The 143081-nt window shown below is 38.3% G+C and overlaps 7 protein-coding genes, 2 long non-coding RNA genes and 2 pseudogenes across 22 annotated transcripts in view; 7 read left to right on the top strand and 4 right to left on the bottom strand.

Annotated features, from left to right (window-relative positions):
• Positions 1-37924, top strand: part of LOC146449606 (tyrosine-protein kinase HTK16-like) — a 59478-nt gene extending 21554 nt beyond the window's left edge. The window contains exons 4-13 of one of the 2 annotated variants that reach the window (XM_085101708.1): positions 29137-29274; positions 29658-29951; positions 31172-31415; positions 32230-32354; positions 32632-32685; positions 33375-33467; positions 34222-34407; positions 34898-34989; positions 35745-35871; positions 36519-37924. In XM_085101708.1, the coding sequence (XP_084957834.1) occupies positions 29137-29274; positions 29658-29951; positions 31172-31415; positions 32230-32354; positions 32632-32685; positions 33375-33467; positions 34222-34407; positions 34898-34989; positions 35745-35871; positions 36519-36719 (1554 nt within the window). In that variant the 3' untranslated portion in view covers positions 36720-37924. Of the gene's footprint in view, positions 1-29136; positions 29275-29657; positions 29952-31171; positions 31416-32229; positions 32355-32631; positions 32686-33374; positions 33468-34221; positions 34431-34522; positions 34551-34897; positions 34990-35744; positions 35872-36518 lie in introns of those variants that run through there. The other variant, XM_085101709.1, reaches the window with a different exon arrangement.
• Positions 10628-14745, bottom strand: LOC146449609 (uncharacterized). Its single transcript, XR_014860656.1, has 3 exons — positions 14202-14745; positions 13079-13289; positions 10628-11655 (listed from the first exon to the last, which is right to left on the bottom strand). It is a non-coding gene; the product is annotated as an uncharacterized LOC146449609 (long non-coding RNA).
• On the top strand, positions 20072-29091 carry LOC146449607 (uncharacterized). The gene is made up of 2 exons (XM_085101899.1): positions 20072-21269; positions 26672-29091. The coding sequence occupies exons 1-2, from the start codon at positions 20072-20074 to the stop codon at positions 26944-26946; spliced, it is 1473 nt and encodes a 490-aa protein (XP_084958025.1). The 3' UTR covers positions 26947-29091.
• Positions 23177-23934, top strand: LOC146449608 (uncharacterized). The gene is made up of 2 exons (XR_014860670.1): positions 23177-23317; positions 23857-23934. It is a non-coding gene; the product is annotated as an uncharacterized LOC146449608 (long non-coding RNA).
• A 1606-nt stretch (positions 37925-39530) lies between the features above and the next one.
• On the top strand, positions 39531-53113 carry LOC146449605 (uncharacterized). 2 transcript variants are annotated; one of them, XR_014860560.1, is made up of 8 exons: positions 39531-39729; positions 39842-39935; positions 44321-44545; positions 45208-45406; positions 46484-46768; positions 47534-48693; positions 49742-51033; positions 51116-53113. XR_014860560.1 is itself a non-coding variant. In XM_085101206.1 (7 exons), exons 1-7 carry the CDS (start codon positions 39566-39568, stop codon positions 49799-49801), a joined length of 2187 nt encoding a protein of 728 aa, XP_084957332.1. In that variant the 5' UTR covers positions 39531-39565; the 3' UTR covers positions 49802-53113. The 2 variants fall into 2 exon arrangements, 1 of the variants encoding a protein (XP_084957332.1); XM_085101206.1 differs by having other exon boundaries at positions 49742-53113.
• A 4273-nt stretch (positions 53114-57386) lies between these two features.
• LOC146449604 (rho guanine nucleotide exchange factor 7-like) lies at positions 57387-95069 on the top strand. Of its 11 annotated transcripts, none has more exons than XM_085101200.1 (30): positions 57387-57657; positions 57769-57861; positions 58002-58086; positions 61993-62096; positions 62271-62345; positions 62440-62478; positions 63255-63339; positions 64006-64091; positions 64670-64720; positions 65552-65595; positions 65829-65924; positions 66913-66967; positions 67055-67122; positions 68145-68223; positions 70037-70096; positions 70693-70752; positions 71557-71637; positions 72076-72138; positions 72755-72841; positions 73488-73566; positions 74219-74493; positions 76269-76442; positions 76825-76885; positions 78244-78294; positions 79497-79544; positions 80021-80110; positions 86432-86458; positions 89442-89553; positions 90762-90816; positions 91351-93400. In XM_085101200.1, the coding sequence occupies exons 1-30, from the start codon at positions 57493-57495 to the stop codon at positions 91477-91479; spliced, it is 2577 nt and encodes an 858-aa protein (XP_084957326.1). In that variant the 5' UTR covers positions 57387-57492; the 3' UTR covers positions 91480-93400. The 11 variants fall into 11 exon arrangements, with proteins under 11 accessions (XP_084957326.1, XP_084957328.1, XP_084957322.1 ...); XM_085101191.1 differs by lacking the exon at positions 78244-78294 and adding an exon at positions 78194-78220 and having other exon boundaries at positions 57388-57657; XM_085101202.1 differs by lacking the exon at positions 86432-86458.
• A 2573-nt stretch (positions 95070-97642) lies between these two features.
• LOC146449603 (serpin B6-like) lies at positions 97643-99305 on the bottom strand. Its single transcript, XM_085101209.1, has one exon. The coding sequence runs from the start codon at positions 99194-99196 to the stop codon at positions 97958-97960; it is 1239 nt and encodes a 412-aa protein (XP_084957335.1). The 5' UTR covers positions 99197-99305; the 3' UTR covers positions 97643-97957.
• A 4105-nt stretch (positions 99306-103410) lies between these two features.
• LOC146449602 (leukocyte elastase inhibitor pseudogene) lies at positions 103411-104787 on the bottom strand (annotated as a pseudogene).
• Positions 104788-104840: 53 nt separating this feature from the next.
• Positions 104841-106821, top strand: LOC146449601 (leukocyte elastase inhibitor pseudogene; annotated as a pseudogene). Its single transcript, XR_014860561.1, has one exon. The product of XR_014860561.1 is annotated as a leukocyte elastase inhibitor pseudogene (transcript).
• Positions 106822-106961: 140 nt separating this feature from the next.
• On the bottom strand, positions 106962-117169 carry LOC146449600 (uncharacterized). Its single transcript, XM_085101207.1, has 15 exons — positions 117044-117169; positions 116541-116632; positions 115572-115605; positions 114898-114960; positions 114425-114533; positions 113978-114064; positions 112222-112263; positions 111822-111887; positions 111334-111389; positions 110552-110672; positions 110166-110258; positions 109787-109842; positions 108976-109085; positions 108140-108560; positions 106962-107591 (listed from the first exon to the last, which is right to left on the bottom strand). Exons 1-15 carry the CDS (start codon positions 117124-117126, stop codon positions 107342-107344), a joined length of 1683 nt encoding a protein of 560 aa, XP_084957333.1. The 5' UTR covers positions 117127-117169; the 3' UTR covers positions 106962-107341.
• A 30-nt stretch (positions 117170-117199) lies between these two features.
• On the top strand, positions 117200-141252 carry LOC146449599 (uncharacterized). The gene is made up of 34 exons (XM_085101187.1): positions 117200-117395; positions 118370-118481; positions 119241-119454; positions 120095-120415; positions 120963-121100; positions 121707-121769; positions 122114-122194; positions 122530-122613; positions 123167-123261; positions 124774-124857; positions 126703-126756; positions 127644-128007; positions 128546-128716; positions 129349-129549; positions 130156-130215; positions 130405-130467; positions 131458-131601; positions 133314-133397; positions 133800-133868; positions 134373-134500; positions 134595-134666; positions 134800-135088; positions 135395-135419; positions 135876-136013; positions 136139-136223; positions 136632-136725; positions 137530-137595; positions 138223-138279; positions 138422-138532; positions 138875-139443; positions 139957-140057; positions 140467-140530; positions 140616-140765; positions 140891-141252. The coding sequence occupies exons 1-34, from the start codon at positions 117323-117325 to the stop codon at positions 141009-141011; spliced, it is 4545 nt and encodes a 1514-aa protein (XP_084957313.1). The 5' UTR covers positions 117200-117322; the 3' UTR covers positions 141012-141252.
• Positions 141253-143081: the final 1829 nt, after the last annotated feature.

Below are 143081 nucleotides of genomic sequence, written 5' to 3'. Positions count from 1 at the left end.
ATGGCTATAGACAGGTAAGATGGTTTGCACCTTTTCAACAGAAGTTAATTGTGTTAGTTAAGTGTTGTAGGACTAAATTAATCAATTAAAAAGAAAATCCACTTGAAAGACCCACACTACCTACAGTACTCCTGCCTAGTTGTCGTTGTAGGTTGACTCGGTATTGAATATGGTACATTTTGATTTGGGTCTTGACTTCAGCATCAAAGATAGTTTCCTTCAGCTCTTCACCTGATTGATCCTGGAGAAGATGAAGGGCACTTGGTTACTCCTGGGGAATGTCAACGACTATGTCTGCAAGTGCTTGTGCAAACTCACAGTCATTACACCTGCACTGACGACTGTGAAAGTCAGAGCACATGGGCAGGATCATGATTGTTGAGGACATCATGGTCAAAATTGCTGAGAATCATTTTCCCTTTGCACTGTTTTTATTGTACAAAGTTCCTCATTTCATCAGACATGTTTTTTTCTGATTTGGAGATATTGTTCAGTAGGAGTTGTAAAAGATATCTGCCCTGGCTGAGAGACCATCTCTTCCAGCCCGGCCTACCTTCCTGGCAGTAATCCTCCATTGTGTGGGGGACTCCAATGTGGATTACTCGTCTGATGTTGTTACAGTCGATCTTAAGGTCGAATGCAATGGTCACAAAAAGTATGCAGTGGATACATGTTTCCTTCACTAATTCTTCAACAATGAGATTTTGTTCATGTTCAGGGTACTGTGCATGGTACTGGCTGAAAAGCCTGGTTTTTTGTTTTTTTTTTGCTAAAGGCAGTGCAGTAGAAGGGTAGTACTGATCTTTTTAATTACTCATACTGTTGGTGAAGTAAAAGAAACATTCAGCACCAGTTACCAGATTCCCATAAATTAAGATAAGTGGCATTTGATTATTTTTAGCTTTCAGTTCAACAACAATGGGTTGTAAAATTGATTCAAGTTTCCCATCTCCTCTATTGGGGCGAACATGATACGCATAATATAGGTTTGCCCTGTTTGGGTTTGATTCAACAATAACTGGATCAGAGAGCCCCAGGGAATCTATTATACCACCCTTGGTGGCTTTTGTGGCAGTTCCTGTGAGGGCCAGAACTGGTACTGCAGGGAATAATAATTTAATAATAATTTATTCGCTTATATTGCGCATTTTCCATGACAAGATGATCAAATGCGCATTACAATAATTATTACAAAAGCAAAATATGTATTTTAACAATAGGAGTATTACTTCGATTATAATAAGTTATGGTTAAAAGTAAAAATATATAATAAAATGTAAAAATAAAAATAAAAAAAAAGTATGTAAAACTACTTAAAAAAGAAAAATCAAAAAATCAATCAGGAGCGAATGCCATAGTAAAAAGTTAAATTGGGTGAATAGACCTACAGGAACAAATTGGACAGAACCCCAATCTTCCCTTAAGCTGGCTTAAATGAGCATCTTAGAACAGAAAACAAAAGTATTTGTTAATTCACTTAGTTCATTCACAGGCATGCACCTCACCCACTATTGGTTACTCAAGGGTGATTTGTTACAATGTTTAAGCATAACCAAGAGACTGATATACTACAAAAAATTTCCAGTAAAGCCGCCGTTACACGTTGAAACTTTTAGCTGAAACTTGTTTGCAACGGCGCTGCGAAACAAGTTTCAGCAGGGGTTGCGCCGTGTAACATGGTCGGTTTCGTGAAACTTTCTCAAACTTCTGTTGCGAGAAAAGTTTCACGGAAAGTAGAACCGCTTTCTACTTCTGCAACGGCTCGCAACAGTCGCAGTGGTGAAAAAACAAGAGTTTCACCGTGTAACACCACTTCGTGAAACTGGTCTCGTTTGCCGTTGCACACAAGTTTCAGCTAAAAGTTTCAACGTGTAACGGCGGCTTAACAGTGGTGATTTCAAGAGGTGTTCCATGCAGGTGCTAAGGCAGTCTATTGAAGCAGATAAAAAATTACACAACCCTTGCAAAATGTTAAATTATCGGTTTTTCTAACATCCGGGTCATCATACTAACATTGTACAGGGAAACCCTGAATGACAGATTATATTTGCTATCCAAAACCAAATGTATTTTTTCAGTAAGACTAGAGTTTGAGCTAACAGCAAACATCTAGATCCTGGAAGGAATATGAAAGTGGCTAAGCCGGATTGCTCATCAAGGGACTGTCTATAATATAGCAAAAGCCACCATTGATTGTTTATAGAGTTTATATTAGCTTAGATTAATTTTTTTTCCCCAGGGGTGGAAAAGGGCCACTTTTATAGAATGTATCGAATAAAGAATAATCAAGAAATGTGAATTAAATGATAACTTTATTCTGAGGCCTACATTGATTAATGCAGATTAATCAAATAAAAGATGATAACTCAACAACATTCTAAACAACATTCTTATTTTTTAAATAAAATATATAAATACCATTGTAGAACCAAATGAGCCTCATCTATGACTATCGCTCGCACTCGCCTCTGAAATTCCTAACATCTTCGCTACGGTTTTGTTGTCCACAAAAACCTCGGGATAACCAAACAGCAATCTACATTTGTTAACATCTTTAGGGACCGTAACCTTCCGCTCTCCTTCGTCTTCCACTATTTTTTTTTGGAAACACAGACATACACACAACCTTTTAACTTCTGCAACTGATCCCGGATCATTGCATTTAACAGCGACGCAATGATGACTATCGAGTCTTTCTATTTACCTTCACTTTCAATATGTTTCAAGTCTGCAACTGAGCGATTTGCCAAAAGCCGTTGGCGACACAGTCCGGTACATCCCTTTTCTCCGGACAAATGGCCCCAATCTCATCGTACTGCTCCTTTTTCAATTCTAGGTTAGGATTTCCTAATTTTGTAACAGAAAATTCAATTCCATCTGTTACCGCCATAAAATCGTCAGACTTTATTTTGATTGTTTACATCTTAATGACATTTCGTGTAATCGGACATGACGTTGTTTTTTTGTTTTTTTTTTTTTGTACCCGGATGAGAGCACATGGCATGGTTTTTGGAGAAATGTACTACGGATTGTAAGTTTTTTACAGCTGGTGTAAAAATGCTTGTAGTCATTAAAACTTCATCAAAATGTTACCCGAGGTAAGAGATTTGGATTTGGGAGCCGCGGGAACATTTTTCTGGTCCTAAACGAACCGGATACGACGAGTGAATCGAAGAATTTGTTATGGAATCGACCGATCCGACCGATGGCGGTCTGCATTTGGAAGTGCGTGGAGCTATGAATACACAAATTGTTATCCTGAGAAACAAGCGAGCGTCTGTGATGCGACGAATTACGAATACCATAAAGAAATTGAACAGTTCTATCGAGCAATTTGGAAGAAAGGCCATTATCCGCGGATATGTTCATATTCTGGAAGAATGTATAAACGAAGCACGTGTTCTAAATGATCGACTGGTGGCTGTTATTCCGGAAAACGAGCACGAAAAAGCCCTCACTTGGTACGAAGTGGAACTGGAGAGAGTTCAGGAAGTGAAATTAGAGGCTGAAGCCCATCTTGAGCAAAGAGCAGACGAAAGCGTTAGTGGATTGAGCTCGCTAAAGGCGAGTAAAATTTCGAGTAGAAGTGCTCATGAAATCCGAGCAAAGGTGACTTCGGCGGAAATCAAAGCAAAACAACTTGCTATGGAGGAACAGCGACGAAAGCAAGAGTTTGAGCAACAATTGAAGCTAAAAAGGAAACTTGAACTGGTCCAATATGAAGCTGAGAGAGTTAGATTTGAAGCCGAAGAAAGGAGAAAAACTCAAGAAGCCGAAGACGAGGCTGCACGCCTTGCAGCCGAAGCTGAAATCCTTGAAAAGGCAGCAAACACTGTTAGGTATGATCACGAGTCTTTATCTAATCGATTGCTTGATTTTGAGGATGATTCTTTGGAAATAATTCCTTCTTCTACTGCTGAACAGTGTGTGGTCTCTCAACCACCCCCTGGTCTTGTGAAACAAACACAAACAAGTTGTGAAACTGTGTTGTCAACTAATAACACCTCGTGTACTGTTACATCATCCCCATCGTTTCAACAACCAAAGTTTAGTATCCCATTTGTTGGTCCTTTGAGTAAGTCAAGGCCTGTAAAGGTGCTACAGTCATGGATTGGAGATTTGCCTAATTCATGTTCTCAGCCTGACATTACACCAGTTATAGCTGACCAAAAACAAGTGATTTATGGCTATTCTACACGTGATTGTCTTCCCAAGCTACAGCTTAGCAAGTTTGATGGAGATCCCTTGCATTGGTCTGACTGGTCATCAATGTTTAAATCAATTGTTCATGACGCTAATCTCTCCCTTAATGGAAAGACGCAACATCTTCAGAACTCTGTGGTCGGTAAAGCTAAGTCTGCAATTGAAGGGTATGGTTACAGTGGAGATTCTTACTACGAGGCACTGAAGGAATTGGAAAGCAGGTTTGGTAAACCTTCTCTTGTTGTAAAAGTCACGCTGGACAGATTGAGAAAAACTGCACGACTACAGAAGGACAAACCCCATGAAGTGAGGAATCTATCAGATGTGGTGTCAACCACTGTGTGGACTTTCAAGAGGTTTGGATACGAGAATGATCTAGCAGCTGAAGCTAACCTTTCTCTTGCGGTGGATAAGCTGTCCCCAGAACTCAGAGTCAAATGGAAAGACTACATCAAGGCTGCAAACCAGCAGCTACCGACCCTGGTTGACTTGTGCAACTGGTTGAAAGGGCAGGCAGAGATCTATGATGATTGCTATACAAGGATATCAAGCCCTAAGTACCCATTTCAGCCCTTTAAGAACAAATTTCGGTCAGGTATTCCCAGTGGAGGAACTGAAAGGCAGAGCACTTTCTCTGGTAATTATTCATCTCATCAGAAGCCTACAAAATTGTGCCTTTTGGGAGACGGACAGCAACATAACTTGTCTGATTGTTCCAAATTCAAAGCTATGAGTGTTGAGGAACGTCTCAGTGAAGTTCAGAAACATAAGTTGTGTTTTCGTTGCCTTCAATCTGGGCATTGGCTCAACAACTGTCCTAATAGGAAGCAGTGTGGTGTCAATGGATGTACGCGACCTCACAATGCATTATTGCACTCTATAAGGAGCGTCACCCCCTTGGAAAGCAGTGATTCCGTAGCAGCAACCTCATCCAATGAACATTCTAGCGCATCTCATAGAAACAGAGACTCAGTTTTGTTACAAGTGGTACCTGTAACACTTTATGGTCCAAAGGGATACTTCAACACATATGCAATGTTAGACACTGGAAGCACATGCAGTTTGCTGTTAGCAGATGTTGCCCGTAACCTTGGTTTGGATGGTCCGTTAGAAAGCGTGTTGTTAAATGGAATTCAGAAAACATCAGAACTGTTGACAAGGCGTGTAAGTTTACAAGTCAGTCCATTGAACGACCTTGGTAATCGATTTGATGTGGATGGAGTCCTGGTAGTTGATCGCCTGAATGTACCTGAAAGAAAGGTGGAACTCAAGGAAATACAGGAGAAATGGCCACACCTGTTGGACTTAGAGTTGACTGAAGTTGCTGGAACACAGGCCACTCTACTTCTACTAGAACTTCTAGGCAGTGATGTCCCAGAGCTTATTGTGCCACTGGAAACCCGAAGTGGACCGAAAGGGTCACAGATTGGAATTCGCACTGAACTTGGGTGGGCTATTACTGGCCGCCTACCTGGTTATATTCAAGACAGTGAGTCAGTTTGTAAAGTTCATGTGGTGACTGCGGATGAAGAGCTCCATGGAACAGTGAAATCTTGGTGGCGGACTGAGAACTTTGGTTGCCGCTATGACTATGATACCCAACATTCAGTTGAGGATGCAAATGTCATGAAGTTTCTGAATGAGAAAACCCGAAAGGTGGATGGTCGATATGAGGTTCCGTTGATTTGGAAAGATCAGAACATCAGACTCCCTGACAACCGCATTGTGGCAGTCCATCGTCTTAATGTTCTGGAAAGGAGACTCCAACGTGATCCTGAGTTAGCAGCTGCCTATGAGAAAACCATCAGCTCAGACTTAGAGAAAGGGTACATCAAGAAGCTGACTAAGGAAGAAGTAAATGCACCCGTGAAGCACAAATGGTACCTGCCTCATCACCCTGTTCTAAATCCCAGCAAACCTGGAAAGGTTAGACGAGTATGTGATGCTGCTGCTAAGTTTCAAGGCTCATCACTAAACAGTCATCTTCTGAGTGGTCCAGACTTAATGAACAATCTTATGGGAATTTTCATGCGATTTCGAGAGGATCGGATTGCAATTTCTGGAGACATCGAAGCGATGTTTAATCAAGTTGCTGTCCCGCCAGAGGATCAAGTTGCCCTTCGTTTTCTGTGGCGTCAATCACCTGGATCTGAAGCAGAAGTCTATCAATACCAGCGTCACATCTTTGGAGCCAAGTGTGCACCAACTTGTTCTAACTATGCGCTTCTTAGAAGTGCAGAAGAAAATAAACTGCAGTTTCCAACTGCTGCCCTTGCAGTAAAGCGAAACTTCTACATGGATGACTTCTTCAAGTCCGTGGAATCGAGCAGCAAAGCTCTGGAGCTGCAACAGCAACTGGTTGCAATGCTGAAGCTTGCAGGATTTGACTTGACCAAATGGATCTCAAATGAGAAGGAAGTGATCGAGCGTATACCAGTATCAGAGAGAGCTCCCTCTGTAAAGGTGGTTGAAGAAGAAATTGTCATGCCTGTGGAACGTGCTCTTGGTGTCATTTGGGACACTTATTCGGACTGTTTTGTCTACAAGGTGGTTAAAAGGGACTTGGCAGACACGCGACGCAAAATTCTGAGTCTGATAGCATCATTGTTCGATCCAATTGGGTTCCTGGCTCCATTCCTGGTGCGAGCAAAAATCCTTCTTCAACAAGTGTGGCAGTTTGGTATTGGCTGGGATGATGCACCACCACCAGAATTCCTCATAGAGTGGTCCAAATGGCGGGAGGAACTGGAGGGGCTTTCAGAATTCTTTGTTCCCCGTTTTTATCGTCATGTTGTGGACAATCCATCTGTTATTGAGCTGCATGTATTTGGAGATGCCAGTGAACTGGCATTCTGCTCAGTAGCTTACTTTAGATTCAGCTATGCCAGTGGAGCTGTGAGGTGTGCCTTTGTTACAGCTAAGACGTGAGTAGCACCCAAGAAGCCGTTGAGCATTCCTAAGCTTGAACTGCAGGCCGCAGTATTGAGTGCGAGGTTATCTGCTGTAGTAATCAAGGAGCATGATTACAACATTGATTCTAAATACCTTTGGACTGACAGTAGCACTGTATTTCAGTGGATTCGTGGAGAGTCAAAGCGCCACCCCGCATTTATCGCTAATCGAATTGGTGAGATTCTGGACATGACGGAACCCAGTCAATGGAACCACTGTCCTGGTCCATTAAACCCTGCAGATGATGGAAGCAGGGGACTTCCGGTTAGATCAATCGGGTCAGAGAGCAGGTGGCTAAATGGTCCTGCCTTCCTACATCTCCCTGAAGAGAAGTGGCCAAAGGGGAATTCAAAACTTGAAGCCTCCAACCAACCTATGAATGACCTGCAAACCCAAGAAATGGCAGTAAATTGGACTGGTGCAGTGCAAGATTCAAGGCGTAAATTCATTTCTTTGGATAAGTACTCATCCTTGACGCGACTCCTCAGAGTAACTGCCTTCAGTTTTCGGTTTATTTACAACTGCAGACGCGCAGTGGCTGAACGTCGAATTGGTCTGTTGTCAGTTGAAGAGTTGGAGCAAGCTCGGAAATTCTGGATCCGCAAGACTCAAGCAGAATCCTTTCCCCAAGAAGTTGCCACTCTTAAGAAAATTCTACCCATTTCAAGCAAGAATAAATTGGTTTCTCTTTCACCCTTCTTGGACGAAGAAGGAATGGTTCGTGTTGGTGGTCGGATTGAGAGAGCCAATATACCATATTGTGGCCGCCACCCTTTGGTGTTGTCACCTGAGCATGAGCTGAGCCGTCTTATCATCATAAACTGCCATGAGAAGCTTAAACATGAAGGCGTTGGACATGTCCGAAACGAATTAAGACAACAGTACTGGATTCTGCGCTGCCGTGCAACAGTACGAAAGATTCTGTATCAGTGCTCTTATTGCAGAAGGCGAAGAGCAAAACCAGAAGCACCATTGATGGCTGGCCTTCCCTCTGATCGTCTACAAGTTGCACCGGCATTCTCAAAAGTTGGAGTAGATTTCTTTGGTCCACTAAAAGTGAAGCATCTCAGGAAGGAAGAAAAGAGATATGGTTGCCTCTTTACTTGTCTTGTGACAAGAGGTGTGCATTTGGAAGTTGCGCACTCTTTGTCTACTGACTCTTTCATCATGTGTCTCCGACGGCTTATAGCAAGACGAGGTAAACCAACTGTCATCTACTCTGACAATGGAACAAACTTCGTGGGAGCCAACCGCGAGTTAAAAGAATGCCTTTGTGAGTGGAATCAAGATCGAATTGCAAATACGCTGAGCCAAGAAGGAATTCAGTGGGTATTTAATCCACCCGCCGCACCCCATTTGGGGGGAATATGGGAGCGTTTGGTGAGGTCTTGTAGGAAAGCCCTTGATGTTGTCCTGCGGAATCAAGTCCTCACGGATGAAGTATTAGTGACCGCCATTACTGAAGTTGAGTGGCTAGTCAACAGTCGTCCTTTGACTGAAGTCAGCTCTGATGTGGAGGATCTTGAAGCGCTGACTCCAAATCATTTTATTATTGGTAGAGCATCTCCTAATCTGCCACCTGGTATTTTTGCTGAAAAAGAGATATCGTCTCAGAAGCGTTGGCGTCAGGCACAAGTTATCACCACCCACGTCTGGAATCGTTGGTTGCGAGAGTATCTGCCTGGTTTAGCTGTTCGCAAGAAGTGGTTTCAACCTATGGCGAATGTTAAGATCGGTGATTTGGTGCTTGTGGTAGACTATGGAACCCCGAGAGGCTCCTGGCCTCTTGGCAGAATTGTGAGAGTTTTCCCTGGCCATGACAATGTCGTGAGATCAGCTGAAGTGAAGACCAAGTTTGGTTTGATGAAGCGTCCTGTTGTGAAACTAGCCCTCCTAGAAGAGTGTTCGCCCATTTAACTCAGCCGAACACGGGGGGAGGATGTTACCGCCATAAAATCGTCAGACTTTATTTTGATTGTTTACATCTTAATGACATTTCGTGTAATCGGACATGACGTTTTTTTGTTTTTTTTTTTGTACCCGGATGAGAGCACATGGCATGGTTTTTGGAGAAATGTACTACGGATTGTAAGTTTTTTACAGCTGGTGTAAAAATGCTTGTAGTCATTAAAACTTCATCAAAATGTTACCCGAGGTAAGAGATTTGGATTTGGGAGCCGCGGGAACACCATCGTGGAATACTTTCTCTGCGTTCGTCGCCATTTTGTGAAGATGCTCACGCCTGCGCAGTTAAACCCATGACAAGAATCTTGTCATCCGAAAGACAGATTAATTAAAAGACAGAGCGCAAAAACCGCTGAGCATGCGCAATAGATTCCGGTCTTCTTCCCGCCATTCGATTTTCAAAATGGCGGACGACGAATCAAAATAAGACATTCATTCGAAAGGCCGTTACGCCGCTGTCCTTGCTCTCAGAACTTCAGAATTCTACATTATAGTCCGCCATCTTTCGAGCAAGCTGTGGAGCATTTCATGAAAACATCGGTTTAATAGTTGTAGTTCGAAACCAGCGACATTTGTGGCCAATTTAGAGGACTTAACGCATTCATTTTGTTCAAAGCAAGCACGGATTTTTGCATTTCTTAAGGTCTACGCTCACTCTTTTATTTTTAATAAGGTCAGAAAAGAGAAATGTCACGGATAAACACCTTTCGTGCAACATATCAAATATGACTTTTTTTTTTGTTTCTATGAAAATTTGCAAAAGCTTTTTAAAGTTGAACGTTTGTTCTGATGCTTACAGAGGATAAACGGAGGCTTCTTCTTTGCAAGTTTTTGGATTTTGTAAGTATTGAAGGCTGAACTTTGAGAACGTAATGTTTTAGCAATGCGGCCACTTTTAAGCCTTATTTTTAACTGTAATATGCAAGTTTTCATGTATTTGTGTCTTTTGACGTTTTAAAATGTAATTTTTCGAGATTTTGACTTTATTTGCCTTTTAACTTAATTTCTGGAGGCTTATTAAAGTGTGTTGACTATTTATCTGTGTACCGAGTGATTGCTCAAGTCACCGTTTTGCAGTCGTCATGGAGTTTCCGTTTGCGTAAAAAAAACAAACAATAACTAATTAGTCATGCAATGTCTGAAGGCCCCAAGAACACTGAGAAAAAATGCCCAGACATCTGGGACCAGTGATTGTTGGGTAAATTTGTCCATTGTTTCCAGGGAAAACGCACGAGCCTGTGGGTTTTTACACGAAGTTGTGTTGTGCAAAAAGCAATACGACGTTCAGACTAATACTACTTCAACAAGTCGAATTGTTGTTATCCCTGTCGTAGCGGTGCCTGCAAAGGTACTCTTGTAAAATGCCCCCACCGGTTGTTTTCAGTTTTTGATTTTTTTGAAAGCCGCACTGGAACTCTCATCTGCGAGGAACATCTACCTTTCGCAGAGAGAGACGAGAGGATTTGTCAGCAGAGGGGATACATCCCTCCCAAAAAGGTAAGAAAAATGGAATAAAACAAAGGGCTTTAATTTTTTTTTTTAACCCCTCCCCTCAAGGGGCTTTTCAGAGGTAACAATCTAGATACAACTATAAACTAAGAATGAACAAAATTATTTCCAAGGACTAAAATGTTACAAGATTTTAAATTGAAATTATTACTGGGAATAACAATGGTTGTTATTCATGTGAAATATAAATGAAATTTGTACTAATATGAAAAGGAGCAACCAATAATTCCATCATTAAATACTGAAAGGATCGTTTCCTGACAGAAATTACTCGTCACAACGCCTCTTTAATGGCACTTCAAATAAAGCAACAAGAAATGAACAGTGAATTGAAAGAGGAAAACACCAGGCTTCAAAAGAAAATTAAAGGTAACCTATTTATTGCTATCATGCCATGCTAATGGCACTAGTCAAACTGCCTATGAAGTGAAAAAACTAAGGCCATTAAATACAAAAAAGTGAGCAGTAAACTTCACACTTCAAATGAAATGGCCCTAATGGGGTGATACACAGCCACCCTCCCAAAGTAATAATATTTCTATAGGTTACTTATCAAAACGGTCATCAAAGTAATAACACCTGATTCTGTTTAATGAAATAATGAGAAGAATGGATAATAACATTACCCCACAACATTTGACTGCTACCAGTAAAATGTAAAATTGTTACAAAGAAAAATTTACAGATTTAAAAGAAACATTTGCCTTTGAATATGGAAATAAAATATTGCTTTACATTTTGACATTTATTAAGGAGACACAGCATTTAGAACCCTTGTGCAGCAGTTCCACAGATCATTAGTCCAGCACTTCTCAAGGTGGAGAACACCTCTACAGTCCAGATGAAATGAAGAAATTTTGCGAAAGCCATGCTCCTCAGCTTTTTGACGACATCTTCCACCCAATCTTTAATGAGGAAAAGGAAACACAAACAACGAAAAGGACAAGTCTGCAAAGGACACGGGTAGTTGCTATACTGCACAGCCTTAGCTTCTTTAGAAATCAGGTATACACTGTCAGAATGAACCTGTAACAAATAACAATGATTATAAATAAAACTAGAAGTAAACTTGTGATTTCTCACTGTAAATGATATAAGATTGTCGTGTACTTAACTATCAGTAAAGAGCAGGGTTTATTCTAGAGCGTGGCTTTGCAAGATTTTTGCAATTTGTTTCCTTTGTGTTTGTTTCTGCATTCTTTTTCTTGGCTTTACTGGCTGCTTCAGAATAGACTGTACAAAGAAGTTCAAATATCTTTTATGGGGCCCCTATTCTTGCGCCCTCTTTCTAGACAAAAGGTCCCCAAAAAAATTACAAAGGAGGGCCTTCATTGCAAAATTTCTAGAATAAACCCTGAAGAAGTCGCAAAAGGATTGAACACATCCAGCTTCTATACAAAAATTGTACTATTACCCATATCTCATTTACTGAATGGAAACTTCCAGTAATCCTGTTACTTATTGCATTCTGTTTGACACAACTAATAATAATTACTAATATTTTTCCATAGCATCCCATTTATACATGTAAATATTTATTATAGAAATTCTTCTATGAGGAGACAAACACCTTTCCTTATGATGGAGATACAAGTAGTCTGATTTTGTTATTATCAATCTTGAATACAGAGAGAAAGCCTTAAACAAATTCCTTCACAGAGTAGATGTACAACTGTATGCCATTTTGATTTAATTGGTAGAAAAACTGTCCCATGCAGAAAGCAAATGGATTGCAGTTGAAATTCGGTGGGGCAAGTTATTCATCTTTGATGTCTGGTATGGTACTTGGGTACAGTTGCCATCCACATACAATAAACAACTGCGAGAAATATTTAGCAAAAGCAAACATGAGTCATGTCAGAAAAAAGGTGCATCTGGCAATGAAGGTACAGGCTGTAGTTGCAAATGACTTGAACTCACCATTGTTCAAAATAAATAACTGAATTGAAATTAAACAACAATCAAGAACTGGACTATTTTAACTACTTTTTTAAGTTCATAAAAACTAATGCCAAGAAACAACAACAACGACAACAACAAAAACTGGCATGAAACTTATGCAAAAAGCTCTAACCAGGAAAATTCTCAAGTGAACCCTGATGACACTAGTGGAAGAAGAGCACTCTCACAACTACACTTTACAACCCTGTGCTTAGGACTATTCAGTTCATTTCCAAATTTCTTTCACCATAACAAGCCATGTTTCTTTAAGTCAGAGATATTCTTCAGTGTTGTAAGGTTTCAATTTTCCTGTTAAATTGTAGTTGCAGTTGCTGCTGGACTTTCAACGTGTAATAAAAATAGACACAAAATAATGATTCAGGAAATAAAAATATAATACTGAACCATCTTAAAATTCCTTCAAGCAGTCACATGTTAGGTCTAAGAATGGACACTTTATAAAAAACCTCAAAAGGAAAAACTTCTCATGGAATGCTGGTGAACCTACTTGATGAGATAAGTTGCTTTAATTTCTTTTTCTACACAACATTCTTTCGTGGTGGGAACTTTGACGCCTGGCTGAAGTCAATGCTGAAAGCATCAATGATATTCATCAACTTTCGGCACAGAAACTATGACAAAGCAACACGTACCAACTGAGTGACCTTCTGTTCCATATTTCCCAAAACAATGACCTTGGTGAGAGGATCCAACAGGTTCTGCAGATTTTTACAGAGAAAAAAGTGGAAATTTTTCATTCAGTATAACGACGGTAAGACGTAATTCTAATATTTATTTGAGTGTCAAAGATTTGCCTCATTATGATTTTAATAAAGTGAGAGTGAAAAACACAGGACAACCAATGAATATTACATTTTTATACTTTAAACTCTCTTAGCTAAGTTTAAGAGCAGGTTACATGTACTTGGGTTGTGATGATGTATCTGACAATATAAGCCACTGCAAACAGTATTTAGAATTTGCCTACCACTATCATTTAAAATACTGTTAACTACATGTATGCCTCCCAGTTCTGCAGGGTAGTTGATCAGTCATGTTTATTTTGGCAAAATACATTCTTTCTCGCATAGTTGTGTACCCATCTGGGCTCTGCCAAGACTCATTTCTACAATTGCACATGCACTTAGGGCGAGGCATTTTGACGCAGACTTCAACACATGGTTTTTGCCAACCTACCTGAGAGGCAGTGGAAATCAAAATATTACAGAGCTCTCACTGAAGTCAGCAAAATACCTGTTTGACCTCTTTACTGAAATATGGAACACCCTTGGACAAACAGTTAAGGTTCCACGAGGAAATTGCAAATTTCAGGTGTGCACTATTCTTGTGCAGATGAATTTTACAGTGCAGTATGAAGAACAGGAACATGCTTAAATTTCCAGTTTGTTCAGTTTACTTGTGCAATAGTATTTTTTGGTAAAAAGAAGAAACTTGGAAACGTTTTTACACTAGCCCCCCCCCCCCCCCCCCCAGATGGTCCTGATCATGATGAACCAGACAGGAATCCTCATTTTAATTTGTAACTTATGCAGGTTACCTGGAGTGCAGGAGAACACAAGAGAGCATTTTGTAAGGTGGATGCAGAACATGATTGCTCATGTTTAACTTACCTTTTCTTTCAGCCATATTACTTCCCAGCACTGGATGTTACATTAGATCAGCGTTCACTGTCTATGGGATATTCCTTCCTTGGCAGTGAACGCAGAAGCCTTCCGCCACCGTTCACGCGGTTCATCCACAACCAGTTGGGGCTGCCGTAAGACAAGTTTATCTCTGTGACCAGGATGGTTGTGGGAAGATTTGCAAATCAGTTGGAGGACTCACTCTCCACAAAAACAAAATTCACAACGGCAAGAAAAATAATTGAGCTTGCAGATTTTACACCGTCGTGCCGTCCCGCGTGGTCTCTTGTGCGAAGAATACGTAGCAAAATAAAAAGGTCTTGTCATCCACGTTTCCCTGAAACGGGTGTTACTGATATTACGAATAACAGTTCTGCCCTGATGTGTTCTGCATCTTTCCAAGAGCACAAGTTCACCCTGGTTTATAATCAAAATGTGAAGTCAACCGTCGAATCGTCCATCGGTCGATCGATTTTTAATTCTGTGACTGTGAGCAGCCTTGCGCAGCCGCAGATCAGAAAAGTAACGCGCTTTACGTCATTATTTATTTAACAAATCGACGGCAGTTTTCTATGGTCTATACTCTTTTATTAAAAACTGCATCATTGTATAATGCAATTCGAGGGATTTGATTGGCTTAGCGGCCATGGTATATGAGCAATTATACCATGGCCGAGAAATGGCGACCATTAAATTGCCTTCTGGTCGTTCTTGCACAGCGAAATCAGTAAGATCTAGTAATATTTCTCGGTTGTTTTTAATAAAACAATTATTCCACTTGCGCTTGTTGGATATGAGATGATTATAGCCAACTCGGCGCTACGCGCCTCGTTGGCTATCTATCATCTCATATCCAACGCGCGCTCGTGGAATAATTGTTAAATAGACCATAAAATGACGTCAAAAAGTGTTCAAAACTCAAGTGGAACCACGAGCCGCAGGCGAGTGGTTTCACTGCCAAGTTTTGGACATTTTATGGCGTCATTGTATGGTCTATAAGAGTATAGACCATAGAAAACTGCCGTCGATTTGTTTTTTACAACAAGATGCCAGCTTTACTGGCATTACGCGTGATGCTGGGGCTGATTCATTTTTTCCAACTGTATGCTTTGCCGATTGATAAAACTATCCTTGCTAATGGAATAGTTTGAGTCACGACGATCGCGTTAGGTTGTTTTCCTTGTGTTACGCGACTCAGACTTTCACCGGAAATGTGTGGAATTCCATTACGATAACGTAAGCTTCTCAATGACCTCTTTTTAGTCTCGCGTCGTGGTCAAGGACTGTCAAACAAAGCACGATTCCTTCGCCATGAACTCACCAATTTCTACCGTTTTAAATGTCGAGTGCTTCTTAGAAGTTATTCTTTCGATTTGCCGCTTCAAAATGGTGAAATTTCCGTTTGAAAACGGCACACTTGAGTCCAGAACATGTTATAAACAATATCGCCCCAAATTTAATCCGTTTTTAATAAATAGATCAAATGATGCGTTGACGTCACACAGGTAGGGGTGAGTGGGTCCCCTCCCTCGCGATGTAAGCGACAAGAATGGATTTTGATTGGCCTGCTTTTGTTGAAGACAATCAGAACAATACATCCCGAGTAGGAGAGGGGTGAGTTTAATGAATATGCTATACTGGCATTACACGTGATGCCCGGACTGATTCATTTATTCCAACTGTATGCTTCGCCGATTGATAAAACTATCCTTGCTAATGGAATAGTTTGAGTCACGACGATCGCGTTACGTTGTTCCCCTTGTGTTACGTTACTCAGGTTTTCAAGGGAAATTGCAGGAATTCCATTGCGATAACGTAAGCTTCTCAATGACCTCTTCCCTGTCTGCAGTCGTGGACTAAGACTGTCAAAGAAAGCACGATTCCTTCGCCAGGAACTCTCCAATTTCCACCGTTTTAGATGTCGAGTGCTTCTTAGAAGTTATTCTTTCGATTTACTGCTTCAAAATGGTGAAATTTCCGTTTGAAAACGGCACACTTGAGTCCATAATGAAGAAATCAAATGATGCGTTGACGTCACACAGGTAAGGGTGAGTGGGTCCCCTCCCTAGCGATAAGAATGGATTTTGATTGGCCTGCCTTTGTTAAAGACAATCAGAACAATACATCCCGAGTAGGAAATTCCAACTGTATGCTTCGCCGATTGATAAAACTATCCTTGCTAATGGAATAGTTTGAGTCACGACGATCGCGTTACGTTGTTTTCCGTGTGTTACGCGACTCAGACTATCAGCGGAAATTTGTCAAATTCCATTACGATAACGTAAGCTTCTCAATGACCTCTTTTCAGTCTCGCGTCGTGGTCTAAGACTGTCAAACAAAGCACGATTCCTTCACTAAGAACTCACCAATTTCCACCGTTTTACGTGTCGGGTGCTTCTTAGAAGTTATTCTTTCGATTTACCGCTTCAAAATGGTGAAATTTCCCTTTGAAAACGGCACACTTGAGTCCAGAACATGTTAAAACAATATGGCGCAAGTTAATCCGTCTTTAATAAATAGATCAAATGATGCATTGACGTCACACAGGTAAGGGTGAGTGGGTCTCCTCCCTCGCGATATAAGCGACAAGAATGGATTTTGATTGGCCTGCTTCTGTTGAAGACAATCAGAACAATACATCCCGAGTAGGAGAGGGGTGAGTTTAATGAATAAACAAGATGCCTGCTATACTGGCATTACGCGAGATGCTGGGGCTGATTCATTTATTCCAACTGTATGCTTCGCCGATTGATAAAACTATCCTTGCTAATGGAATAGTTTGAGTCACGACGATCGCGTTACGTTGTTTTCCGTGTGTTACGCGACTCAGACTATCAGCGGAAATTTGTCAAATTCCATTACGATAACGTAAGCTTCTCAATGACCTCTTTTCAGTCTCGCGTCGTGGTCTAAGACTGTCAAACAAAGCACGATTCCTTCACTAAGAACTCACCAATTTCCACCGTTTTACGTGTCGGGTGCTTCTTAGAAGTTATTCTTTCGATTTGCCGCTTCAAAATGGTGAAATTTCCCTTTGAAAACGGCACACTTGAGTCCAGAACATGTTAAAACAATATGGCGCGACTTAATCCGTCTTTATAAAATATATCAAATGATGCATTGACGTCACACAGGTAGGGGTGAGTGGGTCCCCTCCCTCGCAATATAAGCGACAAGAATGGATTTTGATTGGCCTGCTTTTGTTGAAGACAATCAAAACAATACATCCCGAGTAGGAGAGGGGAGAGTTTAACAAGATGCCTGCTATACTGGCATTACGCGAGATGCTGGGGCTGATTCATTTATTCCAACTGTATGCTTCGCCGATTGATAAAACTATCCTTGCTAATGGAATAGTTTGAGTCACGACGATCGCGTTACGTTGTTTTCCGTGTGTTACGCGACTCAGACTATCAGCGGAAATTTGTCAAATTCCATTACGATAACGTAAGCTTCTCAATGACCTCTTTTCAGTCTCGCGTCGTGGTCTAAGACTGTCAAACAAAGCACGATTCCTTCACTAAGAACTCACCAATTTCCACCGTTTTACGTGTCGGGTGCTTCTTAGAAGTTATTCTTTCGATTTGCCGCTTCAAAATGGTGAAATTTCCCTTTGAAAACGGCACACTTGAGTCCAGAACATGTTAAAACAATATGGCGCGACTTAATCCGTCTTTAATAAATATATCAAATGATGCATTGACGTCACACAGGTAGGGGTGAGTGGGTCCCCTCCCTCGCAATATAAGCGACAAGAATGGATTTTGATTGGCCTGCTTTTGTTGAAGACAATCAAAACAATACATCCCGAGTAGGAGAGGGGAGAGTTTAATGAATAAATTAATGTACCGATTTGTGTATACGACGAAGAAAAAAAACAAGATGCCTGCTATACTGGCATTACGCGAGATGCTGGGGCTGATTCATTTATTCCAACTGTATGCTTCGCCGATTGATAAAACTATCCTTGCTAATGGAATAGTTTGAGTCACGACGATCGCGTTACGTTGTTTTCCGTGTGTTACGCGACTCAGACTATCAGCGGAAATTTGTCAAATTCCATTACGATAACGTAAGCTTCTCAATGACCTCTTTTCAGTCTCGCGTCGTGGTCTAAGACTGTCAAACAAAGCACGATTCCTTCACTAAGAACTCACCAATTTCCACCGTTTTACGTGTCGGGTGCTTCTTAGAAGTTATTCTTTCGATTTGCCGCTTCAAAATGGTGAAATTTCCCTTTGAAAACGGCACACTTGAGTCCAGAACATGTTAAAACAATATGGCGCGACTTAATCCGTCTTTAATAAATATATCAAATGATGCATTGACGTCACACAGGTAGGGGTGAGTGGGTCCCCTCCCTCGCAATATAAGCGACAAGAATGGATTTTGATTGGCCTGCTTTTATTGAAGACAATCAAAACAATACATCCCGAGTAGGAGAGGGGAGAGTTTAATGAATAAATTAATGTACCGATTTGTGTATACGACGAAGAAAAAAAAAAAGAAATCGACCCGTTTTAAGACACGGTATGCCCCCTCAGGGCATCCCGCGTAAAAAGAAATCGACCCGTTTTAAGACACGGTATGCCCCTTCAGGGCATCCCGCGTAATGAATAAATTAATGTACCGATTTGTGTATACGACGAAGAAAAAAAAAAAGAAATCGACCCGTTTTTAGACACGGTATGCCCCCTCAGGGCATCCCGCGTAATTAATGTACCGATTTGTAGCTACGAGGAAGAAAAAAAAAACAAGATGCCTGCTACACTGGCATTACGCGTGATGCTGGGGCTGATTCATTTATTCCAACTGTATGCTTTGCCGATTGATAAGACTATCCTTGCTAGTGGAATAGTTTAAGTCACGACGATCGCGTTACGTTGTTCCCCTTGTGTTACGCGACTCAGACTATCACCGGAAATTTTAGCCTCCCACGCAGACGTTCTTAGGGGAGGAACGCGTGACGAACCCCCAAGAACGTCTGCGTGGGAGGCTACGGAAAATTTGTGAAATTCCATTACGATAACGTAAGCTTCTCAATGACCTCTTTTCAGTCTCGCGTCGTGGTCTAAGACTGTCAAACAAAGCACGATTCCTTCGCCAGGAACTCACTAATTTCCACCGTTTTACGTGTCGGGTGCTTCTTAGAAGTAATTCTTTCGATTTACGGCTTCAAAATGGTGAAATTTCCGTTTGAAAACGGCACACTTGAGTCCAGAACATGTTTTAACAATATGGCGCGACTATTTAATCCGTCATTAATAAATATATCAAATGATGCATTGACGTCACACAGGTAGGGGTGAGTGGGTCCCCTCCCTCGCGATATAAGCGACAAGAATGGATTTTGATTGGCCTGCCTTTGTTGAAGACAATCAGAACAATACATCCCGAGTAGGAGAGGGGAGAGTTTAATGAATAAATTAATGTACCGATTTGTAACTACTACGAAGAAAAAAAAAAAGAAATCGACCCGTTTTAAGACACGGTATGCCCCCTCAGGGCATCCCGCGTAAAAAGAAAAAAAAAAAAAAAAAGAAATCGACCCGTTTTTAGACACGGTATGCCCCTTCAGGGCATCCCGCGTAATAACATGGAAAAAGTGCGAGCGTTGAGAAAGCGCGCGTGTTACATCTGACGTCATTTTTATTGTCTGTACTCTTATAGACAATAGCTACGAGCCAATCAGCGCGCGGGAATTTGGACAGTTATTGTAAAATGACCAATCAGCGGTTTTTGCGCTCTGTCAATACCTCGAGAAAAAGATTAACCAATCAGGCGTAACGTCTTAACAAGTTGAGGAAAACGCAAAAATCGAGACGCCGACAACGGATTGGAATTCGAAGGATCTAAACATGGCAAGTTTGTCGATGTCCGACTTAATCGCTGAACTAACAGGTAGGTTCCGTACGTTAAAAGGAAAGTCTATCCCACCAGAGATTGACGATGACTTCCGATCTTTTGAGGAAACCTTTACATTATTGCAAGATGCCTGGAAGCTGAAGGATACGGAAATCAGGATGAAGGACACGAAAATCGATGCCCTCAACGATGAAGTCGATAAACTGAAAGCCGGGAATACGACGTACAGTGCATACGAAGGCGATCCTTTGGAGTCAAAGAACTCAAAAATAAAGGAACTTGAGAATCAAGTCACTAAACTGGAAGCTGAGAAGGAAATATTGACGAAAGAGGTAGAAGATCTCAAAGCTCAAGTCATGGATTTGAAGGAAAAGTTAGAATACGTAACGGCAAATAACAAGTCCCTCGAATCTGATGTCGTGGAGTTGAAGGCAAGTAACAAGTCCCTCAAATCTGGTGTCGTAGAGTTGAAGGCAAATAACAAGTCCCTCAAATCTGATGTCGTAGCGTTGAAGGCAAATAACAAGTCCCTCAAATCTAATGTCGTGGAGTTGGAAGAGAAGAATTCGGAGTTGGAAGGGAAGATGATGGGTTTTGAAGAGGAGTTACTAGACGAGAAGGGACGAAACAGCAAACTTAGGGAGGACTTACGCGACTTAAAGACAGAAAACACTACAATAAAGGAGAAAATTCAGAAATTGGAGACACTGCATACAGAAAACAAGTTGCTTAAAAGGGAAGTCGGAGATCTTGAAAGGAAGATTGACGTGCCTAATGATGACTTGCTTTTCGGTCAGTTGTGCCGTCGTGTGCAATCTATGATTTTTGAGAAGATTCTTCCGCAAGGTTACTATGATAAAACAGCGAGTTACATGATTAGAGACCTTGATGATGAATATTATTTTTCGGCACTGTTTAAAGGCGATGAGCGCAAAATCAGCGAGGCAAATGAAGCCTGGAGAAAACTTAAGATGACACTGCAATGGCAAGATAAAGATGTTAAACATATGGCTGTAGCAATGGGGGTGATCCAGCGAGAAAGAAATCTGGTTGCTCATCCAGAACTAACTGAAGACAAACTCACAGAGTTAACACAACGTATGAAAGATGCTGGAAAAGTGAATGGCTTCCACTCAGCTGATATGGTCACGCAGTTAACCAATGTTTGGAAACAACTGAATAGGATGCCCTAAGAGCTGTCCTCCTTTGTTTTGAGTTGAGAACTTTCAAATTACATGTTTTCGAGAAACGTCTAGATAGTTCTAGGGAAGAGTAAAAACATTACTTTCAGAAAACCGTGACTTAAATGGGAAGTATCACGAAAATTTGATGTCATTTCAAAACCCAGAAATGTGTGTCTGACAACAGAAACAAAAAATAATTGTCTAGTTTTGTTATAAATTATCTACCCAGTGCAAAAAGTGTGGATTAGTGCCTCTGGCCAAAGACAGAGTAGGCCGGTATGGATTGAAGCTTGAAAAATGTTAATTAGGCTATTGTTTTTAAAGTTTTCGAATTTTTGTTTCAAAAATGCGCTAGAACAGAGTACAAGTTGTTCCTTTCAAGGATCGAGTTGATTTCTCTCCTCTCTCTTATTCCACCATTTTTAACAAAAGAGGGCAAAAACCCCATGATACTTCCCCTTTAAATAAGCGGATACCTAAACTAAATTACTGGCTTTTCTTAAACAAATATTAACTTGAGAAACTAAAACAGTAGAAAAAAATGCCTTGGTGACAGGTGATTCAGGTAAGTTACACAAATGCCCTGCCTCTCTGTTTCTTGTATAACCTGTGAATAATCATGTTTAGCATAGTGTCACTATGATTTATAAATTAGACTTTATTGGACATTTACAGTGCAGACACTCGAACCATGAACAGTCAAGGCTTTTCTTCGCCTTTTTTTTTTCAATTGCTGTCCAATCAGAAACTCCCTAGAAAACAATAAATCCAACCTTGTTAACAACATTGAATCTGAAAAAAGATGCAAAGTTCTTAGCGAGTGAAAATTTTTTCTTTAGTCTGTTTATACTGCAGAGATAGAAAAAGTCCAAAAAAGCCTTAGCCGTCCACGGTTCGAGTGTCCACACTGTAAACCACAACAAAATTTCATTAAGAAATAAGTCACAAAATGTTGTGGTAAATTGCAAGTGTCTTAACCATAGTGTAGTTATTTTAGCATGGTTAAAAAGGTTAACTCTCTTACCAATATGACTCATGCTATCTTCTTCATCAACCCACCTGACATCTCTTTTTTAACCAAATCCAAATCTCAGAGACAACTACTAACTTAAGACCTTTTGAACAGCTACCCACTGAAATGAACTGTGTTCTGCCCCTGAATTTTGACATTGCCTACGCTAACTAAAGTAGATAGCATGGCCAAAGTTGGTTGATTGTTTTGATAAATACAACTGGAGCTATATGAACGTTTTTTGTAAATTCAGATGTATGTAACCAGCTAACATAAACAGGTTAGCTCAACAGTAAAAGCAATTTACAGTGAATTTGGTCACCTGGCTGCAAGGGAAGTGGGACCGAGTGATGCATGTGTCGGCATGTGGTAAATTTTTTCTGAGATTGGCCTAGAGATTTAGATGCATAAATCGTGGCGTAAAACCTGTGTATGAAATACAAACTTTCCTGTATGGCTGGTCATTAATAATCTGAAATATTACAGAAGATAGAATTAAGCTTGTTTTAAACAGCTTAAAGTTAAGGTGTTAGTAGGTTGTGCGCCAATCAATTTAAACCTTGAACATCTGTGTGGTTTTAAAAATTTCAAATGTCTGGGGGTTTTCCATAGGGAGATATTGAAGATTTCAATTGAGCAGTGCATTAACAGTAGGGTTGGTGCATTGTCAGAATAAGCTGTCAATTAAGATTTGACAGCCTAAAATATGAAATGTAGTGTAGTATATTACATTACCGAAACAGGCCAACATTAATTAGTGGCCTTTATATTACAATATAAAGTGTTGTAGATTGTTATAGATATGCCATTACTAGTGGCCTAAAATGTACCTGAAGGCATACTAGTTTGTATAAGTAAGCTGTCCGTAAACAGCCTAAAATAATATTATAATTTAGGCCTAAAATATGAAATTTAGTGTAGTATATTACATTACCGAAACGGGCCTTCATTAATTAGTGGCCTTTATGTTACAATATAAAGTGTTGTAGATTGTTATGGATATGCCATTAGTAGAGGCCTAAAATGTACCTGAAGGCATACTAGTAAATGTATAAATAAGCTGTCCATAAACAGCCTAAATATTATAATCAAGACAGAAGAGAATTAAGACGACCGGTTGGCCCGGTTGGTAGAGCACCGGACTACTGTGCGGGAGGTTCAAATCCTGGCCGGACCACCACTCTGGGTCTTTTGCTGTGTTTGCTCTGATATCTGCAAATGGTTAGACTTTCTAGTCTTCTCGGATAAGGACGATAAACCGTAGGACCGTCTCACAACACTTTCATGTTCATAACCATATGGGACGTTAAAGAACCCACACATTAATCGAAAAGAGTGGGGCATGGAGTTCCCGATGTGCTGGTCTGGTCTTTGTGTGTACAATAGTTGGGGGTTAGTTTGCAAGGAACTGCGAAAGTTCTGTTTCTTTCCCCCGTCACACTTAGTGACGAATTTGACTAAATCAAGATTTGACAGCCTAAAATATGAAATGTAGTGTAGTATATTACATTACTGAAACAGGCCAACATTAATTAGCGGCTTAATGTTACAATATAAAGTGTTATAAATTGTTACATACTAGTTTGTATAAATAAGCTGTCCATAAACAGCCTAAATATTATAATCAAGACAGAAGAGAATTAAAACAATTAAGGGTGTTGTAGTTTGTATAAATAAGCTGTCCATAAATTCTGAAAAGTCTGAAATGTCTAGTGGTTAGTACAGAATAAGCTACAGGTTAATTTTAAAATGTGAAAGCCTTAAACAGTAGGTGTTGCAGATTGTATTTTTATTTTTTGGAAATATGCCAATAATGTTTCTTTAGGCATTACAAGTAGTTGTCAAAACAGGCTAATGTTAACAGCCTAAATCTTTACAGTAGGTATTTTAGGTAGCAAAAGAACAAATATTTAGCCTAAATTATTGTATACTGTCAATGTAAGCTGGCCTTAAACAGCTCAAAATGCTATGCTGGGTATTGCAGATTGTTTATCTATCCTTACTGTAAAATTAATGTTTAGTAGATGGGTGAAATGATATGAACTTTTTAGCAGGTATCGTAATTCAAAAGGAAACCAATATTTAGCCTAAGCTCTGGTAGATAATTTTTTAATATAAGCTGGTGGCAGACAGCCTAAAATGCCATGTTAGGTCCTGCAGATTGTATAACATTAATAAATTATTATTTGTATTTGTGTGTGTGTTTTTTATTTTTAATTTCTCCTCTACAATTTACAGACCAAACTGCATGGTTAAAATCTATATCCTGTTTCTATTGAGCCCAGGAAGTGCCATGGTTTCCCCCTCTCTATTCTATGTAAGATTTTACTGCATGGGATGGTATACCAAGATAGCGGGGACAACTATGTCATATATATTGCGGTTGCAAATATAATGTTATGCAAATGCATTATAAATGGAGGAACAGCGACCCCTAATGCTTGTGTGTCTTGGCCAGGTGTTTTAGCCATACCACTTTGGTCTCTGCAGTCCCTGTATTGTTTCAAACTGATTTTGACCAAAACAAAGGTGTTACCCAGATATAAGCAGTGCCTCAACTTAATCTTTATTGGTTGGTTGCCCCTTTATTCTTTGTATTAAGGCTTCTTCAATACCCAAGATCCTACTCTCTTCTCCTCCCTTTCATCGCTTGACATTTTCACCTCCACCAAAGAAAACCATGGTAATATGCATTTGATGACCTAGCTGGAGAGAAGACTTCAAAGAAGACAGTAATCCAAAACACTACAAAATCTTCATCATAGATTGCCTATCATTTGCTACTGATAAGTAATGAATTGACATTGGTTGATTTTGATTGCTATCGATTATCGGCTTACTCGAAAAGATATGTGCTACTTCATCGATATGATAGTCTCCCTTGCAGCTGGGCTGTGTCTCGTCACGCAACTATCCTCCTCGCCAGCGTTGCGTGATGAGACAGAATGGCTGTGAGGGAGACTACTTCATAGTCTGCAACTGACAAATTTTCATCTCTGTTGACCATCCATGGTTGGATCCTTCGTTTCGAACAGTGTTGATTTCTAAGCAGCAGTTGCACAGTACAAGCCCCCAGCTTGGGCAGACGCAACAAATCGTTTCTTGAAAATGGACCAATGAAAGGTAAAACAGTGCCCTTAACCCTTTCATACAGGAGCAATTCAAAAGTGAAACCAGGAGTTAAATTTTGCCTTGGAGTCAAGGAACATAGAAATTGATCTTCTCAACGAACAAGTCAATACACTGTAAGCCGAGAAGATGGCCTTGGAAAAGAACTTTCATACAAGGGAATTAAAGCAACTTAATTGTAATGGCAGCTAGCATGTGGAAGTACAACAAATCATATGTGATGCTTTGAAGTCAAAGAACAAGAGACGTGAAGGAACATCACGGACAAGTCAGTGGACTGAAGGCTGAGAAGGAAAAGTTGGAGGAGTTGGTAAAATTGTGGAAACTCAAGTCAAGGAGTTGAAGAGAGAGAACATGGCTCTGGAAGGGACGATCATAAGTTTGGATGATGAGTTAGATGAAGTAAAGGGAGAAATCACTACAACCAAGAAGAACATACACAACTTGAGGACAAATACATGTTTTGACGACATACTTACCCTCAAACCTAGGTTTTAATTTAATTCTTTACTAATGTGCAGTATGATATCCCAGCCAAATCATAAACTGTGCAGTCTTTTTCCACCCTAGACACAAACCATGCCATTTAGTACAACGTAAGACAATGCCCCTTTTATGACCTCCCAAAGATTAATATTTTATTAGAGCAGTCTTTCATTCCCACAAATTATTCATTTTAATTGCTTTAAGTAAAGTTTGTCTTTAGTCTTTTTTATGCTTTTTCTAATAGTTTAAACTTTAGCTTTCTAATCTATTTTTGGGAGTTACCAAAATAATAGAAGAAATGTTATAGGCAAAAGTACAAGTGATCTGTACTTTAGCTCCGCTGCTATCTATCTTTCCTTCTATCAGCTGGCTCTTCCAAAAATAGCAACTGTGAATAGAGTTTGAGTCATGAAATGTATAGTATTACATCATTCATGTATAGGGATTTGCAGAAATCTTGCCAAACAAGGAATTGCACTTTCTCTTAAAGACAAAGGACAAAGAAAAAAATGACCCCAAGGAACAAGTCAACACATTGAAAGTTGAGAAGGACGACATGGAGGAGTGATTAAGTTCCATTGAAACAGAGACGTCTGAATTAACAGAAGGGAGGCAACAGTTGGAGGAGAAAATCAACAAATTAAAGGATGATATGAATTCAAACAACATGAAAAAGTGAACTTAAGGGACGAATAAGTAGACTGAAAGATGATTTGACTTCTATGAACACAGAAAAAAGTGAGCTCAAGTAAGAAATCAGCAGAGTGATAGATGAGCTCCAGGGCATAGAATGAATAAATTAAAGCTCAATGGAGAAATCAGCAAACTGAAAACTGAGAAGAGAGACTTGAAGAAGCGGTTAAAATCTCTTGGAACCCAATTGAAAGACAATAACAAGTTGAAAGGAACTTGTGCACATTTCAAGGGCAAATGTATGGAGTTGGAAGCTGAAGTGACACTTTTAAGAGATGAAATTCAGGACATAAAGAAAGAATTTCAGGAAGAACACGATAATTTCAAAAAAATTTTGAGGATCATATATATGCAGCACAGCTAGAGTGTCTCTCATCAGGAAAGGCCAATTGATGACGAGATGCCAAAACCAAATGATGCTTTGGCTCTTCCAAAAATAGCAACTGTGAATAGAGGTAGAGTCACGAGATGTATAGTATTACATTATTCATGTATGGGGATTTGCAGAAATCTTGCCAAACATGGAATTGCACTTTCTCTTAAAGACAAAGGACAAAGAAAAAATGACCTCAAGAAACAATTAAAAACGTCCACACATTAAAAGTTGAGAAGGAGGACTTGGAGGAGTGATTAAGTTTCATTGAAACAGAGAGGTCAGAATTAACAGAAGGGAGGCAACATTTGGAGAAGAAAATCAACAAATTAAAGGATGATATGAATTCAAACAACATGGGACAAATAAGTAGATTGAAAGATGATTTGACTTCTATGAACACAGAAAAAAGTGAGCTCAAGTAAGAAATCAGCAGAGTGATGGATGAGCTCAAGGGAAAAGTAGGTAGAATGAATAATTAAAGCTCAATGGAGAAATCAGCAAACTGAAAACTGAGAAGAGAGACTTGAAGAAGCGGTTAAAATCTCTGGAAACCCAATTGATAAAGTTTGTCACTGACAATGCCAAGACTAAAGGAAAGATAATAAAAAGTTGAAAGGAACGTGTGCACGTTTCAAGGGCAAATGTATGGAGTTGGAGGCTGAAGTGACACTTTTAGGAGATGAAGACAGGAAGAACATAGAGTTTGAGGGTCATATATATGCAACACAATGTCCCTCATCAGGAAAGGCCAATTGAGATGCCAAAACCAAATGCTGCTTTGGTTTTGGGTAAGCTGTGCTGGGGTGTACAGTCCACAATTTACAAGTATGTTCTCCTGCCATGGGAGTATGATAAAAGAGTTAGTTACAAAAGTGACTACATGGAGGAAAATGTGGGCCTACTCGCAGATGAGGCACAGACCAGTAAAGCCAAACAGGCCTGGAAACAAGTCCTGGAAATACTGAACTGGAAGGAACACAATTTCAAGAGATTGGCAAGAGCAATGAGAATGATCCAAGGGGCAAAAAAAATGTTGCTTCTCACCTTAAACTCAATGAAGCAATGATTAATCAATCTGCTCAATGTATGAATCAGAATGATGAAGGTAAACTGCAACCCTGTGGCTCGCTTGCAGACGTCATGGAGTTGATTCGTTTCTAGAAGAAGTTGAGTGAACTGTACAACAAGCTATTCTTTGTGTTTTAATTGAAGGGGAGAAAGTAGAAAAGACATAACAGTTATACAACGCTCCTATTTCATTTTTCTTACTTGTAAGTGAATAACCAGTAATCAATGGGCTATTAACAAGTTTAAAAAAATTTGACAGCCCAAAATATGTAATGAGGTGTAGGAGATAAACAGGTTTAATGTGACAGTATGTAAATAATTTTATTAATTATTTAATAATTTGTAGTTAGGCCAATATATTTAATGTTCGTGGCCTTTAATGTTACAGTTCTTGTTTCATGCTGTATTCACATTGAATCCCAACCCAAAATGGCTTCTTTTTAACATGTTAATAGGGAGAAATCGCAAGCTACTCATTGATAAATAATTGAACTTTTCTCATTTTGACTGTTGACAAGACTTTGTTTGATGTATTGGGTGTAAGTTTGGTTCATTTTTCTGAGCTGCTGCTCACTATCAAAACATCTTGAACAAGCCATGCCCCAGAACACAAGCAAAAATTTGCCAGGTTTAATTTAACCCTCAATCAACCCCTAATATCAAAGAACATTAACTCCTGTACCTTGTTCTTATATTTTTCCTATTAAAGTATTGGGGAGAAGTTACTAAAATATCAAGAAAATTCACCTTGGGTGTTCATATCCTTAATTCTCATGGGGTTGATCAGCGCTGCGCGCCCGTTGTAGATTTCGTCCTGTCAGAAATAGATTTCAACCACAAACTAGCCTGTGGAACTACATAAAGGCCATGCTCATCAAAATAGTTGCTAAGATTGTTCAGAAACCTGATACAATACAAGTAAAAAGGGCTTTCCACCCAGCCCTAGCTTCGTAAGGTTTTGTGAGTCACATATTTCTAGTATAACAATAAGAAATTTGATACTGATCGCTGTTAGGGCTTGGAGGGTCAACCTTATGATGGGCTGGGATGTGGGATGTCTGTGTTCCATGAGCAACTATGCTGTATGTTTGTTTGTGTTTTCTTCCCCAGGAAGCCATTGTATTGTTTCAGAAGTGGGGACTAGCTGATGGTTTGTTCCTTGTACGCCTTAGCACCAGAGATCATGGCTATTATGTGCTATCTGTGGTTGTTAACACACAGATTTATCATTATCAGATACGGAGCAGGGTAATTTATTTAGATTTTACTCATCATATACTTTAAAGGATACCGGTAATTTTCTTAAATGTTCTTTTCAAAGAAGCTTGCTTAAAATCTGCAAGCAAGCACAAACACAGATGCAAACATAAAGCAGAAGAGTGTAAATTTCAATGAGAACAGCCTCAATGCAAGCATAAGCACAAGTGCAAGTGCATTAAGGATCAAAATTTTTCATTTGCTTGTGCTTGTGTTGCATTCATGATCTTATCTTCACTTGACATAGAGTTCAACATGCTTATGTGCTTACGTGTTTTTTGAGCTTGTGGAGAAAATGTTACCAGTAAGTACATAATCCTAAAATATATAACAAGTAATTGAACACAGTTTATTTTATTTACTCCTTTACACAGTCTGACAGATACTTTTACATTGATGATGGTCCACTCTTTGAAACTCTACCACATGTCATTGACCACTACAGCAGATGTGCAGACGGATTGCCTGTTCTTCTTAAAATGGCTCTTCCACCTGATGGAAACCCTCCAGTGATGATTCAGAATTTACCAGTTCCCCCTTCAAGGAAACGTTCAGGAATGTTGCCAGCCACGCCTTCTTTGACGCCAGCTGTGAGCTCCCCTGCACTAAGTGTTTCTCCTGGAAGAAGCCCATCTGGAAGAATTCTAATACAAAGAGCAGAATCAGCTGTAAGTATTACACAACAGTTAATCCTTGAGAGTAAGGCCAATGTGCGAGTCAGCGAGCCAGCAAGCCAAACGTGTGAGCCATGTGAGCCAAATGTGCGAGGCATGCTAGCCAAATGTGCAAGCCATGCGAGCCAAACATGTGAGGCGTGCAAGGCATGAACAACCCACAACATAAATGCTAACCGTTTAAGCTAACCGGGGAGCTACTTTAGCTAACCTGAGTGCTATTTAGGCTAACCGGAGTGTTTTTTTAGGCTAACCTGAGTGCCTCGCACGTCTGCCTCGCATGGCTTGCTGGCTCGCAAATTGTCAAGACCCATACTTTATGCTATGTTATTAAAAGGAAGATAAGCCCTTGAGTCTCATGTCAAAGATGATACTTATTTTATTCACGGATAAATTTTCTCATTTTTTTAAATACTTAAAAATAAAATAAAACAATTGAAATATAAACTCCACAATACCTGTACAGATAGATCATATACAAAAGGTTTCACTTGAATGGTGACATTGTAGGATTTCTGTTCTTTTTTTTAAGGCTCAAGTTAGAATTGTGTTGCACAGAATAAAAGCAACAGGAAATTAAGCACTGCTGAGTGGCTTCGTTAAAACAATCATCAAAAGATGGAGTTTGTACTCTAGAAAGAAAAGGGTCGGTAGAGAATTACTCTCTTTTAAGTCTTGAGAGGCATTCCTGTTTTCAACTTAACGTGAAAATCATATGTACAGTGCTGATTGTATACCAGTCTTACTGTTTGGAATATTAATTTTGTCTTAATTACACACAAAATCATTATATAACATGCTGCAACTCTCTTGCAACAGTCCATTTTTTTTTTCAGTCATTTTTTAACCTTTTAACCCCTGATATCAAAGAATGAATTCTCCTAATCCAGTTCAATATTTTTCTTATAAAAGTACTGTGGAGAAGTTACTTAAATATCAAAATTCACCTTGGGTAATCATATCCTTAAATATTCTCATGACCTCAGGGTTGAATAAGCATATTGATATTTATACAAGGAGAATTTTGATCCTGATCACTGTTAGAGCTCAAAAGGGCAATACTTTAATTTGTTATTCATTTTTCAGTTGCTCTTGTTTTTGTTGTGATAAGTCCATTTTTAAATGTCACTCAACCTCCATACCCACTGGCCTTGGCTACAAACATGTCTGTAAAGTTTAATTGCATTTTTTCTCTCATTTTTTTTCTGAACAAGGAAACCCTGGATGGTGATTCTCCAAGGAGACCGCCTCCAATTTTCAACAGATCCATTAGTGAACACACCTCCCATGGGCTAAGCATCCACGATGGAGAGGAAAACAGGCATCCACTACCCCCTCCCCCGACAAACCCACCACCAAGAGGGCAACGAAGACCACCACCACCCCTTCCCTCTTCAAGTCCAACAAAGCCTGCCCTACCCCCTCAAAAGCCAACTCCAACTCCAACTCTTTCACATGGTATGTACAGTGACATGCATGTCTGTACATTAATTATCATAATACCAAGGATGTTAATGGGGGGGAGGGGGGAAGGGGGAGAGGGCAGTTTAAATTTTTAAGTGCCACTTGTTAGCAGGGATTGAGAGTATGGTTTAAGAGTAATTTGCAGGGTTTCTTTTGCATGAGAATGAGTGATTTGATTGTTATTGATTTCCAAGTTGTTTTGAACCTCATGATGCAAGGGAGGCTTCACGTATAGTTTTTATTATTAATATATGCAAACAAAACTAATTATCATACCAAAAGCCTTGGACAAAGCTGAGATGTAGGCAAGTTAGGGTCAGTGATAGTGTAGATCTAGCTATCACACTGGTCCCACACAGACAGTTTGCAGTCCTCTTATTTCAGGCATCATGTTACATAAGTTTACTGTTGGTTGAAAAGATTGAGGGAGCATAGTCCCTGGTGGTGTGGCCTGGTCTGTTTAAATTCATTCATGGGTGGTGTACAGGCCCGTTTCCGATATGGGAGACCAATAATTAGGGTCTCCAGGAGACTGTAGAACTGTTAAGGAATTAACCGTTACATTTTTCTGTAAATGTTAAGTGTGTGAATTTTTCGTGGTGTGCTGAACGTACTTTTTTTGGTAGTCGATGAAATGTATTTGAGTTAAGCGTTCTTTGTTGAGATTAAAAGTCATCAGAAATGAACCTATTGTGGGTCAACGGATTGTACAGGTGGGGTTGATGCTGTCGTTGAAGCATATCTGTCCTGTGTTGATGACCAATCTCGCTCCCCTTTGTAAAGAGGATTTTGATCATGTATTTTGTAGGTAATCCCATGCAGTCTCAACAGACATTGATCACAAGCGAGTCATTGGAGCTTGGTGCAGAGCTGGGACAGGGAGAGTTTGGCTCTGTACTCAAGGGTGTCTGGACAGATCCTAAAGGAGGCAAGGTAACACGTGCTGCGAGTCTTTTGAATGGCTTCAAAAACATTCCTGGAAAAGCGTGTGTCAATGGAGTTCATAACAATTATGCTTCTGTGTCCGTTGGAAATTAGCATACGAGAAAAACACCGCACACTAATACGGAGGAGGTTTATTGATATAAAGTCACTGCACGTGATGTATTATCGACCATTTGATAGGTCAATGGGCTTATGAATAATTCGTGGGAATTTTGAGAGTTATTGTAAAAAGTAATATGTTGTGGGTTTTTTTGTGTGTGTGTAGGTTCCAGTGGCCTTGAAGACTTTGCATCCTGAAAAGATAGCACATGGGGAGCAGGTGCTGAACTCTTTGAAGTGCATGAATGTTAAAACCTGTGTAATCAATTCATCATCATGTTTTGTAATATTTAACAAGTATCGTGCAAAATCACACGACTATAGAGTGTTTCATTCACGTGACTACCGGCCATATTGGTTTACTGAAACAAAAGAAAGTATTTGCATAAAAATAGAGTTTAATTCCCAGAGGTTTAGTTTGGGACACCAACATGGCCGCCATTTCTTTGTTTTGGGACACCAACATGGCCGTTGTGACGTCATGTGAAAACACTCTATTGCTTGATACTTAGCCGACAAGGCCGTAGGCCTGGTTCGCTAAAATCAGGGGATAATCCGTAAGATTTAGCAGGATAATTGTTTTTATTTTTCAACACATTGATAACAAATCACAGTCGTATGACACAAAAAACCTGAATGTGATCATGAATATAAAAATTCGGACTTTGTAGTACGATATTTTCAATGAATTTTAAATATTATTTTTCTATTTCCTTCATTTTACAGCAGATTTATATGGTATCTCACCTTTACTGCTAAAGTCAGTGTGGCAAAAACGTATGGAATTTTCGTGTTTGTGGTCAAAATTATAACCCTGCTCTAGTTAACCAGGTTTAAAATCAACTTATCAAATATTACTCCAGCACTATGTTGTAAGAAAAGTATTAACTGAAATGTTTGTCTCTACAGGAATTTTTACGCGAAGCACGGATTATGTCTGGACTGGATCACCCGTGTATTGTGCGGCTCATTGGTGTTTGTCTTGGACCTCCATTAATCCTGGTTTGTGTTTAATGTATCAGTCATTCCCAGCAGCGCCCCCACCCCACCCCCCACCCCCGGGCTGACCCACGGGCATTAGAGGGTTTTGTTGTTGTTGGTTTGTTTTTCCAAAACTTTACTTACCGTCATTTTGATCAAAGCTAACTCGGTCCAAACTAACGAATATTTGGTTTATCATTAAAGTTGATAACTTAAGGTAAATTGGCCACCATAAAGAGATTAAAGTGCTGACGTTTCGAGCGTTAGCCCTTCATCAGATAGTCTCTCTCGCAGCCGTTTTAGTGTCGTCATGCAACGCTCCTCCCCACTAAAAACGGCTGCGAGGGAGACAATTCATCAGGGTGAATCCCAAAGGGCCAACGCTCAAAACGTCAGCACTTGATTCTCATTGTGGTGGCCAATTTACCTTTAGTTAAACCAAACATTCGTTTCTACTCCCCACCGACGCAGCACCACAGTTTCTTTAGAAATTAATCCCCTTATCCATAAGTCTCAGATAAGTCTTAGTTCTCCGTATTTCTCCGTAGTTCTGTGAATCAACCATCTCATTGTTTCCCTCTTTAGATTTCTATTGATTCAAAACACCAAGAAGTGATAACAAACGATAAAAATAAAGATGACTAAGACTGGAGAAAGTTGGTTGAATCATTTGCCACTTTTCAACCACACAATCAGTAAGCGCAGAAGTTTTAGAATACTCCTGGTTTTTTCTTTATCTCTGAAAATCACTTCAGTATTCTTTCTTATTTTTTAGGTACAAGAATTGGTTCAGATGGGTGCACTACTTGACTTTTTAATTGATCATCAATCAGAAATTTCTCAAAGGGACCTCAAACTGTGGGCAGCTCAGATAGCTTGGGGAATGATGTACCTGGAGAAAAAGCGCTTTGTTCATAGGGACTTGGCAACAAGGAACATCCTCATGTCTACCAAGCAGCAGGTAAGAAAAGGGGCCAGATTAAAGTACAAACTCAAAGGAAGTTTAGTATTAGACTGACGTCCAACCAAAGCCAAAGTTTTCACAGCAAACGAGAGTATCGCAGTGAAGAAATCAGAACTGAACTTTAGCAGGAACATGGAACTTACCACGAGCGCGCAAAAACACCCAAAAGCCATCGCTGTCTTTTCAGCCAATCAGATGACCTTGCTGTGGTTGTACTTACATGCGTTCGCTCTTCATACCAACTGTGTGTTTGTGATCTCAAGTATGTTAACTTTTTTCGTGTTTCAAGTCGGCCATAGACTAATCGATCTTATTAGAAAGTTGCTACGTTGATAAACAAAAGTTGCAAAATGTTGGTGGGTCAATTGTGAGTTGCAAACGGTTGATTTGAACAGTCAAAGTATCAAAAAAGAATGTTCTTATAATGGTCTTAAACAGGCCTTCAAGTTGTGGTCTTTTAGCTTGTTCATCTTAATTTTCTTTTCAGGTGAAAATAAGTGACTTTGGTTTGTCTCGAGCAACGGGTTCGGGAAGTGATTATTACAAGGCTTCACAGGGTGGCCGTTGGCCAGTTAAATGGTAAGATATATCTCTCATAGGCCATTTCATTTAGCACTTAATGCAAAAAAGGAACGACATAAGTAAAACATGGATAAGAAACAGTTCTTCGGCAAGAAAATATTTACATGAGAGATTTTATGGAATGGTTAGAAACTGTTTTCACGTCGAAGATTTTACGGGACTGGATCGATTCCCAGAAGCGTAATACACAGTTAGACGTTTGCCTCAAATTAGGCCGGCATGCCGTTACTATCTCACTGAATTTTGGTGCGAATGCAATGCGTCACCATGGCAAATTTTGGAAGAGAACCGCGAAGAGGTGTAGACAGGATTATAACTGTTGCTTAAAATTGCTGCAGACAGAAATGTTTCTCATTTTAGGTGAACAAGAAGCATATGTTGAGGCAGAAGTATTCTGTGGAAAGTAGAAAGTGCGTCTTTGCCTGTGTGGTATATAAGCCCTCGTTAAGGTTTCTCCAGCTCATCTGTCCTGGGTTAATTTTACTGGTTTCTGTCAACCGATACCAACTTCCTTCAATTCAACCAACATCGTCCTTTTCCTTGTTATCCTTGGTACCCCTATCGTTCTCCTCTCTCGGCAGGAGACCTGCTCAGAGCTGTTCTTGCATAGACTGAAGACAGATAAGAAGGGAGTGAAAAACTGGATACTTTCCGAAAATAAAATTACTGTTTTACAAAGGATTCCGACTGGTAATCTCATTAGAATTATCGCGTCTAAAATGAATTATACAAATTTGTTTTGTAAATTCTAGGTACGCACCAGAGTCGATCAACTTTGGGACGTTCTCGCATCAGAGTGACGTATGGAGCTATGGCGTGACACTATGGGAAATGTACTCATTTGGTCAGTTACCGTATGGTGAAATGTCGGGGGGAGAGGTAAGGTGTAATTTGCTACCGGGAAATGATGTTCTTTTAGCTTCTCAAACGAGGAAATACCAAGCTATTTGTACGTGAGAAAACTAGTTGGCATACAAAGACCACATCTTAATGTCTCGGGTTTGCAGAGGACACAAAGTGCTTGTTTAGCTAAAATCTTTTAATCTTTTATTATGCGTAATTGCTGTTAGCAAATAGCTAATCCAGCAACGGAGCGGCCAGCGCCGGTCGCACTATAAATTAATACTAGTAAAGGGCAAAACAAAATCTGATTATAACATTGTTATTACACAAATGGCGATTTAAAGGTTTGATAGGATAATAGAGTGTTAAGAACAACTTGGAGCCTACAATTGTAGCTCTTATTAGCAAAAATACAACTTTCGTAGGACAGAATACAGTTAAATAATCAATATAACAAGCGGAATTACAGAAGAGTACTGCTCAGAGAAGCTTTTCTTGGGATGGTCACACTTCGGGATCTCATCCACAGTCAAGCTTGCGACAGCGCACGCCTTTTTCGGTTTTGCTTCACCCGAAAGGAAAGGCAAAAAAAGCGTCTGCTCTCGCAAGCTACAGACTAAAAAACAAGAACCATTCTACATGAACGAAAGACCCACGTATGATGATCTTATTTTGTTACACAGGTAATACGTATGCTAGAGGAAGACAACAAAAGGCTTGAAAGACCTGAAGCTTGCCCAGAACACACGTATTCACTGATGCTACAGTGCTGGGATTTAAAACCGGAGAAGAGACCCACGTTTGCCGAATTACACAATATCTTTAGTACAAATCCTTTTTATGCAGATGTGAAACTGCCGATAAAAGATAAAGCTGCAAGCTAATAGACTAAAATATTTTAAAAATAAAGAAATAATCGTGATTAATTAATAGTCTCTCCTCTGTGGGGAAACTCGCGAGAACCAAGTGCGACTCTCCCCCCCCCCCACCCCCCTTTTTTTTTGCTATTTTTTGCTTTTCACGTGTGCGCGCACTTCTTTTTCGTCAATTAATGAGAACCAAGATTGACTTCTCGTAGTTTGCATAAATAGAGAAAATTAGAATTGCGTTTACGGCGAACGGCAGAAATGACAACATGACCATGTTTAGCCACTCGCTGTTTCCAGTTTCTCAGTAAAATTGAGTAGTTTTGCGTTAGCATCAAAGGTGAGAATTATTTTGCACTATTCCCATCTATGTACTAATTTTTTCAAGAAAACACAAACACAAATCTCGCGTAAACGTGATATTAAATCTCTCTAATATAAGAATTGCATAGGGACTTGTTGTCCCTCTTCGGGTCGATAACCCAGTGGCCGAAGATCGCCATTTCCAAATCTGATTGACTTCTCAGGCAGTCGTTTCAAAGAAGTTTGTGTGGACTCTTGCGTGTGGGTCGCTGCAGTATACGTGCGAATTGCGTTGTGGAAGACAAAATAGCGTCTACCCTGCTAACAGAGCGTTTCTTTCTGGCAAGCTTTTTAGCCTGTACGAAGTTGTTCGTATTTCGCTTATTTGGCTTGTTTAGCCCGTCGAGTAATATAAAGGGAAAAGCCTCTGTTAGCAAGGTAAATTGTGCCCGAGCTCCATTTTTTAAAATCTTTCTAAAAACTTCAATCAAACAGGTTAAGGAACATTCTGTTTTGGTCGTCTTTAGTTGCTGGGTTACGCCAAAACAAGTACTCTTAGACCTTCTGCCTCTTGGTTTTGATCCACTGAGGGGACCAAGCCTACAGTCCTATAATTTAAATATCAGTTTTCCTTTGATAATACGCGATCGATAGTTTATTTTGATAATGACCCTTTACCAAAAATAAGATTTATGTAATAGGAAAAAAGTATATTTTTATTCTCTCAAATGTGAAGCTCGTTTTGTTCAATAAGTTAAGTGTTACCTGCGCAGTATGTAACTGTTTATGTAGCACTATATTTTAACTTGTTGATCATTCCTCATATTATAACTCCTTATAAGTACCATTATTAATGTGACTTGCTCCTTTCTGTGGGGTAAAGCTGAGCTCAATACTGATTAAAAGACCTTAATTCAGAACTTTGCGTGGTTTAATAGTGCAATAAGAGATTTGTTTCTGACAAATGATTTTGGAAAATTGTTTATCCATTGTTTATGAAAATTGTCTAATCAAAGTGGTGATTAAAAACAGTAGTCAACACAAAAATTGCTGATCATTCAGTATAATCTCGTTTAGTGTAAGGGCTGGGTTTATACCAGGATACGATGTATATCATCATCATCATCATCATCGTCGTCGTCGTCGTCATCATCATCATCATCATCATCATTATCGTTATCATCATCATCATCATCATCATCATCATCATCAGCTCTATAATCATGGTATCACAATCAAAGGCGTGTATTCCTTTGAGCCGTGTTAACCACCTTAACATAAATAATCCGTGTAGTGGGGACTTGCCTTTTGTGCCTCCTGTGTTACGGTGAACACTAAGGATTATTTTGGAATGTTTATTGTTCTTTCGGTGACCAATCAGACGTGAGATCAAACCGCTAGAGGAAGAAGATTTACCGTTAAAGGTTATGGTTTATTTATCTCGTATCTAATTGGTTCACTTTCCAAACACGATACAACAGGCATAATTCTAGTAGACTTGCCAAAAGTCGACTTCTTTTGGCGCTGAACGAGCGAGCATTACTACAACCCCCTCCCCCGATTTTTATTATTCAGAATTCTTAGGAGCATTGGATAAACATTTGATGATGGAAAGCTAGTCCATCAAGCTGTAGTAAACTAGAAGCAGTACTACATGTACTCCCTCAACCCCTCAGTTTTACATGTAGTCCATGAAAGTTTACCTAATACTGAAGTGACAAGTAGCATGTTTATCCCCCTCCCCCAAGTGTCTGGATGGGGTGGTAAGGAGCATTACTACTGCTTGGATACGATGTCTGTCTCCAACCCCACCCCCCCCCCCCCCCCTTATAAACTTTTGCTTTACAGTTTGCCGGGAGAGTAAGGTTTCTAATTTTCTAGCCTAGACCTTCCCACCCACTGGGTCAAACAGCACCATAAAATGCTATTGATTGGCGTGTTTGCAGAGATTGAGGCGGAGTGTTTATCCGCATTTCTTTCTTCGAGAGTCACGTGCCGTGTCACGCATTCTGATATGTACTGCGTGACATCATGACAGTCCAACTTACAAGGATAGTTTGCAGAAGGTTAGATATGATAGCCCTTTAAATGGGATAATAAATACGTAAAAGAAAAATATTTACATGAATTTCCATGATTGAGATGGTTAAGTACACGGAGATTTTCCTCATATTTAGTACTTCTAGTGGTCCCTTGTTTTTTACTTACAAAAGAGTAAAGGAGTAAGCACAAGTAAAATAAAGTGCTTTTCTGTCTGAGTTAATTAACGTGTGGTTGAAAAAGAGCATTCATTTCCTGGTGTTTCCTTACAAAACAAAACCAAATTAGAAATTTTCTTTCTAAAATATTTATCGAAATTTATTCCATTTTGTTTTTAGATGTGTTGTTGTGATAATTTTAATTTTCATCGTGGCCATATAAATTTAGTTGCAGCTTAAAATTATTTTACGTGATTAATTTAACTAATTGCGTGACCAGCTTCTTCAACTCTACCCCTCCCCTGTAATTCACTTTCGTAGACTTGCGCAGTGCGCGTTACGCTAGCGGAACAGACATCCATCATGGCTTCTGTGAAGAAAAAGCAAGACGAGAAAAACTTGAAACTTCTCCGAGATCTCGCAGCTTTACCCCACAACAAAAAATGCTTCGACTGCGGACAGAGAGGGCCTACATATGTGAATACGACGATAGGATCTTTCGTTTGTACATCTTGTAGCGGCATTTTGTGAGTTGAGACGGCGTCAATTTCGCGAGGTTTTACGCTATGCTGAGTCCAATCATTGGGTTTGCAGCTAAACGTTCACCGCTAATGCCTTCTTTGTTTTATCTTTTAACAGACGAGGGTTAAACCCTCCTCACAGAGTCAAATCAATCTCGATGACCAGCTTTACGCCGCAAGAAATTGAGAGTCTACAAGGCCAGGGAAATGAGGTACACGGCGTTTTAAAGTTAGCTGCTTTACCTTCAATTGTACAAATTTCATAGTTTGTGATTGCAAGTTGTCTTTTGTCTCTCTTTCGAAATGAGTGACTGAGTTTTTTGACAGCATTTTTCACTTCCCTCTTAACTTTAATAAATCTGAACCATTTAAATTAGCAGTGGAACCCTGGTAGCAAAACAGCGTAACACCCCTAGCATAGTTTTAGCTCCATTTACCTTCCCTTCTGGCAATTTGACCAATATTATGGGCAGGTTGGTTTGTGGTTTTAGTGTAAACTAACTATTTCGGGTTTACGATAGACCGGAAGATGGCTTGTAGTCGATGGGCGATCAACTCTTGTAACTATAAAATCAAAAATCATTTTATCTCGGAAATCGTGACCAATCGTGACTTGAAATATACACCGGGCATGTCTTGTGCACACCAGTTGAAAAACATGCATTTCTTCCCTTGCATTGTCAGTTTTACATTGTATTTTCTTGGCCTCTCTTAAACTCCTGTCACATTTTTTTCTATCTCTCCATTTTTTATCGAAAGACAGCAAGTTTTATTCGAAGTTTTGTGAAAAATAGCGTTTGTGTTTGTATACAAAAATGGCGGGCTTAGCCCCTTGTGGTACATTGTCCTCAAAGACAATTGCAATCGCTATAAGCTGTCAAGTTGCCGTATTGTTACAGACTATTGGTCGTTGTTGTTTTTGGCAATTTCTTTATTCTTTCATTCAGATGATCCTTAGTCTTTTTATTCCTTTGAATTTGATGTTAGCTTGGTTGGCTAAATTGTTTGCAAGATATACTTTGAAATTCAACATTCATCACGGTGATTAACTCTCAATGCTATAAAATCAAAATCAATTAATTAATACATATAAATTTATAATCATACAATGCAAATACAGCACAGACAGTTGTTAATTAATATTTCCATTGCAGATTATTAATAATAATTATGAATTATGTACTTGAAGCTTTTCTTTAGTGCACATAGGTACCTGAGAAATTATGTCAAAAATAATTTCCCATACTCTAGGTTTCAGTGCAGTACATAGAGCATGACAACACACAATTATTTTGCGTACTTGTGTTTAATAGACCGGCCCTTGAGAATTTAAGGGTAGTGGCCATTATACAACTCAAGGCCATAAGTGAACTCTGATTGGGTAGACAATCACGAAAAAATGTCTGTTGTCTGACATTGCATATCATGCAATAACTTTAAAAAATCCATATATCTCATTCTGACTAATTTTTCGAGATTTTCGCGATTGCAAAAAAAAAATAATAATCACGAAATTTGGTACGTGCAAAACAAAAAAAAATTGCGTAAAATTTAATACCACATCATATAAAACAACAATAAGAATTGAAATGTTCTGAGTTAACTTGGCCTTGTGAATTAAAACTGTAACTATCTGTCCTTGAAAACATCTTTTCCAGTCTTATTTTCAACTAACACTCTTTCTTCAATTCACTATTTTAGTGGACAGAAAGAAGTGATACAGAGAACATGCACACAAAAAACATTTTGGGTCAATACTGCTTCATATTGTGCCCCGCAGACATGAAATGTATCTTTAAATCATGTTTATCCAGGCCCATAGCGGGGGGAGGGGCAGGGGGGGTCTTGACCCCCTCCCCCCCCAAAAAAAAAATGTTTGGAAGTTAGAAAGCAATGTAATTAAAACAAATTAATGTGCATCAATCAGTCTTGAACTCTGATGCTGCAATTGCCTTTTCACAACCTTCAATAATTTGTTTACTACAGTCGAACCTGTATATAACGGCCCTGTATTAAGCGGCCACCCTCTATTAAGCGGCCAGTTTTTAAAGTCCCGATTTTTCGCGCATTCAAACGCTGTATTTGTTACCTGTATTAGGCGGCCACCTCTATTAAGCGGCCGCGGCCACCCTGTAGCAGTCCCATGTTTGTCTTTCTTTGTTATTTTTACCTGTATTAAGCGGCCGCCCTTGAAACTAAGTCATATGCACAGTACCATGGATAACAGGAATTGTCGCTGGCAGTGTCGACAGTCAACGACTTGCTCTACAAACAAAAGTTTCAAATTCCGAGGCGCCAAACGCACGTGTCCCACTTGTTTAAGTCGCTGTAATTCTTACCCTATTCCTATTTTAACTTGAGGAATTTTATTATACATTGTGTTACTTTTAATTAGCAACATTACTGTTATAACTCCACTTCGATCGTAACAACTATGAAATGACGGAATGAAATATTTTGTTGTGAGCTGCAAGTCACGTAAGTAAGGGAGTTAGAAATACAGTACTGTACACCGTACAAGAGTAGAAGACAATTTATTGCACAGTGCTTTTACACAATGTTACGTATATTATACCATTAAGTTACAAGTTGGCACTGAACTTTGTTTATTGTATTGATCTCTTGAAAGAGTGTTGATTGTCCTATTGTTTCCTTGCATGAAATGTTTTTGTATGATACACCATTAAATTTGACATTAGACAACGCCCAGTGAGTATTTTTAGTGATCCTGTATTAAGCGGCCACCTGTATTAAGCGGCCAGTTCCTCAAGTCCCGAGGGTGGCCGTTATATACAGGTTCGACTGTACCTTTCAGTTTCCTTCGCTAACAGTTTGTTTTTATATACAACAGCAACAAAGGCACTCCTACCTTGTGAATCGGAAATAAGAACCAAGTTGGATCAAAATCAACCAATCTCAAGCTGTGAAAGCTGTTGAAATAAACTACTTGATATCCAATCATTGATAGCAATATAAATGCCCTTAGTTTATAACAATTTACTGTTTGTGCGTTGTCGAAAGCCACACAGATATGTTCTCTCAAGAGCCAGAGGAAAAAAATCCTCCTGCAGTCGGATTCTTACTGCCTGATTCTAAATTTAAAAAGAGAAAGAAAAATTTGTTGTTGTTTGTTTACATCCTCCTTCAAACATTCTAGTCCGCGTAAAGAAATGGCAAAGAAATGTACCAAAAATTGTGATGCAGGTGCAAAGTTATCACTTTGCTTACTAAATCTACTGCTTTTTTGATGTTCTCGTTGCATCTTCAATTCCCTAATCTGTCTATTTTTTGAGTGCCTAGGTGGGGGGGGGGGGGGGAGGGGTGTAGTTTAGTTTAACCATTTTGCTCGCCCCCACCCCAGTTGTTTTAGCCTTGCTAAGGACCTGTTATCCTTCATGCATTCTAGGTATAATGTTTTCCATCTTCTGCTTTATCTAATACGTAATTTCTGTTCCCACCAGACATAGCAAGAACTATATACTCATTTTTGAAAGTGAATAATGCAAGCAACTTAACTTAACTTAAGTCGATCTCAGCTCTTTCACAGGCACAGTGACCTATGTTACAGTTATTACAGAAAGTTTCCAAACGTTTTTTATGACAACCTTTATTTTGAGGGAATCACCTTAAAAAGAACTACAAGACAAGTTCTTTTTCAAGTGTTCCAAAGTGAGAAGCAGAAAAACAAACAGCAATACAGGAAAAAGTACTGACAAACATTGACTCTAATGTTCAATCGTTGGGCTTTAATCCACAGACTTAAATAGTTAGAACCACCTTGTACAGCATAATAAACAGTACCACAGGAAAGTACTGCTCAGTAGCTTCATTTGCACAAAAAATTCTTGATTTAGTGTGCTCCTGTTGTTTGTCTTTTGTTACTCACTTCAGAGAATACCAACTGCAACTAACTGGTGGTAATTATGAAGGATTGTATTAATTTTGATTGGCTAAAACTGAAGTTCTTTTTGGAGGTTGCTATTAACCCTTTCCTGCCCAAGAGTGCCATATGGCACAAGACGCAATTATGAGCTCAGTATTTGGTCAATTTGTGTGAAATTTGCACAACCAAAAGATCTTGGAAAGATCTACAAATTGAAGGCATAAAATCATGCCCCCCTCCTATATGAGACTTGATTTACCACCCCTCAAACTTTTGGATTTTTTTTCCTTTGTACGTTAAGGGCCCAGTTGATATCTTACAACAAGCAATGCACTAAGAGCTGTACATTAAGCTATAGTTTAGGGGGATACCCAGTATATACAATGAATAGGAAAATTTTCAATGTTTTTCTTCTTTCGTTTTGGACTTTTCTCACTCTAATATGTGACCTCCTCCATCTCTGTTGCTGTGATTTATAGCACACCCCACAAAATACCTTTTAAATGGTATATCACATGTGGTCTCCCAGTTCATAGTTAACAACTTAGAAAAATTCGACATTTCCCTCGGGCAAATTGTCTGCCTTTTTACGTTTGCTTATGACTTATTTGACTTGTTCTTCTTTGTTTCATGGGTGGCATAGGGTGTCATACTGTAGTCTTCCACTTCTGCTTGTTAATCAAGGTTGCTTTTATCTTTGTGTTATCTTTGTAGTATTGTAGAAAAGTCTGGCTTGGACTGTGGAACTCTTCAATGCCGGCAGAACCAGAGTCTAGAGATGAGCAAAAGATAAAGGACTTCATGGTGCAGAAATATGAGCGAAAAAGGTGGTACATTCCACCACAGCAAGTTGCCACGAATGATGCCAGCCAGGCAGTACCTGAACCTAAACCACTAAAGCAACTTTTAGGAGAAAATGCACCTGCAGTATCGTTTCAAGTAGGTATTATAGGTAAAGGTCACCCCCTCTAAGCTAAAATGATCAACATACATATTCTCCTTAGCTAAACAATGCCCATTTAATAGATACCTGTGTAGAGTTCAACAGCGTGAAGAAAAGTTTCTTGGAAATGCAAACAGCCTCCAGAAGGAGCATAGAGATCAGTCTAAAAGAAAGGTTACTTTTTACTTTCTTGTATGAATGAAGAGTACTTTGCATCTGTTCTCTTTATTACATTGTTTTTCTTCTTAGATGAGAAACTTTGCTTTGTCCCTTTCCACAAAGGGGTGTATAAATAATCTTTTACCAATGGAGGAAAGAGAATGCTGTGTGTTGTCATGCACTGACGTTGCATCCCATTCGGGTGGGACCACAATACTGGTACTCCTTATTCCTTCATGTGAAAGGAGAGAAGTTCAGCTTTGTCTTGTGTAAGCCAGCTGTAATCCAATTGATTTTTGGGGATTTCAAATAGTGGTATATATTTATTTTGCTTTGTCTCAGATTCATTACACCATAATTTGGAACTACAAAGAAAATAAAATTGAAATTTGTATGTAATTTTCAAATAAATATGCAAAATAATATAAACTTCTGCATGCTACCTCATTTTCACTTGTAATGCTTGTTTTTCTAAATGATTACCGTGTATCTAATTCAGGCGCAAACTACAAGAGAGAGACCTCGGACAGGAAGTCAGATAGGCTCAGCACCAGCTCCAGCCCCAGTATCTGTTGCCCCACCTCCAGGGCAGGCTCAGCCAGCCCCTCAACCAGTGCCGCAGCCAAAACCACCATCAGTAGACTTACTTGGTGACTTGGGTGGAGATCCGTTCGCTCAACCACAACCACAGCCACAAGGTTAGAATTAAGTATCAGCTTGGGTTCTGATTGTTTCATTGCAAACCTCCATATTGGCTATTTTATATTGGTTCTGTCAACTGTGTTGTCTATTTGTACATGGTATTTGAATAGTGTATTTAAGTGTTTATTGTCTTAATTAACAATTATTCCATGAGCGTGCGTTGGATATGAGATGATAGATAGCCAACGAGGCGCGTAGCGCCGAGTTGGCTATAATCAACTAATATCCAACAAGCGCAAGTGGAATATATGTTTTATTAAAAGCAATCAACAAATATTGATAGATCTTACTGATTTTGCTGTGCAAGAATAACCAGTAGAAAATTTAATGGTACCCATTTCTCGGCCATGGTATAATGGCTCATATACCATAGCTGCTAAGCCAATCAAATCCCTCGAATTGCATTATACAAAGATTCAGTTTTTAATAATAGCACTTAGACTGACTTACTAAATGATTACTAAGAGAATGTATGCACATGGTCAGTATTAATATTCAAAATATAAAGTGAAACATGTGCTTGTAGATTTTGCATTTTCATTTCAAATTCATTTATTACTCATCTCTGTATAAGTTTTTACTTTTGAATAAACTTAGTTCAAGATACACTGCATAGTAAGTAAGTGAGTGAACTTTATTTAAGACAGGGTGGCCCAATTGGCTATGGGGCTGTGTTCCTGAGGGGCCCAGTATACACCTAAAATCACCTAAAGGCATGTATGACTGTTGTATAGAAGTTCAACTGTATTGGCTATTCATCATCACATATCATCACATTTTCTTTCATTGCGGATATGCCACTCATTGACATTCCAATCCTAGCAGTATGCAGGATGTTTGTGCCTTAGCTCCCACAAGTCTCCTGTAGCTCAGAGATAGAGCATCCACAATAGTAATCGGAAGGTGTTAGGTTCGACTTTTGATAAGAGCACTCAGAATTTCTTTTTCCGAGTTTGCCTGTGTCATAACTGAATAATACATCATTCTTCTTATTCATATGGTATTCCCACCTTGAATGGTTCCTAAAGAACACAACCATCAAAAGCTTCTTTTTTAATGCAATTATTTTCCAGGTCAGTTTGGATCACCACCACAGCAAGGTGGGATTGCTTCATTCAACGCGTTTGGAGCACAGCCGACTGCACCTCCTCAGAATATGTTTGACCCATTTGGATCGGCAGCACCACAGCCTGCTCAGCAAACACAGCCAGGGTTTGCGGCATTTGGCACTCCTCCTCAGCAACAGCAGCATCAGCCTCCTGCCCAACCACAGCAACAGACAAATTTCTTTGATGCATTTGGATCGCCACCAGCGTCCTCTGGAGGATTCAATGCATTTGGTGCTCAGACTTCATCAGGTCAGATAACAAGAAGGGTTTGATTCATAACTGACTTGCATTTGTTTTGAGATTATCTGTTGTAAACTCTGTTTCACCTGAGGCCCCAGTTGTTCAAAGAGCGGATAATTTTATCCACTGGATAGGTCACTATGCGGCAAATAAATCTGTGCAAGAATTTCCCTAGCCCTACAATTTGTGTATAGAGTAGAAGTGTATGTCTAATTTAAGTATGGGATTGCGTGGAAAACTTGCCAGAAGAGTTTTTTGGTATACATTTGCACCACTAGATAGTGAATGATCTGCTGGATAAAGTTATCTGTTCTTTGAACAACCGGGGCCAGTACTAGAACATTAGTACGGGGCAACAAACAAACGCTCAGTTCTCAAAATGCTAAATACAGTCATGGTGAAATGATTTTTGCTATACCATTGATCTTCCCATACAATTCATTTTTTCAGCTGAATCAGGCAAGTACTCATTTTCAGCTGCAATTTGTTGAGCATTTTTCACCATTACCTTCAAATTCACTGAGTTACAAATGATTTTTCAATGTGCCGTGCAAAGACCCTTTTGGCTAGCTTTCTTGACGTGACATCAAATTTGCTATAGTTTTCTTAAGCTTTTGAAAAAAAATTATTTGAAACCTGACATGAAAAATACAGGAAAAGACAACAAATAATGGGTATTACTGGAAGCATCATGTCACAAGTGACAGGCTACTGACACCCAACTATAAATGCTACAATGTAGTTTTTAAACGTCTTTCTTTCTTTTAACCATAGCTCCCCCACAGCAACCAGCAACATCTAACTCTGGGTTTGGGCCACTAGTATCTGCATCTGGGGGTCAAACAACATTGAGTGACAAGTATGCCGCACTGAGTGAGTTGGACAACTTGTTTGGTCCTGCAACCAGCACCAGCAACTCCAGTATCAGTTCTGGATCAGGCTTTGGCTCGTCAGGTACATCATCGTTTGGGATGTCAAGTGGGCCCAACCCATTTTCAAGTACAACATCAGGCACAGCATCTGGAGGATTTCAGCAAACATCTGCAAATCCTTTTCAGGGCCTGGGTGGGCAGCTCAATGGTCCTACAAGAAGTATGAGCCCTGCTAGTAGTATGTCAGCCACATCCAGTGCTGGAGGGGGTTTTGGAAATTTCAGCAGTGCTCAACCAATGGGTTCTACATTTGGTAATCAGCCAGTAAGTTCAGGATTTGGTAATCAGCCAGCAAGTTCAGGATTTGGTAATCAGCCAGCAAGTTCAGGATTTGGTAATCAGCCAGCAAGTTCAGGATTTGGTAATCAGCCAGCAAGTTCAGGATTTGGTAGCCAGCCATCCAACTCACCGTTTGGTGGTAATCAATCTGCTGGAGGTTTTGGCAGCTTTACAGGAAGTCAGCAAACAACATATGGTGGAGCTCAGCAGCCTGGCTGGGGAAATATGCCTGGCCAGCAGCAAATGGGTCCAGGACAAAACATGGGCATGCCTTCGACATCCACGCAACAGAATCTTAGCTTTGGAGGTGCTGGGATGACAGCAATGGCGTGGACACAGTTTGGAAAAATGGGTGGCGGTCAACAACAACAACAACAACAGCAACCTCAAATGGGGGGTCAAATGAACTTTGGTGGAAACCAACCTGGCTTTGGCAGCAACCAAGGATTTGGTGCTGCACAGCCGGCCTCTGGGTTTGGATCCACATCGGGTGGATTTGGAGCTAATCCAATGTCTGGTGGCAGTGCCTTTGGAGGTCAAAAGCAAGTTGCTGGCTTTGGAAGTCCTGGTGGCTTTGGTGGACAGCCAGCAAGTGGTTTTGGCAATCAGGGTGGAGCGGCCTTTGGTGGTGGTATGTCTGGTATGGGGGCTGGTCAATTTGCACAACAGCAAATGCAGCAATTTGGAGGGTGGCAGCAAAGTCAACAAGCCAATCCATTTATGGTAAGTTACATTTTTACAGTACCAGATTATCTAGATACCCTGGATAGGTTTTTCTGTCAAAGAAAATTATTAAAGCATGTTATAAAGTACATATCCCTTTGTCTTTTCACGTAATACATGGAGGGACAAAAAATATTACTTGGTAGAAAGTGTTTCACTTCCGAGAGCAGAGCAGTAGTTCTCCAACACAAAAGTACAGTTTAGTGCCAAAATGTACATTTAACTGTGAGCAAAAAGCCTATCTGATGGAGTTTTTGTGCCAACAGAAAATCTACATCAGTACAGTGGTATCATCCTAAGTTTAAACTTGTGGCTGTACGTGGTTTTGTTTTGCCTTCACTGATAATTTGACTTGCTAGTAGCCACTCAGGGTACAGTTGATAGTTGGTGGTGTGACCGTGGTTTGTGCCATTATTTTGTTTCCCTGCTTCAAATTGCTGCTTCAACTAAGTATATTCAAATGGTTGTATACCACTTAACACAACAAACCCTAACAAACACCAAGTATGCAATTTGTATTCCGGGGGTGTTCTACTAATAACATTCCTAGTTGCTTAACAATGCTATAGAAACATGGTTAAGTTCCAGCCAAGTAGACCAACCGAGCCAAAGGAAATTTACATACTTTTACCTTTACGAATCATAAAAACTAAAACAAATACCAAACTTATGGGTTTTTTTGGTAAATAAGCTCATTTTTTTTATGTCATTTATCTGGATTTATAGCTTTACCAAGGCATCTTGTCTGTCAGTGTTTCACATTTTTGTTCCAAGTCCAGTTTTACAATTTCCAATCAAAGCAGTTTTCTATGGTCTATAGTTGCATTTTGGACATTAAACTGCCATCAATTTGTTTTTTACTATATCATGGAAAAAGTACAAGCAGATTTGTCTCTATTTTCCATTGAGAAAGCGCAAGCATTACATCTGACAGGTTTTTTAATGACTGTACTTTTATAGACAATAGCTATGAGTCAATCAATGTGCGGGAGTTTTGACAGTTTTTGTAAAATACCTGATATAATCAGTTGGTTTTATTCCATTTTAGAATGCTGGAGCACAGCAAGCTATGCAAAGACAAGGACAGTCTACAAATCCTTTTATGTAGATAGTGGATGTTCACCAGTTCTGATCACATGGTGGCATAATTTCCAAAGTGGTTGTATCAGAGACAAAGAAGGATCAAATGGAGAAGGAAATGGACTTTGTTAATCATGGAGAAAAGGATAACGAACGCCAGAGTTAGGTTGTTCGAACAATTTTTTGTATCATAGGTTGCATTGTTTTTCTTGCATTTTTTGTAGGGCATCTTTTAAATTGAATGCGCGCTGACAGTATTATATTCCTCAACTTAGAAGGGTTGTATTATTATTGGACCAGATGTCAGTCTTATTTGATATAACACTTAACTGCATGTTTTTATTTCCGCTTTATTAAATATAGTCAAGGTATTTAGTGTTTTCAGACAATGCAAGCTTGATACGAAAAAATTAAAATTAAAGTAACCTCCCGTTAGGAGTGCTCTCTAGTGTCCATAAATATTCCCCATTCCCTACCTCCCCCCCCCCCCACCTACAATGCAATGTCATATCCCATTTCTCTGAGATGTTGAACCTTCATATCTTTCATCTAATGAAAATAGTTTAGCTGCAAAGTGTAAATGTGAAAGAACACAATGTGTATATGTAGGCATTTAGTGAAAAAAATAGTAAAATTTTAGTTCCCATGAACCTCAACAAAGGGCCCTATGATATGGTTATTCTTGCACCTGAAGTTGTTGCTAGGTAAAACCCAACTCTCCATCAGTCCTATCATTAATGAGAGGCGCGTATGGTGTTTATTGTCTGACTGGCCACCAACCAAATGGGATCACTACTTACAGCTTAGGTTGAGGCATGTTAGGGTATTTAAATCTGCTGTCCATCAGCTAACAGAGAGACTAAGTGCCACGTTTATGGCAAATGTGAGATTCATGTTTATGTGTTTATGTTTTCTTGAAAAAATGAATACATAGATGAGAATGGTGCAAAATAGTTCTGGCCTTTGATGCTAATGTAAAGCTACTCAATTTTTGTGAGGAACTGAAAACAGCGAGTGGCAAATGTAGGCTAAACATGGTCACATGCCGGGTCATCTCTGCCGTTTGCCATAAACAGGGTACTTAATCTCTCTGTTGTCTTCAAACCCTTATGCCTAGCTTTCAATGGGTAGTTTTCATCTCCTGCCCACACCTTCTGAGCTGGAGTTCACAGAGAGCGAATAGTTAATCTTTAAAAAGCGGTTGCAGAATATTTTGTGTGTCATGCTTAAACAGTTGGAGAAGACTGTTAATTTTGTCTGGTTTGCCAGGATTTAAATGTGATGTGAGAAACAGATGTTGATGTAATAATTCCACATGCATACAATTCTTTGTCCTTGGTAGGGTTAAATTAAATGTTTCATTCATCATGAAGGAATCGTTTTGGAAACAAGATACAAAGTTAGCACATGGTGTTTGGTGTTGCCAGGTTGCCATCATCAGGGAAAAGTCAGGGGAAAACTTTTTTTTTTTTTTTTCAAGGAAATTCTTTTTCCTAACTCAAAGTCACTGAAAAGTCAGGGAAGTTAATTTTTGGCAAGAGTTTCCTTTTTTGCAAAGGTAATGTCATTCCAAAAATGATTTGCAAAGGAGTTGGCTTCTGTGGCGTCATCTGTAGCTTTATTGCCAAAGGATTTGTCTTTGGTGATCTGTGAATAGGTGGGAATTTTTTTTTTCTTTCTTATGGGTGGTGGCAACTGTGTCTTGTCAAAATGGTTGTGGTAAATCTCTTCTAGCTGTTAGGAGGTCCTTTAATGCTTGGTGTGCTGGCAGATTTGAGGCATGTTAAGATTTTTGTAACATTGAATAGGAAAACAAGAGGGTTTGTATGAAAGAGGGATTTGCTATCCAGTAATCCTTCTTTGATAAAAATGCTCTCATTTCTGGATAGCAAGCTTTACTATCCAGCTTTTTATTCATGAATGGCCTCTACACAAACGTGTACAATATTTTTGAGGGTCTGTTGGGTTGCTATGCAGTACTTCACCTTACTTCTGATTGAGAGGAAGCATTGCACGACAGCTCAAATAGTGGCTGTGATGGAGATGGATGAGTTCCCAGTTGATTCAAAATAAATTTAATTTCACCATTCTGAGGACTGCTTATATCTGAATAGTACTTTGTCACAAGTTAGGAATGCTGTGCTTGTTTAAACGCATGTCATTTAGTTTGACATAGTGGAGCTGCATATCATTGTCTCAGTTTCAATTCCAAAGTCCTCCAAGTTTAAAATTTTAAAAATCTCAACTTTTTATCAATCAAAGTACCAAATAACAAATGAAGGGCTCAGAGACAAACCAACCTAAATGACTTTTCAAATCACTTTTTGTTTTTTTAACCCAGATTTACTGGAGTTTTTGAATGTGGCCTTGAATTCCTTCAAGAAATGTTGCTCCAATGTTTTATCCACTGCTTTGTGCTTCATCTTGTGAGAAAAAACGGAAATCTTGTCCATAATCATAGGTTTTTATTGCAAATGAAGCACAAAACAACATAAAAAAACATTGGAGCAAATGTTTCCTGAAGGAATTCAAGGCTACATGCAAAAACTCTGCACAATATGAGCTAAAACAACAAAAAGTTATAGTTATCAAAAACCAAAAAGTTGGTTATGCTCTCCGCCCTTCAAATACAATAGAATTTTGCTATCTCAAACACTCAAAGAAAACGTTAACGTTATTGAGGCAGCGAAAGAGGTTCAAGGTAGATAGATACAGAGAAATTAACTGCAAACCATACAGTGAGGCTAGACTAAGAGTGAAGTGATTAATGGTATGCTCTTTTCTGTCTCCTTTAGTAAAGTTACAGGCTTTGAACGTTTGCTGCCTTAATCAGGTCAACACCAAATCTAAGGCTACAAGCATCCGTCTGTTGGCAAAAAGTTAAGCATCAACGCTATTCCTACATTTGTCTCATATTTAAGCAAAAACATAAGATTTAAGCTGATAAGATTTGGTATACTGATCATACCTTCTTTTGTCTTGTCACGCAATCTCATCTTGTCACATAATATCGCTAGCAAGGATTGCATGACTTGCCAAAAGAAATCTGGAAGGAGGCCAGTAAATACACACCAGTAGTAATTAAATTTGCAGCTCCTGTGTTGTTCTGCAGTATCTGGTGTTTTAAAAATGTACCAAAATGTATATTTAGTATTATTTTTATGCATTCATCAATACTGTTTATATGGTGTTACATCCTCCTACCAGATTAGTTCAGCAATTTAGCTTAATTTGAAAAGACAGATTCAGTGTTGTTGATGCCTCGGAACATTTATGTAACCGTAAGACAACCCTGATTTAGTGCTCACGTATTCTGTTAATAAAATTGCATAAATGGCTAGTTAGCGTGCTTGTGTGTTCTCATGTTGTTTAGCTGTAACCCCACCATCACCCCCCAGGGATTATCTTTTTTTTTTTTATTAGGATAACCCCTAGGGACATGGGCAAGTGTGTGCTTATATTTAGCTACAACCCCACCATCAGTCCCCAGGATACCCTCTTCTCATATAAGACAACCCCCTGGGGACATATGCAATCCGTGTTATGATTGGTTCTCTACTATCACAGGCGACCCAAGTTCAGGATAAGAGTTTTTAAACAATCGTGACTCTTGCCTTTTAGCATCTGGTGGTGTTGTGTGACAACAACAACAACAAAAAAAGCTACAAATAATTCCATTCAGTTGTAACACAATGCTTCCCCTCTTGAGCTTGAGGGACCTGTGCTACTAAAAGAACTTTATAGTTTGGCTCGGCTCTTGGACAAACATCGTTAAGTAGTACAAAATCAGATGACGGATGTCGGACGATATAAGGTACCCCCCTTCCCCCCCCCCCCCCCCCCATTTTGATATTCGTCGCCCGATTTATGAAGAAGAAGAACACAAAGAGCGAATCGCAAGAAACTGGCTCGACTGCTCGTCAGTCTCTGGCGAGTCACCGAAAAAGCAATATATAAACGTTTCTGGCTTTCTTTTTTTTTTTAGATAACCCAGTCTCCAAAAGAGAACGTGAAAAGATAAGGAGAAGGCTTGTAAACCAATCCAGCAGATTATTAATGAAAGGGCTGTGAAGTTATGGAACAGTATTATGGCACTTTTTGTACTGATCCACCTCGTGATCTCCCGCCTGAATAAAGAACCCGTGCTCTTATAACAGATCTCATACCATACCAGATCCCGCGTGAAACTGAATACAGCCGAAAGGTTAAGAAGAATGTGTTTCATACAGTCCTCATAATTCAGTTTGAGGCGTGGCCAGCACGTGACCTCAGATACGACCCGATTTGCATGGTAAAACAGATATTTCTTAAAATCTGTTAACCAATGGGTATCTCGAGTCGTTTCGGTATAAAACTGGATGGTTTGCCGACACCTGGTGGCAAGTTTATCGGCAAGCAAAATAACAAGGGGTGTTCCCGAGAAGGGATGTGATACCATTAATCAAGCAAACAGTTTACTTGGCGCTGAGCCTGGCCGTAAAGTTCATCGGAAATGCCGTCTTGATCTTATTAGGCCTAAAAAAACTGAGTTCTACACCAGATGATGGGGTATCTAAGGACACTGTAAGATGCCACTCAACAGAGCTAAAATTTAATTCTAGTGAACATTACTTTTTCCGTGATCAATCTGTAAATACAAAGGGAAAAGGAAGGGGTTTGATGTTATTCGCGTACGAGCGATGGAATTCTAAGAAACAATGTTGAAAACGTGTAGAGAAAGAAATGATGATTGGTCGCAAACTGTATTAGGTCGCCTTGAATACCTTTGGGATTTTCACGCTGCAGATGCTGTCTACCAACAAACGTGTAACATCAACTTTCGAACAGGCAAGAACATACTGAAGCAGTGCAGTGCTGACTTGGATAATGACGCCAAGCGATGCAAGACACAAGGACGACCAGTTGACACAGTGCCGGAAAAATTGCGATCACCAGCACCAAGAAAAGGCCGTAACGTGGTTACATTTAAACATACAGTGGTGTCAATCGTACATGAATTTTATGTTCAACCAAGGTGTGATGATCTTAAAGAAGAAGACTTGCGGATAGTCGAGGCAGCTGCTAAATTGGTCAAACGTGAAATTATGGTGACTTTTCCACTAAGAACTTCCTAGAAAGTGCGGAAATGTCTTCAGTCAACACTGCATTAGAGTTTGTTCCAACCGTATTACAGATCTTCCTGAGGACAAGTTTTCAAATATAGTGCTCTCACATTTTGTAGATTTTACCTGAAGATGAAGGAAGAAAAAGTTAATAAGCCTTTACTGCCGGATACCATTTCTCCAACCTGGTAAAAGTCGTGCTCTTGCTCCATATTTTATTGGCCATTAGTAACAATTATGCAATTGTGACACTTATTTTACCATTTTTGTCTTAAAGACATTGCAATGCTCCATGTTTTATTATTTTATTACATTTTTGTCAATTTTCAAGTCTTGGGTACCCTGTGGTAAATACTCAAAATCTTAAATTCCAAATTTTGAGATGTTCCACTGGAAATTTGGGGAACTTTTAGGACGTTACTAGATGCTACCCTCTTTTAAATAAGGTTGAAAAAAATTCTGCTGCAATTATGGCTCTACACGGGGGCCCCCCATTAGTTCAGCTCCCTGCCTATCGCCCCCGGCATTAAACAACTGCGAGCGGCTCAAGGGGGTGGCGGGCTTTTTTTTTATTAGGGAGCTAAGGCACAGACGTTCGTGAGCCACGGACGATAACCGGAAGTCGAATGTTTCCTTTTTTGGCGCGTTTCAGTTTTGCTTCTCACAACGGACGGGAAAAGCTCTTGTTGGACGTCCGTGGCTTGATCTTGATGTTACAAACGTGATGGCGTCAAAGCGCCCCAAAAAGGATAAAATTCAACTTCTGGTTGCCGTCCGTGGCTCACGAACGTCTGTGCTCAGAAGTTTCCTTTTTATACCTCCACACAACCTCCACAGCCGCCATGCTCTGAAGTGAACGGCCATACGGAAACAAGCCGTACCATAGTAACGCACTACGTAAGTATTTTGAATTATCTCGATTTCATCCACAGGCTCAAAAGTTAAAACTTTATTTTCTTCAAGCAACAGCTTGTACTAGAAAGAGGAACAAACCTGGCAAACAATGTAAGCAGGTTTTTTACTTACTGTATCCTTTATAATATGATGTTTCTTTATTTTTAAAAGGCAACTCTGCTTGATCGTTTTTCGTTTTTATTTTTTAAAGAATCTTGAGGCTAATTTAGCATAATTTAGACGTAACCGGTTAATCGGGCGTCTTGGTCTTATTTGACAGCAAGAAGTGAGTGAGCAGACGATAATCTGCCCGATTTATAAACACGTGTCAGTTCTTACAGCTGGTGCTACAGATTAGTTGAATATGGCCGATTCAGTTGGCGCTGCACCAACCGGTAAAAAGAAACCTGCGGCCGACAAATTACAATGTGTAAATTGGCTCATGCCATCGAACGGTTTCCATTAAACCCACTAATCGGCTTGGTTAATTAGCCTTTAAGGAACCTTCAGCCGCGAACAGGGCAAGGAATCTTACCTCTGATCTGCTATAGCAATTCGAAAAGTACTTTAGTAAACGAGATTTTTCTCCAAAATTAAAACAAAAGAAATTCAGTTTGCGTACTAAGGAAGTCTTAGGTGACTTCACAAAACTGAGGTAACCTGTTCCGTGCTTGATGATGGAAACAAAAGCTGCAAACTGAGAGGAAGTGAAGGAAGAACCCTGTAACTAACTGAGTTAGAATGGGGCAGGGGAATATGATTTCCAATTCATGCCGACGTTTTATTTTCGCCCTTTGATCCCATTATATAGTGAGGAGCCTGGAACAGTCCAAAGGAAGACAAATTATAGAGTCAAGCCTCGGTTCAAGTTCGTTTCTGACGTTCCATAGAAAGAGAAAAATTAATTCACTCGAGGCTTGATCACGATGTTTATTCTGGTGCGAGTCTCACACTTGCGGCCACGCCCAACTAAGAGTGTATGACAAGAAAACCATCTGCCGTTCTTAGTGATCAAGAGAGGGTAAACAGTGTAAAGTTTCGTCTGTAGTGAAAAAAAAAAGTGACATTGAACAATTTAGCGACGCATATCCCATTATTTTCTCTCTTTTTTACAAATGTCTGGAGTAGAAACAAAATGCATTAACACTTGCCCTCGATCTCCGTTCAGCCCAACCGTTCTCTTCAAATCACACCTGTCTTTACCGTATCGTTTGTCTTGGGATAATTTTGGAGATTCAGTAACTTGGAGATCGGGTTAACAGTACTCTTACTTTCAAGCTTCTAGTACTGTTCAATCAATAGGAGTGGTTTGTCGTCATTTTTCATCAATAGGAAATTGTGGGTGAAACTTCCCCAACGTCAAACACTGTTTGGTTTGGAAATGCCTTGCTTGTTTGTTTGTTTTGTTTTTTCTGATTGCGAAAAAAACATGAAAAACTTTGGAGATAATGGGTAAGTGTTCTCAAAACCTGCCCTGTAGCTGAATAATTGACTAAAATCACTTTTCTCAACAAAACTTTCGAAGATTCATTGTTGTTCAATTGGCGAGTAATTTATGATGATGGCCAATTTCCTGTTGGTGGCATGAATTAGGCAGGTATGTTTACACCCTATGAACTCTGAGCGAAGGAATTCGAACTACCCTGTCACACACTGAGATACATTATTCTGTTCGTGTGTGCTTCTCGCCAACAGCGCGAGCCAAGCAAAATATTTGCCGAAAATGCGGCTCGATCCGCGCGAAATCGAGAGCTGGTTTGTGGAGCTTGGTCTTTTGGCACAGCGGCAAAATGCCTGCGAAAATGACAGTTTTTTGTTGGATATTTTGAAAGACGGATCGATTCTTTGTCGTTTGGTGAATCTTTTGAAGCCAGATACAATAAATAAGGTTAGCCAGTGGTTGGATATTTAGAAGCAGTGAAATCTGTTAAGGTATTTTGTCATGTAAATGAGCACTGTTGACTTCACTCTGTTATCTCTGTTGATCCTTGTTCCACAGATCTACCAAGAACTTGCCACAGAAGAAGAACGCTCTGACAATATCAGGGCATTTTTGAGCGCCTGCCAAGAACTACAGCTAAAAGACGACGAGGTTTGATACCAAACATGAATAATTTCCTTATATTATGATTATTTAATATAAACATTGGCGTTGGTACATTAAAATTTAATGTGCCATCTGAGCACGCTCAACAAGTCGTAATAACGTTCGCCATGTTTTTGTGTGTGTAGATTTTCTCTCCGACCGACCTTGACAGCGAAGAAGGTTTTCCTCGCGTTCTACAAACTCTCAGCTGCTTAGAAAATGTCGCTACTGGTAAGTTACCGCTAAGACACTTGTAAATTGAGCTTTAGTCCGGGTTTTGGTTCATCGGGGAAAGATTCTGTCAACCTCATTGATTGATTGTCATGTGCTTAGCACACATTGAACAAAACACTGCTAAAGTGTGGGTCGTGACACAGAAATTTTGCTTTCAAATGAAACGCAAAACTACGTCGAAAGTGAAGTCCACGATATCTGCAAACAGTGTTTGTCAAGAAGAGTCCCAGCCTAATGGTTTGTGATCCAAAGCGATGTATTTCGCTCGTTAGGTTTAATTGTGGACTGAATTGATTTGTATTCGTTGTAACCATTCTCAAATCTAGTTCTTCAAGGGGGATTGAAATGTAGCAAAACTTGTTCAATTATGGCTCCGTTCCCCCGAGTATCACACATAAGTCAAATGCACTTCGTTTACTAGCGTGACTGTCTATACACTCGCACTTAGCGCCATAGAAGTAAGACTTATTATCTTTTTATAAGTATCACAACTTATTTTTGTTCGGAGGACGACAATACCTTGTCGTGGTTTACAGCAAAGATAATTCATGTGGCGTTTTCAATAGTCATTTACGTTTGTTAATCCCTGACTAGGGAGGTTAGGTTGTTTACAAGGAAGATATTCTAAGCATAAGTCCATAACTCAATAACATTCGGTTTCCTGTGATGTGCTTCAGTGCTGTTTCGCCATTATACTCATCTTCACATGACATATTGTAATTTTTTTCAAAGAGGAAGTCAGCCTTGATAAAATTGAAACACTCCGTATATGGACATAGAGTTTGTTTTGACTCGCTGAAGGTCCGAGAGCTGATCAGATTATAAATCTCTGAAACTCAAAGGAAACTTGTGATTCAGACGACAAAAGAGTTTCAGCTCCAAGGTTGACTTTGTTGAAGACTTTCACTTGTTTACGGTGGTATAGTTCCATATGTTCCCTTCAGATTTAGTCCACAATTCAAAATTGTTAAGTGTAGTGGTTTGCTGTGGGAGAAAGATCTCTATGTTGCAAAAGATAAAGTCAGGACTTCGTAAGTTTTAATTTTTTTCTGCTTTGAAGTAATATAGGAAGGAGACTGCATCTATTGTATATATGGACCTTTCAGGAAGTAGATACCTGCTTGTTCTAAACTGACCACATATTTCTGATCTGGAAACAGGGCTCCAGTCTGTTGTCAGATTTTTTGGGTTATTTCATTTTCATTAGCATTTTGTTTATTGTTATTCAGTTACCCTCCCCAGGTTTCCCTTACCTGTTATTTGAATATTTCTGATTCAAGTAAAAACTTGAGAACTAGTACATGTATCTTCAATATACACTTGTGTACAATTTCAAATAATTGTAAGCCCTGTTTTTTAAGGAAGGATTACTTAAGGAAGTCCTTGACAGAATTATGTTTCAACTTGTTTTGTGATCTTGAAACACTATACTGATTGTTTCATTAACCAAATGTTAAGTCAAAGTCTGGTTTATTGAGATCTCTTTCAAGATTCACTCAGAATGCTGTTATCAAAGGAAAGTATACAAATATCAGTTGGTGTATACGTTTATATAATGATAGAGCATATGACTTGTGCGCAATTTCATAAACATGCGCTAATTATGCAACGTCATCTCTTCTTAAAAAAAAAAACATGTCAATTATTTTTTATGAGACTAATGGAAAAAAAAGATGACAAAATTGTTAAATCACGATTGTCATTTGAAAACAAGACAGTAATCAAGGTCCTTGAATCAATGTTCAATTATCTCGTGACGCAGTCCTTTCCAATATTTGTTAAAATTAAATCATTGTTCAATTATTTCCTGACATAGTCCTTCAGCGATGCTGATTCCCTGGTGTTTTTCTTGGTTTTTCTTGGTATGTCTGTCAACTGCACCTGGTTCACTGGAGGTCACATCAGGTTCTGCCTCAACGTTGACAGCTTTTGGTATCGTAGACATGGCAGGTGTGTTTCCAACTTCCTTAGGGCTGGTACCAGATGGTTGTTCTGATGGCTCAGTGTGTGGCTGTTCTTTGTGTCTTCTCTATGTTGACTTAATTTTATCGATGGGACTCCTTTTACTGTTTGTCAAGCTGTTCACTGACAACAGCTTTGGGCCACACCTTGCTTCCCATTATGTGGCGCTTTATTCCAATGGTGTCGCCTTTTTGCAGAGGAGGCAGACTCTAAGCACCATGGCTATAGTACTTTGCTTGCTTGTACTGATGCTGTTGGATCAGTGCACTGATTTTTCTTGATTTCAAGATGCTGTGGGGCTTGATGCAGGTCCAAAGTTGTGGGCAGTAGAGTGTTACAGCATTGTCCCAATAGTGGCTAAGTGGGGCTTGTATGGTATCCTTTAGATGGCATATTTTGCATATCCAGAAGTGCAAGGTATGAGTCTTTCCCAGATTTCTCTGCCTTTCATATCAGCTTTTTGCTTGGTGATGATAATGGCTTGAGTACGGTGCTCGAATCACCATCCTTTTGCAAAATCATTGAATTGGGATGAAGTGAACTGGCTGCCATTGTGCCTCATCTGGTGCAAGTGCATCAAGGCTTACATGATAATCCAACTCTGATTCTAACTTTGGCTTCAAGTGCAAAGTGAATTCCTCTGGACATTAAGATCACAGGTGGAACAGATGGATCAACTCCTAAGTTGCAAGATAGCACAGATGTGTAATGTGTGCATCCAAGCTTTCGCCTTCTTGTTGGCTCCTACTGTTAAAAATAAACCTCTCATAGGTTTTGTTGACATTGTTGACTGCATACTTTTCAAATTCTTCTATGATCAATGTGACATTGCACTTATCTTTTGGTGCCAAATTGAAGTTATGGTACATGTTTTTACAGCTTCCAGGCCGATGCAAAATAAGAACAGAACTACCTTGTAATCTTCCGTTTGTTTATCCATTTGGGTTATGTAATATTCTGCCAATGCTGGTGATGTCCTTTCCAGTTATGTTACCTTTGCATCAACCTTTCAAATCAAGTCCCATGGGTGGCTGTATTCCGTGTGACCACAATCTGCACTGAATTAGGAAGAACTAAGTAGCTTTAGTGCAGCTTGTGACTGGTTCTTGTTCTGAATCACCCATGTAGGTTCTTTATGTTTCTGACACCATGTTTTGTTTAGCAAATGCGAATGTGAAAGTATGGTTTATCAAGACCGTTTTTTGGATGTACTCAGAAAAGTATTGAAGGAAAGTGTACAAAGATCAATTTGTGTGTAGTGTACATTATATGACAATAGATCATAGTTATGACTGGTGTGTAATTTCATAAATTCATGCTAAAAATTATTACACAACGCTAATGTGTAAGCTCCAGAAAATACTCATACCTCCCCTGTAGAAGGAATTTTTTCTGAGACCCTCCCTACCCCTCTGGAAATTCCAATTTAGCTTCATACTTTGCTTTGAATTTTTGGCCTTTGAGACCTCCCAACCCTCCTGGAGTTTCTAATTCTTTCTGTGGGGTGGGGCGGGGTGGATGGATATTTTCTGGCACTACATGATACCTTAAAATAGCTAACCCTTACAGCCCTTGGGCTTATATTTGGGAGGAATAATTATTGGAAAGATATTAGCATCAGTAATTTGGGTGACTTTTTTTTGTGTGGGAATAATATTTTCCAGAGGCTTTTATATTTGGAAGTTAACAGTATATCCAAAAAGGTGAAATACTGTACGTAGATCTGGCACCTTTATGCTTGCTTGCATAGTTTTGGTTTATACTAGTGATTTGAGCATAAGTGCAAGCACAAGGGAAAGGAAGATCGGCTTCTCTTTTGCTTGCTTTTTGCTTGACTCTGGACAGGTAACTTACATGGATAAACTTAATCAGCCTTTAGGACAATTGATGTCCTGAGCTTCAAACAAAAACGTTTTACGCTACTGTTTTCATTTTGTTCAGGATATGGTTTGGGAAAGCAATTTACTCAACACCATGAAGTAACAACAGATACCACAACACCACAGGACCCAGAACAAGAAATTGGTGACGAAACAAAACATCTTGTAAGTGTTACTACAGAATAACCATTTACAGTACAGTAACTTTTATTGGATGGTCAAACTTTATGATTTTATTTAGACTCAAATTAGCTACAGTTAGTCAGTAACTCAAGATTTACCTCTGTGAGCGAGCAGCACTTGAAAGTGTCAAATACTAATAGTCTTTCATTGCTATAGGAGATGACAGATTATGGAGGTGGAATCCACCTTGTCAAAGCAGCTTTTCCATTCAACGGACGAGATGAGGATGAGGTACACTTCATTCAATGTTATATGAAGATAACCATCAAATCACAAATTGTTGGGTTGTTACTAAACAAACTTGTGTTATTTGTATGATTCATAGCTTTGCTTTGAGAGAGGAGAGATCCTTGAAGTCACAAAGGTGGGAAATTCAACAACTTTTTTCCATTAAAAAAGTTACCTTATTTGGATGACATAATCATTAAAAGTCTCCAGTAGGGGGCTGACAAGATGGCTGTTTACATCCAAATTTACGCATTACATAATACAGTATTGCAATTTTCTTTTATTAATATAATTGTTTCCCTACTCAAGGATATGATGCAATATAAATTACTATCACTGCCTATTTGGGTAGTAGTTCCTTTCAAATAAAAGAGGAGAACAGTATGTGGCACAACACCCAGTTAGATGATTTAGGTCCCCATACAAAACTCTCATAGCTCTGTGTTTATAGCATCCCAATCAGGATTCTGGCAGATGATGAGTGTTCAACTAAAATAAAATAATAATAAAAAAAAAAATGAAAAAATAAATAAGTCACTTTATTCAAATGATGTCTTTAGCGCAGAGCACTAGTTGGGGATACTTTCCAAATCGAATTGGAATTAGAATTAAGAAGTGTCGGTTTTTTAGGAGAGGGGAAAACCGGAGTACCCGGAGAAAAACCTCTCGGAGCAAGGATGAGAACCAACAACAAACTCAACCCACATATGATGTCGAGTCAGGGAATCAAACCCAGACCACAATGGTGGGAGGCAAGTGCTCTCGCCACTGCGCCATCCCTGCTCCTCTCACTCCCACTAAAACTCTGACGTGTTTTTGTTCTAAAGTAAGCTGACATGGTTGTGATGTGGACACCTCTGTGCCTGCACAGACTTGTCTTAAGTATTTTTCTAAATTTTTATACCTTGACAGGTTGTGGATGGGGGATGGTGGGAGGGAACCTTGAATGGCAAGGTTGGATGGTTTCCTAGCAATTATGTTAAAGAAATATCAGCAAGTGAGTACTACTGTTAGTAGTTTTTTAGTGATAATTGGCAAATCCCAGTAACCCAGCCATACAATGGAAGTCTGTCTATTCACTATAGACGAGCAACAAGTGGCCCACATGGCCGGAGCTTAGCCCGGTTTCTGTAGCATGTAGCAACAAGGAGTATTGCTACTCCTCCCTGGATGGGTTGCTAGTCCATCACAGGGTTACCCCCAGGAATTTGTAGCTGGTACCCATTTATACACCTGGGTGAAGAGAGACAATGTGGAGCAAAGTTTCTTGTCTAAGGAAACAACACAGCAATGAAGAGACCAACCTGGCCTCGAACCAACGACCCTCAGATCGTCCGATCGAAAGTCTGACACGCTAACCACTACACCACCACGCCTCCACATGTACACAGGCCCAGTATCAATTACCGGCGTGCTTTGTTGTTAACTTTGTTAAATGTCCTTAAACTGTATCCCCATTCAGAACAATTATTATTTTTGTATGCCTCTTGAAAGTTTAAACCTACTTGCTCAGGGGAAACACCAACATGAGATTGTCGGAGGCAACTTTAAACCTTTTGATAAAAATTAGCACTTTCCTTTGTTTCCATTGTGTAGTATTTTTTTCCACTAGATGGAAGATCTTCAACAGATTAAATTAATGTGCATGTTAACCTTTGTTTAGGTCCTGAACCCACAACACCAGTCACACCACAACCTTCCTCATTATCATCAAGCAAAAGGGAAAGTGCAAGGGTCTACCATAACTTGGTGAGTGCTTGTTTGTTTTTGTAGGGTTTCAGCTGCATATCATGAGGTTTTTTTGTATAATGGGGTTTCTCACTTAGCCAGATTGTTGCTCCATCATCATCATCATCATCATCATCATCATTATTATTACGATCATCCTATAAGTACTTAAAGTTAGAGCCCCCTGATGGTGTTTGGTTTATCAACAGAGTTGATAACTAAAGGTAAACTGGCCACCGTAAAGAGATTTGAGTGCTGACATTTCGAGCATTAGCTCTTGATTGATTGATACTTGATACTGTCAATGAGAGTTCAACGTGGAAGCCTTGCAAGTGTTCAACAGTGGTCTGGTGGCTGTACAGTTTGCCTTAGTCATAACCAATAATAATTGTGTGATTCATCCAGCTAGTAGATGCAATAATGTCAATATAAGGTCCCACCCAAGAGCATGAATGTGGGTTTCAGACTGCTGTGACACTGTGGTATCTGAAAATGCTGAATATTGTGACATAGTCCAGGGACTGCTCTTCATAAATGCATTATTGGTAGACCCTGTTTTAGTTATTTATTTCCTGCTCATGTGAAAATTAATTTTGTAGGTGGTTCAAAACATTTTGGACACTGAAAGAGCTCATGTTAGTGAGCTGCAGGTAAGTTTAAGATTCAATCAACTCTTACACTTTTCACTGCCGTCAATCACTGCAGCGGACTTCTAAGAAAGCGATAACGTTTAGCTTAGCAAGGTCAAAAGGTCATGTTCGTGCACTGTGATTGGTGGGTTTCGATCCACTTGGTTGGTTTCTGTGTTTTTGCAGTCAGCCGGTTGTCACCGTTATTATGATTGACAGCAGTAAAACACGCAAATTGTGGTTGAAGTTCAGAGTCCGTATGTTTTTAGTCATTGAAAGGCGTAGTATTTATTTACAACTTTCACATTTGGAGGTATCGAATATTTTAACACCAATTTATTAAATTACTAATTTGAACAATGCACAAACTTCCTTAGAGAATGAGTGAATAGAATGAAAGTTAACAAAGATGATGGCATTGTACTTCAACTCAACTGTCTTTCAGTAATGTTTGCATTGAGAACAAAAATTAAACTGTTGTAAGTAATGCGTGAAGATTGTGGTTCTACTGTTTGCATGTCTTTTGGTTGGTTCAGCAAACACTTCGAAGAATTTTCCAGAAATCTCTCTATTTTTTTTTTTTTTCCAAGTAACACAACCTGCCCCCCCCCCCCCCCCACCCTTCTTCAGGATTATTGGTTATCGTAGAAGTCAATCATTTCTCCACATTCTGATTGGTCATTTGAGCAGTGCTTTTCGTGGGCAAGGTTTGCCTCCGATGAAAAAATGGAGAAGGGCTTGGTTTGAACTTTTCAGCTACTACCAGATGAAACAAATGACAAACACTTGAGGAAACGTTTTTTCAAAATCAAAGAGAAATCCGTCTAACTCTCTCACAATTTAACTTCACAGGCTTTACTACAAAATTACTTAAAACCATTACAGACATCAAATGTGTAAGTATTTTAACAAGGATTGTAGATGTAGGTTGCTTTTCTTGTTCCACTGTCTAAGGGTTAGATCACAAACTGATGTGCATGTAATTTTCCTTCTAATATGCTGCACTTTTGAATAATAAGCTTACTTTCTTGTTAACTCTTTTGATCATCTGTTCATCATCATAGTGTTCTGGGATGTCCTGGAGATGCTGCTTGTCTTCTCATGATCTTTTTTGTATAACATGTTACAGATTACCAGCTAAAGACATGAAAGTACTTGCTGGAAACTTTGAGGAGATTGTTCAGTTTCAACAAATGTTCTTTAACATCATGGATGAATGTGCACAGTAAGTGACATTACAGTAACTGTGTTGTAGGTTAAAATGAATCCCAGGTTAAAATGATTTTAACCTAGGTTGATTTGTATTGTCCTTTGTTTCAGATGTAAATTACCCAACCTTAACAAAGGAAAATACAACCTAGGTTGGAATCATTTTAACCTACAACAACTACATGCAACTAAATCAATTTCCCAATGGTTCAGTTAAATAGTCATGGTCATGCTCTGAGTTCATAATATACCCGTGAAGAACAAATGAATATAAATATACAGTCAACTCTCTCATGGCGACCACTTCTCGTAAGCGACCACCTCCCGTAAGCGACCACTTCATAAACAACCGTTTTGTTTCTCAGTTAAATACTGTTTCAAGAGCTCTCTTGAAGCGACCACCACTCAAATTTCTTAAGGGACCGCGACCACTTTTTAGGCCAGAAATTTGACATATTCTTTTGTTTTCTGTTTCCAGTTAGTGACCACCCAACATAATCACATTTGATCGTTAGTAAATCATTAGTCAGAAGTGACAAAAGTTCAATTTTTAATGATGCTACCCTGGACTGCTGACAGATAATAACAGTTTATAGACAGAGAAGATGGCTATAATTAGATCTGTGGGTAAACAGGAATTGTTATGGTGATCTGTTCCAAAATGTTATACAAAGTTTCGTCAGCAGAATGAATAGATGTGAAAAAATCAAATACTGATTAGTTTCTATTTGCGTAATTTTAGCTGTTAAGGTAATATTTTTATGTAATTAATTAATCAATCTAGTTTTAGGCTTATTTTGTTGTCTTTCCCGACCACTTTTTCGTGCCCCAAGGGTGGTCGTTTACGAGAGAATTGACTGTCTATGAAACATGTACAATATATGCACTGCAGATGAAACATTTTACAGTAGAAATTGAAGATTCTGACAGTTATCTACGTAACCAGACTGTTGCAAAAAAACCCCTGAAACCTGTTTGTTTGTTTGTTTGTTTGTTTGTTTTAGTCTTCCCTTAGCTCAACAAAGAATGGGTGCCAGTTATTTACAGATTGCTCCTCAGGTGAATGTTCTACTTTTTTTATTTTGATCTTTTCGTTGTATCGTTGTTTGACATTATTAATTGTCGTTATTTAATTTGGGTCGACAGATGAAGGAGTTGTACATGATGTACTGCGCAAACCATCCACGAGCAGTTGAAGTATTAACAAAATATAGGTTGGTAACATTTGACAGTAGCATTGATGTTTATACAGGTATAATAAGTTTATAAATGGTTTGAACCCAGGCGTCATGACATAAAAAGGTGGATTATGAACATCAAGGTAAGTATAGCCCTGAGAAGGACTGTTTGAGGTGACATCAACTGATGTTTTGACAACCTTAATGACAAGCCTGTGATGATGATGTCCACTCAAGTTGTTGGAACATCAGATGAGTTTCCAACAGTCCTTCTCAGGACTACACTCCCCCAGTTGACCATAATTTATCTAACACTTATTATTAATACAAGTTTGTTCGCCCTGTGTGATCACCCCATGTGATCACAAAGTCTTCTTGTAAGTTTCTACTGCACTTGTAACTTCCAGGATATTAAGTAATTCACTGGGTATCAGCAAAATGAAATACAGCTTGGCTCTTTATGCCGTCTCTGTTCATAGATGATTATTATACTGTCAGTTACATCTAAGCGTGTACACAGGAGGGAAAAACATGTTCTAGTTGGGTGCAAACATGACATGTTTTGGCACCAAACATTCGAAGTTTGGAGTAGGTGGATGTTGTTGATAGATTTGTTTTTGCTCAAGAAAATATTCTTTGCAAGCATTTTTAGATGTTAAGAATACTTTCTGGAGGCAAGTGTGCTGTTTCTGAGCGAGTAATATGCCTGCAAGTTGAGAAAAATGGAATAAGCTTATGAGTGGAATGTGCTGATCTGGTGCGACAGTTTTCTTAACAGCTGTCAAACTTCAAATGTTTGGCGACAAAACACGTCATGTCTGGCACCCTATTAAAACACTCTTTTTTTGTCTCGTGTCCACGCTTAGATGCAACCGATAATATTTTTGAGCTTGAGCTTGAGGTTGAACACACGTGAAACAGCTACATATAGACACTCCATTGACAGACTCTCCTTCTAATCAGACACTTACTAGGCATATTTCCAGGATTGCCCACGCAAATAAAGTAGCTTGAAGTGATATCCTGTTTAACATGTTTTACTGTTTGCTGTATTGCAGTGAAGAATTGTCTACATTTATTGAAAGTAAGGGAGCACCAGCCCCTGGAATATTAACGCTCACAACAAGCCTCAGTAATGTAGGTTGAAAATATAATATTTTTGTTTTTAGTGAACATGATAGAAAGGGGTAAAGCCATACTCTTTTTGAACAATAGCCATCATATGGCGGAGATTTGTCCACCATCCTCTAGCTAGCTAGCAAGATCCAATACTTATCAGTTTGCAATCTCTCCACTTAATATTGGTAATTGAACTGAGTGGAGAGCAGTTTGGTCTGAAATCATACGCGTGATTTCAAAATCAAATGAGCGCGCAGCACGAGTTTGATTTGAAATCACAAGTATGATTTCAGACCAAAATTGCACTACACGAAGTTCAATTACCACTTAATTACATCCATTTTGAAATCACAGAGTATCATTGTCAATATTAATATTCTATTTTGATGGGCTAAAGAAACGATGCACTTTAGAGCAAAAAATGGTGCAATTTGGGAATAAATTGCACCATTTTGGACCAATCAGATTCCAAGGATCACCAGTGATTTCAAAATGGATGTAATTAATAAAGTTATCATCCCTCTGGGCATTCAAGGCCAGTTGTTAGAAAATATTTTATCAATATTACATCCTGAGGGATCATTTTAATATTATTATTCCACGGCCAACAATAGTAACAATAGGAGTGTTTAAGGGTAAATAAAATTTTGAATTTTGGGATTAAAACAGTTAAAAGTTATCTGGTTTTCAGAGATATTCTACAAAAATTACAAGAATTATACATTAGCTTTCTGTGTTGCATATTGTTTGGATAGGTTAATCTTTGCACCAGGAAGTGCAGCTATAAAGTATCAGTTTTTCATGTTTAGTCATGTTACGGTGTGGCCATGTCATCCCAATCGCTACTTCCCTTTAGTAAATGATTGTACTTCCTTGTCTTTACTTAAAGCAGCCAAGAGAACCTTGCTTGCTTAGTTGGTTTTTTTGTAAACAATAAGTAGTACATTTTATTTTGACAAAACGTAAGCTGTTTCAGTTTGATACTGGGATAGAAATACAAAGAAATAATCAATGAGTCCAGGCTCTGAGTCAAACTCATGGGATTCTGCACCCCAGTCAGGTTCTCTAATCATTTTATTTTGACAAAACGTAAGCTGTTTCAGTTTGATACTGGGATAGAAATACAAAGAAATAATCAATGAGTCCAGGCTCTGAGTCAAACTCATGGGATTCTGCACCCCAGTCAGGTTCTCTAATCGTTGAGCTGTGACATGGAATCTTTTAACAAGCTTGGTCAATTACTAGGTTTGTGTTTGGGCAAGTGTCCCATATACTGCCAGAATCAGCAGTGTCAAGCATGTAGACATGTGTTTGTGTATTCAAATTATATATTTTATTTTGTCCCTTACTTGTCTTAAAATAAAATAAAGAACATTAACTTGCACTAAGTTAACTTTTTTTGCCTTACAGTATCATTCCATGTTCAATTTTGTTTTAAATGTTTATTTGTAAGTGTTTTGTTTTGGCGGATTAAATTTGTGATTCTGATTTCTATATTTAAACTTCTTAAATCAACAAAACCAGAAACCTCGTTGTTTTAACCTCAAAGGCCATCTGTAAAATTCTCAGCCTGTTAAATTTAAAATCCTCTTTTAGGATTAGAATTCCATGGTAGATTGAAGTCTAAAGTAGGGTGTTTTTTTTATGTCCTACAAGATCTTCATGTTTAATGTTTAGGAAACATTTAATCAATTCCTGCTACATTTTTGGTTAAAGATATAAACATGATTGAATTGCAGTATTTTCAATAACATGTTGATTAATATTAATTGCAAACTATTGTGGTGTATTTCTGCATGAATTAAACTGAGATTACTTCTTTGCTTCTCAGCCTTTTAGACATCTTGGAAAATATCCAAATCATATGAAAGAACTGGAGAGACATCTTGAGGTATGGTCTAAAAATAAAGGTAATTAATCCTTTGGGCGCCTTTTAATAGCATCAGAGTGGAAAACATGTATTTTTCAATTTCCACATAGAAAAATTGAACTGCACTTAGTGAAGCACTGCTCAGAAGTTTTAAGTTGGATCGTCCAGTTCATGTAAGAATTACATCCACAGGGTCAAAAGTAAGAATCATTTTGCTTAGCATGCAAAGTTTGCTTTAATAGAAGAGGTGTAAAAACATTAATTTATGGATTTTGTGTTTCAAAAAATATTTTACGAAACTCGAAAATCACTGGCAGGAAAGCACTGAAGGCAAATCTTTTTTGACATTCTATCACTGAAATAATATTTCAATGCTGTTGTCTTGTTTTCTAATTTTGTTTCTTTTCTCTTAGGTTTTTCAGAATTGTAGCCAAATTACATTTTCTGGCAGTAGTTGATTTGTGTTATCAGTTTTGCCTTGAAGTTATTTTGAAAGGAAATTAATCCTATCTTCCAGTAGGCCTCTTAAAATAACAAAATTTTGCAGGTGTCAAATTCTCAATCACTTGTATGGCTTTATGGTAATTTCTATATATATGTTCTTCTCTTTTTTCTAGGAAGGACATGTAGATGAATTAGACACTAAAAAGGCGATTGCTGTGTTTCAGAATCTAACTGTGAGTGGAGTGTTAACAAAATTTGGATTATTTGATTTTAAAATTTACATCTGAAATATACATTATGCTTCAGTATCACAGATTGATGTTAATGAATTAATTGTGTTGTTATATTGCAGAAAATTGGATCAATCCTTGTTACTGCTGTGTCATAAGATTTTATTCTTTTAACCTTTAAGTGTGCCAACAAACATTACCTCTGAAAATTTTGCTCAGAAGCTCTCTTTAGATTGGTTTGGTGTTTCCTCTGTGTCGAGTGTTCCAACAAAGAAATTACGTTACGTTATTATATTTATAAAAAAAAGCTCCAGAATGACTCACCACCTCTATTGCTCCTGGACTTTATCAAAAAAATAAAACATAAATATAAAATTGAAAATATTTTTTAAGATATATACATGTATAATGAAAGCTCCTCTTCTTCTTACATTAAAAAAAAAAAAAAAAAAAATCACCGAATTTAGAACTGTTCAGTAGCTTTCATTTAAATGGTCACACATTAACACTTCATCCACAGACTTGAAATCTAGAAACACTTAACATGATTGAAGGTTAAACTGTGAGGGGGGCAAGGTTAATCTTGATAATTTCAAGCTTATATGGAGAATGTAATAATCAGTATCACGGTCATGATCGTGCATGATCATTATCAACAACATGACATTGCTCTTAGTTCATGTTTGTACATGACTGTTTGACCATGAGTTTAACATCCAGCTTGCTGCAAGACCACATGAAATGCATTCAGTGCTCCTGAGTATAGTTGAGAGTGTTCCTAAGATGTGTAACTTCTTTCGATTTCAGACTAGCTGCCATGAGACTAGAAAAAGGAAAGAGACAGAGCTAGAAATGCTTACAGGAACCATTGAAGGATGGGAAGAAGAGGTAACATGATCCTGAAGAGAATACCATGATGCATAAGATACATATCTAGCTCAGAGAGAGCTTCATGTTTTGTTTACATCATACTGTAATTAGCTTGTTGATTGGAAGTTGAATTTAGTCCCCGAAAATATTGATATTGATCAGATACATTGGTAGAAACTCTATCATTTATTGGGTATGACAAGCATGACAAAAATAACTCTCTTCTCTTCTAGAATCATCAAAGTTTCAATTAACATGTTTGTTTATGTAGAGGAATCAGTGGAACATGTGCATGAATAATGATTTTGTCAGAAAGTTCTAACAATAAATTTGCATGTGGATTATATGGTGACATTGATCTGTATTGTCTTCTGGCCTGAAGGCAAAATATGTAATTTAATTGTGCAATAAATCTCTTCTTGATTTCTTTATTTTTGTGGTTTTCTTTTCCCCTAGGATATTAGTAAGCAAGGGGATCTTATTTTAATGTCCCAATTCCTTATACATGGAGAAAATGGGGTAAGTAAATATCTTAAACTGCTACTAACATTAAACTGTCCTTAGATGAATCCCAGATAAGACAGCTTCACAAATAAAGTAGCTAATCCTAAACAAAAAGAAGTCTCTCATTGTTGTTGTTTTTTAGACATTTAATTTTCAAATTGTAAGTAGCCAGCTGTCTTCAGTGATGTTGTATAGCCATCTGCTAGCTACTAATGGCAGCTGGCCTGATAATTATTAGTGGTTTTCAAATTTGAATTAGTACTTACAATATATCTTACATGTAACTTTGCTGACTCTAGAGGGCCCCTTGAATTTTGCTCCGAGCTTAAATTTAAAATCTACATCTGTCATGGTAAATTACACATTTACAGTAGAAGTATCTTGCAAAATTTTAGATTGCAAAATTTACATGTAGACAGGACTAAAAAGCTAGTCAACAGGACAGGATCTTTAATTATTTACATGCTGTCACACGAGGTCATTCATGGATATTTTCTTTATTCCTTGAAAAAACATTGCAATATTTAGCAACATTGTCTGTTCATTATGCAGGTCAATATCCATGTAAACAATCTTAATGAGGTAGGGTTACAATATCAGGCTTCACATTTTTTTGTATTCTTCTATGCAGGAGGTCAGAGAGAGGTCATTTCTACTGTTTCCAAACTGTCTAATTATACTCTCAGTCAATGCAAATGCCTGTGGATACAGATTTGAGGTGAACTTCAAAACATTTAATATGTAATCATTAATATTTCTTAATTCATCAAGGAAGACAAGAATATGAGTAATATTATCCTGGGACAGAAACTACAATACAGTACTGGAAATATATTTTCTTGCTTAAAACCTGGGCACATGTCCTTCCAAATCTTTATCAGTTTTAAAAACATCCTGCAAAATTGTCCAGATATTCACTATGTTGGATTTCTACTCAAAACACAGTTAATTGGAATTCATGACGTATTAAAGTGTTCTGCAATGCACTAGGAGGTAATCTCAAAATGCACTGACATATTCAACTTTAACTCAAGTAAATGAGGTTGATAGAGTTTTGTTTCTGGTTTGTGCGATTTTACACCACATTTCCCCTTCCGGCGTCCTGTGCGCTTAACTTTTGATAGTAATTTTGATTCATTCAGCTGATGCATGCACCTTAGCTACCATGGGTGTGTTTCACACTCGCACATGGCTAAGAAACCTTAATTTTGAGTCTCCTTAAGTTAAATGACTGTGTATCTGGTATTCAGCCAAGGCTACATATGTAATGAGTAACTTTGAATCTTAAACTTAAGTATCCTTGGAATTTAGCCATGTCTCCTCTTTAATCTATGTCATTAATGCATAATTTTACTTCTTTTCAGAAAAAGTATGGTCTTACAGACTTGACAATACATTCTCTCGAAGATGCGGAAGGCATTTTGAATGCATTTGAGATCAAAGGTAATTTGTTTGTGTTAAATGGTTTTCATGTTGGTTGTTTCCTGCCCATTCACTCCTGTGACACTCCTGATCAGGCATGAAGGACAAGGCTTCCTGTGCCATTAATTATGATGTCGTCAATTTTACAGTCAACCTACATCACAATAGCCACTATTTTTGAAATTTGAACAGAGTTTGAAATTTACATGTCAGTTTTGAACATTGCCAGCGAGTTTTCAGAGTTCTCATAGATATTTCCCTAGTTTATTGGCAGCATGGCTCTGTGGCACTGAAGTTTTTTAATGGCAGGATTAAAAATTTTAAAAATATCAATTGTTCCTGAGCATTTTGATTTTTTTTTTTCAGTTAATGTGTCTTTTTCCAATAGATTTCTAGAGAAACTGTGGCTTCGCGGCCACTTCACATCTTGAATTTTTTGCCTTAATTTACTCCTAACACCATGCTTGAGTCTTTAATCAATAGCTAACGGTAGTTCAACTGACAAGCTAATCTGAAAGCGTAAGTTTTATTCACGGTACCAATTACCGCTGACAACGTACATGGAAATTAGTATGCGAACAATAATTATTAAAACCATGAAACGTAATCTACACATCGTAACACTTTTATATGAATCCTTAAACATCACTGCTGTCTTGAATTCAACTTTCAGTCAGCGGGGATGCCATGAAGTTATCAACGAACCATGCCCATGAGAAGACAGCATGGCTAGAAGCACTCCAAACACCAGGGCAAAGTCCAAAGCTTCGGAAATACTCTGAGAGGATTGGTGTAACATCACCTTCACCGTGGGTGGAAAGGCATACTACATCATTGTCAGAACGAACATATTCAAAATCCAGTCCTCCACGGAGTGATTCCTTTGGTTCACCACCAACCTCTGCCACGCCTAAAGGCTCACTTAGTACTTCTGGTGTCCACTCACAGGTACAGGAATTTTAACCAATCACAAAGCAAAAAGTGAAAACAGTCACTTTTGATCATGTACAGTCGAACCTCCACTAACGGCCACCTCTCCACAACGGCCACCTCTCTAAAACGGCCACATTTTTTTGTCCCGGCAGACAGTCCATGCAAATACCTCTTGTTTAAATCTCTCTACAATGGCCACGGCCTCTAAAGTGCGTCCCCAACTGCCAAATATAACCTCTCGATAACGGCCAGTACAGTGGAACCTTGATTTAACGAACCTCAATTTAACGAAGTCCTCGATATAACGAACGATATTCTATGTCACGGCCAAAGTTACAGTAAAATGTATGGAATAGAACCTCGATATAACGAACCTCGGTATAACGAATTCTTCGATATAACGAACATAATCTGGAAGCCCAAACGTAAAATCTACCTCGATATAACGAATTACAATGTCAACACGCGACAGAAGATAAACGCTGAACAGATCAACACTCTGAAAGTGTCGTTTTTTTGTAAATAAAAGCTGCGCATCTGCTCAAAAGTGAAAATAATTGCTACTGAAAGCCACCATGCTTAATGAATTGCATCTCAAATCGCGGCACTCCTGGGTGACGAAAATTGCATCGAATTGGATGACAGAAGTCACCTGTGTTGAAAATCAATCATTAACTATGACCTTGATATAACAAACATTTTGGTCGTTTCCCCTCAAGTTCGTTATATCGAGGTTTTCGATATAACGAACCCTCAATTTAACGAACAAATTTGGCCGGTCCCCAGCGACTTCATTAAATCGAGGTTCCACTGTACAGTTCTCTTTTGTAAAAACCTTTTTTTATAAACTGATGCAGTAATCGACATTTGTCTTCGGAACGTTATGTTTCTGTATCATTTTAATGATATACGTATTTTGATTGTGTTCCATTTATATGCTGGTGAGTAAGCATAAATTTTCTGCCAAAAAAAATGCCAATGTTGCAAACCTTGCTCGTTTCGTCTTGTTAACATTTTGATTCAAAGCATTATTTACGTTTTATTGTGTATTTTATCTATATATATTATTTAAGATTGGATTACCATTATAGGCTACAGTAAGCATGAACTTGGCACAATAAACATGTACTTCCTGAAAAAAAAAAAAGGTGTCATATTACACCTCTACCTCCCCATAACGGCCACCTCTCCACAACGGCCACTTTCTTATGTCCCCAAGGTGGCCGTTGTGGAGAGGTTCAACTGTAGTTAACAAATTGACGGCAGTTTTCTATGGTCTATACTCTTATAGACCCAAAATGAGTGAAAACAAATGATAAAACCGAACAACGTTTCAGAGTCGTCATGACGCCATTGTCAAGTTCAAAGTGATAGAACTTGACAGTGGCGTCATGACGACTCCGAAACGCTGTTCGGTTTTATCGTTTGTTTTCACTTGTTTATGTATAACTAAACCTTTACTTATAAACACCCAAAATGATGTCATAAAATGTTCAAAACTCAAGTGGTGCAGCTGGTGGTTTCACTGACAAGTTTGAACATTTTATGATGTCATTTTATGGTCTTTAAGAGTCCAAAGAAAACTGCTCTTGATTTGTTTTTTCAATAACATGTTAAAAGTATGAGCAATATAATATTGGCTTTATTTTCCATCAAGAAAGTGGACACTTTACATCTGATGTCATTTTTTTTTTCTGTACTCTTATAGACAGTAGCTACAAGCCAGTCAGCATGCAGGAATTTTGACAGCTATTGTTAAAATGTATTTATTCTTCTTTGTTGTGTATTAGTCTTCCAGTGATGGATCAAAGTTTCGTTCAGGGTCGACGTCACATTCCGTTGGTACTGACCTGACAACCTTCAGCTCAGCTCCCCATAGTCCACACAGAAAAGGTCACTGGGATTTCACAAGGCTCAGACCCACTCCACCTCTTAGGCCAGCATATGCTCTGATTGCTAAAGAGGTACCTGCAACTACGTGATTTTGTCTGTTGTCATTTTAATGCAGTTAAATACAATTCAATGGAGTTAACAACAAAAAGCGCCAGTGTTCCAATTGGGATCAGTGGTGTTTACACATGCGCACATGCCAGGATTTCATGAATGCTCTTGCATTCAAATATTGTCTGTTAATTTCAAAACATGTTTCACCATTGCTAGCATAAATTCGAATCACAACTGTAAACGAACTCACAACTGATGATGATTGTTGAACATTCAAAACATGGCTTGTTTCAAGCTCAAAGTGGTTATCCATTCTTTAAAAATGATATCTTGTCTGCTTTTATCAAGACCTTTTGGAACTTTATAGTTGAATTTTAAAATTTTAAATTTATTTGTGTAAAGGACACATCCACTGCACATCGTTCAATGAGAGGCTTACTTCACCCGTCAAGAAAGAAGCAAGGTAAGAAAATGATAAATGTACTTGTATGTTATTGAACTAGCAAGAGGTCTGTATTGGGAAAACATTGGTTGACCCTTAAACTTGCAAAAACAAGGACAAGACCAATATTTCCCAATATTTTACAGACCAAATAAGCTCCAGTTCAGTAAGGTTTTTATTACATAGAATTTCTTGCTTGTTACTTTCTAGTCCGGTTAAAAGCAGTGTGAGAGTGTTCAAGCTGTGCGAGAAAAAGTGCAAGAAAGTAAAACTCTGACATGACGCTTTGAACAGTTCATATACTTCATAAGCTTAATTTAAAACATTTTTGTTTTGTTCTTTGTCAAAATTGAAATACTTCGCTCCTTTCAAACGTACATTGTAATGCAAGCGGTCCGTCTTAGTGGTCTGTATAGGAAAATTTGGACCGCTCTGGGAGCCAATCAGAATGCTCCTTTTCAGCAACAATAATTTCCGTAATTAAAGTAAAACTTGTTACAAAAGACCTTTTCACTTGTGAAAAAATGACAACTGTTGAATAAAAATTTAATTTGTAAACTAAAAATTAAGCAAAAATGATAAAGAGAAAGGTGTTAAATATTAATTTGTGCCAAGTGATGATTAAACCTTATTAAATATTATCTCTGAAACTTCTTTCTCACTAAAACACATTTGCATTTAAGATATTTTTAAGGATTCTCCAAGGTTTAAATTTCTAAAAGTTATGTTTTGAGCAGTTTCCCTACCCATCTTCTGACCAAAATGCCACTTTTCGATCCAATTTTAAGCTGAGAGAATTTCAAACACCATGCAGTAGTGTACCTCTGTTTTTCTTAATAAAAACTTCCTAGTTATATTTCTTCACTTAAAAATCCTGTGTACACAAGGTGCCTGTCGTGAATAGCTTTTAATCCAAAGTGTACTTGTATCTTATGGACATGAAGATACATGTATTATAATAATAATTTATTCATTTTTAATGCTTCTGTCTACTGAGGTAACCCTTTCACTCCCAGAGACAAACATTTTGGTCACTGGTAAAATTTTAAACAGGTTGTCAACTTAACGTCGTGGAAAAGGTTTTGGGAAGACACAGTACTTAAAAGCTCAAAAGAATAAGAACCCTGCTTAATTGTGACCACTGAAATGAAAAACTGTCGAGCAGTACTTTTATGTACTGTTTTTGATCCAAATAAACTGAGATTTTGTTTTTTTACAGTCAATATTGCCAACCTGGTGTTGTTGCAGGGAGTGAAAGTGTTAATCTTTAATAACTAAAAAAATACAGCTGAACTAACATTCAAAACCTGTCTCCTCCCCTTCAACCAGTTTCCATCTCAAGACCAAGTTTCAAAGGTGATTAATGACTTCTCTTCTAGGTTGTCTTACACTTAATCCGCTTACATCTTTCAAATCTTGCTCTTCTGACTGTAAGTAATGGGTGAAATAAACTTCTTGTACCTACTGCTGCCTAAACGATCTATATGTTCTATCAGTGTGAAACCTTAATTGGTGCTTTTAATGTTTTGTTCTGTTAAACAAACAAAGAATAATACTCTTTAAAAAGTTATACTGGGGGTCTGTCATAATGAATTTGAGTGCCAATTTACCTCATTCAGAGCCGAAATTAATGTTTAATGACAGATGTTTCAGAAGTTAATGACTGTTCTCTGTTTGGTTGTTTGACTAAGCCTTGAGGAGTTGAGTTGGTTACCTTATAACAAAGAACCTACTGGAGGACGTTCATCAATTTCCAAAACATCTTGCTATAAAGTAACATTAATTCTAGCTCTGAATTAGGTATCTTGTTTAAAGATAAATGCATGATTAAAAGCTCTGTTGCTTGATCTAAGATAACATTAAAGGTTAAAAAATGTTATAAATGTGACAAATTAAAGATAAACTATTACTACAAAAAGCTAAAGTGCAACCCTGGTATGGTGAGTACAAACTAAAGGCCTATTTACACAATCAATCTGATTTACATTATCAACTTGAATAAAATTGTTAAGAAACAAATGTGGGCGAGAATCAGTCAAGATCATCTTTAAATCGGTTTTCATGATCCTAAACACACATTGAAATTGGTTTCAACCGCAACAAGCCCAATTTTTTGTGCCAAGCATATTTTTCTGTGTTGCACTGTAGTTAGCTAATATGATTGTTCCTTAAAGTTCTAACCATTAAGCTCCTGCGAAAGTTATCAGTTACAAAACTGTGGCAAGTAGCTTACCTCAAGAACTCTCCCCTTATAAGTTGTAAAGTAGAACTCAAATAACAATCTAAATGGTTTTTCATGATCCATTAATTTTAAACAATCACTGAAAGACAAGTTAAAATTTAATCCTTAGATTTTCTTATGTTGAAACTGTTACTTTCTTACTTGAGTGAAATTGTTGTGGGGGTTAATTAGTTTTTATACATCTGAATTTAAACAAGTGCTATTGAATGTTTTTGTTATCTGCCAAATTTCTAACTTGGAAATCTAAGAACATATGTCAAATTACTGCTTAGACCTTTTAAGGAGAATTAGGCTTAAGTGACTGCCCCTCATAGACTGTTCAAAGTACTCTTTTCAAATTAATTTCATAAACTGTAGGCTTACTCTCATATTACAAATTTTTATTTTAAGGTCGATCAAAGAGTGAGCTCGAGGATGATAAGCATGGCAGTAGTTCAGGTAAAGAAAGAAATTTTTTGTTGCAGTAAAACCTTCACTACAAAGACTTTGATTATCCAGACTTCATGAATTTGAATGCAGCCCTTTTCTCATCTTCAGCCACCATCTTGTACAGTTTGTCACAATTAAAAAGTGAACAACTTGCATTTGACAGTCACTCACACTTCAAACGTGTGTTTGCCAACAGATAAAAGTTCCCTGGCTTTGGGGAGCCATCTTCATAGCTTAATGTGCCTTTCCAGAAAAAAATCCATACCCACCCCGTGGAAGGTCATTAGAAATTCCTAGAGGGATGGGGGTCTTAAAAGTCAAAATTTTAGAAGCAAAGTATGAAGCTAAACTGAATTTCCTGGGGGGACGGGTGGGGGGAGGGTGCAAAACAAAAAGCCTTCCGTGGGGGGAGTATGGATATTTTCTGGAACTGCACAATGGCAGTTCTGGCTGTGACCATTAAGGCTTTTGTTTAACTTTTTCAGGAAATAGTCGTGTATTAGAAGAAGATATGCTTATTCTACGGGTTGTAGAAGCTTACTGTACAAGTGCAAGAGCCAGACATACACTAAACAGTAAGTTTTCTCATGTGCTGTCGTTGTAATCATTCATGCCACAATCAAAGGGAAGGATCTATGTGCCTATCCTGCAGTGCACAGACTTCGACTGGGGCCAATCAGCACTCGCACCTGAGTTCAGCTAATGAGACATATAAAATAGTTGACTTTCAAGAGTTACTTGGTTCAAATTACTTTAGCCAACAGAAACTGTGGGTATTAAGTTGTCTTTGTAGTTACTGTATTTAGATTTTGGACTTTAAAAAAGTACTTGACTTGACTTGGCCTCAAGAAAAGTTCCTTTGATGGAACACTGTCAAGTAACAAACTAAGGTTTTTCTGTTGCAGTTGCCAGGGTTTTATCCAGAAATTGAGAATTAGTATCCTGAAGGCATGCCAACTTGTAATAGAGTTTAAAGTGCTATATTTTTGCCAAAAATGGGCTTTCACAGGACAGTCGGTTGGCTGTAAGCTGGAAACATAAAAGTATTTGGAAGGACCTGCGTGAAGTCTTTGCACTGTAATGACTAAATAAATTTGCCTGTGAACAGTTTCAGTTGGCACTTAATATCAATATGAAACCATTTGTACACTGGGCACTTTTAATGCTTTCATTCATCAGTGGTAGGGTTTGATTTTGTATGTGTGTATCCTCTTTTTGAGGATGAATTTCATTATGTATTGTCAACATCTAGCTTTAGATCAGGGCAGCAAAGAACCTTGCAGATTTTGACATTTTGGTAGTACACGAAGGAGATGCACAAGAAATATTAAATTGAGTTTGCTACCACTTGTACAATCGTTCTGCAAAGAATGATTTTTGTTTACCCACAAAGCCTCATTTCATGCAGTTTATGGTATTACAGAAGATTGTGTAATTCCCTCAAATGGAAATTTGACTGTTACTGCTGCTCGTTAATGCTAAACAGTAGTAAGTTCTTGTACTGTCTAGTAGTTACAACTGATTATTGATTTATTCCAAGTTACCGTACATTGTCAAGTGTAATTATAATTATTATTATTATGATTTGTGAACCCTTTAAGCAACAGCAATAGAATGATCATTATTATTTTAATGATTTATTTGTTGGGTCATGTGAATAAATGAATGATCAAGTGCTAAATTTTACTTATCATGTTCTTTAAACAACTTCTCCCCACTATTACATGAGACATTTGTGGAGGCCAGTAAGGAGAACTTGTATATTGACATTGGGCTGGAGGGATTAAGTTTACGGTTTGTCCTTGATGCATGAATTGATTGCAAAGGCTAAATTTCTACAGTAGGTGTTTAGCAATTTTTTGAAGAGGAGTGTTCATGAGATATCATCTCAACAAAATGAGAATAGCATCCCCCATTTTCCCATGGGAGGTCACATATCTTGCATTTTTTATTTAGCTTTTCACAAAAATTAAAAAAAAAAGGCCTTTATAGCTTTTCTAATGTTTGAATCATTTGATAATTTGTCAGTTTTGTAGGCATATCTTAGGTATGGCATTTGTTACCAAATATAATAATTAAGTGCTTTGCTGTAAGAGTCAATTTGTAAACTACATGTTAATGGACAACATCATCGTAATTTTTTGGTATGAACTGACACTTCGTAAATTTGTAACAGGCATTTTGTTAATTGTGTACTTATTAGTGTTATGTGTTAATTAAAGTGTTCCATTTCTCATACCACTGTTGTTTCACTTCATTATCATGAATTATTTTTTGAATTTCTTCTTTTTGCCCACATTTTCGTCAATCAATTAATTTTGTTATTTTCTGATAAGTTGACCATTTGACTTAAGACTTGTTAAGTATAAAAACATTGTAGAATTTAAGTTTGTTTCTTTTTGACCAAATAAGTCGTTATTGTTTTGGTCTTCAAACTTCCATCCATCCAACCATCCTCCCTTCCTTCCATCTTACCCATATGTCCTTCTGTCCGTCCGTCCAAATCCATCCATCCCTTCATCTAATCAGCTGTTAGTCCATCCATCTATCTATCCATTCTATTCTTCATACCGCATGCTACTGTCCACTATCCATCCATCCATCCGTTTGTCTGTCCGTCCGTCCACCAACCCATCTATCCATCTGCCTGTCCATCTATCAAACAAACCATCCAATCATAAATCCATCCACCTTTGCACTTTAGGTAACACTTGAATCCTGAAGTTTTGCATAGCCATCTGACAAAAAAAGTTTAAAACATCCATCCCGTGAAACTTTTGTAAATGCATTTAACGTGTTTAAACTGATGCATATGAACTACTGTTCCAGTTTCATTCATTTACACTGCACTTTGTTAGCTGTTATTATGATCCATGTAGAGCTCAAGTTAACTTTTTTCTAAAGCATTGTAACAGAAAAGTCAATATTGCATGTTATTTCTTAAGGTGCATTTATTGAAGGTATAACAAATATGAAATCTTAGAATGTGATGATCAAGTGTACTTTGGTTTGATGATGCACATCACTTTCTGCACGGATATTTCATCTTTAAATTCTGTTGTTGTCTTCACATTTTAACTTACACCAAGTCAGTGTTCAGATGCTTGACAGTTAGATACACAGTTACGTTATTTAGATGCTTCTTGTGCAAAATAGCTGATTGAACCATTAACACACAAAATAGTTTTTGTCTTTGTCATGTCACGCAGTTTTAATTTCTTTCTTTCTTGATTTAACCATTACTCTTCTTTTCTTTGAAAGGGCTTTACTGTAAGCTGGGGCCTCAATAGACTAGAGAAAAACTTGTTGACAACTATTAGTGCTTGGTAGAGCTTGTTCACATACTAAAAGCTAAAGTGATCAATAGATTTGTTTATCTGTGAAGGTTTCAATTCTTGGTAACTAGCATTCCTGTACGTGTCAAACAACTAACAACAAACACTGAAGATGGCAGAGATGTGCATGATAATTATTTGGTTCTCACACTGAATTTTTTATCAAAATAGTTGAAGAGAACAATTTGTCTAGTCCATCGAGGCCCTAAGTATCCTTATTCCAAGTCACGTTCATATTCTAAGTCTTTGTTATACCTTCATTATGTGTGCCTCAGCAGAAGATGCAAATAAATCCAATAACAATGGGCTCGCTGAAGTCATTCCTAATGACTCTGCTGGTGAGGAACATGATGATACAAATCATTCAAGTCGTCCTCGTGGCGCAAAGATTTTGGCCCATGGATGCTGTCCTGGACTTGCAAGCAAGAGTAGAATGTATACATATTGACGTTTATCCTCCCAAGAGTACACATGACAAAGTTTTGAAATTGTTCCGTCTGTGAAAAATTAAGAAATCACTATCCCCGCAGGAAAGCACTGCTCAGTAGGTTTCATTTGAATGCACAGACTCTCTTGTTAGATCCCTGTGACATGATTTGTCATTTGTCTCTGATCGAGAAGGGAAAAGTTAATACCAAGCAAGGACTTGATCCAGAAAAAAAAATGTTGATTTCCACATGCAATGACCGTATGATTGTAGATATGCTTTTTTGCAAAAGACGTTTTTGTAATGATTATAGAATAACTATTCATTTTTGTATGTACTGGTTGGTTTGTTCTTCTAACTATACGTGGGGTAAATTTGGACAAACAAATTGTGAGGCAAGTGTGAGAGGTGTTTGGTAATCATGTTTTAATTATGTAACTTTTTTTTTGGTTATGAATTGCAAAAACTTTAGTAATAAGTACACAGTACTTAATTAGCCACCATGTTTACTGAAATGCACTTTGTGATAAATTTTCTAAACAATTTTATGGAATACCGGTAGTAAAGTATAGATTTACTAGATCTTCTTTGGCTGCACTATGAGGTTATTTTAATTGTCTTAAAATTAGTTGTCTTAGTTTTATTTGGTTAGATGAAATTACAACAATTTGTTTTTATAATTTTGAGGACTTTTTTCCAGTAGTTTTGGGAATGCTTATAATAAATTCAGAGGTAATGGAGTATCCATGATAGCACTGAAAATGTTGAGATAGTTGTAAAGCTTATTCAGAAAAATTGTTGCTAGAAAAAAAGAAACAGTGTGTTAATTATGTGCGTAAATAGATGGAACGTTTTTATTGCATGTGATAATTTGGCATAATAGTGCACTATTGAAATGTTATCTGAAATGCATATTAATTATTAAGTGTTCTTGGCATTGTTGTCCTGTTTTTTAGGTAATAGTAGGGTAATAGTTTTTACTGAAACGAGTAATGAAGTAGTACTAGATATTGTTCTTTTATACAATTTGAGTCTTGTGATGTCATGGAAGTGAATTTTTGTCAAAGAAGCAGAGATTTAAACTTTTTAACTTTTTTATTTACCCATGTATTTTGCAGTAGCCTTCATTTTATTTTTAACCCAGTTGATACATTTCATGTCATGAAGAAATAGCTCTTGTAGGATTGTTGAAACAAATTTCAGAGTTGAAGTTTGAATACAGGTGAATTGAATGAAAAAAAAAATGACAAGCTCAAATGAGTTTATTTATGATTCAAATGTGAAGAAAGTTTTAAAGAGTGTATTTTCTGTTTAAGTGGATGGCAGCTTGTCCAGCCACGCGATAGTTTATACATTGCACCCAGTTCCATTAACTATAAGCTACTTTTAGCATTAGCATTTACCTACCAGAAAGCTATATTGTGTACTCATTACATTCAGTGAAACTACAGAAATCCATATACTGTTTCAGACATAGTGAGCTAGGGGCTTGAATGATAAAGTTGAGACTAACTGTTTCTGCAAGTATGACTTTCTTAGTCTTGTAGAAGAAATCAAGACTCTTAATTGGCTTTATCCAAAACAATAATGAGACTGCAAAACTTGAAAATACCATCAACAGCCCCAACTTTAAAGCTAATAGCATTTAGAATGGGAAAATAGCACAGTTTTTGAAAGTTTTATAAATGATTTGGTGAAAATGCCCAAGTTTTTTAACTCAGACTGACAGTGTTTGCTAAACTGAACCACCGGCGACCTAAAAACTGGACGAGGTCACTTGCTCAGGAGATGACGAAGTCCAAGAAATTTACAATATTTTCATTGATTGTTTGAGAAGTCTTTGTTGTGTTTTGAAAGAAGAAAAAAATAGTACCATAGGAAAGTAATTGTGGTTTAAATCTTATTAATCCTGGAAGAATAAGTATATCATAATTTTGTTTGTTTTTTGTTTGAGTAGCACAGAAGGTTTTCTGAAAGGTGTCTGCTAAGCTTGAGAGTAAACTTGATCTGAATCAAACATAGTACCTAGAGCAAAATAAGCTAACTTAAGCACTGACTGTTATCGTTAGCCTTTCTGAAGTTCAAGAGAGACTAAAACTGATATTAGGTCAATCCAGGATCAGTTTGTTAGAATCCAGCAAATGTTTAGGTGGGGTGGGCTAGTGATACCCTTTATTGCTGAACAAACTGGGTTATTTAGCTCTGGCTTTATGGATTCAGTGCCAACTGGGATTTGTCCTTTTAATATTACTTTTTGCTCAAAAGTGGTCACATTAGTTATTTTACAATGTAGGGACAGTTTCTTTAAAATACTTTAGAAAGGCTGATTAGTAGCAGTAGTATGTAATTATTAGTAAGAGATGGAAATAATTATATCACAGAATTTAGAATTTTTTACCCTCATATATAGATGATGATATTATAACTAATAAGAAGGGCTATTTAAGACTAGCACTTTCAAGAAAAAGATATCCAATGTCGTTAGTACATTCACATTCAGACATAGTTGTCCACATCAGGAATAGTCATTATACTTGAACTTGATTGTATTTATTGAATAGTTTATAAGTCTTGTGTTCTTTGACTATTGTTCAGTATTTTATTTTGTATTTTCAAGTTACTTAATTCTAAGAATGGAGCAGTGCTTCAGGACCGTTATTGTGCACATATTGTATAAATGAAACCTAATAAAATATTATCAATCACATACTCGGCATGGACAAGAGAAGTTCCTCAATTGTACTTCAAGTTTTTTGATTAAGTAACTAATGAGCCACTTACATGTAACACAGTAATGAAATAATGAAGATAATGAAGAGAAAAAAGAAACTTGAGTTTCGTATCTGCGAAATTGAATGAATCACTTTCATTACTTGCAGTTACAACTTTGCTGTTGCCATTTCTTTAGCTACTGTTTCTTCATTCCATCCTTTACTTAGAAATGTAAACCTTTTTCCCATCTTGCCCCCATTATTCTTAAAAATTTGGCCTTGGCTCACATCAAGGGCTTAAGGTATTTTAAAGAAGTGTCAGCATTCTTTATGACCCACATTTCAAATGTGGAGGTCACAACACCATCAAATGATGTTTCACAACACTGTCAAATAATGTTTATGATTTGCCTTACAATACAGAAAATCCAAGGACAGAGGCAATTTCAGGTATTAGTGGCAAAACATTGCTATTTTCGTTCATTTTTTAAGTTGATTGTGTTTGTAATTTGTGGTCTGTTGACCCCTCAACAGGTAGAATTTTTGAGGGGCGAGGCAATAGAATTTACGTCACACCCTCTTTCAAGCATTCCCTATTTTTTGCACAAGGGTTTTGCTCATGGAAGAATTTTTTACAAAGGAATTTAACATTGCAAGCCTTTTTAAGGATAGTGGGTGTGGAGAGGGTAATAAAGGCTCTTGTTTTAATGAGGTTTTGGAGGTTTAGGGTGGGGAGGGTTTTGATATTTAACCTTTGCGGAACAAGACTTTTTACTCCAGGTTGCTGTAACATCCAATTAAAGGGTTTTATGGAAGCCTATCGTATGTGATTTTTTGCCATGAAATCGAAATTATTCCAAATAAGCTCTTTTTTGGCACAGAGACTGATTATCATTTAAAGAAACTTAGCTGCATATTTAGTTTTTGAGCAAAGTACTTAATAGACAAGAAATCGACTTATTGCTTTTCTGTAAGTGAAGCGACCTACTCAAAAGAGGAACCAACACTTGACAGATTTCTTTTGTTTACGACCGCAAATGCTTTGCTTGAGTTTGTTTAGTTTTGTAGACATAAGATATCTATCAATCTATCAGTTCCTCTGTTGTGTGCTTAAAAGAAAAGTTATTAATATACTACTAGTAATTCTTGTTTAGTTAGCATTTTTTTTTTTTGTATTTTTTGATTTTTTTCCACTGTAATACATTGGTAATACATTTAGTAGAAAAATTGACGTACATATTGAATTATAATGAAATAATGAAATAAAAACAAAACATGCGTATACACGCACATACACTCACTTGCACTCATCCACATTACTGTGTTAACTGGTGCTTTTAAAATGCGTAATTCATGACATAATAGGTGTGATTTTAATTAAACTTTTTATATTTGCCCCATTTCATATTATGAATATTAAATTTGTTGCTAGACTTTGCGATTTCAGTTTCCACTTGATAAGTCATTTTCACTCTGGGGATGAAAGCTTTCAAACAGGGTTTGCATTTTGCCCAAAAATTAAATATGCAGCTACGTTTTCTTATATGGTAACCAGTCTCTTTGCCCCAAAAGAACTTATCTGGAGAAATTACGATTTCAATGCAACAGAACCCACATACGATAGCCTTGCTTAAAATCTTTCAATGTATTAATGGCTACTGGCCAGATAGTGGGGGAGTCTGAATGAAGAGAATCTAGGATTCTTAGTGCTCTGCTCTTGGGACAACTTATTAAAAGTGCATTGCTTGAAAGTGCCTTCTGTCTTGAGTTGCATTGTAATGCAAATCATTAATTAAAAGCCTTCTTAGGTTTAGGCACAGATTATCTGGTGTGATATGAACACAAAAATTATGCCAAAAAAAGCTAATGACTGTTCACTTTACACCATGGCAAATTAGGAAATATTAGTGAATTTCAATAGTATAGTTTTATGATTTAATTCAAGATTGCTTTAATTTGTATCCGGCATCTTTTAGTCAAAAAGGAAAATGAAATTAAGCACTTTATTGTCTAGTTGCTATTTCACAGGTTGTCTTCATAATTCGACTTAAGTTATTGAATGGTAGTTGAAGATTTATTGAATGTGAATTGTATTAATTTTTAATTTATTTCCTGTAGTTAATGGTGTGATGTTTTTAAATATGCTAACTTCGTTATTTTGAACACTGCATAAATAATGTAAATTATTATGCCATGTGGAAACCATTTAAAACACATTTAATTTTTTTTAAAATACGCAAATAAGCATGTTTAAACTAAATTATGCCATGTGGCAACCATTTAAAACACATTTATTTATTTTTTAAAATTTTACTTAAAAGATTAAATAGAAAATACTGACTATCACAATTAAAATTTTAAAACATTTTCTATATCTGCTGAAGTGAACAACAGCCAACTGGAGAATGATAACTCCAGCAGGCCAATCAGTGATTCACAGCGGCTCTATGTTTAAATGAGTATAAACAAATAAATAAATAAAAACTAGCAGTATAAACGAGTTACAAATAGTGATAACTATCAGTTGGTTCTGGAGATTGATAGACATTTATGCACATGGCACTTGAAAGCTTGAATTATACTTACTTATACTTAATCCTTAAGCCCAATTCTGATCAGCCTCTTATTTCTCCTTACAACATCAATACTTAATCAAACATATAAGTCATGAGAATAAAGGTAAGGATCACCAAAGATGAAGTTTTGATTTTTTGACAAATTCTCCCTCCTGGTAGCAGAGGAAATATAGAGCAAACAGTGGGGAGAATTTGCATGTTGACATAAGTGCTTGAAGCTGGTTTATTAGGTTAACCTTGGTATTTACAAAACAAGCTGCAGTAACTATATCCTTTCTCTGAAACATTAACCACAAAAATGTTCATTTGCATCTAAATTTACATGAAATGAAAGGCTAAAAGGTAAAATATATGATCATTCTGTGCATGATAATACAACTAAATTATTTTAAATTCAACATTTCAAAATAAATGCACTTATATATTTCCAGATAAAATGCCCGTTAACTGTAATTTGAAATATTTGGTTGTGAATTAACTTTGGATTAAGACTGTAAATTATAGGACATTTTCATGATGGCATCATTTGACTACAACTACCAGAATCCTTCAGTTTTTTGTTTTCTCATGCTAATTAGAGCTATTGTTCTTTGCTCTCCACTGGGATTATAACATTTGAATTTGAAAAGGAAAACGAAATGAATTCTGGTAGTTGTAGTCAAATGATGCAATCATGAAAATGGCCTATTGTGTCATAAATTTAAAGGTGAAGTTGATGTACGCATAAAACTAGACCAAATTATAAGGTTTATAGTATAATTTATTCTGAAAATTATAAATTACTGTCCCTGTTTAACCTGCTTGCCTTTGCATGATAGCAATGCATGAGCCCCCTTGTTCCACCATTCATTTCACAGGTAGTCCAATCCTTCCAGAATTACCAGTCCACCATCGCCCATCATCCTCATCAAGTCTGAAAGGTGATGGGCTGAAAGCAAGCTTTAGGAAATCAAAGAAAAAGTTTAATAGGTAAGCCATCCAGGATGTTCACTACAGTTGAAACACATATTGTGAACTTGTTTTAAGGTAGAAGCTTGGTTAATGTGCCTGCCCAGTAAATTCTGTAAAGAAAATTATGTGATAATTTTTCAACCACCCAACCAGAGGTGTGCTTTTCTGAGAGGTATTAACAGAATCTTGTTTTGTGGGCATGGCTCCAAAATAATTATTACAGTCAACTCTCGCCTTGTGGACACCTTGCTATTAGGGACACCCCGATTATTGGACAGCATGTAAATCCCAGGCAAAAATAAGTTACAGACATTTGACTGAAATAATTTTCTGCTAGGACTCTCGCTATTTATAGGGCTCTAACTCGCAGTCCCAAGGGTGCCTGCAATAAAGAAAGTTGATTGTAGGTACCAAACAGCGGATATGAGTAGCTTCTTTTAAAATTAGCTGTAGTCAGCACCTAATAGACTACAGCTAATTTTGAAAGAAGATGCTCATATCCGCTGGGAAAATTCCACATTAAATAAGCGGCTTAATTAAACATGCCGACCTAACTCTTTTGTTTTCAGTGATATAATTTCCTTTATACACTAGCCAGTGTCTTATTATTTAATTTTGTTTATTCATACAAGTTTGTGTGAAAGCTGTAATTACTTTTGTTGTTTATACTGTTTCTCTTTGTATATTCGGTTTTAGGAAATGCACTGTTCCACGTCTCATGTATTTAAAAATTGTCCGTTAATTTTAAAGTATGTTACGCCATTGTTAGTATAAATTCGAATCACAACTGTAAACGAATTCACAACTGATGATGATGGTGGAATGATCAAAACCGGTCTTGTTACAAATTCAAAGTGGTTGTCCATTTTTTTAAAAAATGTCAGCCTGTCTGCTGTTATCAAGACAATTTTGGGTTTGTGTGAATTAACCCAATGTTGGAATATTTGCTTCTTTGTTCGTGCTTCTCAAAACAGCTCGTATTACTTTGAATTCCCAAATCTTTCACATCAGGCTCCTTGTCATGGTATTGTCATCCTGTATCCTAACCTTAACACTCATAGTAGCAGACAGTGGCCACATCTTTCCAGAATTTAAGTCTTGCCCCGCAGCCCCCTGACCCATGTTCACCACAAATTGAATAAATCATGGATGTTGTTGTGTTCCTTACTAGCTAAATAAGAGCTAAACACTCAGCCACTGAATGTTTATGTTTGTCTTGTTTACAGGGATGTTGTTGGTGAATTTAACTGTCTTAGATCAAGAGTAGAAGAGCTACAGCAGGTAAGTTTGTACACAGATTAAAAACTGTTCACAATTATAGCTCAGATGTGTTCCATGATGGAACAGCAGGAGCCAGGGAAAAGTGAGGATGGCAAGCAGTGTAAGTTGTGATATTTTGCGGTACAAAAACTGCGGATGTTAATACACCTTGACAGGGGAATGAATATTCAATCTTTTTGAATCCCACCCTCCACTACTTAAATCCTTGTTGGGAAGGCTTCCACATTTTAACCTTACCTTCAGTTGTCTTCCCTCCCCCTGTTTTAATCTTTTGCTATACAAATTTTAATTATTAATTTATTAAATATATCCACCCCCTTGGGTGGGTCAGAGTCATTTTTAACTAACTAATGACCCTGATAACTTTCTTGCTATCCTTGCATTCAAATTAAATCAGCATTTTTTAGAATATATCAGTCATTAAACTCCAACACCATGTCCAATCTTATTTTAAAATTAGCCAGGCTTTGATCAACCATATTTCTTGCTCTCTTATCTTTTGAGTTTTTGAGTGGCTTTCCTTAATTTTTCCAGGAAACAGAGTCCCTTCGGAAAAGTTTGCTGGAGGAACAGCATGCACGGAAAAAGATGGAGAAGTTTATTCGTTGTTCTTTGAAAGGAGTGATTCCTGATGGGAAATGGGATGACATGGAGAGGAGCTAGCAATAATGATATCTTAGAGTTTTCTGGCATCATGAACTGTCTATATTAAGCAATTTGTAACAAACTCTGCTCAAAATTTATTTAAAAAACATAGTTTCATACTCTTGAATGATTTTTATGTTTGCATGTTCTAGTTGTCATTTTTTCATAACCAAGTTGACATACTAAAGATGCAATTTTTTTTTATAAGAATTACTGGTTATTCTAATAGATGATTGGTTTGAAATTTTGTGGCCTAAAACATTCAAAAGCACTATTACGAATTTTCACTATTACGCACTATTACAGAGAGGAGCTAGCAATAATGATATCTTAGAGTTTGTTTGTAACAAACTCTGCTCAAAATTTATTTAAAAAACATAGTTTCATACTCTTGAATGATTTTTATGTTTGCATGTTCTAGTTGTCATTTTTTCATAACCAAGTTGACATACTGAAGATGCAATTTTTTTAATAAGAATTACTGGTTATTCAAATAGATGATTGGTTTGAAATTTTGTGGCCTAAAACATTCAAAAGCACTATTACGAATTTTCACTATTACGCACTATTACGTTATTTTCCCCAGTGCCTTATTAACTTTCATGCAGCGGGGATTGTGTTAATGAAATTTTACCATATGACACAGTTAACATTACACCACTTATTTGTCCTAATTTTGATTTCAAATGTGTAGCTCAGACAAGTTTTTCTAGGTTTTATTTTATTTCTTAATTGGTGTACAATGTTCATAATAAAATGGCTTAAAACAATAATGCATGCAGAAATTAATATAATCATCACTTTCAGACAGTTAATATATTATTGCAGTCAAGCTTTGTTTTTATTTTAGATATCATATTTGAAAAGAGAGGATTTAGGATCTAATTTGTGTTTGGCTTTTGTCCAAAGTCAGAGAAGATAAATTATCCATAATGCTTACATGTAATAAAATATAATTATATAACTTACTTTAGGGCAATTTTTAATAATCGGTATACATAATGTAGCATAAAGAAAGAGTGCCTTAAAGTTGTTGTTAAAATAAGGCAATTGGACTCTTTTTTTGTTTTATGTTTTTTCGTTTTTGTTTTGCACAGTTGTCAGATATGACATAACTCATCTATGAAGCTACAAAAATATTTCATTGAATTTCCTGTACAAGTGCCCTTCAATAATATATAAACTGAGGTTCAAAACCCAATGAACGGTTTTGTTTTACCGTCACTCATCATCTTATTTCATTAGCAGGAAAAGTCTCCCCACCCTTCTCCAAAAACAAAGAGACCTAACGTATCAAAAGCGACCATTCACAATCTGCCATAAATGACCATGAACTTGGCTAACCAAACATCTATTAAAAATTCCGGTAATGTAAACCCTTGCTTAAGTTTTTAATTGCTTCAGAGTTTGTATGTTATTGAAATGAGCAGTAGTGATTTTTAACATCACTTTTGGAAAACGCAAGTGTAGTTGACCCTTTGTAAAAGTTTAGGCTTTCACAATCATTTACAACACTAGTGTATAAGAGGGCATTTATTATCAAAAAACAATTTGTATTGTGTTAGTTGATGGAAACAATTAATGTCACTATTATTGCATATAATATTCTTGGAAAGTTTGTTTCTGTTACTACAAAAATTTTCAGTATTAGTATTATTATTGTTATGGAAAAGCTTACTTTTTTATATTTGATTGAACATGCATAAAATAAGCCAATTAGTTAAATACTACTATACATAACTTAGTGGAAAGAGATTTCTAACTGTTTTAATTTATTAATGAAGAGGAAAGAGGTCTACTGCATGTAATCCATTTATACATCAAAGCAGTACTTTCCTTTTCTTGCAAAATGAACTCGCCTTTTTAAAAATATTGTTGTGTAGGCCATTTTTGGGCAATTTGTGATGTAATAGCTAAATACAACATGAAGCAGAAACATCGACAATGAGTTTAATTTCTACTTTAGTTAATATTATTTGTTACACAGTTGGTAAGTGTCCACTTGCAAGTGGACACCCTTGGGGCTACATTTGAGTGCATGCTTAAGAAAGGTGTACTTTATGGAAGGTAATGATGCAGTGTTTGTGTGTGGCTGCAACCTTGACTGAGTTATATTAACCCACTTAGGAGAGGCATACACTTCTGAGAGGTTAAAATGTATTGTTTGTATGTGGCTTGCACCATTACTGTATGTCGTCCACTTAGCAAAGCTGGCTGCCTATTGGAGGTGTTGTGTTCATTGTCAAGCTTTGACTGTAGCTGACAGGTTAATTACCTACAGTAAGTTTTAACTGGACACAGCAGCCAAGTGATTCCAGGTTAAATCTATATTTGAGATAATACAGTCAATTTCTCTAAGGTGGACATCCTTGATTCAGCAGTATGATTGTCTGCATTAAAAGAGGTCTGCCTTAAAGAGAGTCAAGTTACAGAAAAACACAGCCAGTAGTAACTGTTTGTTTTACACTGTTGTTTGCTTTAAGAGAGAGTTTATTGTATTATTTAGCAAAAATTAACGACTGCCTGTGGTGCCAAGTTACAGATCCATGACTAGTAATGAAGACATTTATTTTTTTCCAACAAGTCTCGTTAGGCAATACAAAGTGAAACTAATATCAATTGTAGTTGCCAAGGCTATGGTTATGGTTAAACAATAAGTCACATGAGGTGCCATTCTGTATAAAATGTAATGTGTATTTCAAAGAAGAGGCCCAGAGTAATGAAAATGTTTGCTTGGAGGGTGGGGGGGGGGGGGGTGGGGGGAGGGGAGGGGTCCTGACCATCTTCAGAAATGGGTATGTCAACCCCTGAAGTCTTGATGTCAACTTATAAATTGAAGGGGTGACTGGAGAAAAGCCCTAAGTGACTTCCGATAAATTGAGAGATTCTCCTTCCAAATTGCCTTGTATTTGCTTGAGAAACAAAAAGAGAATTAAACCTTACCTCAAAAGTCACTTTGAGCCTTATTCTGCGCATCCCTTCATTACTGTCCAGATAGGTGTTACGTTACATGTTGGGAGAAATATTTTAATTTATTGTCAGTTTTGTAGTTGTGTTGGGCCGCTTCATTTAATAACAGCTTGGGTGTGAAACCTACTGTTACTCTTTAGTTGCTACTTTTAAGTCACTAATTGGGAATTGGTCATTGTTGTGTTAAACGGCATCTAGCAAATTTTCAGGCCATCGTCTGATTTCATCCCTGCAGCCCCATCCCAGCTTTGTCTTTGTTACCTTAGGCGACCGTCCATCTCAGTCGAGACAGTTATTGCACTGTATTTCTGAATGATAAACTAGTTATTGCTGACCTTGACAGTTATGCGTTTTGGTCTTTTCTGCAGATTCACCAAAGCCCACTCTTTTGGCAAAATTGACAGGCCGGAAAGCATAGCTGTGATTGAGCCCTTGGCAGTGTAAATTGTGAAGTACCAAGGAAAACTTGAATTTGTAAAATGACACTGTCAAATCTAACCTTTTAGCTGAGATGCATTCATTTAAGCTTGATGTTTTTACAACAGTGTTTTCTTAATGTTTTTGTCATACAATATTTGGACTTTTTTCAATGTAAGATATCTGTTTGTTGCAAAATGTAAAGAGTGTAACTTGTGCAACACGGCTTTTTTTATGGGGGGGGGGGGGGTGGGTGGGTTGTGGGCAGGGCAAAAAAAGAAATTACATTATCATATACTAAGTTCACAAGCAGCCAATAAAACTAATTACCCGTCAGCTAGTCTGTCAACAGATATCTCTCATGGTATATGAGCCAATCAGAATTACCAGTAGCTATGTGTCATTTCTATTTGCAATTGCCTTTTCTGATTTGAGAGAGCTCATATATTTTTACCAGTTTTAGCTATGGATGCTACAAACCTTGCCAAAGATCCTTTAAGCCCTGTGATTCTAGAAGCTTGGAAAATGTTCTTTTGAAATTTCATAAAGTTGAAATAAGAACATCCATTTGCAAAGGTCTAATTGTCTTGCTTCCAAAACAGGGATGCTGCAACCAGTGACAAAATTTTGTTCCTTTTTTGCCTTGATCATGTCTCCCTCCCTTTCCCACCATTCCATGTTGTTTAGAAACTTAAACACACAGATCTGCAAAAGATGTCACGTTCCTTGCGCTATCCAACATTGCATAATATAGGGTGAATGGGGCTGGCAGCAAACGAATTGTAACATTTGTTGTGGCTCTTATTAAGAATTATGTATTACATACAAACTGGTATTATTCTGACATTTTTTAATCCACCTGGTGAATAAAATGCCTGATAATTTTGATTACAGTCGAACCTCCCTTTGCGACCACCTCTCGTAAGCGACCACCTCTCATAAGCGACCACTTTTCCAAAATACCAAACGTTTTCAAGTCAAATCACTATAGATGGAACCTCTCGTAGGCGACCACCTCTCGTAAGCGACCACCTCCCGTAAGCGACCACTTTTAGAGATGATTGTTTAAAATTTTCAATTGTTTTTAACCTCCCGTAGGCGACCACTTCACACAATCTGCTGTTTCTCTCGCGGGCGGAGATTGACTGTAACATATTGGCCCACATTATTACAGCGGATGCCGTATAAAAATCTCACAGCCGGAGCTACCGGAAGTGTCTCCCGACATTGAAACAAATGATAACATATAGATGCACTATAGTGTACACTGAGATAAACTTTAATCAGGTTGAATCCCTTATAGGAAAGAAACTCTCTTATCTTGTAAATAGCATGCATGTACATGCACGACCGGCCATGACTCTCTCAACCTTGTATTATCCAACAGAAAAATTGTGGCGATAAATTATGTAACAAACAAACAAACACCAAAGTTGTTGATGTCTTACGCTTGAAATGTAACACTGCAAACATGCCGTTTACTGTTTGCTCCTAAATCAGGCAGTCTAAAGAAAAGTTTTTACTTTGGGTTTCGATAAGCACTGGCAAAAGGGTTAGGTGTCCGCAATAACCATATGTAAATTACCCGAAATTTAGACCCCCCCCCCCCTCCCTGTGGTTTGACCTCTGGTAAGCGACCACCTCCCGTAAGCGACCACATATCCTTGACATTGTGGGTGGTCGCTTACGGGAGGTTCGACTGTATTTTAAATTAAAGATTTTAAATGCTTGGGGCACCTAGAAAATAAACTTGACGTCTGGCTTTCAGTCTTGTAGCTGTAAACAAAATAATTGTGTCTTTACAAACTTGCATTACCATCAAAATTACTTTGTTATATAGCTAAATCCCTGCCTGACAAAGTTGCAATTGTCACCATCGATCCTCAAACATTTTTTCAAGTTTGATACTAGTGAAAAGAGTATCGCAGCCAACTTATTTCCTAAACATTTTAATCTTAACCAACTTTTTAGTGGTTATTACAAGTAGAACCCCATATTCTTGTTAAATCAACTTGTAATATAAATTAGCAAGCATTTGTATCCATTATTGTCATCGACATAGAAACAATGCACTCCTAATTGCGTTTGGAGTCAAGATTGTATGGGACAATCATGAATCAATGGATCTTGGGACAAGTATCTGACATCCCCGCAGATTTTGCAGGGGTGGATGACATCCGCAACTTGGCAAAGGAGAGAGAGACTGGGGTCCAGATCATTGAACACACTCCCTAACCTTTGATTATTACTAGTTTAATAAATTTATTGGAATTTGTTCTTGAGTTAAATATTTACCAGGATGTAATAATTATTTATTCAGTTCTGTTGGTTGTTATCCTTAGTCTTCTTCATTCTAAAAGCTATGGTTACTATGGTTACTATAGACATGAATATACCAAGGTAGAATCCAGGCCTAATCAAGCTTGGATTGAGAAAGGACTTGGCTAAATAAGTCTAGCCCTTCACATGAAACATCAGCAGGCATCAGTGGCCAATTTACCTTTAGTTATCAACTCTGTGGATAAACCAAACATTTGTCACCTGTAAACAGGTTTACAGAGGTTTTTGTGCACCTGATAATGGTAAAGAATTGAAACAATGAGAATGTGCATATTTGGACAGTCCATCTTTATTCTTAGAATAAGGACCAGACGCATTAATAGAACAAGGTCTGGGATGAAAATGCTTTTCTCTTTTAGTTACCATGTGAGAAAGTATCTGCCTTGCATGTATCCCCAGGTTTTTAACATAGTGTGCATGTTGTAGGAATCCATTGGTACCTAAAGAGGCAGGGAAGTATTGAAAATCTGCTGGAAAGTAGGATAAACAGCAAGCTTTTGATGCTCATCTTACCTATAGCACACACTCATGTTCTCCACAAGATTTATTCTATCAAAGACCTGTAAGAGGACACCCTTATTGTGACCTTATTGTCTGTATAGTGAAACTTGTGCTAATATACCAGTAGTTCTTTGTTCAAGATGCCAAGATCAGCTGGAACATTAAGTGTTCTTTCACTTTCACTGTTTGAAAACAAATTTATGACTAAAAACTAGTGCATCGTCTCCAATAATTAAACCATTATAATTTATTAATATTAATGATGTTCTCATGTCTGGACTTCTCCCTCATCGCCTGATTCTGGTTTCAACACACGCCCCATAAACAAAATTGCGCCTGATTTCTTGTGACAAATCATAAACAGATATGGGTGGTCGGCACAAAAGATTGCATTCATTGGTACCAGTGCTTTGCTGCGGACCTTCATGGCCACACCCGTGGCTGCCGCAGCTTCTGTGCCCTTCTCATTTACTTCCACAAATGCCTTGTGAATGACATGGGACACATATATATTCTCTGGGCCTGGTGTAATGCCTGAAAAATCAGCGTTGGGCTCGCTAAACATATCTGTTGCTCCCATTTTTGCCAGAATATTGTTGAGAAGAAACTGCTGTGTCAGCTTAAATCTTGGCAGGGAGACTTCTACCTTGTGGGGGCATGACTGTGATACAGATTCAATAGCCTTGTGTAACTTGTCATGGGTAAGGCGTTTTTCTATCTTGGCCAGCCCATGGGTATCATGGGGCAACAGAATAACCATGGAAAGATCCTCCCCTTGGTAGGGTAGCTCGAGCACTTGACAACCTAGGTCCCCGACATCTTCAACATGCTTGAACTTTGTCGTTAAGTGCATCATTTGTACTTGTACCTTTTCACTTTTGGAGACAAAGAATTGCTGGGGAAAAGTGGCTTCTTTCTCAAACTGGTTTTGCCAAAAGCCCTTGAAATATATTGCATTCACCAGGGTCAGCCGTGTGAGTGAGTTTAACACTCCCTCTGGAATCAAATTCTTAATCTTCTGCTTGGTTTTCTCCTCAACCCAGCCGTTCACCTCTTTTCTGGCGCCCTCGGTATCTTCCTGGTAATCAACCATCGCTATCTCAGCAGCAAAGAACTTTTTTGTTTCCTCGACGAACTTTAGTACCAAACTAAAGTTCTTCTGCACAAAAAGTCGATTGGCGGTCAGCAATTCGTTGCCTGCGGCGTTTGATTCTTGCAGAGCATTAAGGAAGAGTTGCTCTTCATTGCATAGTTGATCTTGTGGCAGTCCTTCCCAGTGGAGAGCTTTGTTCATCTGTACAGCTGTGTTGCCTCTTGCTCCCATGGAAGTCATGGCAAGTGCAATACTTAGACTGCTTGGTGAATAAAACAGGTTTTTCCCTGCGAATTGTGCGTCATTTCTGAGAGCTTTGTGGAGATCCACCGAGAATTTGTTGTTTGCTTCAACAAGATGCCCCTCTAATGGCATTTTCACGGAATGCTTGATGCAGCCCAATTTATTCCCCATTGTATGCTTCGCAGATTTTTAAAAGCTATCCTCCCTTAGCATATTGAAATAATCGAATGGTTTTACACTCTGTTTTTTTTTTTTTGTAAGAACGTCTAATTTTGGAGCTGAGGCTGAACGTTCTTATATTTTTTTGCGATTTGAGGCTGAAAACGTTCTTAATAAATTACATGGTATACACTTTATGTATTTCAGTAAACTCAATGCGGACGTGACCAGGAAACATATTAAAGTGATTACGACAAACCGAGATGTGCGTCACCAATTTTAATGTTATACAAAACATGCCCTTACGTAATTTGGTTAATTTACATTTGTTACCTTGATTCTATATACAGATTAGCAACTCAGCCTGAGGAATGTTCTTTTAAAATAAGTTTTTAAAATTTTGGTTAATCTCAGCCTCGACGTTCTTACAAAAATGGTTCTTATAAAGGAAACTGAGTGTATTCAGAGAGACTGCGTGATATTGTATCGTTGTGTTACTGGGAATCATACCGGAAATAACTCTGCGATAACGTCATAACCCCAGCTTGAACTGGTCTGGTTTCCTCCGCGTTGAATTATTCGATCTGTCAGATCTGTTTGTAAAAGCGTAGTTTCTTCGCTGTGAACTCTCCCAATTTCCACCGTTTAAACTATCTTGTACTACTTAGAAGTTATTATTTCGATTTAGCGCTTGAAAAACGTTTGTTTTCTTTCTCAAAACGACAGCTCAGAGACTTAAATTCATACATGTGGCCGCCATTGAACGAACAATCTTCTGAAATGATGACTTGCTTTGACGTCACCCAGGTAGAGATGAGTGGGTCCCCTGCCTCGTGATATACGCGCCGATAACGGATTTTGATTGGGCCGTTTTCGTTGAAGACAATCAGGCCCCAGTTTTTCAAAGGCCGGATAACTTTATCCAGTGGATAAGTCACTATCCGACAGTTTCAATCTGTGCAAAGATTTCAGTATTTCCTCTTGAACAAGCGAATATACACACTCTAACCACAGTTAAGTTTGGGAGTGTACGAAAACCTTGGACAACGTTTAACGTGAAGTATTTTTTAGACGCTGAAGAGTGCCTTATCCAGCGGATAAAGTTATCCAGCCTTTGAACAACTGGGGCCTGAACAATAGATCCCTTCTGGGAGAGGGCAGAATTTAATGTAGGTTTAATGAATAAATCAAATGATGATTTGACGTCACACAGGAAGGGATGAGTGGGTCCCCTCTCTCGTGATATGTGCCTAAATAATAGATTTTGATTGGGCTGCTAATACATCCCATCCCTTGATGTTTTTATAACGGTGTTTTCTTAATATGTTATTGTTATAGAAATATTTGCCCTTTTTTCAGTGTAAGATATCTGTTTGTTACAAGGAATGCCCGCAGGGCGGGCCGTGTCTAGGTTTGGGTCAGGTATTTTTTTTTTCTTTGTCGTAGTCAGAAATCGCCAAATTAATTTATGCATTAAAATATGTCCTCCCCTAGTAGGGATGTATTGTTCTGATTGTCCTCAACAAAAGCAGGCCAATCAAAATCTATTATTAGGGCACATATCACGAGAGAGGGGACCCACTCATCCCTTCCTGTGTGACGGCAAATCATTATTTGATTTATTCATTAAACCTTGATTAAATTCTACCCTCTCCCAGAAGGGATTTATTGTTCTGATTGTCTTGAACAAAAACAGCCCAATCAAAATCTATTATCGGCGCATGTATCACGAGGGAGGGGATCCACTTATCTCTACCTGTGTGGCGTCAAAGCAAGTCATCATTTCGAAAAGTTGTTTTTGTTCAATGGCGGCCACATGTATGAATTTAAGACTCTGATCTGCTGTTTTCAGAGAGAAAACAAACCTTTCAAGTGGTGAATCGAAATAATAACTTCTAGGTAGTACTCGACAGTTGAAACGGTAGAAATTGGGAGAGTTCACAGCGAAGAAACTCCGCTTTCAAAAACAGATCGAATGATCAACGCGAAGGATTAGAGCTATAGGAGGCCAGACCAGTTCAGCGGGGTCATGACATTATTGCAGAGTTATTTCTGGTATGATTCCTGGTAACACAACGATTAGTATCACGCAATATATCTGAATAAAACCATTCAGACAATTATCTCAATTGCCAAGGGAGTATATATATATAGTTTTTAAAATCTGCAAAACATAGAATGGGGAATAATTGGGCTGATTGGGGCTACATTAAGCATTCCGTGTAAATGCCATTAGCCGGGCATCTTGTTGCAAAATATAAAGAGTGTAACCTGTGAAACAGCTTTTTTTTTTTTGGGGGGGGGGGGGGGGAGTGGGGGAGGTGGCTTGTGGGCAGAGCAAAAAAAAAAATTGCATTTCATATACCAAGTTCACAAGCAGCCAATTAAACTAATTACCCGTCAACTAGTCTGCCAACAGATATTCTCTCATGGTATATGAGCCAATCAGAATTACCAGTAGCCCTGTGTCATTGCTATTTTCAATTGCTTTTTCTGATTTGAGAGAGCTCATATATTTTTACCAGTTTTAGCTATGGATGCTACAAACCTTGCCAAAGATCCTTTAAGCCCTGTGAGTCTAGAAGCTTGGAAAATGGTCTCTTGAAATTTCATTGAGTTGAAATAGGAACATCCATTTGCACAGGCCTAATTGTCTTGCTTCCAAAACAGGGATGCTGCAACCAGTGACAAAATTTTGTTCCACTTTTGCCTTGATCACATCTCCCTCCCTATCCCACCATTCCATGTTGTTTAGAAACTTAAACACACAGATCTGTAAAAGATGTCACGTTCCTTGCGCTACCTAACATTGCATACGGTGAATGGGGCCGGCGGCGAACGAATTATAACACTTGTTGTGGCTCTCATAATTTAAGAATTATGTATTACACACAAACTGGTATCATTCTGATATTTTTTAATCCACCAGGTGAATAAAATCCCTGATTTGATTATTTTAAATTAAAGATTTCAAAAGCTTGTGGCACCTATAAAAAATAAACTTGAGGTCTACCTTTCAGTCTCGTAGCTGTAAACAAAATAATATTGTGTTATTACAGCCTTGCATTACCATCAAAATTACTTTGTTATATAGCTAAATACCTGCCTGATAAAGTTTCATTGTAATCATCACCATCCTCAAACATTTTTTCAAGTTTGATACTAGTGAAAAGAGTACCACAGCCAACTGATTTCCTAAACATTTTAATCTTAACCAACTTTTTAGTGGTTATACAAGTAGAACCCCATATTCTTGTTAAATCAACTTGTAATATAAATTAGCAACCATTTGTATCCATTATTGTCGTCGACATAGAAAGAATGCACTCGTAATTGCGTTTGGAGTCAAGATTGTATGGGACAATCATGAATCAATGGATCTTGGGACATGTATCTGGCGTCCCCCACAGATTTTGCAGGGGTGGATGACATCCCCAACTTGGCAAAGGAAAGAGAGACTGGGGTCCAGATCATTGAACACACTCCCTAACCTTTGATTATTACTAGTTTAATAAATTATTGGAATTTGTTGTTGAGTTTTATTTACCAGGATGTAATAATTATTTACCGGTACTCAGTTCTGTTGCTTGTTATCCTTAGTTTTCTTCATTCTAAAAGCTATGGTTACTATGGTTACTATAGACATGAATATACTAAGGTAGAATCCAGGCCTAATCAAGCTTGGATTGAGAAAGGACTTGGCTAAGTCTAGCCCTTCACATGAAACATCAACAATAGAACCTCTTTACAGTGGCCAATTTACCTTTAGTTATCAAATCTATGGATAAACCAAACATTCATCACCTGTAAACAGGTTTACAGAGGTATTTGTGCACCTGATAATGGTAAAGAATTGTAACAATAAGAATGTGCATATTTGGACAGACCATCTTAAAATGAGGACCAGACGCATTTATAGGGCAGGGTCTGGGATGAAAATGCTTTCCTCTTTTAGTTAACATGTGAGAAAGTATCTGCCTTGTCCCCAGGTGTTTAACATAGTGTGCATGTTGTGGGAATACATTGGTACCTGGGGATGAGGCAAGGAAGGTGTTGAAAATCTGCTGGAAAGAAGGATAAACAGCAAGATTATAACCTCTTTTGACGCTCATCTTACCTAGCACACACTCATTCTATCAAAGACCTGCAAGAGGACAGTCTTATTGTGACCTTATTGTCTGTATAGTGAAACGCGTGCTTATACCAGTATTCCTTGTTCCAGAGACCAAGATCAGCTGGAAAAAGTGTTCTTTCACTTTCACTGTTTGAAAACAAATTTATGACTATAAAAACTAGTGTATCGTCTCTAATAATTAAATCATTATTATTAATATTAATAATGTTCTCATCTCTGGACTTCTCACTCATCGCCTGATTCTGGTTTCAACACACGCCCCATAAACAAAACTGCGCCTGACTTCTTGTGACAAATCATAAACAGATACGGGTGGTCGGCACAAAAGATTGCATTCATTGGTACCAGTGCCATGCGGGCCATCATGGCCACACCCGTGGCCGCCGCAGCTTCTGTGCCCTTCTCATTTACTTCCACAAATGCCTTGTGAATGACATGGGACACATATATCTTTTCTGGACCCGGTGTAATGCCTGAAAAATCAGCATTGAACTCACTAAACATATCTGTTGCTCCCATTTTTGCCAGAATATTGTTGAGAAGAAACTGCTGTGTCAGCTTAAATCTTGGCAGGGAGACCTCTACCTTGTGGGGGCGTGACTTTGATACGGATTCAATAGCCTTGTGTAACTTGTCATGAGTGAGGCCTTCTTCTATCTTGGCCAGCCCGTGGGTGTCATGGGGCAACAGAATAACCATGGAAAGATCCTCCCCTTGGTAGGGTAGCTCGAGCACTTGACAACCTAGGTCCCCGACATCTTCAACATGCTTGAACTTTGTCGTTAAGTGCATCATCTGTACTTGTACCTTTTCACTTTCGGAGACAAAGAATTGCTGGGGAAAAGTGGCTTCTTTCTCAAACTGGTTTTGCCAAAAGCCCTTGAAATAAATTGCATTCACCAGGGTCAGCCGTGTGCGTGAGGTAAACACTCCCTCTGGAATCAAATTCTTAATCTTCTGCTTGGTTTTCTCCTCAACCCAGCCGTTCACCTCTTTTCTGGCGCCCTCGGTATCTTTCTGGTAATCAACCAACGCTATCTCAGCAGCGAAGAACTTTTTTGTTTCCTCGACGAACTTTTGTACCAAACTAAAGTTCTTCTGCACAAAAAGTCGATTGGCGGTCAGCAATTCGTTGCCTGCGGCGTTTGATTCTTGCAGAGCATTAAGGAAGAGTTGCTCTTCATTGCATAGTTGATCTTGTGGCAGTCCTTCCCAGTGGAGAGCTTTGTTCATCTGTACAGCTGTGTTGCCTCTTGCTCCCATGGAAGTCATGGCAAGTGCAATACTCAGACTGCTTGGTGAATAAAACAGGTTTTTCCCTGCGAATTGTGCGTCATTTCTGAGAGCTTTGTGGAGATCCACCGAGAATTTGTTGTTTGCTTCAATTACCCTTTTCATTTTGGAGATTTTCACTCTTCAGTGCAGACGACAACAGAGCAGAAGTTAACCGCTTTATCAAAATGAACCCCTTTAATGTTATTGTGAAATGGCTGATATCAACCAATCAGAAGACCTCCCTCGTTTTGACTGTGTTTTGTGACACGTCACGCAAGCTTTGTGTTTTGTCTGTTGAACTGGAAAGATGCTTCTGTTTTGGGTGTTATTGCCGCTGTTTTACAGTTTAGCGTCGACAGAAGAAATCAGCGATGTGAGCGGAGTTATTGCAGAAACCATCAACGAATTTGGGTTCGATTTGCTTAAGATTTGTAATCAAGATTCAAGGCTGAAGGATGAGAATTTGTTTTATTCACCAACTAGCATTTCACTGTCCCTGGCCATGGTGTTCTTGGGAAGTAGAGGAAACACAGCTGAGCAGATTGCCAAGGCTTTCAAGTGGTACAGTCATGAATTTGAAGACGTGCATTTGGCGATGAAATCTTTACATGAAACAGTTCTTGAAGCGGAGCATGAGAATTTAGAGTTAAAGATCGCAAATCGAATCTGGGGGCATGACGATTTGGAGGAAACAGACGAATTTAAAGAGAGCTCCTTGGCATTTTACAACGCTCCTGTCAAAAAAGTCGACTTCAAGGAAAGTTCTGAGCAAGCTAGAGTCGAGATTAACAAATGGGTGGAACAAAATACTGCCATGAAAATAAAGGATTTTCTTCCACCCAAAGCTGTCAATCGAGACACACGGCTGGCGTTAATTAATGCAATTTATTTTAAGGGAACGTGGCTTCATGCTTTTGGACGAGAGAAAAGTTTTCGCGCTCCATTTAAAATCTCAAGTGAAAACGGAGGGTTTGAGATTGAGTTGGTCGAGATGATGTCACGCACTACAAAACACAACTATTTTGCCGATGAAAAACATGACTGCAAAATCATTGAGCTTCCATATAGTGGCAATGACATTTCCATGCTAGTTGCCCTTCCTAATGAGATAAATGGAGTGTCACGACTTGAGAAGATGATAACCACTGAAATAATGTCGCTGTGGCTCATGTCAGTTCAAAATACTACTGTGAAAGTATCCATTCCTAAATTTATACTGAGTCAGCATTTTGAGCTGAAAGACGTATTGAACAAACTTGGTATCAGCGACCTGTTTCAGCCTGGTATATCTGATTTGTCTGGGCTTAGTTCAGTAGAAAGCTTGTATGTATCTCATGTTATGCACAAAGCCCACATTGATGTGAATGAACAAGGAACTGAAGCTGCGGCAGCATCTGGAGTTCTTGTGCAGAAGAGATCCATAGACCTGCATCCAGAGTTCCATGCCGATCATCCATTTTTGTTCTTTATTTATCACAAGAGTTCAAGTGCTGTTTTATTTATTGGTCGTGTCAAGAGACCAACAATAATCCCTGACACTATTAATGCCACTAGCAACGCCGATTCTGTACATCAAAGTGATGAACTATGAACTCATCTGATTGAAACATTGATCCATGCATTGATAACTAGGAATTAAGAGACAACTTGGAAGTGAGAAAATCTGACACTAATTGGCTTTCTGAGAGTGGATTCAACAACATGGAAGAAGCAACATGTGACCCTTATCGACTTTAGTATTTCTACAAAAATGAACCAATTAGAGGCAATGAATAAGGACTTTATTGACTTTTCCAGTCGGTGGCATAACAAGTTTTGTGTTATTTGATCTAGAAACTAAAATTTATCTTTCTTAGCAGCTACAACACTGTTCAAAATGACCATAATTTTGACGTAGTAATGCATGCTCATGTCTATCATGAGCGTGATATTGTAACAAAAAATTAGTTGCTGATCACTGTTGGACCTTAAAGGGTTGAATATTACAGTTATTATTATTATAACTTGGCCTTGGATTGGAAGCGAGGCTGGGGGTGACCTTGTGTTGGTACAAACTTCACTACTTTTCATATGTACCTCATGCTGTTCTTATGTAAACTAGTTTGCATTTACATATGAAAAACAGTGAGTTTTGTATCAAAACGAGGTCACCCCCAGCCTCACTTCCATTCCAAGACCAGGTCACTAAGCACACAACTGTAAAATGGCCTATTCAAATGTGGCATTTGCTATTGAGCTGAGCGCCCATGATATGGCCTCAAGCTACCAGCTGTTTCCTCTTATCAATAAGCATGGAAAAGCCTTGAAACACAGCTCGTCTTCACCCTTCTTTTTTCCCACACGTAACAGAAACAAAAGTCATTAATATCATGTTATTACTGTTGTTTATTGAAAAACGAACAAAGGACAAATTTACACAAAATTTACAAAACAATGTATACATTCTTGAAGCAATTTTTAGTTGACTAGTCTGGAAAGATAGAACAGTAAAATGACTTCATTCAAAACAGCAGGGTGGGAAAAAGTGAACCTAGAAAAAGTTAAGCAGATTTTCAAATGCTCTGTATAACATTTCACAGTCCTCGTTTTACGAAGTGAGGTGCAGGGAATAAATTTAATCATCTAAAGAAACACTTTTAATAGGCTCAGTAGATAAAAAAGTCTTGTGTGATGATTTGGTGCAGGTGACCAAGGACCAAGTCTGAATGCTTTCTTCTCGAATTTGAAAAACTGCAGTTGATTCTGTATCAGTCACTGTCACTCTCTGAACTATTACTAGCACTGTTACTCCTGTTTCGACGTTTCTTCTTCTTGTGTTCACTACGGTGTTTGTGTTTTTTCTTGGATTTTCGCCGATGACTGTGTTTGTCTGATGAATGATGCCTCCTTTTCCTTTTCTCTACGTTCTCTTTTGATTCATAAGAATGGGTGCCCTTTCCATTTCCAGATGCCACATCATCATCATCATCATCATTTTTGTTAGCACTTGAGGAGAGCCTGAAAAAAAATTATATAAAATCTTCTTCAGCTTACTGACTCCCATACATGTGTATTAAAATGTTGAGTAGACAATCATGTTTATTATTAAATAGAGATTTGAAGGTCTAAGTGCATGGCCAGCTAATCAACCCATCAATCAATCCATCCATCCCTCAATCAATTAATCAATCAAATATGGCTGTCACCTTCCCAAACTCATTAATAATTCATAAGCCCATTGACCTATCAAATGGTCGATAAAACATCACGTGCAGTGGTTTTAAAACCTGATAAAACCTCCTCCTTATTAGTATGCGGTGTTTAATGTTTTTCTCGTATGCTAATTTCCAATGTTCACAAAAGCATCATTGTTATGAACTCTCTTGACACACGCTTTTCCAGGAATGTTTTTGAAGCCGTTCAAAACAATCGCAGCACGTGTTTTATCAGGTCTGAAACCACTTGGTATCCCGATAAAATACTGCTCCTCGTGTTTTAAACATTACATAAACTTCAAACCCATTGTTAACTCTGGCTCAAATTGCGTGAGTTATGACAAACCTTACCTTTCTGGCAAATGTTTGTCTTCCCTTCCACTGTCACTTCCTTCATCGCTGCTGTTATCCTTTCTCCTTCTTTTATCTTCATTTTTCTCATGTCTGTGCCTGCTCTGTTCTCTCTCCTTAGTCTGTCTGTGATGCCTGTAACGACCATCATCTCTTTCTCTGCTCCAGTCCCTTTCTCGTCGTCTCCTATGCTTTTCTTGTTCCCAGTCTCCCTCCCATGATCTGTTTCGGTTCACATCACTGCGTCTGCTCCACTGATCTCGTCTCCAGTCCCTGTCTGATCGTTCAGATCCCCGGCCATTGTGCGGTGTGCGGCCTGGAGAGAGTTCATCTCTGTGGTTGAACTCATTTCCTGGGTTTCGATACACGTGTAGGAAATTGCAGTTTTTCCCACGTGGACAGCGGTTTCTCTCAAAGAGACCTAAAAAAAATTGTCAGTTTAAAAAAGTACACTTCACTTGATGGAAGAAGAGTTAATGAGTTGGACACAGCAAAACACAAAGAACAAAATTATCAATACCAAAACATTCTTACATTGATGGCCTGTTAAGTTTAATTACCATATTTTAAGTTAGGCAGTTCACCAGTACATCAAGAGGTTTGTGAGAGTGGCTCTTTATACACTTTTTCCATTTTTTTGAAAAAACAATTTGTAAAGATTTTTATGTTTAAATCCCACAGAGCAACTCAAAGTGTCTGAGTTTTCCTGAGGGGGTGGGTCATTGATTCCTTTCATTCAGAGGGGAATAGTTTGGGAAGAGGGGGGAAGGTATGTTAAAATATATTAATTTACCCTTGAACAACGATGGTTAAGACGAAACATTTTGTACACGTACCACAGATTGCTGATTTCCACTTGGTTACTGGGGAGAATTCACAGGAAAGTTGTTTGGATGCGTACCAGCGAGCATTAAACAATGCAAATGCCTTCGCACATTCCTCTTCACTATGAAGCAAGCAAGAACAAGAATTCATTAATTTTAGCTTCAAGTAATACACTGCATGTACACTGTACCTTTGCCACTTGATAAAGTTTTGGACACCTTTCGACAGTTTCTTGACAAGAAGACAAGACTTTGACTTTTGCTGATGGCTTCTATTTCAAGTGGACAATCAAAAGTAGCAAATCTGGATAGCGAAGTTCCATCTTTGTTCTCTGGCAAATTGCAACGCCACCTTCTACAGTTGTTCTATTTTGATTAACTGTTCAAACAGAAGCTACCACAAAGTTGTCACAAAGATGTTGCAATGGTGTCAAAAACTAGACAAGTCAAAGTTGGTGGTAGTGCAGCTTGTGGCACAGTTAATAATCACTGTCAAAATCACACAGTCTAACCTGACAACAACATGGTACACTCAGTCAATAGGCACTTCTCTATTGGTTTATTCATTTAACAATTTCCCAAAAGGCAGGTAAAAGACCAATGGGATTTGCAACCTTACAAGGTTCTCCCACCCAACCCACCCCAATAAAAAATATCTAACCTACCCAGCCCTATTTTACAAACAAGATACCTTTCCCCTTAGGACAGGCATGTGGAGTTGGTCTGCCATATTTCAGTCTTTTACTTAAAATCCTTTCATGGTCTACATCTATTGGTGCAGGGAATGAATTTATAGTCAATGCAAGACAAGCTTAACACCCACCTGGTAAACTGAACATACACATTGCCTCTCAAGTGTGGCTCATGGTTACAGCAAACCTACAACAGTAAAAATGAACTTGTAATATAATCTTGATATTGGCAAACAAAAGACACCTCACCTCAGGTGCATCTGTTCCAGAATTAATTCAGTTTGGCAATGTTGACTTTTGCGAAGGGAATAACGACAGCAAACTTGCAACACAATCTTGATCATTTCACTTTCATTTTCACTGATCTGAGGCATTACTAAGTAGGGTTCACCCCTATGAAATTCTTAGTATTCCACCCTCAGTCATCATTTCACAAAAACAAAACATGGTGTCATCCTTCAAAACATCCATTATCCAACCTACATTGGCACTGCTTGCCGCCCATCTTACCTTGAACTGCACAACGGTACCAGCCTTCCTGAACTCAGGCAGTGTGTCTTCATAAAACTGCTTGTAATTTTCATAAGCTTCCTTCTCATCATACTATAAAAAAGAAGAGGAAACAGTGTGCAAGATGACTTGCTGTATAGAAGTCACAAACAGAGGAGTCCAAAGAAACACAACTAGAGAAAAACTAGAGAAAGTTTCCACTGTACATAGCATGGATCTTGTGGAATGACAAGTACATGATTTCTAAAATCTACTCAAACTGCATTAAATATTGGTATATATCAGAGGGAAAAGTAGGCTTTTAATGAATCAATGTGTGTCACACCTGGCAACCTAACAGTTGATTTCAGGAGGCAGAGGACACGACCATATGCCAGCAAACTCACCTCAAGGCTGGTATCCTGATCTGCTTCATCCAGCATGGATTGGGAGAGTCGGATGTCATTATACATGGCTGGGATCATCAATGTTACACTTGATGTTGGTCGTGGATGCTGTCTTGAACACCTGTATGTTGACAAATACATGGCGTTCCCGGACAAGCAAATACTGCACATATGTTTTTGTGGCCAAAACCATAACACCATGATACTGTCAATAAGACTGGGTTTTAACATATTTTTTTTATCATCCATGTGGGTTTTGCATTAGAATAAAATCACTTTATTTCAGTATCAATGGTATTTCACACAGAGTACTAACAATATTATTATTGTGGACACCTTCCAGATTAAATTGGGATTTAGAGAAGTTGGTTTTTGAGGAAAGGGGAATCCAGAGAAAAATCTGTCAAGGCAAGGACAAGAACCAACGACAAACTCAACCCACATATGGCTAACATTGGTGGGAGGCATGTGCTTTCACCACTGTGCCATCACTGTAACTCTTAATCCAGATATATGTCCCTGTTTTGTACTGTTGAGAGACCAGTTTAATCCAAAGTATCTACACTCAGACAGGTAGAATCCTAAGCAGGATCTGAAAGGATCCTTTTAACCTAAGATCAGGTACATATGGGATCTAACAGGATCTTAAAATAGCACCTCTTTTAGGACCACAAGTGGTCATTTGGGTTCTTAGTCCAATAAATAAAATTATTACTAATATATTAGGCTCTCCATATTTAACAGCAATGAACAAAAAAGGGGGTGAGATAACGTTTTGTCACCTTTCTCCAAATCTACAGGCTCCAGTCTTCAGGTAAAATGAACAATTCACTGTATCCTATAAAAATTGAGCAAATGTATTTTATATACTGCTGTTTAAATCTGCACAATTCACTGCATGCATCTACAGCATCACAAATCCCCATAAAGATATTAAGTGGATCACTGCCTGAAGTATTTTAATACTTAAAAGTAAACAAAACTTAAACCTATTTTTCAGTTTTATAAATTTGAAAGGAGTTAAGGTAGAAGAATACACAAGTGTGGTGTGAATCAGAGAAACATGAATGCGCTTAAATTTTGGGATGTCAAAAGTGCTGCAAGGAAAACCAGATGAAAGGCAAATTATCTGTCAAAGATGTGTAATCGTGACTTCTAGTTTTTCATTGGGGTTTGATCTCATCTGACTGGTCCTAACATATTTAACATCGACATCTTGACAGTGTTCTGATTGGCACAATATTTTAATAATATTACAAGAAGGACTCACTTGCTCCGTGCCATACGATTTCCCAGCCGCAGGAGGAGCAAGGGGATTGTGCCATGCTGCATTATTCTAGATAAAAATGTAATTTAATTTATCATCAGTAAACAGTACAGTACTGGTCAAATCACATGCACAAGAGTATAAATCTCTCTTCTATAGTGCATTACAGAGGAAATAAAATGAAGCTTTTAATATAAATATTGTTTAAATCTGAGTTTGGTAAGAATATTTTCAACCCAGTTTAACTTTGGTTTTCTTCGCCTTCTGATTGGAGTGTGTGGAAGGCCAGAGATGTGACTCCCATTGGAGACTCAGTTATTTTCCCTTCTGTTTCCACAACAACTAAGGCATTGACAAAATAAGGAGAAATAAGATAATGATAACTTTGAATGCAGAAAGTTACCTTAGAAGCGGATGGTTTGTCCAACTCCTTAAACAAGGCATCCTATTAAAAGGAACAGTCCAACATGTTGCTTAGGTCAGGTTAAGAATTTTTGCATCAACAACTTTTACAACATGCTGCAAACAAAACTAAACACCCACGGAGCAATCCCTCTGAACTTTTGGTGGGAATGTGCTGCCCAGTATTGAAAACTTCAAACCATTAATAAAAACTATTGTTGAACAGCTTTCCAACCCATTTCCTATATCAGACATAGATGTAACCCCTAACATCTTTCTCTGTTAATGTTTTTGGCCAAAATGCTCAAAATGTTTTTCTCTATTTCATACCAAGAATGGTCACAATTGCCTGAAAAACATATTAAGCAATTTAGGGCCCACCACCAAATAAAACAATAAATAAAATTTCCAGGAAAGTGAAAACCTTACAGTCACACCGGTCTGTTTTTCCAAAGGATGGTTATTAGAGACTTCCTTAAAACAATCATCATTAAATTAATATAATCTTTCTATTAAGCCAGTCTTGGAGCATGTAATAGTAGGCTCTGTTTGTCAAAAAGGAATTTAAACTCAACACCCAGAGCATTGAAATGTTGAATGAAATTTCTCCTTAAGAACAAAAAATTATCGCAATGTACATACCTGGATACAATATTAAATTAAGGATTGTACAATGACAAGATAACAAGTATAAGATAATTAAGCAAAAATAAAATAAAAGGCTTTGTAGAGGCTTACATTAGGCCACACGAATTACTCTTAAAATTCCCTGATTGTCTACTAGTAAATAATATTATTATAAAATCTAAAATTTAAACTAAAGCTTCTATATTTTAAAAGATACAAATATGTCTTTGATGCAATGGAACCAATGATTCAAGGATGAAGACTTGTGGGCAACTTCACTGATGTTGTTCCAAGTTTGTTAAGGATTATCAGAAATTACTTTAATTTAATTTGTGATACAGTGAAACCCCAATCTAACAGACGTACATGTAGTTGGTAGCTTGTTTGTCTATTGGCACATTTACTTACATCCAAGGATATAATACAGTATGTAGTTCCAGAAAATACCTTACCTCTCCCATGGGAGAGATTTTTCTAAGACCCCCACCCATCTGGAAATTTCAAGTCATGTACCTTCATACTTTCCTTTCAAATGATTTTTTTGGTCTTTGAGGACCCCCATCCCCTGAAATTTCTAATCCTTACTGTGGGAGAAGAGAGAGGAGGAGGAATGGATATCTTCTAGAACAACACAATGATAGTACAAAAATTGACCTGTGTTTAAAGCAAGAAAATTGTTACCGAAGTCATTTGGTACAGATTGAAGTTTGAATGATGCCATTAAATTTAAATTTAAATTTAACTCATTGCTAAACATGTCTGTGAAGGAAACATATTTCTACTTGACTGTTACTGTAAAGTGTGATACCATACATGGATTAAGAAGGATTTTCCTTTCCCAATTTTCTTTCCTTTTGCATGGATTTATATCCTCAAACTTGACTAGGAACACTTACTATCTGTTTGTTAGATTGGGATTCTCTTGCATTTATCGCTTCTGGAATGGTAGACGCCATCACATTTCCAGCTTCCAGAAGACAGTACACTATGTCTGGCATTCTCTGACATAATTCTTATCAGGATAGAAACTAAGGAAACGTACTCCCATGAACTTGAAACATTGGTACTATTAAATAATTTGGGATACAGGTTTTTCAGTGAATAGCCAATTCCATCAACAGTGATATCACCTCTTTCTCTTTGATTGCCTTTTGTTTTTGCTCTTCTTTCTCCTTTTCTCTCCTCTGTTCTTCTTCCCATTCTTTTTTTATTCTCTCCTATAACACATACAACCAGTTAGATCATGAACTTGTTTAATGGGGGTGATTCTGCCAGTTAACATAATTATACATTTACACTTCTTTTTCTTCTCAGTGAAAGGTCACAAAATGGTAGGCAATTTAAAAGATGACATTTTTCTTCCTCATCCTGAACTTCTGGCTAGCATGCTGTTACCCTGGATACCAAAGCAGGTGTACTAGCCAATGAGAGGAGGACAATGAAAGACTCCTGACCAATTGATTCTCTGCTTGAGGATGCTGCACTAAGCAGTATAGATGAAGTGCTAACCTGTATCCATGACTACTAACTACCGGTAAGTGATGAGTATAAGTTTCTTCTGTAATGCTGGTTATCACCTCTTGTTCCAATTTTTCTCTTAATTTTCGCTCATCATCTTCTTTTTTCTTTCGAAATCTTTCTTGAGCAATGGCTTCTCTCTCCAACCACAGGCGATGCTGAGTTTTTCTGAAAACAAAATGTGCAGTTAATTAAAATAAGTGCATGCCCTTACATTTCAGCTAATTTAATATCACCAAGGAATTATAGATTAGTCTATTAAAAAAAAAAAAAAAAACCAACAGATTAAGACTATAATAAATTTTATTGGTGCTTCATCTTAATTTAAATAGTTTAACAAGTAAGACTCTTCCACAGTGTTCATTGCCATTTTTGCCTTGTTGAAGGAGGCATCTCTTGACAGTCCAGTTCTCTTAGGTTCCTCCTTCACCCCCTTCATTCCTTGAGCAAAATCCAGGTAAGACTTTCCCTCCCTGCCCTGGCAAAGCTATTGGAAAAAGTTTCTAACATTTAATGGTTTCATTTTACATACCTCTCTTCCTCTTCTTCCAGCAATCTTTTCTTTTCTTCTCTTTCCTTTGCTTCCAGCTTGGCCCTGATAAAAACACAGGGGCTGGTTATTTAAACAAAGCATGTACCTTTGACCTGGTTTAAGATGATTTATCTGTTTGTAATTGGGTCATTGAGTCTAATCACCACTTTCTGCTTTCTTGACACTGCAGTACAGTCAAACCCCTTTATTACGGACACCAAGGGGACAGGGATAAGTGTCCGCATTATAGAGGTGTCCGTTTTATAGAGGTAGGCTTTATATGGATTTAGGTCTCTCAGGGACCAAGTGAACTGTCCGTATTAGAGAGGTGTCCGTATTAAAGAGGTGTCTGTAAGGAGAGGTTCCCCCGTACTCAGACAACAAATTGTGACTAAATATTTCCATTGGCCAGATTGAAATTGATTCCAGCTGTGGTTTTGTTAAGAACTGTCTGCCTTTCTTTTGGCTCTCAGTCGCTTCTCTGAAAAACCAACAAATATTCTAAATTTCAATTCAATCTGGACAGTGTCCGCAATCAGTGATCTGGACTAAATGCATTGTAAATAAAGTGATTTATTTCAAATAACCAGCCCATAACAGTTTTATATTTCACCTGAGCACATTAAAGTTTTAAAAATAATATTGACAACTTTATTTGCTTAGGGACACATTACCTCAAAATGGGGTCATTCTCTATTCTCCATTTTTCTGTTGTAACAAGACAGAAAATATTTTGTTTCAATAATTATTAACTTTTCTATTCAAGGCTACACCCATAAAAAGTTTAATTCAATTACCCTCCTACATAGGCACTCTTTGTGCTTGTCACACATTCCTCCTGTGACATCTGGGCAGGAGGCTAGGGTTCTTACAGATCCAGGGAGATAAGCGGAAGTTCTCCGAATTTCATCTGCCATTCTTTCACCCATGAAACTTGATACATTAGTGATTTATGCTAGGGACCTAACAAGCTCCAAATGATTCAAGTCTAAATACAGTCTATCAGGGCTGTTAACCCCTGATGTATTCAAATTGATAGGGGAGGGATGGTAGATGACATCATAAAGCACGGCACATGACATCATTCGTGCATAAAATACTCTCCCATCCTCATGAATTTGCGATGACACAAAACGTTCACAAAAGATGTTTTTATCTTGTAACATGACCTGATTGGTTTACTTCCCATCAATCACATTTTTATAATGACATACCGGAGCCATTTATGAAAAAACATTTTATTTGATGTGAACATTAAAATAGCTCAAACAACACAAAATAGTTGAAATTAATATAGTCGGAAAGTCGAGTCTACTGAAGAAATGGCAAACTTCGGCGATTATCCGGGAGACTTTAAACTCTAATCTGGAGACTGGGAGATACCGTCCAAAATCTGGAGTCTCCCGGATTATCCAGGGGAGTTGACAGCACTGGACTATATTCATGCATGTATGTCCTGACTATAAGTATATGTCCCTGGTGTAGCTAGCCTGTTTTGCAGACCTCTCCAGTTTTCCAGGAGATGTCTGTTGTGAGGAAAGAAATAGGAGATTTCTGCATGCAGGCTAACCATGGGTCTCCGTAGATGGAGACCCATCCATTCTCCAAGGTCTGCACACCACCATTGATGGTGTTTCTATTACCTTGAAGTTCCTCTTGTTCCCTCTTCTTTGCTGCTTGCTGTCTTTTTTGCCGCCGCCTTTCTTTCTTCACAAGCCTCCTAAACTGCTTATGGCTGAAAGGTTTTAATGATTAATATACATCGACGAGTATTAATGAAGAGATAACCTTGTTGTCAAGCAGTGATAAGTTAACCAGTTGTTCAATGATTTCTTTTATTTCCTTTTACTTGGATCATTGGCCCCTTTGTTTAATTTTTAACAGTATATTTGTTCCAGTATTTGTATTTGGTAGGATGTTACATAAAAGTAATCAGAAATAGCAATTAGTAAGCTCACTAGCAAAACACTACTAAAATTACTTGAGGGACTCGAGGTCTACGACGACTTGACAAGACCTGATCGACAAGCTAAGTGTGTCAACTATAATTTTCGAGGGGGATCGAAACAACGATAATCGCTCAAAGTTCACAAGAAGGAACTTTAGGGTATACTTAAAGGATCTGGAGTAGCTAGCAGTATTATACCTGAGTTTCGATGGCGCATCGCTATGTTTAGAATCTTTCTGTGATTCATTTTCGTTCTCCTCAGCCGCCATGTTTTTTAGCATTAGATCCCAGTCTTTCTACCGAGCGCCTCGTTTTTGTGACAATACTTCCCAGGCCCCTCAATTATGTAAGCTCGTTGACAACAAAAATGGCGTCTTGTTTAACGTTTATCATGTTGTGGACATGATTAAGCTCAGTTTTCACGGTCTTTGTCACAAGAAAACTGCTCTTAGGTGAAAGAAGTAAGTCGCAACCGGGATGGCTACTATGATCAACGGGCAGTTGATTCTGGAGGAAGAATATGACGAGAATTACCAACCCACAGAACAAGGTGAGCCTTGACTATTGAACAAAATTATTTATTTTAAATATGATTAGTTTACTTAAGGTTACTAAAAGAAAGCCTTTGCTTGGTACTTGTAAAACATTTTTCGTTTCATTCCGGTTTTCTCAAAACCTTAAGGAAATAACTTTTTGTGTCAAATCTTTGTGGTTTATAATATTATTATTGTTTATTTTGTCTAAAGGTTAAAGGTACAAGTGTACTGTTGTCAAATATATATATATATATTAGCTGACTTTGTACTTTCTTATTTTCTGTTAGCTAAGTTGCCTGTACAGTAACCTTTTATATGCTTAGTTACACTTGTTCTTTTTTATTTTATTTTGACTCACCTAATGGGCTTGCTTTGCTACATTGTGACTCATGAAAATGTGATATAAAAACACCTGGTTTATACCTAAGGAAAAACCTTAAACACTCTCATGTAAATCAAGGTTTTACTTACTCATTTACTGATTTCTAAGTAAATGATAAGTCTGGCTCAATTTCAGTTGGTCTAACCGCCCCCTCCCCCTATCCCTCAGTCTTGGAATTAACTGGTATATAAGGAAGGTATTGCTCAGTAGCTTTCATTTGAATGGTCACACTTTAGGATTTCATCCACAGACTCAAAAGGTAGAACCATCTTATACCAGGATAGTATAACAACAGTACTGGCCCCAGTTGTTCAAAGGCCAATTAAGCTAGCCCTGGGTTAGCATGAACTTTGATTCAAGTCTAATTACTAATCAACAAAGATTCTTTAAAAAAAAATTGACTCTCAGTTTTGATTTAGACTTTTCTTTAGCATTATCTTAATATTTAGCCCTTAAAAACAGTTTTAACGAGCGAGATGAAAACCTTGGTTTTTTTTAATTGTGGATTAGCATTAATCAGCTTTCGAACAACCGGGCACTGAAGTATTTAGCAGTAAACAGGTTGTTGAAATTAAGCACTGTCAAAACAATTTTTTTGGTTTGCAGAGATATATGAGTATGCACAGTCAATTGGTATTGATCCATTCAAGGAAAAAGATTTGTTGTTTATCGCACGGGAAGGAATTGTTGCTCCTTTGCCTCCTGAATGGAAACCATGGTAAGTAGTGCAAAGCCTTATCCCCCCCACCCCCCCAAAAATGTTATAGACTCTATAACGTTTACTCTAACCTGTATTTATTAAATTATTATTATCTCTGAGAATAATAATAATAATAATAATAATAATAATAATAATAATAATAATAATAATAATAATGATAATAACAATAACAATAATAATAATTATAATAATAATAATAATAATAATAATAATAATAATAATAATGTCATTTAACGGAATAGTTAGTTGTGTAGAATATGCAGTTTCGGTTGAATTTACAAGTTTTTGACTCTACACTCTATGAAAGTAAAATTCTAAGCTTTCAACCCTGTTAGAGTCTTGTTCACAGTGATTTGGTCAGGTCACGTGACATGTGACCTGACCAGCCTTGTCCAGATCACTGGAAGGATGTATCTCCCCATCTCTATTTAGGGTCAGCTTGTGGGCTCTGATGCAGATTGCCTTCTAAACTCCTGAAATCACTTTAAACCCACTCACGCTAATTAGAAACATGTCTAATGTGTATAGGTGATGGACTGATAATGTGCAGTTCCAGACAATCTCCATTCCCCCCTTGTGAGGGGATCTTAAAGAATTGGAAATTACAGGAGGGTAGGGGAGGGGGGATCTTAGACGAAATCCCCTTTGTTGGTGGATTATGTATATTTTCTGGAACTACACAATGTCATTTTAAATGGTCAAAGTTACTTTAAATCTTACAGTTTATGATGTATAATTTGAATCATTACCTTTCAGTCAAGATTCTACTGGAGAAATTTACTACTTCAATTTTCAAAGTGGTGAGAGTGTATGGGACCATCCATGTGATGAATATTACAGAAATATGGTTGTTGAGGAGAGGAGGAGAAGAAGCGCCATGGGTACATCACCAAAGAAGGATAACAAGAAAAAAGAGAAAAAAGATGGTGGTAAAAAGAACAAGACACAAGAGGGAGCCTTAAAACAGAAGGTACAAAAAAATTCTATTGTTTGAAAATTGTATTCAATACTTTATTGTTAATGATGGCCTACATCTGTAGCTCCCCAAGTCTTTAATAGCTCAGTGGTAAAGCATCCAGACTAGTAAACAGACGCAAACGTTTGGTTTATGAACACAGTTGATAACTAAAGGTAGATTGGCCATGTAAACAGATTCAAGTCTTTACGATTTAAACGTTAGCCCTTTGTCATTCACTTTGACGAAGTGCTAACACTCAAAACGTCAGCACTCCAATAACCAATCACTCGTTGCTACTTGGACCCACAGACACAGCACCACAGATTCTTTAGAAAGTAACCCATTATCATTTGTAGTAAAAAGAGGGCCAATTTGATACATAAATTATAGCTCCATGAATTACAGGTCATTCAGATCATAGGTTCTCTTGGAAGAACTCTGTCTTTTATCCAACACTGTAAAGCTGTGTCATTGACTGATAAAATACATCTTTCTTAATGATGATGGTACTTTATGTAGGATAATTAACATTCCATATTGATTTCATTACTTGAACAATAGTCAATCCTCAGTACTGAGTATTCACCCTGTTTTGAACAGGTAGAATATAGGTTTGACTGCACAACTAACAACATTTCATTTTATTGGTTAGTCTCTTGGTGCAGGTTTGGCACCACTGAAAGGTGAAGGTTCCTTGGCTCCTCTGGGACGGTCATTAGGGACAAGCTCATCTCCTGGAGGGACCCTTGGTGTAGGGTCTCTTGGGACAGGACCTCTAGGAGGGGGCTCTTTAGGAAGAGGCTCTCTCGGAGGAAGCTCTCTTGGAGGTTCTCTGGGAAAGAATTCTTTGAATGGTAGTCTAAACACAACTGCCAAAGGTGGGCTTGGATCTGGTGGAAGGTTTCCAACAGCAGAACAACATAAAGATCCTTTTCAACAGGCTCGCCTTGGTGGTATCAAGGACCCACCTGGGGTAAGAAGAAAGTATTTTTGCATGCAATCAAAAACTTACAAACAGGAGGGAGTAAGAATCTTGTCTTTGTTTTCTTCCAGGCAAATTGAGAAACATACGGAAATTTCCATGCTTCCAGTGTTACAGATAACTTTCAAAGTCAGGGAGTCAATGAAGAATTTTGAGGGGTCAATAGCTCTGGTTGCCTCTGTTTACCATTCATTTTGTTGTGTCGGGAAGCCAGTTTTCGAAGGGTTTTTCATCTGAGACCCCTGTCTTATCTGAAACACTGTGCTTCTTATCTAGTTTTTGCCCAGAGTTGTTGATATTTCCATTCCAGGTTGAATTTTGATATATGACAATCAAATGCTCTTACTGGCTCTGTAAACATGGATATTAAGAGAAGTTACCCATGTAAACGGTGGAACCTTTTTGGCTGAAATGTTTCTCTCTTACTTTAAATCACATTTACTAACATTAACTCTCAGATACTTTCAAAGAGTTTGAATTCTCATTGACAGACTTGTAAGAAGTGAGCAAAAACTTATTTTGTAATTTTTTTCTCCAGAGATTATCATTAGATAAGGAGAAGGTTGGTGGAGGCATTAATGATGGAAGTGGAACTATAACCTTGAGCACTGGTTTAGGAGATAACATCAATCTTAACTTCATGGCAGATTTATCAGATGACGATGAAGGACATGAGGTGAGTTTACGTAATGTGTACACTTCTGGAAAAATTCGTTGAGAATTCACCTATTTTTAAATAGGGGTTTGGGTTGGCGGTACCAGCCCCTGGCTCCTGGGCACCCAACCTCCATTTGTGACATAGGCGTTAATGGAAGATATGCCTTTTGGATGCCCAAATGACTTATTGATAACTTCAACAAAATATTACAGACAAACAAATTAGACAATTTTATTAACAATAGACCAACAGACTTTTGACTTTTGACAAAAGATGGATTGAAATGTGCCAATCACTTTTTACAGTGTTCAAGCTAAGGCCAATAACATCATGGCTTTAATAATTGACAAACAACCAATAACATCTTGAGTTCATTGACCAATTACAGCCCGAGATTTATACCATCTACATGTGCTGAAGTTCCACAATTTACTTGACTCGGAAGATGATGTCCTTCTCAGGACTACACTCACTTGGATAATCATAATTTATGTACTGTACTTATGACAATTTTCGATTCCTGGCTAAAAGCTCTTAGACCTTTATTTCATTAGTTTCTCAAGGTAATCTCTAATACATAGTGAGCTGTAGTAAATTTCTCTGCTGAACTTTTGTTTTACACAGAGTGATTTTGGAAGGCCAACAATTGATCTGGGTATGCATGATATCGCCAACCTTGGTTATGAAGTAAGTGAAGGTTAATTCAATGTTTTAGTTTAAACTATGAACAACTCTGGTGGAAATTTTACTCAGGTTATACTATACTATTAATTATAGTGCCCTACTAGATCCTGTAGGATTCTACCAAGATCCTAATATTTGTTAATGGTAGTTTTCACTCTACAAGATGAGCAACAGCCAGACAACTTTTTAAAAGAACAAGGCATCTCAGACAGATGGGTCATGTTAGTGTGAAAACCTGATAGACACGATTTTGGACGAAAAAGTTGTGTGATTTTGTCTGTTCTTTAAAATGATAGAAAAAAACTCAGATGACTCTAATGTCTAACAATCTCCTGTCCTGTTTTTAGGATTCAGACGTAGAAGAAACTTCAAATCTCAACGCACCAGTCACTCCGTCCATGAGTGATGTAGATGATGGAGAAGAAGTGGTAAGTCACAAGATTAAAATGCACGTTCTCTTCAGTGACTGTTGTGCATTTCTTTGTGTTTTGTTGTGAGAATTTGGTGGTTGACCAGTTTATTCTTTGTTCATGCTAAGCTACCTTTCCCTCATCACTTTAGCAGAGCTGTTGTAATGGCTGTAACCTGCCGCAAGATAATTTATACTGTTATGGCTTAATGATGGGATTAGGATGTTATGGATGATATGAACTTCTCACCAAACAGTACCAAGTTGTTGTTTTTTTACTGGTGTATAGTTCAATGCAACATGTGAGCCAAAGGTTAATGCACACATGGTGAATGGTGCTTTTTTATTGTACAGGACTTTGGAATAAACAAGACATTGTCTGATAGACTAGAAGGAATGAGTGCTGAGCTTCTGAGTCCAGCACCCAGTGCAACCAAGGTCAGTCACGGTTTGGAACATGAGATGTTAAATTGGGAAGGGTTCCACTATATGGAAATAGTCAGGTGGCACCGAAGGCATTCTTTTATGTATGTGGTTTTTTACAGTATTTATAAAGAGCTGTCATTAAGGGCTGTCACCCATGACATCTGTTATGGTTGAACCTTGATGCTATGGATCATATTGACAGATCATTTTACTCAGAAAGCAACAAGATTGTTATGGGTGTTAAGCTCAATGCAGTGTGTGGCTGAAGACTTAATGACAGCCCTGTCATCCAACACGTATTCTACACAGTATCCATGGCACGTATTGGTGATACTTGTTAAGTATTGGTGTGCTTTCTATTTAACCAAAATTTTCAGTTTTAACCAGTTGAAATGTAAATGGTACATGCGGATCAAACAGAAATTTTTTTAGAACAAATGGCCAACCATTGGAGGTATTCCTCTTTTTCCATTTCAACCCAAAATTGTGGCTAAATTGAAGGTGCTCCTGGTGAAACAGGTTACCAGTTCAACACATTCAATGTGCATGTCTGTTGTTTTTACAGGCCCAGGCTGCAGCTTTGCCAGCAGTCAGCAGTAGTCAGAAGACAATGGCTGGTGTTAAAAGTGACATCTTGCTTCAAGATCCAAACAATTCCAGGTAAATGTAATTGTGAAAGTCATCCAACTTTGTGACCATTTTGATTGAGACGCAAACTGGTGGACTGCCGACGCTTAGCTCAGTTGATTGAGCATCGGACTACCGTGCGGGAGGTCGTGGGATCAAACCCCAGCCGGACCAACACTCAGGGTCTTTAAATAACTGAGGAGAAAGTGCTGCCTTTGTAATGACATCTGCAAATGGTTAGACTTTCTAGTCTTTTCGGATAAGGACGATAAACCGTAGGCCCCGTCTCACAACACTTCAATGTTCATAAGCCTGTGGGACGTTAAAGAACCCAGACACTAATCGCAAAGAGTAGGGCATGGAGTTCCCGGTGTGCTGGTCTGGTCTTTGTGCTGTTTCATGATTTCATGGGTTGGGTGGGTAGGATGAGGTCACTGATGGACTTATGCCGATGTAAACCGCATTTGAATAATTATATATATGAATAGAAAATGCGGTATATAAATGCATTATCATTACAAAATGATTGGTTTGTTCAAAATCATGTCTGCCTTGTTTTGACACCCAAGATTATTTTCCACCTGAGGTAACCATGTTTACCCAAAAATGTAGTTGTTCTTCTTTTAGTTTGAAAATGTCTAGTATCACTTTTGCTGGTGCAAAATATATGTTTCACACAGAGCTGTTTCCAATATTGAGTGTCGTAAAACCAAAACCAAAGTACCGGTAATATTATTACTCTGGGCGATCATAACAGATGTAAACTACACAATGAGCCAATCAGAATTTGAAGCAAATAAATGTCACTGGCACCAAGTGTGAGAAAATGTGTGCGGCAAAAACACAATTGGTTTTGGTTTGGATTCCCATTGGTTGAGAAAGTGGCACTAGTTTGTTAACCAATCACAGCTCTTAGTAATGCAAAACCAAAGCAAACATGAAATTACTCTCGACACTCAATTGAAAACCACTCTATTCATAATCGTGATCTATTCTATGACATATTTAGGACGGTGCCTACTAATACAGAGGTATTTTTGTGCAGTTTATGACTATGCGGGAAAAGCAGATCTTAGCAAGGGCTATTGAAAACCATAAAGAAAATTGGGGGTGACCACGCATTTTTCAGAGATAATTAAGCAACAATTATTATTATTCTAAAAAGCAGTAAAATACAAAGCAATGTATGATGTTTTTCTCCAAATTGAAGCTTTGTTTTCTCTGAAAAATGCATGGTTACCCCAAGTTTTCTTCTAAGTTCTGCTTTCTTCGCATAGTTTTGAACTGCACAAAAATATCCTGTATTAGTAGGCACCACCCATAGGACACCCGAATATCTTGAGATGCGTAGAACGTATGCGCAGTAACAAAAGTAAGCACCGTCCTTAAGTTTATGTTAAACTGAATGCACATGCATGCTTTCTGTTCTAGCAGGATTAAAATGACGGAGTGGATTACCATGCTTTGTTATGCAAATTCTTATCCTGTTATGACAGCACCCTAAGTTATCATTAATTTTTGTCTCAACCTGTGTTATGTTCTTAGTATCAAAGAGAGTGGTGCTAAACCAGACCAGCATGAAGAGGAGAGGGTGCAGAGGGCCATGCTACAGGCAGAGGCTGCTGAGAGGTCACTAAATATTCTTCTAATTAGATTAGATTTTATTCTTGTTAAAGGGAAGTATCATGCAAATTTGCTGTCGTTTCAAAACCCAAATGAAAAATGTTTGTCTGTCAGCAGAAACAACGAAATAATTGTCAACTTTGTTATAAATTATCACCCCAGTGCAATAAACTGTCAATTAGTGCCTCTGGCCAGAGACAGAGTAGGCCGGTGTGGATTGAAACTTGAAAAATGTTAGGCTAATGTTTTTCAAGTTTTCGCATTGTTTCCAAAATACATTAGAACAGTTCACGAGTTGTTCCTTTCAAGAATTGAGTTGATTTCTTTTCTCTCGTCATTCTAGAATTATTTGGCAGCTGATTGAAGGTCTTATTTCATCATTTTTAACAAAATATATCAAAAACCCCATGATACTTCCCCTTTAAGTGTGACAACAGATTTACACAGAGTGACAGCAAATGGATGGGACTTGTCACTTCTGAACCAGGATTTCATCCACAGAGTTAAACAGTAGAACCAAATTTCCATTGTATAATAAAATTACGAGCACCCCAGCAAAGCATTGTTTTGTGGCTCCAGGATTCATTCACCCCACTCCCCACTCCCCACCACTGCAACATTATAACAGTACCAGAGAAAGTACACTTGTTTGAATCATGATAGTCCCTTGGTATCGCTTTCAAAAATGTTCGGTCATACTGCTCAGCAGCTTTCAGATCAGTGTTCAGATCAAGCGCAAACAGACAATTTCATTTATCGCAATTGACCTCTGGAAGAATGTCCCTAAGCACCTGAAATCTTTAAATATGTTTTCCTTCACAAAGGATCTAAAAGCGCACCTTCTCACTCAGAGTGTCAAGAATTAATAAATTAGTTCTATTTTCTATCTTCTTTTCTATCTTCAGTTATGTACTATCTCATGTTTTGTTTTATATTATACATCTTAAATAATTTAGTCAAACTCTTTGTAGCATATTCTTTTCACCTGCATTAAAAGTCGAAACTAAAAGGCTGGGGGCTAACTAGAAAACTTTTCAGTTAACTTAGCCCTCAGGCTCTAATAATATATTACAGTGGAACCTCTATTTAACAAAGTCCTCGATATAACGAACGATATTCTATGTCCCGGCCAAAGTTACAGTAAAATGTATGGAATAGAACCTCAAGATAACGAACATAATCCGGAAGCCCAAACGTAAAATCTACCTCGATATAACGAATTACAATGTCAACACGTGACAGAAGATAAACGCTGAACAGATCAACACTCTGAAAGTGTCGTTTCTTGTAAACAAAGCTGCACGTCTGCTCAAAAGTGAAAATAATTGCTACTGAAAGCCACCATGCTTAATGAATTGTATCTCAAAACGCGGCACTTCATTGAATTGCGTGACAGAAGTCACCTGTGTTGAAAATCAATTATTAACTATGACCTCAATATAACGAACATTTTGGTTGTTTCCCCTCAAGTTCGTTATATCAAGGTTTTCGATATAACAAACCCTCGATTAAGCGAACAAATTTGGCCGGTCCCCAGCGACTTCGTTAAATTGAGGTTCCACTGTATTAAAATTATTAAAATGTAAATTTATTTCTTTTATTTAAACAGCACTATTTGCAAAATTGTCATTAGCTTCAGAGAGCAAAATAATAAAACTGCTTCTTCTTCTTCTTCTTCTTCTTCTTCTTCTTCTTCTTCTTCCCTTATGAACCAATGCTTGACTTTAGGGTTGAAACAGAAAAGCCTTTTGAAGTGAAAGTATCACAGTCTTGACACAGTTCTTTTTGCTTCAACTAACTGCTGATTCTGATAGTATTCATTTGATATCGTGTTTCTTTGCCACATTATAGAAGGGCTGTTCAGCAGAGACAGCAAGAGGCAGCACAGGCTCAAGAACAACAGAGGTGATGTGCTTTGTGTGAAACAGAAATTCTCCTTAATTATATTGAGGGGATGTGTTTTAAGGACAAGCCCAGCTCAGTTAGTCAGTGGGAGGGGTGGGTTGGTCACTCAGTTTGGACCTGTACAGTCACCTCTTGCCTTGCGGACACCCCGCTATTATGGACACCCGACAATACGGACAGCAGCTAAATCTCCGGCAAAAATAAATTACAGACGTTTGACAGAAATAAAGTCCCGCTATTGCGGACTCTCACTATCAAGGACACTAACTTGCAGTTCCGAGGGTGTCCGCAATAAAGGGAGGTAACTGTATATTCAAAAGCTGTTTCATAGTTACAATATTATTTTGTTGTTAAAAGATAAGCAAGGCTTTTGTTTCTCACATTATTTTAAAAAATGTTTTTGTTGCTTACAGTTACACTTTCAGCTTTAAAGCAGACAAAGTCAAATTGAGGGCCAAAAAGACTGTACAGGAAAAGAAGATCTTAACAATGGCTTTAATTGAAATCCAAAAAGAAAGTTGGGGGTAGCCATGCATTTCTCAGAGATAATTAAACTTCAATTGTGGAAAAATTCCATACATTGTTGTGTATTTAATTTTTTTTTAGATGTATCATCGCTTAATTATCTCTGAAAAATGCATGGTTACTGCCAATTTTCCTTTTGGATTTCAGTAGCCCTTGCTAAGATCTGCTTTTTCAACATAGCCATAAACAGTGCTAAAATACCTCTGTATTGGCAGGTACCACCCAAGGGGTAGGGGTAGGGGGACTGGATGGGTAGTGTAAGGCTTGTGTTTGCTCAAAGCTTCAAAAAATGGAGAAGATACATGACCAAGTCAACTACTGGATGCTGAATTGTAACAGACTTTTTTTCTCTTCTCCTTTAGGCTGGCAAGGGAAGCAGCTAAAACCATTGAAGATATGAGAAAAGCCACAGAGAAAGAACTCAATGAAGCAAAACAGAAACTACAAAGAGAGAAAGAAGAGGCATTGGAAAAGCTTAAAGAACAGTATCAGAAGGAGCAGGACAGTGAGGAAGAACGTCTGAAGAAAGAACATGATGCTGTCATGAAAACACTAGGAGAGAAAGCCAGAGAGGATGCCTTGGAAGAAGAAGCAATGCTTCAGGAGGGCAAACAGGATGCCATGCGAAAACTGAAACAACAGATTCAAAGAGAACAGGAACAAGAAGAAGCTGTATTGAGAGGGAAGAAGGATGAGGCTTTGGAGTTACTCAGAGAAGAACTGCAGGTGGGGTTTAATATTCAATAGTATGCTTAGGTATTTTCCTATTATTTGTATCAGAGTCAGTTGCAAACGTTGAAAAACTATAGTCTAAAAGAAATGCCCCACTTTCTACCCAATTTCCCATCATAAAAGTAATTTCCAGGATCAAGTAAATTGTCCAGTAATTTCATAACAGTTATCCACCTTTACCTGGAGAAGAACAGTAGAGAGGGAATGGGCAAAGTTAGGTTTCAAAAGCTGATGCAATGCAAGGGCTTTTGGGAAAGAACAATAACTTGGAGGACGATATTTCAAAGCCCTATTCCCCTGTCAGGAAGAAGGAGACAGTGGTATTGTTATTCACTTTGTAGGATCACGCTTGCAGGAGAGATTTACATGTGATAATAATATGACCATATGCTTGTCTGTCTAAACAACCAGTCACATCTTCAACTTCAGCTCTGCAGCTATATTGACAGTGTGGCAGTGTAGTGTTTGATTTCTACACCATATCATAATCCAACATTGGCCATGATTATAATGTGTTCAACTCAAACTACAGGAAGAGGAAGAGGCAGAGAATGAGAAGATGGCAGATGAACGAGAAAAAGCCTTAAGAAAAATGAGGGAGACATTTGCCTCTGAAATCGAAGAGGAAAAGAAGAAGCTAACAGAAGAACAAAAAGAAATGCTAGAAGAGCTAAGGGAGAAACTGGAGAAAGAAAAAGAAACGGTTTGTGCAATCGTATAAAGCTACAATCTTAGACAAAACTACTTGAAAAAAAAAAAAACTCAAATTGTGCACTCTTTCTCATGAAGAAACACCAACAAGGGAAAAGTACAAACCTTCTCTCTCCCTTCCCTTTAACTCAATGCTGCTTTGAAGGTCCGATGATTACCCAGCCATTTTACAGTGGCAGAACAACACTGGTACTGGTTTCTGTAAAATTCTATGATGATACAAGGTAGTACCACAAGGAAATATTGACAATTTACCTTGAAACAAGATTCGCAAGGAAAAATTACAATCCAGTTAATACTTGGTACAGAACCTTACTTTTTAGAGCTTACAGGACTCACTGGTGTACTGTAGGTTTGAACAAGGGAAAAGAGATCAAGTTTTAATATCGTTATCTATCTTGCTGAATTACTTTAGTCTTTAGAATACAGAAAATTGATGAAAATTTGTACCACAAAGGGGTAAGTTGATGCTATGTGGTTGTTTGATTCAGTAAAGAGAGAGAGTTAGACCTTGGCATCAGGCTTGTTGAAATGGAAAAAAAGTCTGCAACTCCTAGATTATTTCAAGATTAACCACTGTCCTGTTTGTTTTAGTTTTTCAACATTTTTTTTTTCATATCTCAGGCCTTAGAGGAAATGCAACAGAATAATGAGTATGAGCTCCAGCAACTGAAAACAGAGTTGATCGAGAAACACGAGAAAGAAATGCAGGAATTACAGGATGAGCTTGAAAAGGCACAGAGTAATGAAGTGGCTGTGGCCAGAAAATCAGCTGCAGAGTCCAGAGCTAACTTCACCATGAGCATGGACTCACTGGATATTGAGGTACAGAAACATGTTTGAAAACATTCCAATACTAGCAGTATGCAGGATGTTTGTCCCATGAACCTAGTTTAATGGCCTTAGCTCCCACGAGTCTCCTGTAGCTCAGTGGTAGAGCATCCGAACTAGTAATCGGAAGGTCTTAGGTTCGACTCCTGATAGGGGCACTCGTTTTTTTTTTTTCGAGTATGCCTCTGTCACTTACTGATTAATACACCATTCTCATGTTTAAAAAGAGGTTCCAAGCACCACAACAACAACAACAACAACAACAACAGAGCAACTTTATTGGAAAAATAATGAATTTGATTACACTGCCCAGCTAGTAGCTGTTGCTAATTGCGGCAGGTTAACAGTTTAAAAGACAAATGTCAGACATTGAAAAAACAAAAACAAAAATCATAGGTGTTCAATAATCCTAAGTTTGTGATGAAGAAGGAAAAGAGAAAACAATTGAATGAAAGAGAGGTAATAAAATAACTAAGCAAGAGGCTTAGAGTACTTGGGCATTCTGTCGATTATCGTTTGCGCAATCTCATTTACCAGTTAAATTTGCACCAGACTGACAAAAAACCTTATTTATTTATAGTCTTATCTTTTTTGTCAAAGGCTCAACAGGACTTTGCTAAGAAGAAAAAAGATTTGGAGGCAAAATATGAGAAGCAATTGGTGAGTGTTGTATGTGAAGGTGGAGAAGTATTTTCTTTAGCAGTGAATAAATTTAGTGAGTGGTCTTGATTTGGTATTGGTACAAGTAATGGTATTGTATTTAATACCGCACATATCACATAGTCTCATGGCGGTTTACAATAGCAAGGCTGACGTTAGAGTTTATTAGAATTTATCTTTCTTTTTCAGGAATCATTGCAGAGTGATTACGAAAAGAAAATTTACAGAATTAAACAAGACTGGAAAGAGAAGGTGTGTATACCCTAAATGCACATGATTTGGTAGATTTGGGGGAGTGCGACATAAATAACGTCACGCTGTAACGCCATCACACAGGTGTCAAAGACTGCAGTAAAATACCCCATACACATCCTTAACCATGTTGTCTTTGCACTCGTAATTTGAGTTGTCATGGTATATATCTCTCTGATCACACTGCCCTTTAAAACTACGAAGGTTGAGTAAACTTGGCATCTTTTAGGTAATGTATCAAACGCAAGAGAGGTGTTTCATCCTGAATCAGGTTTTATAACAAAGTGCGCGTGCTTCCCTATCTTACTCCTATTGGCGTCATCATGCCGGTACATTTCTAAACATACGCGCGGCCGTACGTCCCGCGTAAAATGACGTGTGCAACTTGCAGACAAGCTCGGGTTTCCGTCGCTTAGTTTTGGTTTGTACAAACTAATTCAAAGAAGCAAATTTTCATTGACAATTTCAGATGAAACTTTCTCGTTCAGACCATACCATTGTGGCGTGTTTGTAAACAGCGGATAGGAACCTTTGTTTTTCGGTACAGCGCATTGAGAGAATTTTGTGATCAATCACAAATAAAATCTCTTTTCTGCGAACCACTTTTCGGTACTTTGTTGTCACTATGATATATAAGAATTGGTTCATCAGTGCTTTTAGGTGTGAGTTTATCGAGTTATGGATGCACTTCTCTCATGCACTCCCAACTTCTAGCGTGCATCCATAACTCGGTAAACGCACGCTAAGCTAATCCTATTCTTAAATTCAACTCTCAGAAGAGAGCTGAAAGAAAGATGCATAGTGGAGTTATATTGGATACAATTTGAGGTGTTGGATATCCTGATGAAACATGAACTCGAGTGTTTGATACATGTATATTGTCTCAAACAAGCCATGAAATTAAGAGAAAAGGGAGGTGGGGCTGTGATCATGGAAATATGACAGCCAGTAACAGTTCTTCTTAGAACATGTTTCGTCGTTATTCAACAGGAGACAAAGGAAAGGTTTGACTTAAGCGAAAAATGGGAAAAAGAGAAGAAAAACTTGACTGAGGAACACAAAAAGGAGATGACTAGACTTCAGGAAAATATGGAGGATGAGAAGAACAGGTTGCAGACAGAGCGAGATCAAATGGTTTGTTCAATGAATAAGCTTTCAATTTTCTATCAGTGACTTCATTAAAACCAACCTACCAAATCTTAGACTAACAAGAGACGAATCAAGAAGAGACGAGCTGATGGTTTGCTTTCAAGTTTTGACAGAAAAAAACTACAACTAACCAACCAACTGTAGCACTGACCATCTAGGCCTCCCTCAGTTAGCGAGCAGCTCTTCACTTAACTTCAATTTAATAGCCCTTTTCACCGTTGATTTTTCTCATTTGCATTACAATGTTATCGAACGTGGATGCGAGGCAATTTCGGGCTAAAACTACAAAATAGCCCTAAATTGCCTCACATACATGCTAGATTTCATTGTAATTCAATGGGCAGAGTTAACCGTGAAAAGGGCTACTAACCAACAACAGTCTTTGCTAAGACTACTGTTGTGATGCTAATGTAAGGGTGTGTTTTCGACTTTAATTTTAGAATACAGTTGTTATTTCCTTCCGATAGTTTTGATGGCTATTTTCTAGATTATTTGACATTTTCCTGTTGTTCAAAGATTAGAGTTAACAGCTGTGCTGTGGACAGGTTTGCCTACTACCTTTAACCTTGGCTTGGGCCTCCTCGAAAGTTGAAATCAAGGCAAAACACTTAAGGATTTTATCAGCCTGATTGGTTTCCCTTTCTGTCTATTTTCTTAGAACAGTTGCGTTGTTCTTTCCTCTTAGAGTATTTTGGCAAAACCAATTCTTATATCTGGTTGGGACCATCTGGCCTTGGTTGAATTAAAGTGGCAAACATGTTTACAGCACACTATAAAGTAAGGCGTGATTTGAGTGATACTCGTAGAAAAGATGAAGAATTAAGTAGAATAGTCTTAGATTACTTGTAGAGTGCACGTACAATGAAACTGAATAGTTGTGGAATTGATGAAGTGAAGAACCAATTCCTTTAAGAATGGAGAAGAGCTACCCCAAATATTCCTGGTGTCTTTCTGCTGAGTCAAGCGAGTGTCTTACACTACACACAGCCAACCACATACACTCACTACGGTTGTCACTATAAGGCCAGGTGTATGACTACAAGATTTACAATGATTACAACTTTCGAATTTCACCTTCTCGTTCCCCTACCTGTCTCTTCTCTTTGTTAATGGGAAGTTCAGGTTTCAAGGCCCGTTGTTCTCAACATTCAACTTTGTTTTTTCCTCTGGCAATTGTTTAGTTAATAGAAAGTTGGTTTGTATTCTTCGAATAGGGACGACCAAATAATTATTTAGATTTTATGACAAGAATTTGTTTTTGTCTTGGATTATCACGTCTCGTCCTAATCCCGTCCCTGTATCCACCTCTCTGACCACTAACTGGTTTCTAACAGTGATCAGCATCAAATTTCTCCTGGTAATATCAAGGCTTATTCAACTCCTGAGGTCATGAGAATTAGGAATATGATCACCCAAGGTGAATTTTCTTGATATTTTAAACCTTCTCGCCAGTACTTTTATAAGAAAAGTATGAGGACAGGATAGGAGAATTTGTTCTTTGATATTAGGAGTTAAATGTTTTATACCGGTAGTTTGATGATACAGCTAATGCTTTCTTCTTCTTCTTCTTCTTCTTTTTTTTTTTTTTCGTTTTGCATGGTTATTATTATTAATTTTTTTATTTCTCCATTGCCACACTTTTGACTCTCAAGGAAGTTGATGTTTAGCTAGTTTTTAATTTTATGTCGAACCACCAGGAAGCAAGGTTGAACAACGAACGAGCTGATCACCAGAAGCAACTCGAGGCACTTGAGAAACAAGAAGAAGACTTGTCAACTCAGGTAAACGGAACTGTAAAGACAAGTGTTTAATAACTGTTGTAAAATCAAACGGAAAGGTGGTCTTGTTTGATTATCACAGATTCCTTAGTTTGGGTTTCAGCCCTGCTCTGGCCCGGGAACATCACTTGTTTAGAAACGTGGCAGAAAAACAGAATCAATTTCACCATAAATATAATTACTGAAATCGTATTGGCGCGACTTGCACCGTTTGCAACGTTTTACATGTTTGGTGGAGAGGACAAAAGAACGAACAACAGAACAATGCTCCCAGCCCTAAAAAACAATGCAGCTGTAGGTTATCAGGGTCCAGTGAAAATAGAGCTTTTGAAGGGTGTAGGTCTACTGACCGTATTGAAGTCAGTCTTCATTGTAAATCAATGCCATACTAACGTTGTTTTTTAGAGAGAAGAATTGGAGGAGAATCGACAGCAGTTAGAAGAGGAAAGGAGAAGACTTGTACAGCAGAGAGAGGTAACAAAACAACACTTACTGCAATTATGGTGGCAATGAATTGGAACAATGGCGCGATAGATGTGAACATCGTGTACAATTCAGTTACGCTAAGAAATTCATCCACTGAACTAATGTAGAAGGATAAAAGTTTAACAGAAAAATTTCCGTGCGTTAAGCCTGTTTTATATAACTTTTTATTAAGTTAATTGTATCCTAGTATTAAAAAAATCACGACCTTCAGAAACTCAGTTTGAAAGTGAGGGCAAACCTGCTTGAATGGATGATGATTGGTGTTTGAACACAGGAAACCCAAACAATGTGCAGGGTGCTTGAGGTACCTGTGGGTTGTATTGGAGTGAGGGTGGGGGCGGGTATAACTCTTGGACTTAGTGAGGAAGATACCAGGGATTACTATTCCTGTCATCGTTCTAGTTCGGACAAAGAGCAGTTATTGTCTGCCGTAATGGCTCATCCACAGATTCATGTGATTTTCTAAGTATTTTTTTCTTTGTGTGTCATCAGGCCCTTTCTCGAGCCAGCGAGCAGGCAGCGGGGACTATAGGAGAGGACGAGACACTTGCGAGGCTACGGTTAGATGAATTAAAGGCGGCCATTTCAAATAGCGAACAGGAGTTGAACAAGCTAAACAGGTCAGTCCGGTTACTTTGAGTTAATGATTGGCCATGACGTCTTAGTGGCAGTGAGACATCGATGCAATGATTTTTATTTGTGTTTGTTTACCAGACGAAAGACGAACCTTGAAACCGAAATTGACAAGCTTAACGCTTCCAAACATGAACTACAGCGTGACATTAGGTATGTGACAACGTTAACATTGTGCGATTATCCGTTGCGTGACACTTTCGTGAAAGACACCAGTGATCTGCACTTATCACTGTTCAACAACGCAGAGAAAGTCTTCCTTAACTTTTAACTGTTCCTTCAACAGTAATCTGACAAAAAATTTAAAAGAACTGAAAGAGAGTTGCCAACAACAGAGTGAAGAACTACAGAATCTTTTAATTCAACGGGATAAACTGCAAGAAGAAAATGTCATGAACGGCGACCATGATGAGACCCTGGTAAAAGACAGCGGGCAAGAAAAGCCCGCGCCTGCTGCACCAGCTATGGTCAGGGACACGAGAAAAAGGGCCAAAAAAGAGGAGCCTGATCTAGGAGTTGAGGATGAGGCCCTACAAGTAGAGGACCTGGAGCCTGCCGGTGTCACCGCTACTAAGGTATAAATAATATGCAGTGGTGTTACTTCAGGTGGGTGGGTGCTGTGGTGATAATTTTTAGAAACCCTGATTTTGTTTTTGCCCAATACGTTATTTCCGATGACTCCTTCAGAGCTTTTCTCTGTACATTTCTCAGGCATATAGTGCTCTTACTCTCAAACACTATTCATACGAGAGTGGAGCCTTTTCGCTGTGAAATTCGCATTAAATCAGCTCGAACACCGCACACGCTAAGTAATAGACTAATCATTAAGAGGAGAATAATATGAAAGTCAAAGACGTAATGATATGTTCTGTTTTTCCCAGGCTGTCCCTCTTCCAGATATAAAAGGTAAGGTGGTTTTGATAATCGATTTCCTGTTTAGGTAAACTTACATTTTTTTCCTTTAAAGGGGAAGTATCACGCGAATTGAAGGTCATTTCAAAACCCAGAAATATTCTTCTGTCAACAGAAAGAAACAATAATTGTCTAGTGTTCATAAAAATTATCACCCCAGTGAAATAAAACTGTCGATTACTGCCTCTGGCCAAAGACAAAGTAGATTGGAATGGATTGAAACTTGAAAAATGTTAGGCTAACTTTTTCAAGTTTTCGAATTTTTGTTTCCAATATGATGCGCTACAACAGATCAACATTTATTCCTTTCAAGAATTGAGTTGACCTCGTTCCTCCCGTTGTTGTAGAATTATGTTGTAGCTCAGTGAATGTTATATTTTATCATTTTCAACAAAAGAGGTCAAAAAACCCATGACACTTCCCCTTAAAAATGGTTCATTTTGCTTGCAGTTCATCCGGACAGCGAAGAAGACCTTTCACCCGGAGAATTCTCTCCCCGGGCCCCGGTACATTCGACGGCCAAAAAGGGAAGAGTGGGCAAGGGACCAAGAGAACCTGCCGATGGGTTTGCAAGAGCTTATGACTTAGGTGAGAAATTCTCTGCATTATACGAGGAGACAAAAAATTTCACTTCTACTTTGGAACGCTCTGTGATTGGTTGAAAATGTCAGTTGTATATCGTCATTGATCACGTGTTCTGTTTCGCATTTTAGCTGATGTGTCATCAGATGAGAGTTCATCTGAAGACGTACAAGGAACTTTCCTTTATCTTCAAAAGAGAGCGGAACTTCGAAACAGGTGACCCCTTGTAATGTAGATGGCTAAATTGGGAAGGGGGAGGGTGGACTCCTTGAACATAACCTATTTCAGGACCAACATCTGAAATCTTCCCCCGTTTTTACGCCTAAAAGACCAACCCCAATCGAAACATACCCAATTTCATGTCAAAATGGATCAAGGTCCAAGTCTTATTTTATACATGGCAAAATACCGGTATGGTTGGTGCACACATACCAAACTTATTTGAGGGAGTACCCTTACGGATTCTTAGTTATAACACTTGCTTTACCAGAGACGACGGTGATAACAAGAACTTTCATTAAAGGAAAGCTACATGAACATTCTTCCACCTAGAGGGACCCTTACTGAGATGTTTGCTCCGTTTTGCTTGAAGTATAATTTCAACTCGTATTTTTTTTTTAATAGCGACTTGAAGAGTCGGATTGCAATGGAAGGAGACGCCATCACTAGAGCCAAAGAATTCTTGCGACGTCAAAGGCGTTCTGTGCAGCGTAGACAAGTAAGCGTTATATTCTCATTCAGTTGCAGTCATATTTTAGCCCAGTTGCCTTGTGGCCAGTCATCAGGGTCCAGTTCTGACGTGAACTTTGATTCTAATTTTAATGACTAATTCGTTCGTTCGTTCGTTCGTTCGTTCGTTCGTTCGTTCGTTCGTTCGTTCGTTCGTTCATTCGTTCATTCATTCGTTCATTCGTTCGTTCATTCGTTCGTTCATTCGTTCATTCGTTCATTCGTTCATTCGTTCATTCGTTCATTCGTTCATTCGTTCATTCGTTCATTCGTTCATTCATTCATTCATTCATTCATTCATTCATTCATTCATTCATTCATTCATTCATTCATTCATTCATTCATTCATTCATTCATTCATTCATTCATTCATTCATTCATTCATTCATTTTTGCCATTTACCAGTATACAACAACAGAAATACATTGAAGGTTCTGCCAAAGATTTTTGTCCCTCCTTTTTGACTTAGACTTGTCTTTAGCATGAGCTTAAAATTAGCTTTCAAAAACCACTTTTAATGAGCGAGATGAAAACCTCGGTTAACTTTTAATCGTGGATTAGCGTTAATCGGCTTTCGAACAACCCGGCCCAGTATTTCAAGACGACAGTAGCTTTAAAAAGCATAACAGGGAAAGTAATCAGATCTGCCTGGTACCAATGTAAGCCAAACCAATCCCTACTGTCCAAGTTGTTGATTAGTTGATGATTTTCTTAATTCTCACAACCTATCTACTTAAAGATATATTGATGGTATTAAGAGAACTAATATGTTGATCAATATTTCTTTTACCAGGCCGCTTTAGAACATGCTCGGAAGGAATGGACCAATGACATGTCACAAAACGTGTCACGTGGAAAGGTATGCTCTCCTTTAGGTTCCGTCCACACTGGTGCGTTTTTTTATCGTTTACACTAGTCCACACTTGTGTACATTTACGTCTAAAAACGCATACCTTTGGATACGTTTTCCTCTTTTCATTTTCGTTGTCTACACTAAAACGACCGAAAATTGTTTCAGCGTTTTAAAGAATCTCCGTCATCCATTTACAATAGGCTGACTTAGCAACAGAACAGGAACGTCAGTGGATAAGGGCGCGTGCATCAAGAATACCCATAAGATAGTCGAAATAGACTCGCGTCCAGACTACTCCGCGCGCTCTCGCGTACTCAAATGACGTTCCCGTTCTGTTGCTAAATCAGCTTAATGATGAGACTTCATTACGGTGAATTAAAATTACTTCTTACGTAGTTGTTTATATAATTTCCCTCCATTTTCGTCTTCCCTGTTTTGTAATTCTAGACAACAACACAAAATGAAAGACTGACAAAATGGTCATTATAAAGTGTTTTGTTTAGAAATCTAAACGTATCGACAATAAGTGCGTGCTCATAATTGCAAGGAAAATTCTCTCTATATTAGGATTACCAAGCGTGAAAAAGTCGCCTTAGTTGAAAAGCATAACCTTGAATTCTTGTTGCCTTGTAGCCGCTTTCCAGTCGAAACGCTAGCATCCTGGAGGATGTAAGGACTCGCTTAGACGAGGTACTCTGTTAACTTATGTAGAACTGAAACATTTTCCTTTTTTTTGCTGTTGTTGTCAGCTTTTGTTTGTTTTTTCATTCAGTCCACTCTGCCTTAATACAAGGCCCAGTTCGTTGAGATTGTTTTATCTGTTGTAATGTAGGAAGAAGCGGAGCTTGGAGTAGTGATGGACAACATGACTGCTGGACATGAACTACTGAGACAGAAAGAAGAGAGGCTCAAGGTGATGGAAAACGCGCTGCTTGGGGGACTGGTAAGGAAGAACATCCAGCTGACTCACATACTTAATTTAACAGAGAATTACCACACAAAGATCACTTCTTCTTAATGTACTGTTAGACATTTTTCCCGAGGCAATCCTCCTTGGAAATCATGTTTACATCCTGAAACAAGACTTGCTTCAACGCGCCAGTTTTGATTCTCCCGAGTGAGTGCAAGAAATTTGTTTCCGAGATAGAAGAGGACGGGGTCGTTATCATAAGAATATTGGCTTGTTCTGCCTCTATCTCACTCTCATTCCTACCTATAGTGGGTCACTTACTTAGCTCTGGATTCTAATTTTCCGTCTTGTTTTCTCGTTCTTTCTTTACCTTAGTCAACAGCATCAGACTCGGAGGCGACATTCCGTGAGCGGACACACACCAGACACGTTCGTCCGTCACCAAAGGACAGGTACCGCCCGCGGAAAACGCCGCGCAAAACAATAGACGATGATGACAGTAGCGGCATCAGCAGCAGCGACTACGGTGACGTCATCAGTGGTAACGTCAGACGAAGTGACGTCAAGATAGGCAGTCGGCCGGCCAAGGCAGCTGTAATCCAAGGGTTAAGGCGGCATTCCGCCGGCGACGAGAGCTCAGAAGCAGTGCAGTATTCACTTCAGCAGATTAACACTGATTTGTCTCGAATTTTAACGTTGTTAAACACTCGACCGCCAGCCTTCACGTATCCATCTGTCACACAAACTTCCTTTGGAACTGAACCAGTCACGCAACCATTTACTGATACCGTAAGAGGCTCTCCTGCCACGCCGGTTTATCCTGAATCGAGTCGTGGCATTCAGGCACAGGCCCCTTATCAGGCTGGTCCTGTACCAGAATCCTTTTACATGAGAGCTGCTGGGGGCCCTGTGCTACCTATTCGACAAGGCCAGACTCACAATTTGTAAGTTGCATTTGGTTATGATAATGCAGATTTCTTTCTACTTGAAAGATCCATTCCCTTTTCCCCATTCCTTTCCAAGTACTGTTAGCACTTTAGCTTGCAATATCTTCGTCAGAGTTTAGCAGAAAAACTAACGCGGATAGAGTTGTTGCTTTTTGAGAACTGCTACTAAGGTTGAGGGCTGTGAAAAACGTAGCTGTTGGTTTAGTCTTAAGCTTTAGAGTTCAAGCGTTATTAAAATGCGCGGTTAATTGCATTTATTCTGTTTGGCTTGTAATCCTTGGATTTTCAACTGTTCCTCTCTATAGAGTGTTTTCACGTGACGTCACGGCGGCCATGTTGGTGTCCCAAAACAAAGAAATGGCTACCATGTTGGTGTCCCAAACTAAACCTCTGGGAATTGAACTTTATTTTTATGCAAATACTTTCTTTTGTTTCAGTAAACCAATATGGCCGGTAGTCACGTGAATGAAAACGCTCTATTCAGCTAAGTTATGTTGTATCTTTCAATAGCAATCCCGTGTCCAGTGCTCCTCCTCAGTTCCAGGCCCCGTACAGGAGTCAAGAGAGCGCCGAATCACAGCTGGAAAGAAAGTGGAAGTCCTACTTTGGAGGTACATGCGTATTTCAGTTACTCATCAGACACCTTCCAACTGTAATTTACCTTGGTAATTTATGTGTATCTTTATCGACGTGAGGTCAGACAACACATTGTTTCGTACAACTTGTGTGGACGTTGTGTTGTGGAGTTCTGGATAGCAGTAGGCAGATTCAAAGTTTAAGAAAAAACGACAACAGTTTTGATTTTTCAAGACATATTTTGACAGCTCTTCTGTCATCTTCAGTTTAATATAAATTCTAATGAGAAAATTAAAAAAAAAAATTTTTTTCTTTTCTTTCTTTCTTTTTGTTTTTTCTTTTCAAAAATCAAAACTGTAGCCGTTTTCTTAAACTATTAATCTGACGTGACTGCTACACTTTCAGTATACCTTTAGGTAACATCGATTAATTTAACGCTTTCAGATCAGTCAAGAGACTCGCCAGCCTCGCTTTCGCTTGGACCCCCTGCGAGCCTAACGGCAGCAAGGTAGGAAAATTTAATCTTCTTCATTCCAGCCTTATTCTAGTATTAAAATTTAAACTAAGAATTCAACGTCGTTGTTGACCTTCAGGGAACCGCCGAGCATAAAGGACTGGACCTCAGAGAGAGAATTAAGCACCGCTGAGCGATTGCAGTCCCATGCTGAATGGCTTCGGAATTTTCGTCGCGACGCTGGTCTGCAAGTCAGCAATGCGAGGGGACTGGAACAGAGAGTGATGTCGTATCCTTAGCTTGCGTCTAAACATTTCTTTTAACTATTTTGCTTCAGTCGTCGTCTTTCGCTATCTGCTACTTCTACTGTTCTTTATTGAGTATCTGTAGAGTGCATCCTTAACTTATCCCCAGATTCCCTGCTAGCCAAGTGCCATCGGGCAGCTTTCAAGCTGGAATGTCTCGTGGTCAGCCATTAACGTCCAGGCCCCCTCGGCTGGCACTTAGTGAAAATAATCAAATTCGATGGGTGTAATGTTAGTGTGAAATATCGAAGAAAACTCGAGAATCAAAGTGATTCAAGTTGTGAAGTGTTTTAAACGGTATATCATATCACCATAGAAATACCAATACAAATTAAGTGCCGAGCTATCCACGCATGCGTTGTACATAATTCTCTCTTTCTTTTGTACAGTTTGAAAGAATTACTAAGTGTGTTGTCACCCTTGAAAGCTATCTGTTTTGTATTAGAGTGAAAGAGATAATTTTAAATGACATATTTTAATTGCTGAAACAATTGATTCTGGTCCTGGGAGGGGTAGGATATCTTACTGTGTGAGGGAGATTGTTGAAGATGAATTGTTTAATATTTGGTTGGGTAGTATTAAAGACGTTAGTTAGATAACTACGCGATAAAACGCCCTAAACAGAAAATCAAATGATCGGGAAACGCTTCAGTCGTGGCACAATTACTATGGTACAAAAGTCAAGATTCTCTAAGATCCTCAACCAAACGAAAAGCAACTCGATTGTCGAGACAACGGTAAAATTGTCCTTCAGATCGCTTTTCACCAAACTGGATGGCGAATCTTACAAATAATCTTGCCTATTCACTTACTTTAGGACTTATTACTGAGGTTTACTGAGTTCTTGCAAGGAACGCACGATGTTCGATGCGTGTATGACGTCACACAAAGATCTCATACAAGCAATCGCTTTTTAGAATCACCACGGGCGTCACTTTGCCGTCGGAGTAATGGCGGACGGGTTTTCGACGGTTTTCGGCCTCTTATTCCGAGGATCAGTAAGCTTTTATAAAGCTTGTATATGTAAGCTTGATTGGATTGGAACACGAAAAGGGGGAAAATAGAAGTAAAAATTTTCGTCGTAGTGGCACTTTAAGTGTATTCAGCCTACGTGCAACCGAATGATAGATTGGCAACGTTTGCTGCTCGGTGCTTTGAAAAATGGCGCAAAAGAACCGCAGCGTGTTCGTGGCATAGACTGCAAAACAGTACGTACTTAATGAACGCGGTCTTCGAATGAAGTATGGGGCCAAGCGTGAAGATGCAGGAGTACCTGATGGGGCCGCTCGACTAAAAACCCGCTCTGCAGGCTGGAATAGAGCTGGCTGGGAACTGAACACACAGAACATGACCAGCGCTTTTCTTCCACTCGAAAAGACCGTAAAATACACACGGGCCTCTTCAGGCATTTTTGTCCAATAAAATTACCCTCTTCCCGAAATTTGGAATATCCTACCAATTTTTCGGCGCCATTCTCGGAAAAGATTTCGAATTTCCCGACTTTTAATATCCGGCTGTACCGTAATTATTTCATGTTTCCCTGGCATTTTTTCGAAAATCTCTCCAGACTCGCGGGGGAATTTCCTGTGAAACAGGCCCTTGATCTTGGACGCTTAAGGGTTGTAATTGCCCCTGCACGTTAATGTATTTATCGATGTTATATTTTCAAGGGAACGTGTTTGATGTGCAGAATTGGCTTAAAGGCTATGAATAGTACACAATAACCGTCGACAATTTGACAAGGGAAATGAATCAAACGCTTCTTTCCCTACGATGTCTTCGGGCGACTTCCCACCCTTAATATCAAAATGGCTGAAAAAGAGAGAAAAAAAAAGATGACAGCGGTTCCTCTGGACGCTAAGCCGGAGCGTTGCACCATGACGATGCACCACGATATTTCGGCCCGCGGTTCGCTTATGCCAGCTGGATATGGTTCCGCGCTGCTTTCCGATACCTTTTCCCCGACAAGACAGTGAGGGAGGGAAAAGTCGGCCCCTAGACCCTATGAGACAGATCCCTTTCGTTGACACCTCAGTTCCACCATACTGACTTATACTGAGATTCAGATCAGTATATATGTGACAATGTAGTAAATGTGTCTTCCATGTGGTATGTTTTGAGGTTTGAACATGCGCACGGGTTAAAACGATATAATGACAGAAGGATGACTCGTGGTCAAACGACCAGTAGTCTTGGAGGTACCGCTAGTCTTGGACTCCTTTTACCTTGTTTCATTCTTACAATTTTTATTGCCGTTTTCCTGAAAACGATTGCTCCTTCGATGGATTGTTGACATTGTT

This window comes from Pavona decussata, unplaced genomic scaffold, assembly GCF_977016875.1.
Source record: "Pavona decussata unplaced genomic scaffold, jaPavDecu1.1 SCAFFOLD_602, whole genome shotgun sequence".
NCBI lineage: Eukaryota > Metazoa > Cnidaria > Anthozoa > Scleractinia > Agariciidae > Pavona > Pavona decussata.
The sequence above is the reverse complement of the archived record's forward strand: the minus strand, read 5'-3'. Positions and strand labels throughout refer to the sequence as shown.

What these genes read in the sequence shown, in the direction of transcription:
- LOC146449599 (XM_085101187.1), top strand. Translation starts at nt 117,323, where the DNA reads ATGGCTACTATGATCAACGGGCAGTTGATTCTGGAGGAAGAATATGAC. An exon ending in CAAGATCCAAACAATTCCAG is followed by an intron (nt 123,262 to 124,773) that starts GTAAATGTAATT and finishes TTATGTTCTTAG; the next exon opens with TATCAAAGAGAGTGGTGCTA. An exon ending in CAAGGCCAGACTCACAATTT is followed by an intron (nt 139,444 to 139,956) that starts GTAAGTTGCATT and finishes ATCTTTCAATAG; the next exon opens with CAATCCCGTGTCCAGTGCTC.
- LOC146449605 (XM_085101206.1), top strand. Translation starts at nt 39,566, where the DNA reads ATGGCTTCTGTGAAGAAAAAGCAAGACGAGAAAAACTTGAAACTTCTC. An exon ending in ACATCTTGTAGCGGCATTTT is followed by an intron (nt 39,730 to 39,841) that starts GTGAGTTGAGAC and finishes ATCTTTTAACAG; the next exon opens with ACGAGGGTTAAACCCTCCTC. An exon ending in TGGTGCTCAGACTTCATCAG is followed by an intron (nt 46,769 to 47,533) that starts GTCAGATAACAA and finishes TTTTAACCATAG; the next exon opens with CTCCCCCACAGCAACCAGCA.
- LOC146449607 (XM_085101899.1), top strand. Translation starts at nt 20,072, where the DNA reads ATGGCAAGTTTGTCGATGTCCGACTTAATCGCTGAACTAACAGGTAGG. An exon ending in ACAACTGAATAGGATGCCCT is followed by an intron (nt 21,270 to 26,671) that starts AAGAGCTGTCCT and finishes GATGAGCTCCAG; the next exon opens with GGCATAGAATGAATAAATTA.
- LOC146449600 (XM_085101207.1), bottom strand. Translation starts at nt 117,126, where the DNA reads ATGCTAAAAAACATGGCGGCTGAGGAGAACGAAAATGAATCACAGAAA. An exon ending in AGGCAATCAAAGAGAAAGAG is followed by an intron (nt 112,264 to 113,977) that starts GTGATATCACTG and finishes TCCTTTTAATAG; the next exon opens with GATGCCTTGTTTAAGGAGTT. An exon ending in GTGTATGTTCAGTTTACCAG is followed by an intron (nt 109,086 to 109,786) that starts GTGGGTGTTAAG and finishes CTTGCTTCATAG; the next exon opens with TGAAGAGGAATGTGCGAAGG.
- LOC146449603 (XM_085101209.1), bottom strand. Translation starts at nt 99,196, where the DNA reads ATGGGGAATAAATTGGGCTGCATCAAGCATTCCGTGAAAATGCCATTA.
- LOC146449604 (XM_085101200.1), top strand. Translation starts at nt 57,493, where the DNA reads ATGCGGCTCGATCCGCGCGAAATCGAGAGCTGGTTTGTGGAGCTTGGT. An exon ending in GTGACGAAACAAAACATCTT is followed by an intron (nt 62,097 to 62,270) that starts GTAAGTGTTACT and finishes TCATTGCTATAG; the next exon opens with GAGATGACAGATTATGGAGG. An exon ending in TAAGCATGGCAGTAGTTCAG is followed by an intron (nt 79,545 to 80,020) that starts GTAAAGAAAGAA and finishes TAACTTTTTCAG; the next exon opens with GAAATAGTCGTGTATTAGAA.